At 40.8% G+C, this 144,179-nt stretch overlaps 1 protein-coding gene across 2 annotated transcripts; it reads left to right on the top strand.

Annotated features, from left to right (window-relative positions):
* The first annotated feature begins 61,206 nt into the window (after nt 1–61,206).
* On the top strand, nt 61,207–139,723 carry SNAP25 (synaptosome associated protein 25). 2 transcript variants are annotated; one of them, XM_015241856.2, is made up of 8 exons: nt 61,207–61,354; nt 111,676–111,811; nt 113,736–113,777; nt 120,034–120,082; nt 127,056–127,173; nt 130,759–130,884; nt 133,288–133,432; nt 138,446–139,723. In XM_015241856.2, exons 2-8 carry the CDS (start codon nt 111,740–111,742, stop codon nt 138,512–138,514), a joined length of 621 nt encoding a protein of 206 aa, XP_015097342.1. In that variant the 5' UTR covers nt 61,207–61,354; nt 111,676–111,739; the 3' UTR covers nt 138,515–139,723. The 2 variants fall into 2 exon arrangements, with proteins under 2 accessions (XP_015097342.1, XP_006207449.1); XM_006207387.4 differs by lacking the exon at nt 127,056–127,173 and adding an exon at nt 126,774–126,891 and having other exon boundaries at nt 61,220–61,354; nt 138,446–139,668.
* Nucleotides 139,724–144,179: the final 4,456 nt, after the last annotated feature.

The following is a 144,179-nucleotide window of genomic DNA, read 5'->3' as shown; positions in this document are numbered from 1 at the left end:
GTACTCACAAATTGATATGCCAACTTTTAAACCCATCCAAGCATGTGTTGAAAAAAGTTGGATCTTTAGCTGAGCCTCACAAAAAAGAACACATATGATTCTGAAGATGTCACGTATCCTGAATTTTTCAAGAGAAAATGACATGGTTTTCAGGCTCCCAGTTATATATTTTCCAAAAGCTCACGCCTTCCTTCCTGGCCATTCACCAAAACATATCCACCAACCAATCAATCATCAATCAATCAATTAATCAATAATTGAAAGGAAGGATTGGTGATGGATAGAGATACTTTTCCTCTTCTAGATCAGGTCATAAAGTGCTGAGAGAGTTCTGCATCATAAGTATGGCTCAGTAGGGAGCTGGGAGGAGAAGGGTATGAAATAGCTGTCAGAGTGAAAGAGGTGATTACCAGAAACCAGGTAATAGAAAAATACCTGACAAAAGTGGCAGTTCAGATATTGTTCTCCTGGCCAGTGTGTAACCAGCCCCTGAAGTTTACACATAGGTGACTGGTCCATAAATCACATTAGCTCAAGACTTCTGTCTCTAGTATGGAGGACTAGGTGATTTGGATTAACCTTACCACTAAGGACAACTAGAAAAAAACTGAGAAAATATATTTTAAAAATTAATAATGAAAGTCAGCTTGAAAACAAACAAACAAAAAAAGAGTTTACATAAGATAGTGAAGATTTATCAAGCCAACATCCAGGGGATTGCAGAAGTCTAGAGAGGTGAACCACTATTTGGTACCACTTTTGCCCATGGGGAAGATGCATCTAAGAGACTGTAGAGGGTTTTTATCAAGTTTGCTGTATCAGGAAGACAAAACTTGGAAACAAAGTCACTCAGCTCTCATACACAGTTTAGCTTTGAGTCATCTGGGTTGCCCAGATAATCTAAATTCCTAAATTGGATTAAGATGGCCTCAAATTGCTAGTGTCCCAGGCACATGACAGAAAGAAATGAAATTCCTCTCTAGAGGAAGATAACATCATCCTAGGTTGATGTAGAGTTGAAATAACTCTACAAATATTTTTTCAAATATAATGTCTTACATAAAATGAAATCATGTGAAAATGGAAGATCATTAAAAAGAAACAGCAAAAACTTCAAACAGAAAGAAAAATACAGGGTCTTTTTGTATATGAATATAAGAAACAGACTTTAAAATAACTTTTTGCTGTATTGAAACAGATAAAAGTTAAGATTGAAAAATCTGACACAGAATTTTAAATATTTTTTTTAAATAACAAAACAAAATTCTGGAGCCTAAAGATACAATAGCCAAAGTGGGGGAGGGGGAATGGATGATTGTAACAGCAGAATAGACAGAGCTGAAGGAATAATTGTGAACTGGAAGACAGCTTTGAAAAAAATAACCTAAATGAAACAGAGAGATAAAATAGTTAAATCAAACTAATTCAACAAGGAACAGGCTGCCTTGTAACAGAGTCCTTCACACTGTCCCATTCTCTCCACCATTTCCTCCTCCACCATCATTACAACCAGAACCCTGAACTGATATGTTACCACTATGTGGCTTTTTCCCTCATCAGCACTACAGTTTATGGCAATTTTAATTTGATTTGACTACCATGAAAAGATTTAAAGATGACAAACTTGGAAGGGAGTGGCTATAGGCTTCAGTCCTCCTACAAATGATTTTTGTCTTCACATGGTATGTTTAAATATCTGAATGTAAATGTCATAAAGAAAAAAAATATATTTCCTTCTACTTCTCACTTCTGACACCAAAGGTGTGTGTGTGTTTTTTCCCTCACATCAAGCAATTCTCCAATTCTTAGCAGACATCAACTAAGTGTCCTACAATTTAACTCAATCATGACACTATCTGGAATCACCCTGCACCCCACAGGTTAAGGGCTCAGTCCCATAAAACTGACCTTCACTTCAGAGGCCAACTGAAAGTCTCAAGTTGCCATTGTACCTCTGACCAACCAGCTATAAATCAGAGGTTCTCACAACTCCTCCTCAGATTTGACAGTTTGCCAGAATGATTCTCAGAATTCAAGGAAGTGCTTCACTTACTATTATCCACTTATTATAAATAATACAACAAATAAACAGCAAAATGTAAAAGATGTATAGGGTGAATAGAGAGCTTCTGGAAAGGGAAACAATTGTCCCTCCAGGAGAAGATCACCTCTTCCCCACTCAACTCTAACTGAAATGTTTATCTAGAGACCAGACAACCTGATCTGAGAAACTGAGCCCCTGATCTCAGTGGGGCCTGCTAGTTTAGAGTTGATGATTCTACATTAGCTCCAACAGTAACTGCTGTATGGACTGCATAGAACCACTTACCAGTTCTAAGCTTTAGACTTTTCATCTGTAATGGGTGCAAACCAGGTGATTTTAATTCTAAAGGTGGCTTTCAGTCCTAAAATCTCACTTTCTAAAATGCAATATTCAATTTCTTAACCTAGGTGGTGGTTAAACAAGTATTTACTTCATAATTATTCTTTAAACTGAACATATATGACTTATACAACCTTTCAAATAAGTAATGTTTGAAAATGTGTTGAAAGAGAAAAAATCCTATCTGAGGAAGCCAGTCTAGTACCATTCTTGAATTCATAAAAGTAGGTGTGAAAATTGAATGCTGGAGGCACAATGCCAAGAGCAGACTGAAGCTTGCAAAATTCCTGAGGCTTCAAACCATTTCAGTGATAAGATAGAATCTAAGAAAGTGGAACGAATGGGAATGCACAGGGCAAGCTGGATGGTTATGAGCTCATAAAAGTTCCCACAATGGTCCTTGGAGAAAATTGAAATCCAAGGGTTGTTACTTAAGAGCTAAATTTTCTCTTAGCCAGAAGTAATGATGGACATACATAGCATAGCCTAGGAAACAACTTTCTCCTAGTAGTTTACAATAAAGAGCATCTTAGCATTCTTAAAATGACTTTGTTATAAAACTTTTTTCCTTACAGCATTTATTCCTTTCTTCAAGCACTAAGCAAGGCCATTGAAGATATGTCTACTCTTAAGGAAATTGCAGTCTTAGAAGCCTCTACATCACTTAGAATAAATTCAAAACTCCTTACTGACTTCTCTGATCTCTCCACTCTCACTGGCCTTCTGTCTTTTGTTTTAGCTCCCACCTCAGGGCCTTTGCACTTGCTGTATCCTCTACCAGACATTCTCTACTGCCATCTTTACCTGACCAGCTCCCTCTTACCATTCAGGTTTCAACTCATATGTTAGAGGTACATTTTTTGACCTTCCAAACAAAATAATAGTAGTAGTAGTAGTAGTAGTAGTAGTAGTAGTAGTAGTAATAATAATAATAGTAATAATAGTAATAATAGTAATAATAATAATAATAATAATATTCTTCCTCCCCTTCTCCCTAGTCATTCTCTCTCATTTCTCAAAGTAATGAACTTCCAAATACTCAGTATTTTTAAGTATCTGTTTTTTTTTTAACTTATTTCTAGTCTGCCTTCTCTCCATATAGAGAAAGTTCATGCTATGGCCCAGTGGCTGGATCAGTGCCCAAGACATAAAACTTGCACATTAAACATTTTAAAATTTTTTTAAAATTATTATTGATAACTAATCTCTGGTAAACTCAAAAATAGCTTTGCAGAATTGTTTTTAAGGTTCTCTTTAGCCTCAAGATTTACATGCTCCTGAATACTGTCAAATAGATCGTGGCTTCATGGAGTATAAGGTAAAGAAAAGGGAGATGAACTCTGGTAGTGTTTGTGTCATCGATGTCAGTTGGGGTGATAGACAGGATTCACAGAAGTTGCCATTGGCAGGATTGGAAAAGAGGCATATGATACTTCAAGGTACAGAATGAGAGAAAAGTTTTCCAGGTCTAGTGAACAGCCTAATCAAAGACATGAAGACATAAGAATGCCCAAGTGTCGCTGGGACAGAGGATAAATAGAAAGAAAGAGTAACCGAAACAGTAGTCATGGAAGTCATTGAATTTCATCTGTACTCTGGAGGTGACAGGGATCAGGAGAGTAAAATGACCTCACTCATATTATGGAACTATTAGTCTGACAGCAGTATGAGGAGTGGGTTTCTGTGGGTGTGAGCAGCAGTGAATACTCTGAGACTGTGGCCAGTGTGTGTGTGTGTGTGTGTGTGTGTGTGTGTGTGTATGACATTTAGACATTTTACGAAAGAGAGAAAATTCATAGATTTTATCAAGCTTCAACATAAAAGAAAAAATAATAATGAATAAAAATATAAGCACTGATGTAAAGGGAAAGTGAGAAGTAACATACTGAAGATAAAGAAAAGATCTAGCCAGGGGGAGATTGGCCAAGATGGCATAGTAGAAGGACGCTCATAGCTCATCCTCTCCCACAAATACACCAAAACTCACAGCCACAGACCCACCCAGCCAACCAGAGCACCTGCTGAACTCTGATAGAACATAGCCCTCTTCAAAACAAAGATGCCATGAATCTGTTTTATTCCTGCATAGGCTTTAGATAGATAAATAAATAAAATCCTTAAGGACTAAAAGATAACTGATACTCCATAAGGCACAGTGCCTGAGAGATATGAGCAAGATGAAGAAGTAGAGGAACCACTCCCAATTAAAAGAACAAGAGAAATCCCCTGAAAGAATGATCAATGAAATAGACATTGATGGCCTACTAGATAAAGATTTCAAAAAAGAGTGATCAAAATACTGAAGGCACTAAAAGAGATAGTGTTTAGAAACACAAAATATGCCAAAAATGAAATTGAAGCTATAAAGAAAAGCCAAGAAAAATTGGTAATCTCACTTGCTGAGATGAGACCTGATCTAAAGGCTGTACAAAGCAGGCTAGATAATGCAGAGGAATGAATAAGTGACCTTGAAGACAGAACAACATAAAGTACCCAATCAGAATAGCTGAGAGAAAAACAAATAAAAACCAATGAAAACAATATAAGGGATATATGGGATAAAATAAACCATGCCAATCTACACATAGTAGGGGTTCCAGAAGGGGAAGAAAGAGCAAAGATGATTGAAAAGATATTTGAAGAAATCATGACTGAAAACTTCCCAAACCTAAAGAAAGAATCAGATATCCAAGTGCAGGAAGCTCAGAGGGTCCCAAACAGGAAGAACGCAAACAGACCCACACCAAGACATATCATCATCAAGACAGCCAGGGTCAGGGATAAAGAAATGATCCTAAAGGCAGCAAGAGAAAAACAAAGAGTGAGTTACAAGGGAACCCCCATAAGGCTTTCAGCTGATTTCTCTACACAAACATTACAGGCCAGAAGGGAGTGGCAAGATATATTCAAAGTCCTGAGTGAAAAATAGATGCAGCCTAGGATACTTTATCCAGCAAGGTTATCCTTTAGAATAGAAGGAGAGATAAAGAATTTCACAGACAAGAAAAAACTAGAAGAGTTTAGCAACACTAAACACATGCTAAAAGAAATATTGAAAGGTCTATTCTAAATAGAAAAGAAGCAAGAAGCTACACAGACAAGAAAATCATAACTGGAAAGGTGATAATGAATTACATAAATTACCACGAATCACAAATAGTATAAACATGAAATTGTAAAAGGACATCTAAATTATTAAGAGTGGGAGAAGGAAGCAAGAAAATACAGAGTTTTTTTTTTTTCTTTTTTAAATTTTTGTTCTTGGTAGGATGGGTTTGAGCTTATATTACTATCTGTTTAATACGTTAAAGTAATGGGTTAATAGACTTACAAAAAAGGGTAACCACAAGACTAAATATTACAAAAACTAAATAGAATCCAAGATAATACAAAGGAAAATTATCAAACCACAAAAGAATGAAGAAAGGAACAAAGAGGAAATACCAAATCAACTGCAAAAATAAGTTCTAAATGACTATAAACACACATCCACCATTAATTACTGTAAATGTTAATGGACTAAATGCTCCAATCAAACCACATAGAGAGGCGGACTGGATAATAAAGCAAGAACCTTCAATATGCTGCATACAAGACACCCACTTTAGGGAGAAGGATACATATAGATTGAAAGTGAAAGGATGGAAAAGGATAGTCCACACAAATGGAAAAGCCAAAAAAGCAGGTGTACCAATACTGATTTCAAACAAAATAGACAAAAGCCATAAAGAAAGATAAAGAAGGACATTTTACAATGATTAAAGGAGTAACACAAGATGAGGATATTACACTCGTTAATATATATGCACCCAATATAGGTGCACCTAAGTACGTAAAACAATTACTAACAGAGATAAAGGGGGAAATTGGGAATACAATCATTGTCAGAGATTTTAACACTGCATTAACATCACTAGAGAGATCTTCCAGAAAGAAAATAAATAAGGCAACAGAGAAATTAAATGATGCAATAGAAAATCTTATTTGGTGGATATTTTCAGAGCATTACACCCCCCAAAAATAGGATATACATTCTTTTCAAGTGCCTATGGAACATTTTCCAGGATTGATCATGTACTTGGGCACAAAAAAAGCCTCAACAATTTTAAGAAGATAGAAATTATCTCAAGCATCTTTACTGACCATAATGCCATGAAACTAGAAATCAACTACCAAAAAACAAAGGAGAAAAACAGGAAAACATGGAGATTAAACAACATTCTATTAAAAAAAAAAAAACAATGGGTCAATGATGAAATCAAAGTTGAAATTAAAAAATACCTTGAGACAAATGAAAATGAAACCATGACCACACAAAATTTATGGGATGCAGCAAAGACAGTGCTAAGAGGGATGTTTATACCAATACAGACCTTCCTTAAAATAGAAGAACAATCTCAAAAGAAGCAATCTAGCCTACCAGCTAAAAGAATTAGAAAAAGAAGAGCAAAAAACCCCAAAAGTCAGCAGGACTTAATAAAGATCAGGGAGGAAATAAATAAAATAGAGATTGAAAAAAAATAGAAAAAATCAATCAAAACAAAAGCTGTTTTTTTGAAAGAGTAAATAAAATCAGCAAACCTCTAGCCAAACGCACAAAGAAGAAAAAAGAGCACAAATTAGCAAAATAAGAAAGGAAAATGGAGAAATTACAACAAATAACATAGAAATACAGAATATCATACGAGAATATGATGAAAAACTATATGGAACCAAAATGGATAACCTAGAGGAGATGGACAAGTTTCTGGAAACATACAGTCCACCAAGACTGAATCAAGAAGAAACTGAACACTTGAACAAACTGATCACTTGAAATGAAATCAAATTAGCAATTAAAAACCTCCCTACAAATAAAATTCCAGGACCTGATGGCTTCACTGGGGAATTCTACCAAACATACAAAGAAGAACTCATATCAGTCCTTCTCAAACTCTTCCAGAAGATTGAAAAGGAGGGAATACTCCCAAACTCATTCTATGAAGCCACCATCACCCTGATACCAAAACCAGGCAAAGACACTACCAAAAAAGAGAATTACAAACCAGTAACACTGATGAACATAGATGCAAAATTCCTTACCAAAATATTAGCAAATAGAATCCAACAACACATAAAAAAGATTATACATCATGACCAAGTGGGGTTCATTCCAGGGACACAAGGCTGGTTCAACATATGCAAATCAATCAATGTAATACATCACATCAACAAGAGAAAGGACAAAAACCACATGACCATCTCAATAGATGCAGAAAAAGCATTTGATAAAATTCAACACCCATTTATGATAAAAAAAAACTCTAGCCAAAGTAGATATAGAGGGAACATATCTCAACCTAATAAAAGCTATATATGACAAACCTACAGTCAGCATAGTACTCAACAGTGAAAAACACAAAATCTTCCCACTAAAATCTGGGACAAGACAAGGCTGCCCACTATCACCACTCCTATTCAACATAGTCTTGGAAGTCCTAGCCACAGCAATCAGGCAAGAGAGAGAAGTAAAAGGTATCCAAATTGGAAAAGAAAGGTAGAGTACACATTTCTAGAAGACAGGAGGAGGGCAATTTTTTGAAGGACAGTTTTTACTGATAATTCTAGGAAAAGCTTAGACTATATCATACAAGACAGTAACTGCTTAAAGTTGGAAATAGAGGCAAATTCAGGTCTTAACAAGCTAAGATAGAAAAAAAGAGAAGAGTACACACCACAATCAGGCACGTTCTATGTGATTCTTGCCTCTGCCTCCATCATCCATTCTTTTGTGGTGGGTGGGTTGCTCCTCCACTCTGAGTGGTTCCTCCCATACCCCTGTGCATGAATGGTCAATTCTTTGATTATCCTTGAACCAGCTCTCTGGTGATGTAGTTGACAAAGCTGCCTGAAGTTTAAAAGATCAGAATTAATCCATGTGCCCTAAGTTAAAATAATGCTATTATAGTGGGTAGAAATAGCCTCGAAGTAGAGAAGAGTGGGATCTTAGTGGTGAAGTTGAGGAAAGAAGAATTAAAATGATGGCCAACAGGAAAACTTGATGTGAGTCAAACCAATGGTCACCTCTCCATGGGGATCTCCTGGGGGAAACTAAGATCAAATAAGGACATTGGCGAGAGAGGACAACAGGCAGTGGTGTCAGATGTCCTCGTCCTTTTAGAAGCTAAGCACGCCCCTTTGAAGAGGAGGAAGTCAGATTATAGGAATTGGCTCCAATTCAGTAGGAAGAGCTTGCAGGAGCCAGGAGGCTGAAAGATGTCTGCCATCTGGAGAAACTGGAGGAAGGAGAATTGGAAGTCATGGCATTCAGGGGTAGGGAATCAAGAGGAAAGAAATGCTATTTAGCAGGGATGCCTTGGATGGGGGCTGGTACCCCCAGAGTAAGTCTGCTATGCAACTTGCAGCCTTGAGAGCTTGGGGAGTCAGCAATAAAAGAAAATTATTTCATTTCCAAACCCTGATAAATCTATCTTTTGAACTGACATTTAGGAAAATTGTCATTACATATGGAATTGTAGTGTTTCAGATGTGTTCCTCTGAAAAAAAAATAAAAGCATCGAATCTCCAAAATCATTAAAAGCAATTCTACAAAATACAATACATTTATAATTTTTTGTTCAGGGTAAAAGAAGAGGATACCAGATCTCTCAGGATATGGAATTTCTTCTTGGAGGAAAAAAAAGTGTGGAAGTCATTGAAATACTGGCAGGGCTTTGGAAGGAAAAGTTAAGGTTAATAGTGGTTACAGGTGCATACTCTTGAATGAGGCCAGCTGAGATCACATCCTGGCTTCAACATATACGAATTATGGTTTCTCAGGCAAATTCATAAGCTCTATAAACTTCAATTTCCTTCACCATGCAATAGGAATAGCACTCACATTGAAGAGATATTATGAGTATTAAAATTCAAAATAAATAATGCATGTAAGTTATTTAGCACAGCGCCTGGTATATTTTGAAAGCTAGATAATTTCTATCATCCCCATCACCACTATTATTGGTTAATTAGAGAGAGCTTCCAGAATTATTCATGGACAGTGCTGATTGATACTGGAGTCTTCCATTGTCTACTGACTTCCTGTGTGAATTTCACTGAATGATTCAGCTGTAAATGGGGAAGAAGATCTATGTGCAGGCTAGATCTCAGGAATTTAGATCTGAGACATTGTTAATGTTAACACAGCACTGGCAGACGGGGTGTTGAGTTCTTGTGTCAACTGTGCAGTGAACTCATAAGCTACACATCTGTACTAGGTTTCCACTTCTTCATCAGTAAATATGGTTGAACTACACAGTTCCAAGGTTCATTTGATTTCTCACATTCTTTGATTCTGCAACTGCTGTTTCAACTGCAGCATTTGTGAGTTAAGAACAATAAAGCTCCCCTTGCCTGTACTGGTCTATGCTTATGGGCACTAAAGATGCAGTGTGTGGGAATATGGAATCTTCCACAGGTAAGAGATGGGTTGCCCAAGTTCTCAGCCCAGCCTACCTGTTCAGAACAGCCATTTTGTTCTGCCCTTGGCTGGCTGCCTCTTCAATAATTCTCTGCAGCAAGCTCCATCCTTATCCTAGCCAGCAAGAAGAAAATGAATTTGCCCAGCAGTCCCAAGCATCCCTTTGGATGTTGCAGGAGAGAGTACGCCAGGCATTTCACTGTTAATTATCAGCAGCCTGGCTGTTGTGGCCCCGTGCTGTGCCAATTTGAGAGATGAGACTCTTTACACTGCTTATTAGGCTCAGCTAAATAAATATTACCCGGCATTAGTGTTGTCAAAGATACAGTCTGAATGCAGCTCCCTGGAGTGGCTGTTGGTACCCAAGCTTTTCACCATCACTTTTCCTTCCTGCCCTCCCCACACCGCTCCCCCTTACCACACCACTGTTGATCTCTTTCTCTCCTCCCTAGACATTCAGCTGGATTCTGACATCAGGAGGCTGAAATATAATATAATTGATTAGCTTCTTTGTTTAAGGTTATCAAACACCTGTACTATTAGATTCAAGGGCCTCAGTATTAATTACCTTCTATTCTTGTCCCAGTAGACTAAATTTCTCAGCCATGTGTTCTGAGTTGAAGTCACTATTTCCCACCCTCCAAGAACCCAGGAGTGAGTTTTGATAGACTTAAGCCCTCTGGCTGCAATGATTGCTTTAAAGGTGGGAATATGGCCTAATCAGGGCCATTATAGCCCTAAAGACTTAATTACAGAACTTATTTAAGATATTTGGAAAACAGACCTCTTTTTGGCTGGATATTGAAGCCAGAAAATAGAGCACCTCAAAAGGTATTGCTAGCTATTTTGCAACCATGAAGGTAGAAACTATTTAGAATGGAGCCAACACATACTAAGTAGCACAAAGAATTAGAGGGGGAAAAACATGCCTGGTCAAGGTGTTGAAGAGTCTGGATCAAGCTTTGCCTGAAGTCACTCCAATTTTGGGGCATTTCTGTTTTGAATCATTATGCCTCCTTTATCATTTAGATTTGAGTGGAGGACTTCTAATACTTTCATATGTATATTTGTTGTATGTGGTCTCCTTGATTTGTCTATCTGTGGCAAGTGCAGGTGGAGCCCTGCCCATATTCCTTCAGCTCTTACAATAATAATGCTCACCTATCAGAATTCCTACTCCTGAGGGCTTACTCTAGTGCTTCTGCCTTAGTACAAGACAGGCCAAAGTGCTGGGTAATTAACACCTCTTTGAGGCAGCCCTCAACCAATGACTGGCAGGGTTTCATAGGTACCTCGGCCTCCTTGCTCCCTTGGGATAACTCTGAGACATATGCTTTATATAGGCTCTCAGAGTTCCCCAGTGGGATGGAGCCTAGTTTGACAATGCACCCTTTGTTCGCTGCTTTCATTTCCCTGTCTCACCTCCTCACTTCTTAATGGGCTCGCTGACATCACCTTCTAACTCAGCTACTTGCACTTGGGTCCCTGTGTGCCGAGACAGCACTTAGCAGAGCAGCAAATAAAGCTACAATGGCCCACAAGAATTTACAAAATGTAACATCTACCTAGAACTTTAAAAATGCACCCCATAAGTTGTTTAGCTTACAGAGTTTTCATCTTTCCACCCTCAAATAGATTGATCTATACACAGACCATTTTGTCATGAACTCAGCCTAGAAGGTAGCTATGAATTCAAAACCCAGTAAGCCAATGCATTCTTTCCTGTCATTGCTGCCCAGACAGAGGGTGATGTACTAAGCGGAAGATTTTAGGAGAGAAAGAGAAGCAAAAGTGAGAACAAGCCAAGCCTCAGAGAATCCTCATTATATCTCCAGGCACCTGCAGTGGTAATGAGCTATCTAGATTCGTCCATGGGAAGAATCAGGTCACTGAGGTTATTAATTTGGTGGTCCTGAAAGATCAGCAACACAGACGTGTTTAATCTCTGGACATACTCCCTCCCCTGCATAGTGTCTCTCCCAGTTTCCAAACCCTCCATGCTAAGGAAAACATCATCCGGCATGGGACATTGCCAGAAGCATGCATTTGTACTCCAAATGGTACCTGTCAGATGAAAAACACACTTTTAAATAATGCACTCTGACTAGTCTGGCAAATGGGATGTTTTCTATTATGTACATGAGAAATGTTGAAATACAGACTCCTTTGTTTTATTTTTATTTGGGGCATTTAAAACAAAACATTCATTCTAATGCCAATGGGAAAAGGTCCTCTTCTCTCCTGTGCTCTTTTCCAATCCTAATCCTAAATTCTTGCCAAAGAATACATATGGGCCACAGGGCTCACGTTCAACTTGGAGCAATTCCATTTCGCTCCTATTAGAAAGTACAATCATGGGATAGAAGAGTTAACACCTTCGAGGTAAAACAGTTCAACTTCTTCATCTTACCAGTGAGGACAGGGAAGCATGAAAGTCTTAGATGACAAAGCTGGGTGGGACTTTGAAGGCATCTGGTCCAATTCACTCTTGTACAGATGTGGAAACTGAGGTCCAGATCAGTGAAAGACTCTGTTCAAGACTTCACAGCTGGTTAGGGACAAAGCTGAGGCTGGAACCAAGGAATCTGGATTCCAACCACTGCCCCTCCCCCACACCACGCACATTAATTTTAGTTGAACTTTGAATTTTTGTTTCCCTTGCATGTTTGTTTTATCTTAAGCTCACATTTCAACCCTATAACATATCTTGAATGTGGTGTGGGACGCTTCTTCTCGAAACCTGAGATTATACCATTGCATTTAGTGGTCTTGCCCATAGTCACGCTGGGGAGAAACCTTCTCAGTAATGAACTTTGTCATTGAGAAACCACTCAAAGCACCCCATGGCCTTCCTTCTCCCTTCAGATACAGCCCGAAAAGCCAGAATTTACCAAAGATCCAACCTTAGTCCGTTTGATGTGATGCACATTCCTAATCCCAAACCACTTCCTGGACCTGAGCCCAGGTATTGGTGTGGCCAGGAAAATGCCAGAAGCCATATGGACTCCCCAGGCCGCCTCCCGGATAAGGCTGATGGCACACACCTAGGAGCCAGCTCACTCCAAGAGATAGAACAGATGGCATTCCAGATATGAATATGTATCATGTAGACTGTTAAGGTTGTTAAAGAAGTAGGTATTTTTAGGTGGATTCATGAAAATCAAGAATTTTACAGCTGAAGTGAAAGCCAAGCAAAGGAAACCACGAGACACTGCTCAAAGCTGTGCATTATTCTGTGTCTGTTGGCACTACCTTCCACAGCAAGCTCTAACCTCCATAAAAACCACTGGAAAATAACCAGGAAGGAATACTTTATAACCACAAGACAGAACGCTGGCTTCAGAACTCCATGCTCTAAGACCCTATAAGGACACTGATGGCTGCATTGCCATTCAGCAGAACAAAAAGTGTGCTGAATTATTTCCTTTGCTTTACAACCTCTTTCCATGTCCCTTCCCTAATCATTCTACCCCAACTGTCCCACCCCAACTCAAACTCATTATGCTTCACTTTGGCTGCACCAGGAACATGATCTATGGGGCACAACAATAATGCAAGTCACTGAATCAGTGGAATTGGATAAGAAGATGGACTTCTGAAAATCTCTGATACAAGCAGGACCCATCAGAGGGCTTTGAGGTGCCTTGCCCAATAATAACACTACCTTTTGTGCAGTTATTTCCAGTTTCCAGAACACTTTCATATTCATGATCGCATTCAGTTTTGATCTTTATAACATCCCTGTGAGATAAATAGAGAATGAAGTATTATGCTCATTTTACAGATGAGGAAACTGAAGCTCAGAGTGGTTAAATGACCACTCAAGGATGCACAGATAAATGGTACCACTGGGACTTGAACCCAAAACTCTTTGATTCTGTGTCTAGCAATGCATCTGATTTGACATTTGCTGATGAATCAACAGCCAAAAGGGCCTTCACTGGGGAAGAATTCCAACTGCTGCTAGAACAGCCTAATCCATGGATTAACTGATTTTAATGAGTTAGAATATCAGGGGGTGGAATAAAGTGATAGTCTCATATTCTGGAAACATTCCAAATACCAAAACCAGATTCTAATTTATGCATTATTGATACTCAGTGCTTCACCTCTCTCTGTATCCATGACCTTTTGCAATTTCTCCCACTAGAGGCAGGATATATTCCCCTTCTTCACTGGTGATGGGTGTGGCAATGTGACTTGCTTTACCCAATGAAAAGTTAGCACATGTGATGCATCAGACTTGAACTGGACTAGTCACGTTTGCCCTCTTGTGTTCTTATTATCTACCCAAAGTAGCTCACTGAACCAAGCCCATCTAAACCTAACCTAGATGATCCAGCCTCCATCCAACCAGTGACACATAGCAAGAAAAAAAGATTACCTGAAACGATTGAGTTGGGGACTGTTTTGTTATATAGCACTAGCTGACTGATATTCTACTTTTCTTTCATCTTCCTACTTCCAATTCAACACAAATAGAGTTTGCCATTTAGTATCATTACTCTGTTTCTTTCCAAGCAGTGAATCACTTCCTCTTCTTAAGTCCTAGAGTAGCAAGGGTTTCAATATCATGATCTGCATCATCATAGGATTATAAAAACCTATCATTAAGGACCCAGTAACATGGTAAAAGAAAGGAAAAAAAAAAGATAGGTGAAGCTACATTCACAAAGGAGAACACCATAGGAACCAGATAAATATTTAGTGAATGATCAAAAACTTTGGTCATTTGAAGAGTATTTTATATCTAGTATGTCAGAGAAAACACATTGTCATTAGACAATATTTTCTATGTGCTTTTTTTTTACATGGTTACTTGGTGCTTGATGTGTTAGGAAAACAGATTGCCCATCCCCCTAGTGCTTATTGACTAAAACAGACAACACAGAGGCAGTCAACTGGTAGAAAACATAGATGTTGAATAAATCAAAAACAAAAGGGTGAGGTTAGATATTTTATTTGGTTTGATTCTGCCATTTCAGCTTTGTTGGATACATCACCAAAGCCCCAGAAGACCCAATTCCTGTGTCTCCCTAGAAACCTGCATCAGGTTTCCTGCTATAGAAAAGTACATTTCTTTTCTTGGTGTTCAGGGGGTTCAAATCCCCAAGTTCTTTAATCAACTGATCCAAGCTGGAGTGGGGTGAGGGGCAGGGGAGGGAGAGAGTGTACCAATAGCAGCCTACTTACCAGAAGGATGTAGCTATTCATCAGTTATCTGGGGACAGTTTCCTGGAGATGATGGAAAGACCATGTGTAATGCCTGGTCAGCACTCAACAATATTTGCTAAATGAAAGAAGGGAGGAAGACAGGAACTAGTTCCTGCCCTACCCATTCTTCCACTCTTGCACTCTCTGTTTCTTATTAGTCTGATCAAATATCATCCACTGTTTGGTCCCTCCACTGGTTCCACTGGTTCCAGCCCTATGATTCAGCTATTGCACACCTCCCGATATGTTCACCAATTACATTCCCCTCCCCAGTCCCTGGCACAGTGACCTTTACACCTGTAGATTTTCCATTTTGGCTCTCAACCCCTTTCTTCATGTGCCCCAGTGCACTGTATTTTGTACATAGCCTCCACCTTGACTGTGACTCTAGAAAGATGGATTTTTGAGTCTCAATTTTCTTTCTGATACTCTTTCTAACACATCATGCTGGGCACTGAAGTACCCAGTGCTGTACCACCTATCAAGCACTTTATTCCTCAATAACACTTCTGACCTTCACCATAGTCCTCTCAGGTGGGTCGTACAATCCTACCTGTTTAAACAAGGACTTGGAATACAAATAGGGTCACATACAGAGTTGGTATGGAGAGCAACAAAGATGCAAACCCAGTTTTCCCATCTCTAACTATGGGAAATTATTTCTTTGCACAGTACTATTTTAATAAGTACTAGCACTGTTGAAATTCTTGGACATCCTTTATAATATTCAAACCTAAAAGAGAAAATAAGCAATTGCTAAGGAAAGAAACTAGTTGGTATGGCTCCAAAAAACGGCCACAGAAAGACTGAACCACTTAGAATGCCCATCTTTGCCCAAGTGACCGTTGGCTGTATTCCAATGCATTGATACAGATCTTAATGATCCTGGGTTCAGTTGGCAGGACTCTCTCTTCCAAAAATAACTCCAGACTTCATGGCTAGGATGAGATTCAGTACAAAGGCCATAAACTCTTAAAACCTCGGCTTCTAGCCAAACTTCAAAGGTGAAAAAGAAATGTCAGGAAAGACCAAAGGTTGGTACTGCATCATGAATCACTGAACATCTATTGGAACTTACTATTTTTATGAATATTTATTTACATTGCAGAATAATGGGGCATCTGGGATTTTGGAGGATCCTAAAAATTGCATTTGAGAAGGTGTCCAGAGGATTCAGTAGGCATTGTCCAGTCTGATTTCATTTTGAGATCATTTCCAAATAACCAGCTAGAGCATGAGATACTAGAAAAGTTCTAGGTCAGGAGGAGGTAACCAGGGCTCAACTCCTGGCTGTTACACTGGGTGAAGCTGAGCACGTTCCTGGCTAATCTTGACATCATTCTTTCCACAAATGTTTATTTGTGTCCTGTCATTGTGCCAGATCCTGGAAGAACTGCCTACCAGATAGAGTTCTTGCCCTCAGGGAACTCGCATTCCAGGAGAGAGGTATGATAAACAGATAAATGAATATCTAATAAGAATGTGAAAACAGTAAGGAGGTTTTATGTAGACAGAGAGCACAGGTGCTGGGGTAAGGATGCCATTTTGGATAGGTTGATCTTTTGAGCAGAGTGAAAGGAAAGAAATTTCTGGGGGAAGAGAGTTCCAGGTGGAGGGGACAGTATACACGTAGGAAGGCCCTGAAAGGGGTGTGCCTGGTGTGTTCTAGCAACAGGGAGATGGCCAGTGTGGCTGGTGCGGGGGCGGATGGGGGAAGAGAGGAAGGGGAAGAGTTGAGCAGTCACAGGGGCTGGATCATGGAGGGTATTTAGGCTTGGTAATGACTTGAGATGGGAAGTCATTGGAGAGATCTGATCAGAGGACAGAACGATCTGACTTGGGTTCCAGGAGCATGACTTAGGCTGCTATATGGAGGAAGGACAGCCTGCTCATCTGTAAGCAAACTGGTACAGACAAAAGAAACAAAGATGGCTTCCCACTGGCCCTCTATGAGCTGAGACCCCAAGTCATATGCTCTGCTGAACAAGTCACTGTCCATCTTCGTGCAAGCACATCTAGGCTCTTTCCTTCCAGAGGCTCAGAGCAGTTGACATTCCCCTGCCATTAGCCTATGGAGGAAGGACAGATTTCAGCCAGCAGGAGCTCCTAGGGGAACTGGTGACCACCCTGCATTCCCTGCAGCTCAGGGTTGCTTTTTGGAGATGGCCCCTTTAGGTGTTTTAGACAGAAATGACCCTATTTGCTGCTTTCTATTTCCATACATCCAGTCTTTCTTCCCCAAAGTGGAAAGGCCAGTGGGGTTAAGGCACGTGGCCTTGACCTAGCAGAGTGATTATTCTATGGATGCTCAAGGCTTCAGTATCCTATTTCTTTTTTCTGGGTCACCTGCTTGGTGTGAATTCATTCACATACATCAGTTTGATATTTTTAGAGCTATACATTTTAAGTGCATTTCTAGTCTTTCGTAAAAATTCAAGCTAGGGTTGGGGCAGGGTCCCTCTGTTTGAGACTTAGAGACCCACCGGGCCTCTGGCCTCCCACCGCTCCTTCTGGAATCAGCCCTCTGCACCGCGGTGTCTAGCCACTCCAAGAATCCTGAGTCATTTCACCATTTCACCGTTTCTCCCCCGCCCGCCCCCCTCCTGGGCTACGGGGCAACATTCCTGATGCCAAGGAACACTGCAGCTCGGCGATCGCCTCCCTCCAGCAGGACGGGCACCAGCACCCCTTGGCCCCCCTCCAACAGCCGCGGCTCCGGGCTGGGCGAAAGGTCGGGGAGCCAGATCCGCCCCAACCAGAGAGCACGCGGCGAGGGCGCTGGGGGCGAGGCGAGGAGGGGTGGGCGGAGGCGCTGCGCTCGGCGGCGGCGGGGGGCGGGGATTCGCTGGAGCGCGCAGGATGGGAGGCGGGCTCCTGACTCACTGCGGCACCCGCGGGGCTGGAGCCCGGCCTCCCCCGCGCCCTGCAATCAGCTGCGGCAGCCGGGGGCGCCAGGCAGGCCTCTCTTGGGTCGAGGGTCCTCTCGTGGGCATCCCACACAGCCCGTGCTCATTTCCGCGGGAGCCCTCGGGGTGCTGTCTCGTCAGTTTGTTTATTTCCATGTCTGCCCCGGGAGACTCCGCCGGGGCAGAGCTTTCTAATCCACCCCCCTGATGAATACGGGGCCCTCGCTCTTGGCACCAGGCCTGGCACGTCATCACGACTTGGGGAATCAGTAAACAGCAGTAGAAGGGAGAGGGAGGGAGGGGGAGGAGAGAGACGGGGCGGGAGAGAAGAGCAAAACCGGAAGCGGCCTCCCGCCTCCATATCTGCAGAAGACTGCCTCCCTGTGTGACCCAGGAATTAAAGCCCTCGATAGGACGTGTGGGGGCTTTGGCCCGGTGGCCCTTCCACAACTCAGGCATCGTCCCCAGTGTTTCCGCACCTAGAGTGACAGTGATGGTGGTCAGGAGGGAAGGAAAGGACGAGGAGAAAAGCGGGTGTTTCTTGTTCTTAAAAATGAGGGGGGTCATAAACACTCCATTGCCCCCCCAATCCACCAGTTGCCCCAAAGCAAAACAGACTAGTGGCCCCTCCTTCCTTATCCTAACTGCCGAATTTGCAGAGCTTGGATTCTCAGACACATCTAGAACCCCATTTTACAGATGAGAAAACTGAGGTTCAGGGAGGCTCTGTCATGTGCCCAAGTCCAGGAACACAGGACAGGAATCAAGGTGCCGGGGCTTGGGTTTCCAGTCCATTAACCAGCCTAGTGCATCCCACCCCTGTCCTTGAGTTGTCTCCTCTCCTGGTTTCCCCAAAATCAAAGTTCTGGAAGAAGCCCCACATTGGGTTTTGTTCAGGGCCTGAACTCTGAAGATGTGGAATTCTAGATGCAGAAACCCAGGCAGCCAGCAGATTCTGAAACCCCCACCCACCCCTGGGCGGTGAGCAGCCGCCAGAGGCTGCCTGACAACAAGCTTTCTGGGGCAGCTCTGCACATGGAGAGGTGTATCTCTTGCAGCTCCAAAAACAGATTTTGCCATCTCATCCCCACATTTGCAGTCTTGAGTTGGCTTCCTGTGATTGGCCAGAACTTCCCCTCACTAGAAATATGGGGAGAATTTGCCTCCTCCAATCGGCTGGGAGAAAGCGTTCCACAGCAGCTAGGATGTGAGTTGCAGTTCCACCCTCTCTGACCAGGCCCGGGAGGCAGGTATGGGCTCAACAGGCTAAAGGATGCCAGGGACCCGCAAGAGTCTCTACACCTGACCCTAGGGGAGGTGGCCTCTGGCAGGGTAGCTGACCTTGAAGCTTTCATTCTGTAATTGGGGGTGTCATTGTGGATTCTTTGGCTTTCTGGAGCAAAAGTTTTCTCAAATTTTAATTTTAAAATTTGTCATCAGGTCTGGCAGCTTGTGTACACAACAGGTAGTTACTAATATACTTCAGTCTGGGGGCAATTAGAGCTTTCTGTCTGCCTACCCCAGTACACTCCCATTCCAACTGCACCACACTGATTCCTAGCTTTTTCTGGTGTTGGGAATTGTCCCAAGAGATGCCCTTCTTCAACCTGACCCGTAGGCTTCAAGGCATTCCCATGGCTTAGGCTTAATTAGCTATTATCCTTAATGCAACTGTTCTCTGTATTGGCTGCTCACTAGAATCACCTGGCAAATTTAAACTAATACTGAGACACAGGCCATGCTCAGACCAAATAAATTACTATTTTTGGAAGTGTTTTCTAAAAGCTCCCCCTGAGTGACTATAATGTACAGTAAGATTGAAAACCACGGTTCGGAAGGTTTTGCCTGCCCACATCTGTTCCCCCTTCTGGTAATAGCCCTTGATGTTCCTGTGGAAATCCCACTCTCTATTGACCTACGTGATTGAGTGATGCTCGTCCACCATCTCCTCCTGTTGGAGTCGAGAGTTTCTTGTCTTGTCGCAGAAAGAATTCAGACACAAGACGCGGAGATTAAGAAAGCAAAGCAAGGATTAATTAAGGGATAGATAGTAAGCTCTCAAGGAAAGAGCGGGCAGACTCAGGTGGGTGGCTGCTCCTAATTTCCTTGGCAAGCTCCTTATGTGAGTGTAAAAATGAATGGGTAGAATATTCATTGGTGAGGAGGGGTTTGAGGGTTGTCTTTCCTAATCTTCATCCCAACTCCACCTTCCCAGGTCGGAAGGAGGGATTTTTCATCCTTAATTTAGTCTTAGTCAGGAAGTTGGACGAGGTCATAATGAACAAAAGGTTACATTCGGATGGGGGTATCATAAGCAAAAGGTTACATTTGGACAGAGGTCATAATGATGGAAAGGTTATATTCGGATGGTGAAGATTCCCGTCCTGTCCCACCCTTCTGCCTCCAGGACACTTATCGACCCAGAAGGTATGGTTTTTTATTAGCCCAGAGGACCCTACTTTTCTTGGTCTGTCCCAGGACCCCCATTGTTTACAAGATGTATGGTTTTCTGCCATTTTTGCATGTCCCCCTTTCTCTGCTCATTATCTAGCTACCTGCCTGCTCTAACACTCCCACACCACCCTTTTCTGGGGGCTAGCAGATTACCAATTTGGCCAGTTTGCATTTTCCATTTCCTTGGTTCAGGTACAATATGTGAGCCGAGGAGTCCAATGAGAATCAGCCTCAAGACTTTTGCTGAAACTACTCGGGAGAGAAATCTTTTTATGCTGCAGTTATTCAGCAGAAAACACAGGAGTCCAGCAGCCATTTTTGTCACCATATGGAGAAAGATGGCCTGTAAATTAAGGCAACAGAGGAAAAGAGTGATTATTGATGGAGTGAAAAAGATGGAAATCTAATTAAAATCATGCCTGGAGCCAGATACCCTTCAGTAACAGAAACAAATACATTCTCCCTTTTCACTCCAGCCCATTTGAACTGGGTTTTCTGTGATGTGCTACATCACAGCAGAATGAATCTGTTATATAACTAGGTGTTACCTCGAAATGCAGAGACCAGAATTCTGATCTGAAGGGTTACCACACAAGTGAACTTAGATGTTTATGGTGAGTAGTTCCAAGCATCTAAGGACAAGAGGATGCTGTCCACCTTCAAGCATAGTGGCTCTCAGAGGAGAGGAGAGCAGAAACTAAAGACAGACATGTCCTACTCTATTATTTTCTTTGGTGAACATCAAGAGCCACAAGTAGCTTGGCCTTAGCTAAATAAGAAAAAGGTTGAGGCAGAAATAAATAGGTCCCAGGGATAATGTATGGACTAGATTTTAACCACGTCTGATAGAGCTCTTTAAATAGTCAGTGGAACAATGATACAGGAAGTTATATGGCCAAACAAAAGCAGACAACAGACCATCAAGACAATGCATTGGATGCCTTCTTGGTCACGGGAAGTTTTCCTGTAAAATGTGCCCTCTGTCTGAAGGTACAAGTGAGGAAAGAGTAATTGACTCACTGAATTTTCGATTTGAAAATTGTATCAGTTAGTTCTTGCTGCATAACAAACCAGTCCTAAACTTGATGGCTTAAAAACATGATTCATTTGGCCTATCAATCTGTAGATCAGTGATTTGAGTTAGGGTCATCTGGATCCTTCTTCCAATCTCAGCTGGGCTCACTCGTGTATCTACAGTCAACTTCCAGTCAGCTGAGTGGTTCTGTTTCTGGAGTCAGCTGGCTGTTGGCTGTGGGAGTGATGGGCCATGTGTCTATGATCTTATTTAGCAGCCTAGCCTGGGTTTGTTTACATGGTGGAGGCAGGATTCCAAGGGTGAGATTGGGGCTTACAACTTGCACATTATTTGTTACACTATTTGTCAAAGCAAGTCACAGCTCCACTCTTTGCAGGGAGGAGTTACAAAGTCACATTGCAGTGAGCCATTAAGAACTGAACTCAGAGATGATTTGACCCAGTTGGGTCCTATCGTATTTGACAGGTGAGAAACAACAATCAATGAACTTACTCAGGTCCCCACTATTTATGAAGGAGTATTGTAGTCTCCACACTGATGCTCTGTCCACAATGCTTTGCCTACTACCCTTCCCTTTTCTGAGTTATTTTCCATACAATGTAGATCACTTAACTCCTGGTAAAATTTCCATAAAGTGACTACGGTTGACATTGTTTAAATTTGCTACTTTACATTTAAAGAAACTGACCCTTTTATTCTCACGGTCACCCTCCAAATATATTGGGGCTCTTTCTCTGGGCTGGGCACTGAGACATAACAGAAAACAGGTCAGACAGGGACTCCACCTTCACAAAGCACAGAGTTTACCAACAAAATGGTGTGTCTGGGACCTTAACCAAACCCAGACATACTTTTCATCCCCAGTTGCTGTGATGATTCTCCTAATACTGGTCTGTATTTCAAAGCCAGCTGTTTACATTTGTGATGAGAACAATCTATATTAATTTATGGCATTCTCAGCCCACCCTCACTCCCTTTTCTATCCCTGCTCAGGAAAATTCTCTGACTACTCAGCTTGGTGAAAGTTCTGTCTTTGCTGGGTAAGTTCCCAGGCTTTGTGACACCTGAATCTGGATAATGGGTACAGAAATTGGGAAGAAGCAGGAGGGAAGGATTGAGAAAATGATGAAACAAGAGTCCTGTGTGGTGGGGCTTCAGAAAGAGCAGAGGTAGGCAACAGAAAGGACGGGATCTGGAGAATGAGAAAGTCCAGAAAAGATACAAGTTACAGGAAATCCAGAGAAAAAGAATTTTTTAATGCTATGCTAAGTTATAAATTGAATTTCTTTTATTCTTCTTCCAGATATGCCAAAAAGGGGAGCCATTTAATACTGCCCCAGAGATATGTGTCAATTTCATTATTTCAAGACATTTAGGATTTTCCTGATATCTTTTCTGTAGTAAATAATGCTCTACTATTTCCCTGCAGATTCTAAAGCACTATGGAATTCTTTTTTCTTTTTCTTCCTCTTCTTTATATATTATATGTGACTGTAAAATCAGAATTTTGGCACTCAAAGAGACCTTAGAGACAATAGCCCTCATTCTGTTTTATGGAACCAGACTTTGAGATATTCTCTCAAAGTACAGAAAATCAGACAGAATGGTGAAACAAACATTAATTTATTACAGTTGACCCTTGAACAATGCAGGAAAGTGGGTGATGAGGGACACCCACCCCAGTGCAGTAGAAAATCCAAGTATAATTTTACAGTTGTCCCTCCGTTTCTGTGGTTCTGTATCTGTAGATTCGACCAACAGCAGATCTTGCATTTATTGAAAAAACTCCATGTATAATTGGACTAGTGCAATTTAAACCCCTATTGTTCAAGTGTCAACTGTATATCTCTTTCAGAATGTTTAATTAAAATAATTAGAAAGAATATCATATATGTACTAAAGTCTTGTTTATTCTATTTCTCTACTCCATATTTCCCCCTCTAAAATGACTGACTCATAAATTTATGGCTTATCACCCAGTCCAGATTTTTCTATTTTTGCTGCATACGTATGGGAGATATGTAGAGCTGCTTTTTTTTTGCATGGATAAATGTTATCTGACTGACTGTAACGTTTTTCTATTTCCTTTTCCGTTCAGCAGTTTTTGAAATCTGTGTTGATTTACATGGCTCTAGTTCATTCATTCTAACTGCTATAAAGCATCCCATCATGGGACTGTATAATCTATTTATCCATCCCATTTTTTTAGGTTATTTCCAAATTTCCTCTAGTACACACAGCTCTGCAGTCTATACAGGACTTGAATTCATATCTTAGTGGCCATGTGCAACGCAGCCTTCTTTTAATATTTGCCTGATACATCAAGTGCCTTTTCCAGCTCTTGTTTCCAGCCCTTCTGAATTTTGTTACTTAAGTGCATCTCTGGAAAGTAGCAAATAGATGGATTTTTTTTAACCAACTTGATTGTGTCTACTTCTTATAGGATCTATTTGTATTATTATAATTACTGATATATTTAGACTTAATATGGGGAGATTTTACCTTGCTTCTTCTTATTCTTGTCCCTGAATTTTGTTGGATTCATATCCTTCTGGCTTCCTATATTGTTCCCATTTTATTTCTACTATTTCAGTGCTTACTCTTAAATATTTTACATGAATACTGAAGAAATCTCAGGTTAATCTGCATCTTTCTCCTCCTAAACAATACAGAGTTCAGGATGCACCACTCTGACCTTCTCTCACTAGTGTTGTTTTCTAATATGTTTGTTCTGGCATTCCTATGTGTTTGAGATGGAAAGAGAGATCTTCTGGGTCAGGTCAACCTTCAGTTGGAAGTCCCATAATAGAATTTCTAAGGACTGAATATTTGAAAATTCTGGACATGCACCAGAATATCAATAGTAATTATCTCAGAATGGTATGATTAGAAGTGATTTTTAAAATTCTTTTCTATACTTTTATTTTTCTACACTTTTTTTTTCATAATGAAAAAATGGAAAAAGGGCAAAAAGACAGAAAACAAAGAAGAATGAAAGAAAAGTAACTTCACTGCTTTATTCTCATTTTGCCCTGAGTTTTCATTTTAACTAATGGCAGGATATAATTTTAAACCTTCCAGTTAAGAGTAGTTCAATATCTAACATGAATTGGTTATCAGTTGGCACACCAATGCCATGTAACAAATTATCTCAAAACCTCAGTGATGCATAACGTTGAGCATTTTTTTCCTCATATATCTGTATCTGCTGATTTTGGTCTGGGCTTGCTCAGACATCTGGTATGGTAGACAGAATAATGGTACCCAAAGATGTCCATGTCTTAATCTCCAGAACCTGTGAATATATTACCTTACATGGTAAAAGGAACTTTGCAGATGTGATTAAGGATCTTGAGATAGAGAGATTAATTTTGTTTACCCAGCTGGGCCTGATATAATCACAAAGGTCTTGATATAATCACAATCATAAGAGGTTGGCAGGAGGTCACACAGGAGAGAAGATGCTATTCTGCTGGCTTTGAAGATGGTGGAAAGGTCCATGAGTCAAAGAATATTGACTACATTGTCTATATTGCCTGGAAAAGGCAGTCTATAAAAGCCAGAAAAGACAAGGAAACCGATTTTCCCTTGTAGCCTCCAGGAGGAATGAAGCTCTATGGACCCATCTGAGACTTCTGATCCCCAGACCTATAACAATAAATCCATATTCTTTTAAGCCACTAAATTTGTGGTAATGTGTTGCAGTATCAAGAGAAAACTTATACATCTGGGGATGCCTGGATGTCAACTGATCTAAAATGCCTTCAGCTGCGATAACTAGGGTGACTCAGCTCTCCTCCACATAACTCTTAAGCTTGGGCATGTTTTCATGATGATAGCAGACTTAGAAAAGCACAAGCAAATGGAAATATGCAGGCCTTTTGAGATGTAGGCTTAGAACCAAGACATATTCTTTCAGCTTCATTCTATTCACTAAAGCAAGTGACATAGCCAACCCTAGATCCAGGAGCATGAAAATAGACTCCACCCTAGACTTTACCTTGTTAGAAGGAGGAGTTATGAGGTCCCTTGATAAAGGGCATGCATACAGGATTGGCAATGAACTAGGGCACATGATGCAATCTACCAGAACGAGGATAACACAGCCTCTTGCAGATTAATGCAGTCTCATTTAGGTAAATGATTAATCAATTTTAATTCCAGATGTTCTATCAAGATTATAGCTCTTCTTTCTCAATAGATGTCACAGCCTGATCTTCCCTTCTAATATGGTGTTTGAATATAGGTAGATATTTACAATCTTACCTTCATATGGTTCTTTGCTGATTCCCAATGACCTCAGGTTCAGATATACCCCACCTTGCCTGCTAAAACTCTAATCTTGTGGAATCCAGTGCCGGTGGGTTTTGCATAATTCATGGTCTGCCCTTGCTGAATAGTCCTTCTCTTTGGGTCTTGGTGGTGATACTCTTCCTCTGGAAAAATGGTAGTGATTCTCATTTAACCTCCAGATGAGTAAATCACCTTGCTGTCCTCTACTACAAAGTCACCACACTCTTTACTGGGAGGAGTCCCCTGATGGAGTTATCAAGGCAGCCCCCTCAACTGTCTTACATGTCCCTCTGTCCCATGGGGACATGCAGGAAATTCTGAATTTCTTCTAAAGCATTCTCAGGCTAAAGCAGATGGCATAAGCCTTTTTGCTGATTAATCACATCATGCCATGTGTCCATTTCTATTCTGCCTTCACCTCCTCCTGCTGGCATAGGACTCTTCTAATAATCTTGAAAACTTCCTCGGGTCTACTCATAGAAGTGAAAAATTATTCTCCCTGTTCTGGCACTTCTCCAGAACAATCTGGCTATTTCTTCTATTGTATTATTTGGCATGATTTTGGCTCTAAGTAACAGAAAGCCTGACTCAAACTGATTAAACAAGAAAAACAATTATATTACAAAATGGGAAGTCTAGTATTAGAATTGGTTGGTTCAAGACTTCAACAAGATGGGAAGTTTAGTATTAAACTTGGTTGGTTTAAGACCTCAACAAACAAGAACAGCTGGGATGTGGGTTCTTTCTGTTTCTTCACTCTGAGAGCTACACTGTTGGCCACATTTCAAAGCTGGTTTCCCATTTGGTCAGGCGCTGGCTGTAAATAGTCCTGGCAGCCTGCTTCCTCCATCACCAATGGGAGAAGGAAGGAGAAAACTTCTCTGTAACCTTGTAGTAAAAGGTTTTTCCTTCAGCCTGATTTGGACCAACTTAAAACAAGTAAGAGTGGACAAAAGAATGCCATGTGGCTGATTGGCTAAAGCCTGGGTTTCTGAACCAACAGTCATCCCAAGGGGGCTGGGATTACCTTTCTTTGCTTCAACTGCAGCCCCACCCCAGTAACTGGGGGTGAGTTCAATTTCTTAGTAACAAGGGCTGTTTGAGAAAAAGATGGACACAACAAAATCTGTATTCTACCAATAAGGAGGTAGGCAATTATGGATGCTTGCTCTTCAACAATAATATCCCCCAAAATCATCTTTCAAAAGGCTTTTTTATGTCTGCTACAAAGACCCAGTGCAGTCATAGCTGACCTCTTGTCCTTCAATTTCCCTCTTTCTCTTAGCAGTGGGAAACTACTTCTTTCTGTCTGATTGGAACGGTCTTTAAGTATAGACTAAAGTCTCTCTACCTCTGGTTTATTGTGAAACCCTTTGTTTAGACTCCAATCGCTCTTAATGTAAAGGAAATTTTTAAAATTTAAATGTGACAATGAATGTATGTATGTTCATGTATAACTGAAAATTTGTGCTCTACACTGGAATTTGACACAACATTGTAAAATGACTATAACTCAATAAAAAAGAGGTTAAAAAAACAAACTTTTTTTGTCCACATTCTAGCTTCCTAAACTTTTATTTCACTAGACTTAAGAAAGCCCCTTTTACAATTCAGTGACACTGAACGTTTGTCTAGGGGACATCTGTCTTCCTCACGAAGATATAAATACCAGTGGTCCAGTGAGTAGCAAGGCAGCAAGACAAACACTTCAGGAAATTTGGAATGTATTATAGAAAAGAGCCCCCAAAATGTTTATTCCATCACACTTCTGCCTGCCTGGTTTAGCTTCCAGACACAGGGATTAGAACCTTCAAATCTCAGAAGACCTCATCTCTGTCCATATGGCTTAACATCCAGTCCAAATGGCTTCCCCACTTATTCTCTAGTCTACCATTATATTTACTGTCTTCCTAAAGTTATCATAATGTGTAATTATCTATTTATTTGCAGTTATGCCTATTTTATTTATTTTTTTTGCTAGTTTGTTGCCTGTTTCCTGCAGAATGTAAGATCTGTAAGGGTAGAGACCTCAACTATATTGTTCACTACTTTATATTAACAGCATTTAGCAAAGGACCTGACACAGGTATAGGGTCCCAATAGATATTAATTTGATGAATGAATGAATACATTTTCTCTTTCTAAATTGAATAACCCTTACACAGTTTAGCACTTTTGGATCCAATACCTTAGCTGATTCCAAGAAAGAAGTTACTTTATCCACCAGTAGTAATAATGGTACAGGATCAGAGGTGAATAATAATGAATTAAGATACAGAGATGTTAAATATCTTGCTCAAAGACACATAGAAACTGTTAAATATGAATCTCAAACTCTTTTGTCTCAAGTCCTCTGCTCTCTCCATTCTGAACCATGCTTTAGAGTTCTCAAAGTTTGGCATCCAAATTTGAAAGGTAGAAGTAAAACTGTCACTATTTGCAGATGACGTGATACTATATATAGAAAATGTATCAGAACTAATATATGATTTCATTTACATTGCAGGATATAAAATCAATACATAGAAATCTGGTGCATTTCTATACACTAATAACTATCAGAAAGAAATGAAGAAAGTAATCTCATTTAAAATTGCATCAAAAGAATAAAATATCTAGAAATAAATTTAACCAATAAAAAACCTGTACTCTGAAAACTAAAGACATTGATGAACTAAATTGAAAACTACACAAATAAATGGAAAGATATACAATACTCATGGATTGTTCAAATATACATACTACCCAAAGAATTCTACAGATTCAATGTAATCCTTATCAAAACACCAAAGGCATTTTTCACAAACCTATAACAAAATTATCCTAAACAAACAAATCCTAAATTTATATGGAATCACAAAAGAAAGAATAGTCAAAGCCACCTTGAGAAAAAAGAATAAAGCAAGAGGTATCATACTCCCTGATTCTAACTATAATACAAAGCTGTAATAATAAAAACAAAACAGACATATAGATCAATTGAATAGAAGAGGATCCAGAAATAAAGCCACGTTTATACGGTCAATTAATCAATGATAAAGGAGACAAGAATACGCAATGGCACAAAGACAGCCTCTTCTCTAAATGGTGTTGGGAAAACTGCTCAGCTACATGTAAAAGAATAAAACTGAGCTACTTTTTCACACTATCTACAAAAACGAACCTGAAATGGATTAAAGGCTTAAATGTAAGACCTGAAATGATAAAACTCTGCAAGAAAACATAGGCAGTATGCTCTTCAACATCAGTCTTAACAATATTTCTTTGGATATGTCCCGTCAAGCAAGTGAAACAAGAGTAAAAAGAGACAAATGGAGCTACATCAAGCTAAAAATCTTATACACATTGAATGAAACTATCAAGGAAACACAAAAGTAACTTACTGAATGGGATAAAATATTTGCAAACAATATACCTGATAAGGGGTTAATGTTCAAAACATGCAAAGAACTCACACAACTCAAGTAAAAAGCAAACAACCTAATTAAAAATGAGCAGAGGGTCTGAATAGACATTTTTCCAAAGAAGACATACAGATGGCCAACAGACACAAAAAGATGCTCAACATCACTAATCATCAGGGAAATGTAAATCAAAACCACAATGAGATACCACTTCACACCTGTCAGAATGGCTGTCACCAAAAAGACAAAAAATAGTAAGCATTGGTGAGGATGTGGAGAAAAGGGAACCCTCATATACTGTTGGTGGGAATGTAAATTGGTGCAGCCACTATGGAAAACAGTATGAAGGTTTAAAAAAAATTAAAAATAGAATTACCATACAATCCAGCAGTTCTACATCTGGGTATTTTTCCAAAGAAAATAAAAACACCAGCTTGAAAAGATAGGTTCACTGCAGCATTATTTACCATAGCCAAGATATGGAAGCAATCTCGTTGTCCATCAATAGATGAATGGATAAAGAAGATGTGGAATGTTACTCAGGCACAAGTAAAGGATGAAATCTTGCCATTTGCAACAACATAGATGGACCTAGAGGGTATTATGCTAAGTGAAATAAGTCAGACAGAGAAAGACAAATACTGTATGATTTCACTTGCATGTGGAATCTATAAAACAAAACAAGCAAGCAAACAAAACAAAACAGAAACAGACTTGTAGATACAGAGAACAAACTGGTGGTTGCCAGAGGAGAGAGGAGCGAAGGGGATGGGTAAAATAGGTGAAGGAGATTAAGAAGTACAAGTTTTAGTTATAAAATAAATGTCATGGGGATATAACGTACAGCATAGGAAACATAGTCAATAATAATTTTGCATGGTGACAGATGGTAACTATACTTATTGTGGTGGTCATTGTGTAATGAATAAAAACACCAAATCACTATGCTATACATCTGAAACTAATATAATATTGTAAGTCAATTATAATTCAATAAAAAAGACAATATAATGCAACATGTGGCAAAAAAATATTTAGTTAGATTAAAGTTGTAAAAAAAAAAAGGGAAGGAGGGTATATCTCAGTGGTAGAGTATACATTTAGCATGCACAAGGTCCTGGATTCAATCCCTGGTACCTCCACTAAAAATAATATCTAGATAAACCTAATTACCTCCCCTCCAAAAAAATTTAAATAAATAAAAATTGAGGGAGAGTATAGCTCAGTGGTAGAGTATGTGCTTAGCATAAACAAGGTTCTGGGTTCAATCCCCAGTACCTCCACTAAAAAATTAAATAATTAAAAATTAATTTGAAAATACACAAAGAAACCTAATTACCTCCCTCTGCCAAAAAAAAAAAAAAAAGATTCTCTAAGTTTCAACAGGTAGAGATCATAGAAAGCCCTGTCTAATCAAAGAGAACAGAGTGAGCAATGTTGGGGAGGTGGGAGGCATATGGACATTCTGGGGGCACTCTAATGGGTCTACCCCCATAAAATGTTTAGGGAGATGTGAGCGTCCCTACAGGAGAAAAGAGACTTTCCCTGCCTGGGTTTGGCTACAAAAAACCACCACTACTGCCTCTGGAATGGCCAGAACCAAGCTCCCTGCATGATTAGAGTCTGCATGGAGGACACAGCATGGAAATCACAAGATTAAGGGTGATTAAATTGAGCCTGTGTCTTCCTGGAATGTTAGCAGAGCTAGAGTTACATGGGAGCAAAGCCAGCAATCAGAGCTCAGGTCTTCTTCAGCAAAGGAAAACATGCCCGGCCCTGCAGGAGTGGTTGGGGCAGGTGTAGGGAGCCGGCCACAGACCAGGAGGGAGGCCAACAGGAAGAGGAGCAGTGCTGGCCTTTTCCTCCCTTGGAAACACCAAAGATTCTAAAACCAGAGATCTGAGGCAGCTCTGGCACTGCAGCAACTGCAGGACCTCATCCCTGCCTGGAGAGCTTCCTCCCAATATGAAGAAAGATTGGCATTATCTCAGAAAAACTCAGTGCTACAGTCCATCCATCAGTAGTCACTGTTCTCACTGATACTTGGATAAAAGCTTTGCCAGAGGAGTGGGGCTCTCTGTTAAGTTTCCCAGGGCCCGCTGTAACAAAGTACTGCAAACTGACTGGCTTAAAACAGCGGAAACGTGTTGTCTCACAGTTCTAGAGGGCAGATGTCCAAGATCAAGGTGTTGGCAGGACCAGGTTCCTTCTGAGTCTGTGAGTAGAATTTTTCCTTGCTCCTTCCTAGCTCCTAGTGGTGACTGTCAATCCCTGGTGCTTATGGGCTTGCAGCTCTTCCATACCAGTATCTTCCTCTATCTCCACGTGTCTCTGTCTTCCTGTGTTGTTTTCCTCTTCTAATAAGGACACTCGTCATATAGGGTTAGAGCCCCACCCGACCCCCCCACCACATGACCTCATCTTGAGTTGATTATATCTGCAAAGATCCTATTTCCAAATAAGGCCCATTCACAGGAACCAAGGGTTAGGACTTCTCCACATCTACATATCAACCTATAACAGATTAGAATTGCTACCTCCATTTTTTGAAGGAGGAAACTGAGGCTCAGAGAAGCCAGGGGATCTGTAGGATGTAGCTATCGTGGATCAACTGCACTAGCGGCCCCAGCTTTTTCATGCCACTCTGTATCAACAACTTTTGGTAGCATCTTTCCACCCTCATTCTGGGCTTGACCATGGGACTTGTTTCAGCCAATGAGATGGAGCAAACATGATGAAGCAGAGGCTTGGAAAGTACTTTCACATTAGGATTCGTCACTCTCAAGTACTCCTTGAGCTCTGTGACCATCACATGAATAACCTCAGTCAACCTGCTGAATAATAAGGGACCACATAGCGAAAGATCCCAATCATCCCAGTGTTGCCATAATAAATCAGCCAAACTTCCAGCTGACAACAGCTGCTTGAGCAAGACCCACCAAGGTCAGGCAAGTTCAACCCAAATCAGTAGAACCTATAGCGGACCTAGAGATTCACGAATAATCACGAATAAATGGTTGTTGTTTTAAGCCAAAAAATTGGGGAGTGGTTAGTTACGCTGAGAAGACTAACTGATATAGTCCCATAGATGGCAAATGGCAGAGCTGGTTGTGATAAGGCAGTGGAAAGAGGGGGCAGATGGGGAAGGACGTGTGCTGTTGCTATGAAACAAGCCACCCCAAAACAATGTCATAAAACAACAACAATTGGTTGTTTCTCATCAGCCTATGGTTCCACTAGGAAGTTGTGCAACCCTGGATCAGTCTTGACGGAACTTAGCAGGGGTTGCTCAGGTACCCACCATCAGCAGCTGGGCTAATTGTCATCTGGCTGGTCTAGGGTGGCCTCAGCTGGGATGACTTGGCTTTGCTCCACATGTCTCTCGCATCTCTCCAGCAGGCTAGCTCAGGCACGTTCTCTGGGTGGTACAAGGATCCAAGAGAGAAAGCAAAAATGAGCCTGCACTTTTAAAAAAGATGGCTGTTGTCTCATTAATCAAACACATATCATGACCAGGTCCCGGAATCAGTGTAGAAAGTCACTAATCAAAGCTGTGGATAAAAGGAGGCTGGGAAACCTATGTCCACGAATGTAATCGCCAATATCGAGCCAATAACCAGGAAGCTGGACAGAAAATTGAGCTCCTAGAAGGGAGAAAAGTGAAATGCCTGGAGTAAGAGGAACTGGGAAGCTCAGAAAATAATGTGGTTAGAAAATGAAAGTAGAACAAGTATTTGGGCAGAAGACCGTAGAGATTCTGCCTGCAGGTGGCCCCAGCCTGGCACAGAATTCCTCTTACTGCTTACCCAGCAACAATTCCCTCTATTGACTAAGCAAAAGAGAAGCTCCCAGAAGCCACAAGGGAGGATCTAGTTGGAGTTAAGTTTTCCAGAGTGTGGTCTTGGGCTTGGAATGCCTTTGGATGGAGGCACAGCTGAACATTTTCATGGCTTTTTTGACCTCATAATCACTAACACCTTTTGACTATGGACATGTTGTTATTTCCACTTCTCAGATTATAAAACAAAAAAATGCTCATTCTAAGGGAAAATAGCTAATAATTCAGAAGTACAGAAGATGAAAAAATTATAGTGTGGGCAAATTGGGCACTTTCTTCCAGTTTTTTTTCCCTACACAGGCACTTTTTTACATGTGTATATTATGCATTATTAACCAAGGTTGGGGTAATGAGGGCAAAATTTTATGCGTAACTTTCTGACAGTTCAGAAATCCAGTCTTTTCCTTTCCTTTGTTCAACCCTTGGCCATCCTTCCAGATCCAGAAAAATGCTCCCCCTGGGAATAAGTACCACTCTGCATTTCTGTGAAGAATAGCATTGAAAAGTCTAACCTAGAAATGTTGCATGAAAAAAGTAGATGAGAGTAAAACAAAAGGGAAGAAAAAAAATCAAGAAATATCAGTATGAAAAAATAGTAAAATAAAAAGAAATCTGGAAAATTCTTTGAAGATCCTCTGGTTCCATACTTAGTCTAAGGACCTAATGGAAGTAAATTTTATCCTGAATAAATATTAATGATGGGCCTAGAGATTAGACCTGCTTAATAATGAGTAGGTCAAGTGGGACCCCAGAACTCCCATTTAACTTTTAGTCAATTTTTAGTCTTATTAACTTGGCCATTGAAGTTGCAGAAGTCTTACTCCCATAAGGGTCTTCCATTTGAAAAGTATATGAAGATTTGATTTGGGTGCAGATACATGTGACAGAAAATGCAAAATAATAATGATTTAAGGAAGATAAAAATTTGTATCCCCCCCTCACATAAGGAGAATCCAGATGAAGATAGTCCAGAGCAGAGTCTGCACTCCTTGATACCAAGGTCTCAAGCTTCTCTTGTCTTGTTACTTCATTATTCTTGTCATATGGCATTCACCTCATGATCCAATGTGGATACTGAAATTCCAGCAATCGACTCTGCATTCCAGCCTACACAATGGAGGAAGTGAAGAAAAGTAGAGATTCTTTCTTTAAGGAAACTCCCCTCAGCCTCACATACTTCCTCTTACACTGCATTGGCCAAAATGTAGTCACATAACCACAGCTAGCTACAAGGAAGGCTGAGGAATGTAGTCTTTGTTCTCAGGGGAGGAGTGTGTGTCCAAATAAAAGGCGTTCTATCACTAAGGAAGAACGGAAAAGGGATATTGAGGTGCAACTAGTAATCTTAAACATGAGAATTTGTCAAAATTCTTTTTTCCCTCCCTGAACCCTTTAGAGAAACTGAATACAGAAACAGAGATGATGACTGGTCACCTCAAGCTTGTTCTAAATATTCAGTTTGTTTTGGAGAGAAGGAAAGAAGGAATTTTGTACAAGTTAAAGAATGCAAAGAGTTTAAATGATTTTGTCCAATTGTTCTCCGCCTCCCCAGAGACCATCCCAACCCAAAGAGTTTTCCCATAAAGCAATGGTGAAAGATCTCAGCTCTTCTCTGAAGAGTCTTTGGCTCTGAAAAAAGGCAGTGCTCTCCTCACTTTCAAGGAGGAGCACTACCTTCAGGTGCCCTTCAAGGGGGCAGAGGGAAGTTAGTGGGATTCCTTGGGCAAAGGGCCTCACCTGGGACCAGTCTTCCCGGGATCTGCAAGGAATGGGAATCAGAAAGCCTGCATTGTACTGCCTACCTCTGAGTAGAAGCTGGGCATGTTCTCAGGAGGTCGGGGTAGTGCAGGGGACAACAGGGGAGGGTGGGCTACAAAGCTGAGGGTGAGTGCCCTTTTGCTGACTCTTCTCATTCAGAAACCAGAGAAAAAGAAAGAGAAAGATGCTTGGTACTTGCAGCCAGTTCTCTCTCATCTTTCAGTATCCCATTGTGTAAAAGAGGGACAATAAAACCAGCCTCATAGGTTTGTGTGAACAGTTATTTAGAAAACACCTGCCAAAGCTCTCAGCAAACACCTCCACTTAATGCGTCCAAGTTCCTTTCCCTTCTCCCATTTAGAATAACATAATCTGATTGTAAGGATACATGTCCACAAGACAACATGATGAGAAAAGTTTGACATGATGTGTTAGAGCTGCAGCATGGTAGCCGCTAGCCCCTCCTAAGTACTTGAAATGTGTCTACTGTAAGTAGGAACGAAAGTTTTAATTTTGTTTCATTTTAATTTATTTCTAGTTACATTTAAAATCTGGAAATTGACACAATGTTGTAAACTGACTATATTTCAATAAAAAATATATAAAAGATCTGATACTTGTTTTGATATCAGAAAATGTTTAAGCATCTTTGTAATAACTTGGGTATGTGAATCTTCTTTTTCAATTATAAATTTTATAAAATCAAAATACAAATCATGGGGTTCCTATGAAAAGCTAACATTCAAATTAAGAGGTACCATTAGTATTAAATACTTAACAGATTTCAAAATGTTACTACAAAAGAAGAGAATGTAAATTGTTTCATTAATAACTAATTTTTACATTAATAATTCTTATATTGATTACATGTTGAAATGATATATTTCATATATTGGGTAAAACAGAATACATTTATAAAATTAATTTCATAGTGGTTTTTTTTACTTCTTTAATTCAGTGACTAGAATATTTAAAATTACATAAATGACTTGCATTATATTTCTATTGGATAGTGCTTGGAAGAGGATACCAAATAATCAATTTGGCTGAGTTTTCTTACCAGACTAGCTGGCGATTTTGGCCTTCTTCAGACATTTCATTCATTAATTGAGCACCTATTCTGAACTAGGGATGAAGTAGCACTTGAATACTAAAGAAGCATATAAACAAACACTGAAACAAGGAACTTACAAATACTTATCATGAGTACAAGGAAGGGAATAAATACAGTAAAGAACAAGGAAATAATTGGCCAGAGATGGGGGTGGTTTCCTTAGATGAAAGAGCAGGCAGAGGGGGCCTCTGAGAGGAGGGGTATTTGAGTTAAGACTTGAAGGATAAAGATGAGCTAGAAGTGCGACAACCTAGATGAAAGGGACATTTAATAGAAATATTAAGTGATTGTGCTCAAGGTCAGCCAGTCAAGAGCCAGACTAGGAGTACAGACACTCAGCTTGGTCTGTCCCCAGAGTCGTGACCTTAACCATTTGTGAGAGACACTGCTTTTCCCTCTGATTATGATGTTGCCCTAACGTTTGAGTCCTAAGGTCAGGAATCCAGAACTGTAGCTGATACATATGGATGTGTGGCTTATCTTACAGGAAAGTTTCCATTCTTACTTTTGTTACCATTTTGATGTTCTATGACAAGGGCCAATCACAAAGATTGCAGAAACGACGGAAATGATTTCTGAGGGACGGAGTGAAACAGGTGTATCTTTCCAAAGCTGTGACTTAATGGGGTCAGGCTAACAAGCTTGAGGGACTAGAAATGACCTTGTGGGAAAATCATGGTGATTCTGAGAGCAGGGCAGTATAGATTCTGGAGCAGGGGACCACGCAGCCCTACAGTCCCAGGGGGAGTTATTAGATCTGGAGAAGCAACCATCCCTTGAGGCTTTTATAAACTGAATAATGGATGTAATCTGCCACTTTGGGTTATAGAATTTTATAGGCAAATCTGAAGAGAAGCCCCACCTTTTTCTCAGACTTTGAGTTTCCAGTGGTCCTCCTGAACTCTGAGGGGCAGCTGTGAAATGTGCAATGTGGAGCCATTTAAGGTACAGACCTTTTGTGTGTGTGTGTGTATGTGTGTTTTCTGATGCTCTGGCTAAGAGCTCAGAAATCTGGTTAGCCTTTGCTTTACTTCACAAAAGAAGAGGGAAGGCTGAGGAAAATCTTCACAGGTATAAAAACAGATGGAGGAAGAAGACCCTGGTATTGTGTGAAGAAGTCTGGAACTGAAGTGATTGGGAAGCCCAAAAGAATATTGAAATTCACAGGTTTGGAGAAAGGCCAACAGAGCTATGTCAGAAGACTAATTCAATTAAGAAAAACCCTAATTTTTATGTAATAAGAGAAATTCTATATCTAGCTCAGAGCTCCCCTCTGAACTCCAGGCATAAAATCCAATTGCCCCCTTGACATCCAACCACCAGTAGAAAGTAGGATAGCTCATGGTCACCCCAAATGGAACATAGCTAAAATGGACCTTTGGGGCTCTAGGCCTAGTTTTTCCCATTAAGGAAATTAGCACCATTTAATTGCTCAAGGAGATCCACTTACATATCCATTCTATCATCAAGCCCAGTTAATTCCACCTCTAAAATGTATTTAGGATTTCTTCTTTCCATCATGCCCACAGTCCAAGCTGCCATGATTCTGCATGGCAGTAACAGCCTCTGAACAGGTGTCCTGGCTTCTAGGCTTACTTCCCAACCTCACTCTCTTCTTCAGATGCCAAACACAAGCCCACCCAGATCTAGGGGAGGTGGCACAGGCCCTCAAACTCTCAATGAAAGGCATATCAAAGAATCTGTGGCCGGTTTTTTTTAAGTGCCACAGTCATTTATACAGAAATGTTGGTACTCATAAATCGCTTCCTTTGACATTCCTACTGCTTTTGGTCACAGGCTTTGCCCAATGTGGAAAAAAAAATCCTCACCAACAGCATTTTCTACAAAGTCTATTTTTGCATGGTTTACCTAAAACACATAGCAAGCCTCTCTGTTTAGGCTTGGAGGTAATTAACTCAGACCAGTCCTGTACCTTTTTACTGTTAGCCCTTCAGATAACCTTTAGCAAATTATTTAATCTCTCTGGGCCTCAGTTTCCTCATCTGATTTGAGGATCCTCAAATCTCCCTCAGCTCTAAGTGCCTTTGTTACTCCGTCAGCTCTGTGAGAGTTCAGTCACTGACCAAGCTCACATGCCATGAGTATACAGTTACTAATTTTCTGCTTGTGTTAGTGTTAAGAGAACTGCTTCTAGTTCAGCTTTGCAAGGATCATGATGCAAGTCTCCTGAGACTTGAGCTGGCTTGTCCCCCTCCACCAGCATTCCTAAATCATTTGAACCATCTTTAGACTCTATGATTATTTCTATAGCCAATTTTCTAAAGGCTGTTTTCCTTTTTCTGACCCAGCCAATTTGTTCCCGTTCTAGCTTTCCAAGTGAGCCCTTATCTGATTTGGCCTTTAAAAAAAAAAAAATTCCTTCAAGCTCTTCATCTCTTTTTAACTATCCCAATTTTTTTTCTTCAGTTGTCTTATTCAAAAGAGGCTTCTTACCTTTTTTTAGCATAAATTTATAACAAAAAGCAATTTGTCCTCTGTTTGAATTTTCTTTTGTTCTTACGTTAAAAGTACAATGCACGCTGAGGCAGAGAACTAAATTCCTTTCATGTATTGGGGGCTTATTTAAGATAAAAACTTTTTAAAATTCAAAATGATTTAATTGCTTATAAGGAAAAAGAATTCACTTTTTAAATTCTTGCCTCTTGTTCTAAATTTAGGTCCTGAAATATATTAAGACTATATCACATATATTGAAATTAGTATAACAAAAGTAAGTTCTTATGAAAAGACAGTATTTTTAATTAAACTGAATCATTATCAGGTATCAATAACCCAGAGGGTTGAAGTGTTTTTTCTTAAATTTTTTATTGTGCATTAATTGGAAGATTGCACAAATAGTAAGTGTATGATTTGGTTAATTTTTCGCAGAGAGTTGACTTCTGTCTTGCTGAAGGATTCTCATTGATGGGCTTTTGAGAAACACCTGTATAGTTGTCTTACATTGTTATTAATTTATGCGAGAATGAGGCTGTCCCTCCCACTAAATCATACATTCTGCATGGTTTTTACAGTAAGACGATGCAGAATGTATGATTTATACCTTATTTTTTCCTGCCACAGAGCTAGCTAAGTGCCCTGGATGGAGGACACCTCAATAAATGAATGTAAGCTATACTGAGACTCAGTTTATTAAACGTTATTATGTGCTCTACATATTTCTATTTTCTGTCTCAACTTTTAAGTCTTTTTGTTGGCCCCAACCTCATTGGCCAAATGCTGGAGATCCTTAAGAGTCTTCATCACCTACACTTCCTCTCTAGTTGAGCTCAGTTGTTCCCATGACTTTAAATAATACCTATATGCCAAAGACTCTCAAATCATAACCTGCACTATACTCAATCAATTGCACAGATGGCCCCTATTAATGTCCCCTTTGTGCCCATGCCCTTTTGTAATGTGACTTTGCCACAGCTTGCATCATAAGGTAGAATCTATTTCTCCACTCATTGAACCTTGGCTGGTCTTATAAATTTCTTTGGTCAATAGAATTCTGGGAAGGTAATAGTGTACCAGTTATGAACTTAAGGCTCTACTAACTCTTGGAACACCTCCTCTATCATATGAACAAACCCAAGGCAGCCCACCAACTGACAATCAATCAACCTCCAGAAACAAAGCCAACTAGCTAACTCACAGCTAATTACTGATGCATTAGGGAACTCAGGTGAGACCAACAAGGCCCTCAGTTAACCCAGAGTAATTCACCAACTTGACAAAATACAAGGTAACAAAATAGTTATTGTTTAAACTGCTGACTTTTGGTATGGTTTGTTACACAGCACTAGCTAACTGATACAGCAGCTTAGACTTATATATATTCACATAGTCAACTACCAATCTGACATCTCCATGTAAATGGCTCATAGCCATATCTAAAAGAATTTATACCAGACTGTCGAATTTCACCCCAAGTTTAAAAACCCCCCTCTCCAGTCTTTCCCTTTTAGAAAGTAGTCCCACCATCCTTCCAGTTCTGCAAATCAAAAATCTGGAAGATACCACTTACTTATTCCTTTTCCTTACCTCCCTCACCCAATCCATCAGCAAATTCTATTCATCCAACTTTCTAAATTTGTCTTGAATCTATTCCCTTCTTTCCCTTCCCTCTACCATCACTTCTCCCAGTCTAAGCCTCTGCTACCGCTTGCCTATAGCACTACAGTAGCTTCCTATCCAATCTCTTCCTTCTGAATATCTCTACACCTTTACCACACAAAATCTAGTTTTAATTTTCAAATCCTGCAAGATTATGTTCCCCACCCCCTTGCTTAAAATTCTTCAAAGACTTCCCTTTGTAATTATGATAAACTCAAAATTCCTTAATATGGCCTATAAAGTCTTACATGACCTGCCATTCCCTCCAGTCTCACCTCCTGCCACTGTCCCTATGATTTATTACATTCTAACCACATTTACCTTCTCGCATCTTTTAGAATAACCAAGCTGCTCCCATCTCAAGACTTCTATTCTTGTTATTTATCTGCTACAAAATCTCTTTCCTTGCTCCCTCTTCTTTCCCTGGTGGGCTCCATTGCACCTCAGGTTAAATAAATCTCACCACCTCTTGAAGGTCTTCTCTGGATACTCTATCTAAAGTAGTATTCCTGCCCTACTCATTTTCCTCCACCATACCGTCCTGTTTAGCTCATTTCAATTATTACAACTTTTGATTCTTGTGATGTTTACTTAACAATTAATTTCTTTTGCCTGTCCTTTTTACCAGATCAGAAGTTCCCTGAGGGCCAAAGATTATGTCTACTTTGTTCATTCAGTATTGTCAGTGCTAACCACAACATCTAGCTCACAATAGGCACTCAGTAAATATGAGTTGAATAAATGAATTTAATACAGTCCTTCCAATAACAATAGCATGTAGATTTCATCATTGCAATTTTACAAATAAGAAACTTGAGGGTAAATATTATCTGTATCATCATTTTTCAGACCAGATAAAAGGGGTGCAAACATAGTGACGAGGCTAATTTGTCAGAGAATGTAATGGGGGCCTGGAACTCAATAAACCTACTGGGAATTTATAAAGGGCCTAATCCTTAATCTCTCAATTTCAATGAACTGAGAAACAAGCAACCGGGCACTTGTTGGGAGAGGTGGGAGGAGTGTTGTAAAGGGATATGAAAACAGAGAAGCCCCAACTCACACTCCTCTTTCCCACCCTTGGACTGTTGCTGCAGCTCCATCCTCAGACAAGTAAATTCAAATGTAGGAAGACAAGGGCAGACAATAATGGCCTTTCCTCAGCAGCCCCCTCTTAGCAAAGAGGAAAATATTTCCCAGAAGCCTCTAGCAGATTTTTCAATTACATTCCATTGGCCAGAGTCTGGCCCCAATCTCATTTCTAGACAAATCATTGACAGAGGAGACCAAGATCAGCACATCTGGTTTACATTCATTGCCTTTCATCCCCTGGGCTAGGCTGGTGCCACACAGATGCATCAGGATTGGGCATCCGTAGCAGAAGGGGAGAACAGCAACATGAAAGCATCAGTATCTACAGCAGCAATTCAATTACCCTGTGTTGTTTTGTCCCACTTTATCCTAGAAAGTTTAAGTACCACGGGGACTAAGAAACTTAGAGTTCAGTCTGATGACATTGAAGGTCAGCAAGGTTACAGCCTACTTTTCTTAGAAATTGATCAACGCACATATTGTACCCAGAGAATTTCAACCTCTCATCTCCTGGAGATGGGTAAACTTAAATGCCAGGCACATTGTAACAAAAACAAACAATATAATAAGGCATTGTCCTGATGATAAACCTAAACTTGTCCTGATAAATAAATCAAAGCATGTTTTTATTTCAGTAGTTTATAAACAACCTAAATAGGCTAATATCAAAATATTAGGCTAAATTTTTGGATAAAATCTTCTCTTCCTTGTAAAAACAATTTTTATTTTCCATAAATTTCAACCTGTGTAGCTCTGTTTCACTGGAAATCATACAAGGGTGCTAAAAAGTATGTCTAAACTAACAGAGGCGAGTTTGCCTTGGGAGAGCCAGCCTTTGAGATTAGGGAGCCTGGATTGTAGTCCTGGCACTTCCAAAAACTGGCTGTGTAAACTTAGGTAAGTCACTTCATTTCTTCTTCTGTGAAATAAAGAGATGAAATAGACTGAGAGCTTTCTAAGTTCTGTAAGTCTGTAATTATATCTCATATCCAAATTGAAGCCAATTGGACCATGAATTAATAGTTAACTGATGCTAATAGCTACAGCAAACAGCCCTCAACTTATAGTGGCTTTATACAATAAAAAGTTGATTTCTCACTTGTCAGTCAAGTTGGGTTTGTGAGGCCTTCCTCCAAACAGTATTTCCAAGGACCCAGCTCCATTCACCTTATGGTGGTACCACTCTCTGCATTTGGTTTCCATTGTTCCTGCAAAAGAAGAAAAAGCATGAAGAATGAAACAGGAGGTTTTATAGGAGACATGTCAATTTGGCCAGATACATTGGCCAGAACCTTGTCACATGGCCTTGGACTAAATAAAAGTGAGGCTGTGTAGCATAGTCTATGAGACCAGAAAGAAGCAACAGGCTTGGTGAGTACTGAGCCATGAACATTTTTGGAAATGTTTCTTCCTCTGAATTCCAAGTAGCTAGAGGAAATACTAAGTTCACTTTGAATATTCCCACTATCTCAGGCCTTATGCTATGTCCGCATGTACCTCCTAATTCTGTTGGCTGGGTGCTCCCTGAAGGAAAGGCCCTGTTAGTTTGTCTCTGTACCCTTCAGTCTTGGCATAGTGGGTGGCATTAATTAAGGACTGGAGGTCCTGGACAAATCAGAAAAGAAAATATATTCTCATTTGCATTGTCTTGGTGATAGTAGTGGTCAGTGCTCACTCCCAAATATCTGTATTGGGGAGAGGTGACGTTTAGGGTCAGGATATGACTTGTGTCTGTGTTTGAGGGGAAGGGTAAGAGTATGCTTGCTTAATACTTTAGAAAAACTTGGAGGGTACAGCAATGGCCGTTTCTGTAATCCTGTCAATTCATCAGAGAATGATGGAGAAAGTTTACTGAATTGGGGGTCGGGGAGATAAAAGTATCAACCTTGATCCCCGCCAGTGATGAGGGATGATGGGGTTAGTGGGAGTAAATCATAGGATGATTGTACGTTTGTGAATCTCAGATCTTTTGTAGCATGAACCGGGCAGGGTTTTCTCTTTGACCACCTCAGGCCACCTCCCCGAGCCCACAGGTCTTGCCAGGAGAGGGTGTCAGGGCCACCACCCAGACTGACCCCATAGCTCTGCTCTAGAGCAATGCTGACTTTCCCTGTACCTTACCCCACAGTCTAGCACTGCCACCCAGCATGGCCTAACCCGGAGTCCAGTCCCAAAGCAGTGATTCTGCGGGTTGCTGGAACTCCAAGATGCTCATACCCCTGAATTAGAAAACACTTCCATGGGAGTCCCAGGTTTTCAGCAGACAGACCAGGAAAACACTCATGAGCTTCCTTTATTCCATGATAAGAATACACTTTCACTTTTTTAAAAAATTCAACAGTAATACACATTTGTTGAAAGCCCAAATTTAGAACCCTGCTACGCAGGACAACAGCCACCAGCCACATGTGGCTGTTTAGATTTAAGCCAATTAAAATTAAACAAAATTTAAAGTGTAATTCCTCGGTCACACTAACCATCTATCAAGTGCTAGGTGTGGCTGGTGGTTCCTTATTGGACAGTGCTGCTGGGGAACATTTTCTGGTATCACAGAAAATTCTGTGGACAGAACTGCTCTAAAAACAACTTTCACATTAGTAGGTTCAGCTTTCTAGATCAAGTCGTCTCAAATTCATTTGATACAAAATATGACAAACTCTCTTTAGGAAATTAAGAGGGCCTGATTTTGCTAAAATTTAGATATATGCATGCAATCTCAAAAATAAATTTTACAGATTTGAAGGGTAAGTCCATCTTCAAAAGCCAAATTTCACATCTCTAACATGAACAAAGTTTTAACTGCCAGGAGCCCAGTGATCATTATACATTAACCTAATGTTTCCTGACGTCTTCCAGAGAGTGAGAAAGAGAGAGGGAGGGAGGGAGGGAGAGAGAACAAGCCGAACAATATGAACCTCCTTCTAGGTAATAGCAGAAGCAAGAAATGACTAAAAGAACTCTGCCTACTTTTAAGGGTATTATCTCCAGGTACATATCATTTTAAACAATGAAATTCTGTGTTTCCTTATTCAAATCACTGAAACATGTATAGCCCTCATTCATGTTAACCTCTACACTGTGTCATAAGCGATGGCATTATTGTTCTCTTAGGGTTAAAAGTTAGCTGACCCAAGAAGAAAGTGAATTGGCCAGAATCCTCATTTCATCATTGGTCCAGGAGAGGCGAGGACCCTATCTAACCACAGGGGGGCCACCTGGGCTAGTTATTAGAGTTGTTCATAAAACCTCTGGTGTCATTTCTCTAGGAACACGGAGGGACTGCACTTCTCCACCCTCTAAAGTGAAAGAGGCCACGTGACCTGACTTACACAGTTAAATACGAACAGGAGAGACGTATGTCTCCCAATGGAACCACGTAAGTTCCTGTGCGTGGCTGACTCCCCCTCTCTCCCTACGTTGACAGTCACAGAAGCCCATATTGGAGTCTCCATTGGTGGAAACTCCTTAGTGAGTATTATAAAAAAAGGTCCTGCTAATCTGCATTGAACAAGCAGAGAGTAAAAGCATGAACTGTTGTTATGTGAAGCCATCGTGAACTTGAGGGTGTTTATTACTGCAGTATAATCTCGCCTGTTCTGACTAATACATCATCCAAATCCAGGTCATATGGCTCAAAGTGGAAGCAGTGGGTTCTGATTCTTTTGTTTCTATGAATAAAAATAGAAAAGCTATACGTGTGCAGATCAAGAATTAGATAGAGGCAAGGGATCAAACTGGACAGAGTTAATCCTAGGCCTGATTTCCTGTAGGCATTCAATATAGTCAGAAAAAATAGCTTGTTCACGTGAGTACAAATGCTATGCAGATGTCTATTTAAACTCCAGTGTGAGCTTGGACCTCTTTTCCTGGCAAGTTGAAGGGAAAAAAAAAATACTATATGGGCTGTGTATATCTTATCCTACAAGAGTCTTAAATTTTTCATTCCCCTTTTTCTAGATATGCCTCTAAGAGAATTTTTTCTCCTTTAAGAATAAATAAAGCATGGAGATTAACAGCCAGGTTGCTGAGTCACTTGTCTTTTGCTTGAATTTTAACGGCAGGAATCTGAAGACAGCAGGGAGAGAGAAAGGCACGTCTTACACACACACACGCACACGCACACGCGCACACACACACAGATTTAGGGAGAGTGGGAGAAAGAGACTAATTCGAGAAAGAAAGAAGACAAATTTATTAAGTCGAATGGAAAAAGCAGAACTAATATGGAAAGATTTGGCTCAGATACCTGTTTCCTTACTCTGTAGTGGGAGCCCGGAATACGATATTTTAATAACAATTGCAATGTAAATAAGGCTGGAATTGGGTTTTAGTAGTGGAAAAATCAAGGTCGTTAAAGTGAAAAGACCTAGTTTTTAAACAAATTTTTTATTCCAGGGCCTGCAGTATAAGCTGTTTGACTTTGACAAAGTCAGCTCACTTTTCTGAGTCATAGTTTCCTTGTCTATAAAAAGGGAATGATAAACCTTACCACATAAGTTGGTAGGGAAGATAGATTGTCATATAATATATTAAAGGTCTAGGAAGTTATCTGATGCCAAGCAAAGATCACTAAATGCTTATTTCTTCTGTCTGTTTTACATCATCTGTTTTTGAAGTATGGTATAGAGCATAACAATGTTGTGTTAATTTCTTTTTTTTCAGCTTTAAAAATTTTTATTAGTTCTTTGGGAGATAATTTGATTGATTGATTGATTGACTGATTTAGAATGGAGATACTGGGGACTAGCATGCGCTCTACTGCTGAGCTATATCCTCCCCCTCACAATGTTGTTAATTTCTCACACCATCTCTTCTTAATCCTACCAGAAAGTTTCTTTCTCCATTAGGGTTTCTTGAAGACCAGCTGTAGAAGGGCAAATTGTAATTCTGTCATTTATTGGAATATTATGCTATTTTTTACCTCCCCTATCATTTAATATTCACAAGAATTCTAATAAGTTTATCCCCATTTTACGGATGAAACAGAGGCTTAAATAAATAAAAAAAAAATTGGTCCCACACAGTCTTTTAGTAATCCATTGCCACAATAGCGCAGTATTGCATGTGTCCCAAAAACTCAGTGGCTCATAATAACAGCATTTGGCGTGGCTCATCAACCTGTGGGTCAACCATGTAGTTTTCGAGGTGGTCTCACCTGGGGTTGGCAAATCTCTCCAGTCAATGGTCAAAAAACAATGAATAAGCAGAAGAAAGTGGAGTGCTCTCTTTCTCCTTTATTGTATAAAATGCTGACCACAGGCCCACTGACTAACCTCCCCTGAATCCCAAGCCAGGAACCTCCTTTGGTCCAATGCCTTAAACCCAAGCAGGCCTGAATTATGGAAATGAGGAAGCCAATGGTTCTGACAGAAAGGCTGCCTCCATCCCCATGTTATCCTGAGAGAGGTGACCGACAGCAGGACAGAGTCTACTGAGGACTCAGTGCATACAGATGCTTCCAACCCCTACCCTTTCAAGGGAAGGACAATCAAGTTGGGGGGTTCACCACAGCTGGAGATGATTGAAGCTGGTGCTTCAGCACAGTGCACCCCCAAAGTGTGGTCCACAAACCAGCAGCATCAGCATCCCGGGGGAGTTTGCTAGAGATGTGGATTCTTGGGCTCCACCCCAGACCTCCTGAATCCAAATCAGAGAAGCATGGCTTAGCAAGAATCATAATGGGGTCACCCCACTGGAGCAGCACCTGTAGCTGGATTTGCTTTAGTAAGTTAATTTGTCCCTCAAGTCCCAGCGCCTTGCTACCCCTCTGACCTCCCACCCAAGCTCTTAACACCTTTAGTTGCCCAACTGGCCCCACTCTCTGGAATGAGCTTTTTTTTTTTTTTCTTTTTGCTTATTTAGCATGCATCCCTCTTCTTCTTTGTGTTCCTTGTTCTGATTTTTTTTGAGACAACTTGCCTTCGTATGTGTTGGATGGGACTTAGCATGGTTCTGGGACTGGATATGTGATCCAGGCTAGGCAACTGGAGTACAAAACCCTTCCAGCCACAGTGATTGGTCCTGGAGGGAGCACAGGACCCAGGCTGGGTCAAAGAAGAGAATAGCCATGGATTTTGCTGGAACTATTGGAAAAGTGGCATCCTCTTTTCCACTGTTGACTATAAATGGCGGAATCTATCTGAAAATGAAGTCAACATGTAGATGACAAGAGGTAAATGTTTTTTCCAAAGTTACTCTTTTCTTTAACCATTTTTTTCCTTGAAGTATAGTCAGTTTACAATGCTGTGTCAATTTCCAGTATAGAGTGTAATGTTTCAGTCATATACGTGTGTGTGTGTGTGTATATGTATATGTGTGTATATATATATATGTATATATATATATATATTCCTTTTCACTATAGGTTACTATAAAATATTAAATAAAGTTTCCCATGCTATACAGTATAAACTTGTTGTTTATCTATTTTATATATAGTAGTTAGTATATACAAATAAGAGGTAAATTTTTATGACATTGTTTGAGCATCTGAATCCAGCCTCGTTTGAAGCCAGACCTGATCCCAGACTTTGAAATTTTGTGAGCCAATATACTCTCTTTTTTGCCTAAATTATTATGATTTGGATTTCCTATAACCTTGTAAGCAAAATAAGCCCTGATATACAAAGCCACCCCGTGTCTCAAGCTTGCTGATCCCACAAGAGTCCTCAGCTCAACTGCCAGTCTCCTGTTTCCCCATCACCTGTGACATGGTCGGTTTCCAACATCCGCATTCCAAAATGTTCATAATTGTATTTGCTGCTATGGTCACAAGCACAATGAAGGTTCATGATATGATTCTGGGCATGACTTCAGTGATTTGGGGGAGTTGTAATTCTTCCCAAGTGTGACATGGACCTGAGCGCTAGATTCTATCTAGAACCTCTCTACTCAGAGTGTGGACCAACAGCATCAGCAGCACTTAGGAGCTTGTTAGAGATGCAGAGTTTCAGGTGTTGCCTCAGACTAGCGTCAGAACTTGCATCTTAACAAAGCCCCAGGGAATTCATGTACACGTTGAGGAGTGCTGCTCTCAAACACGTACCACAGAGTGGGCAAACATTACTGCCTCAAAGTTAGGAGGCTGGCCCTGTAGTCCTTCCTTTGTTTCCATTTCCTTACCTGTGAAATGAACAGAGCAGACTGTTTCAGAGATTTACTCCAGCCTGGACTTTCTAAGACACGTGTTAGAGTCATGCCCAGAATCATATCATCAGTCTTCATGTGTTTTGGGACCCTCGCTCAAACAGATTGTAACAGCCTAGAGTGCCAATTAACAGGAAAAGCAGGGGCAGGAAAAGAAAAAGTTGCCTGTATCAGTTAGAAAACAATTGGTTGAACTCTGTGTGTGGCATGATGTCCACTTCCATTTGGAAACAATTTTTTTTTTTAATTTTAAAGATCAGAAAACAAGCCCAGAGAGGTTGAGCGGGTTTCAAAAAAACACATAGTACAGACACAGCAGAGCAAGGATGAGAAGGTTCAAAAGAACAGAGGATAGTATTTGAGCACTTGTGCTCTGGAGCTCGGCTACCTTGGTCCTGGTACTTACTACTGCTGGGTATCCTTGGGCAAAATACTTAACTGTTCTGTGCCTCAGTTTACTCATCTTTTCAATGGGCATTATGATGGTGCACATTTCATGAAGTTGTAGGAAGTTAAATCTGTAGTGTTCAGAATGATACCAGCAACATATAACATTTTATATATGTTTGTTAAATAAATACAAATAAATCCTGACTCCCTGACTAGAGTAATCTCTGTGGCATATTCCAGCACTCCTGTGCCAGGAATGTCCCCTCCTTTCCCTCAAGATTTCTTTAACCACCACACAATGTGTCTGACATTCACCTTACTCAGTTCTTTTTAAAATTACTTAGATTTTTTTAGCATGGTGAATATGAATTAATTTAATATAAATTTAATATAAATTAGTTACTTGATAATCTATTCTTGGTAGAAGTTACCTGAGGCAGCACGTTAGCTCCATCAGGGCTCTTTGAAAGCAGGAGGGAATTGAATGAAAAAGATGGAGTAGATGGAAAGGACCAAAAGAAAATAAACAAGGTAATTCCTGTTCATCAGTTTATCTGTGGCTTACCCACAGCAGTACATTTGGGAAGCTTTAAAAACATTTTTAATGTCCCGGGCCTGCTTCAACCCAATTAAATCAGGATTTTTGGAAATGGTAACAAAGCACCATTTTTTTTTCTTTTTAAGCTCCCTCTAGTAGATTGAATAATGTTCCCCAAAGATACCAGGTTCCAATCCCTGTAACCTGTAAAGATTACTTTATTTGGAAAAAAGGGTCTTACAGTTGTGATTAAATTAAGGAACTTGAGATGAGGTGATTACCCTAGATTACGTAGGGTGAGGCCTAAATGAAACGAGGCTGCATGTGTCCTTATAAAGAGGGGCAGGGAGGGCTTTGGGCACAGGTGCACAGAGGAGACGGTGATGGGCACCCACGAGGAATGTGTGTTCTGCAGCTGTTGTGTGGAATGTTCTATAGAAGTCTGTTAGGCCTAATGTGTTTTAGTGTTGGTCAAGTCTTTGATCTTTGTTGATCTCCTATTTAGGTCTTCTATCCATATGGAAAGTGGGGTGTTGAAGTCTCCAACTATTGTTGAATTGTCTGTTCTTCTCAATCTGTCAATTTTGGGCTTCACTATCATGTCTTCTTGACCATTTGACACTTTTATGATTATAAGTTGTCCTTCTTTGCCTCTAGTAACAATTTTTGTCTGAAAATCTATCATGTCTGTTATTAGTCTTAGTTTGATGTGGTCTTATTTGTTACATTTCCTTGCCTGAGGAGACAGATCCAACAATTCTAATTCTAGGTATTTATCCAAAGAAAACAAAAACATTAATTCAAAAAATATATATGCATTCCAATGTTCATTACAGCATTTATAATAGACAAGATATGGAAGCAATCTAACTGTCCATTGATAGATAAATGGATAAATTCAGCCATAAAAAAAGAATGAAATCTTGTCATTCATGATATCGTGGAAGTGAAATATTCAGACAGAAAAAGACAAACATTGTATGTGGAATCTCAAAAACAAAGCAAGCAAATAAACATAATAAAACAAAAGCAGATTCATAGATACAGATAACAAACTGGTGGTTGCCAGAGAAGAGAGGAGTGGGGAGATGGACAAAATAGGGGAAGGGGGATTAAGAGGTGCAAACTTTTAGTTATAAAATAAATAAGTCATGGGGATGTAATGTACAACATAGGGAATATTGTCAATAATATTGTAATAACTTTGCATGGTGTCAAATAGTACCTAGACTTTTTGTGGTGATCACTTAATAATGTATAAAAATATTGAATCACTATGCTAGACACCTGAAACTAATATAATATTGTAAGGTCAATTATATGTCAGTAAAACTTCTTCAAATAAAATAAAATCATGCATTTTAGTACTTAGCCTTTCCCAAAATAACAATCTTCAAATATTTCAGTTATAAGTTCTTCTTGGTTTTAAGTGACATAATCTCATTTCTTGATTTGCCAACTTTAAACAATATTTACTACTGAAAAATTGTGCTCTACACTGGAATTTGACACAACTTTGTAAAATGATTATAAATCAATAAAAAAAGTTAAAAAAATATTTGCTAACTCTCACTTATTAAAGATTAGAACATGATCGATTTGGCCCTTTTGCCTTTATTCTAACACCTAAACTTTGTCCCTTCTATTAATTTGGAGTTTCTGTTGGTTAGTTTATATATAACTGAATATGTAATCATATAATATGATTAAACTTTATTTTTTCTATCAACTTTATACCTATTCTCTTAACACTTTACCGTGTAAAAAACGGATAAATTGAAGCTTGTACATTAAATAACACCACTCCACATTGTCCACCCCCAAGCCTCTCCTTTAACTAGCACGTTCTGAAAAATCTACCTCAACTTTTTAAAATAACATTTAGATTCTGTTAGATAAACTTAATTAAATCTCTGTCCTTGATCTACAACTTGATTATAAACTCTGAAAATCAATAAATAGTGTTTACAGCATCATGAGTATATAAATACCATTCATTGCAGAACCAGATAGAATAGTATGTTTTTAAATATTCCTATGACACTAAATCTTCGCACAAAGAAAATAATCAAAGTGAAAGAACAAATGGAAACTCTTTCCTTAATCTCCATCAAAAATTGCTCAAAATTGTGTCATATTTGGACTAAAAATACAGTTTTTCTTTTCTTGGCATTTTAAAATAGTGGTCTTTTATTTTTATTACTATTGCTATGACTTGTCAGACTAACAGTAGAATCATCTACCTTTCAAATTACACTATTTGTTAGATGATCTAATTTTCACTGATTTATTTCTATACTTGCTTCCTAGCTTTGGTCCTAGAAAAGAAATTCTACATTAGTTCTAATATTTAGTAAATTTTCAGTCTTTCTGCATTTTGTGGATTGCTTTGTGAATTTTTGTTTTGCTAGGGTACAATGCTCAGAAATTGTTTTTATTTGCAGACAGAGAGCGAGTAAACTTCCTGATTCTGTGTGTCTGGAAATGTCTTTATTTTTCCCTTCATTCTTTATTAACATTTTGATTTGGTATAGCCTTATAAACTAAAATTTATTTTTCTTCCAACATTCGAAGACTTAGTCCATTGACCTTACCATCTGGATTCACTGATGAGAAGTCTGATGTTGATGTGATTCATGTTTCTTTGTAAGCAACCATTCTTTTTTTCTCTACAAAAGCCCTTAAAATCTTCCTCCAAGGAAAGTGGAAAATTAGTCAAAAGAAAAGCATATTCATCGTGTGGTGCTAATCAATGAACAGTATTTACCTACTCATATTAATGGCTGAGTGATACGTAAGGAAAACTCATGTTATTAAGAGGCTAAGGAGAGGAAAAGGGGGTGATACAAGAGAGCTTGATTATCACTGACCACAACAGGAAGTCAAATGACAGTCTATTTTATAAATCAAAAATTAGCAATGTCTGCATATTACTTAGAAACAGAAAAAAATCCTTTTTTTCTGTTTCTAAGTAACAGCTAATGTCATTGACAATTGTTGCCTCTTCAAGAAAGGTTATAGATAAATACATAAACAAATAGATGACGTCAAGAGGAGAAAAATGCTATAAGGAAAAATAATTCAGAGTAAAAGAATAAAGAGTAACAGTGAGCTGGAGGTTAGCCAAGTTTAGCTAGTTTGGATTGTTAGAGAAGGATCCTTTGAAAATGTAGCATTTGAGGAAATGAGACATGAGACAATCTGGGGAAGAATGTTTCAGGTAAAGCTAATAGCAAATGCAAAGGTCCTGAGGAGGGAGTGAGTTTAATTGTACAAGGAACAAGAAGAATGTCAATGTGACTGTAATGAAGGTAAGTGGAGGTAGAGCATTGGGAAATAAGTTTGGAGAAGTGGCCAGGAGTCTGATCTTACAAGTTAAGAGAAGAACTATTAAACATTTTTGAGAAAGATTTGTCTTTTAAAAGTATCATTGTGACAGCTGTGTGGAGACATGCGGACTAGGAGACAAATTAGGTGGTTACTCTTAACAGTCCAGTGAGAGAAAATGGTGGCTTAAACTAAGGTAGGATCTATGAACGGTTGAGAATTAGTTGGATTTTGAAACTGTATTGAAAGCAGAACAACATTTGCTCATGAGTTAGATGTGCATGTGAAAGAGATCAGCCAAATAAGACAAGAACTTCGTCTTGAGAAAGTAGGTGAATGTAGTTGCCATTTACTAAGATAGGGAACACTGAGAAGAAAGCCTTTTTGGAGTTAAAAATCACAAGTTCTGTTTCATCCATTCTGAGTTATATATCCGTATTTGCTTTATATTTAAGTGTAGGTATTAGGTAGGAAGTTAAATATACAAGCTGGAGTTCAAGAGATAAATGGTGCTAATATGTAAATATAAGAGCATTAACAGATAAATGCTACTAGTGGTTCTAGAATTGGATAAAATCACCAAGAAATGAGTGTATAGAGAGGAGAAAATATCCATGATCTGAGCCCATAGAGTTGGAAAGATGAAGAAAAGCCAGGAAAGGAGAATTCCAGGAAGCTTCTGTGTGCTAGTTTAGTAAATAGGACATCTTATGATATTGTCAATTAAAAATGTAAGTATGCTCTTTGACATTGGTCTCAGCAATATTATTTTGGATATGTTTCCTCAAGCAAGGGCAACAAAAGCAAAGATAAACAAATGGGGCTACGTTAAATTGAAAAACTTGCACAGCAAAGGAAACCATCAATAAAACAAAAAGGTGGTACACTGAATGGGAGAAGATATTTGTAAGCAAAATATCTGATACAATGGTAATATCCAAAATATACTAAAAAATACAACTCAACATCAAAAAACAAACAACCCAACTGAAAAATGGGTGGGGGACCTGAATAAACATTTTCCAAAGAAGACATACAGATGGCTAAAAAGTTATGAAAAGATACTCAACATCACTAATTATCAAGGTAATGCAAATCAAAACCACAATGAGATACCACCTCACGCCTTTTAGAATTGCTATTATCAAAAAGGCAAGAAATAATAATAAGTGTTGGCAAGGATGTGGAGAAAAGGGAAACCTCGTCACAATTAGCAGGAGCATCAGTTGGTGAATTCATTATGGAAAGTGATATGGAGGTCCCTCAAAAAATTAAAAATGAAACTACCATATGATCCAGCAATTCCACTCCTAGGTATTTTCCTGAAGAAACCAAAACCACGAATTCAAAAAGATATATACACCCCTATGTTCACTGCAGCATTATTTATAATAGCCAAGATATGGAAGCAGCCTAAGTGTCTGTTGATGGGTGAATAAATAAAGATATAACATATACATATATATGAATATTACATAACCATTAAAAAAATCTTGTCATTTGCAATAACATAGCTGGACCTAGAGGGTATTATGCTAAGTAAAATAAGGCAGACAGAGAAAGACAAATACTGTATGACTTCACTTACATGTAAAATCTAAAAAACAAAACAAATGAACAAACATAACAAAACAGAAACAGATTCATAGATACAGAAACAAACAGGTAGTTGTCAGAGGGGAGAGGGTAAGGGGATGAGCGAAACAGGTGAAGGAGACTAAGAGGTACAAACTTCTAGCTACAAAATAAATGAGTTACGGGAATGAAATGTATAGCATGGGGAATAGTCAATAATATTGTAGTAACTTTGTATGGTGGCAGATGGTAACCAGACTTATCATGATGATCATTTTATAACGTTTAGAGACATTAAATCACTATGTTGCATACCTAGAACTAGCATAGGTCAACTATATTTCAATTTAAAAGTGAAGAAACTGAGGAAAGAGAGTTGTCCAAAGTCATGCAGTTAAGAGTGGTGCCAGAATATGAACATAGGCAATTAGGTTCTAGCGTCTGTGCTGTGTTGCCTCAAGAGAGCCAGATATTGGCCATGTGAGGAACATAATGTAAAAGGGAAATTTTCATAGCAATTAGAGCCATCTGCATAAAAAAAGTCTTGCCTTTCCAAAGTAATGAATCCCATATAACTGGAGGTGTTCAAGTCTAAGTTGGACTACCACTTGGCCAAAGTGCCATCCATGAATCAGCAGCAGTGACACCACCTGGGAGCTTGATAGAATCTCGGGCTCTTCCTCAAAGCCACTGCTTATCAAAGCTTAAGAAGCGCTGTGGCACAGGCTCTTTGAACACCAGAGTCATGATGCAGGCGTGAGGAGCATTGCTGTATTGCCAGCCAGGCCTCAAGGCGAATCTCAGCTAGGCCAGTTTCTAGTCATGCCAATTATTTGTCTCAGCTTCAGTTTCTACATCTGAAATGGGCCAGTAATTGTATTCCCATGGGGTTGTTGTGAGGACTTAATGAGTTTGTACATGTAAAGCATTCATCACAATGCCTAATATCCTGTAAGTACTAAATAACTATAAACCACTAATAGAAATATGCATCAGATGTAAGGCTGCACCAAATAAATGCCTCTTAAGATCCCCTTCAAGAAAAGGGGGTTAAAAAAGAATACAAGAGGGGGAAGGACATAACTGAAGCGATAGAGCGCGAGCTTAGCATACACAAGGTCCTGGGTTCAATCCCCTAGTTCCTCCTCTAAAAATAAATAAATAAGTACCCCCCCTAAATAAATAAATAAATAAATAAATAAATAAATAAATAAATAGAACATAAGAGGAGAAGGAGAGGGGAAGAAATCAACTGATGTATAAATACATTGAGTTTGAGATGCCTTTGATTCTTCAGATGAGAGTCTTCAGGAAGAAGCTAGGAATAGGATTCTGAAGCCCATGAGAGAAGGTAGGACTGGGAATATAAACAAACAGTCATCTATCTATAAATGATGGCTAAACTCAGGGCATGGATCAGATTTTTTAAAGATAACACGTGAAGGAAGAGCTAGGACATTGGGTTCTCTTGTTGTGCCATGGTCAGTACGGGAGTCTGGAAATCAGACAGAATTCTCATGCATTAATTGTGATGAAAATAAAACTCTTACACATACCTCAGAGAATTGTGAGATAGAATGAGATCATGTGTATGACAGTGCTTTACAATTTGTACAAATGTGAGCTGCTCAATATTCTTCTCTTTGGCTTACAGTATAAAAGTTTTCATGGCGGAGACTCAGACGTGTTCCTTGGACATATGGAGCCCCCAGAGGGTTTGTGTAGGGCTCAGGGAAATGTCCAGCTTAACCTGCTGGGCACCACAATTTTTCTGCTTCAACCCATCTGCTTCGGAAAATGAGGAGCCAACAAAGAACAGAGAAACAGGTGAGAGCTCCTGATAGAGCAGTTTAAGAAATGGAGTGAGTGGTGCAGATTGTTTGGTGAAGTCAGAAGTTAAAAAGATGGGAGGTCCATTGGATATGACCAAGAGATCACTGATACTATCTGCTGAGACATTAGAGTGTGCCTTGCCCAGCCTGGTGCCTGTTAGCTGGCAGGACTGCACTGTTCTTCACAGCCAACACCAATAGAATGGCCCCAGATAGCCTTACTCCATCCCCAGCCATAACCTGAATTATTCACATCAACCCCTTTCAACCTGATTTTCACTGCCAGAGTTCCTGGCTCTTGGAATCAATTGTTATTTAACACCTCATATCACGCCCTCAAAACCAGTGGCCAATACTGATGTTCTGTTCTGACCTCTGGCTGACTTCCTCAAGGATATTTTGAGTGCATCTTCTGACCCAGTTCTTATTTATGCTCCTTATTAGGTATTGATCTCTGAATTCCCTCCTTGATTGTATTTGGTACTCTTTTCTTTGGAACATGTTGCTTCTGTTTACTCCAGGTAAATGTCTTGCCAGCCTCGATCCTCTCTTGAAATTCAACAAAACTTTGTGGTCAGTGACCCATAGATGCATCCCACTGGCAAATGGAACCCTACAGCTGCTAACGAAAAAGTCATACAAAAACCATAATATGTTGAGGCAGAGATATTAGCTGCAAAGGGAGGGTGTGATGGTTAATTTTATCTGTTAACATGACTGGGCCACAGAGTGCTCAGATATTTGGTCAAACACTCTGGGTATTTTTGTGAGAGTGTCTTTGGATGAGATTAACAGTTAAATCAATAGACCAAGTGAAGCAAATTGTCCTCCCTAAGGTAGTGGGCCTCGTCCAATCAATAGGACAAAAAGGTTTATTCTCCCCTGAGTAAGAGAGACTTCCTCTTGCTTGGCTGCCTTAAACTGGAACACTGGCTTTTTTTCCGTCTTCAAATTCAAACCAAAACAATGGCTTTCTCCGTGTTTTGAGCCTGTTGGCCTTTGGACTAGAACTATACCACCATTGGCTCTCCTGGGTCTCCAACTTGCCGACTCACCCTGCAGGTCTTGAGACTCGTCAGTCTCTATAATCATGTAAGCCAATGTATTTCTCTCTATATATATATACACATATATTCATATCCTATTGGCTCTGTTTCTCTGGAGAACCCTGACTAATATAGATGGGGTAAGTCCAATGGGCCTGACAAAATCTGTACAGTGATTATGAGCTTGGGCCCTGGGGTTCAAATTCCAGGTGTACCACTTACTAGCTGTGCCCTTGGTCAGGATATTTAACCTCTCTAATCCTCAATTCCCTCCTCTGTTTTATGTAAATTCCAATCTATTCCAGTGCCAAGCATATGGCAGGTATTAGATGTTAAGTAAATGAATGAATTAATACAGATGAAGAAACCAAGGCCCAGAGCCATTAAATGGTATATATTTCATTAGTCATTAATTTAAAAAAAAAAGCAACCTTCCATATTTAAGCAGAGCCCCATGCCATTACTTAGAGAAAAATGTAAAATCTCATTAGATTGAGAGATTTATTTTATTTAACCAAGACTTCACTATCTCCTTGTGAGATGATTATAACTATTGTCCCCATTTTGCCTATGAGATAACTGAGGTACAGAGAAGTTACAAAGCTAGTAAGATTCTTGAAAGAGTTACTGAAGGAATACCACGATCCCTTTCAAAGGGCCTTTTGGAGGTTTGCTTATTTAGACAACTATTTTTGCCTTCCCTCTGTCTGTGACTGTCACAAGGTTCTTCTTCCCTAGTTGACCACCTGCACATCTTGATATTGGAAAAGGTCTTAGGATGCATTCATGTACAGAAGAGAGCCTATACTTACGATCACTAAGGAAAAGGAATTTGGAAGCATCCAGCCTCTGGCTGCTGAGCACGCTTCTCCTTCCTTCCTACAATGCCGTTCTTAGTAAAGAACAAGGTGTTATTTAAAAATTCTGAGTGTGCAGTCTTATTTTTTTCTCAACATGGCAAGCCAGAAACAGAAACCAATATCCCTAGTTCTCTTTCTTCCTCTTACAAGTTATGTCCTTGTCCCAGAAGCTTCGGGGAACAAGGAGTTTAGATCTAGAGCATTTAAGTTTTCCCCAGGTACTATTAGGTCACTCTCTATAAATGGGGTGGGGGCTGGGGTAAGGGCTGGAAGAACATATAAAGAGAAAGTGTGGCAAGGAATCCAAAAATTAAAACAGTCAAGTTCTATATTCCTGGTCCGTCACAATGTTTTAAAATATTGTCACAGGGAGGGGTTCTGAGCTGGGCTACTTCTAAACTGCTTGCAAACTGGCTTTGGAAAGCTCTTATAATATTTTATAAAACTTTTCTAATTATTCTTTATGAAGTTGTAATTATTGAGTCGACCATGCATCTTGCACCTTACCTGAGAGACACAAGCTAAATATCTTAGATCTAGAGTTATTGCAAACCAGAGTACTTTGGGGCATGGTGTACCAGAAAAAGCTTTCAGAGACTAAATTAGCATGGTGTAAATACCCATCCAGCAGAGCAGGTAATTTTCTCATTACTCATCAAATGAGTTCCTAAGCATTAGTTACTCTACATGTTGGATCTTTGTAGAAATAAGTCAAAGGCAGCTGAATCATTTCAGAACAAATTTTCCATCACCTTCCTTCTCTGTGTGGCTTAGGCCATCCTAGGCCCTGAATAACATGAATCTGCTGGTTCCCTACTAGCCAGGATGACTATGAATTTTTTTTTAATCAAGTAATAAGAAAACCCTAGAGGAAAGACCCCATCACATTAAAAATACATTTAGGGGTATCTGGTTATTCCTGAGAATACTTCTATTTATCCAATATTTATGTTTTCCAAATTAGATTCTGCTACCTTTCCCAGAGCAAAATGAAGAACCCCTCAAACAGCATCATTTTTTAACGTAAACATGAGAGAATGGAACATGCTGCCGGCACCACAAATTATCCTGTAAGGCCTGTGGTATTTCCTGTGATGCTTTGAATCAGTCTGACTCTCTCCTCTTCTGTGTAATTTTTAAAGATGTCAATGTGGGCCATCAGCAGTTGAAAATTCAGAACACCATGCTAGTCCTTCCCTGTGACAGCCACATAGCTTTCGCCTGCAGGATGAGCCTACATAACTGACGTAGTTACTTTTTTAGTTTTATTATTTTTTTAATCTGGAAAATCCCCCACTGTCTCCATTCCTTCACAAAACTGCCTGAATGCCATATGTATTTTTTTTTTTGTTTCTCTTCACTGCAGTCTTCCCCCACTTCAACCCCAACTTTCTACATGTTAAAAAAAAAAAGTGTCATTTTGAGGGGGGAAAAACTTGACTATAAAGGATTTTGCAGTGACATTGAATTTGTCATCACTTCTCCCAGCTCATTCCAGCTTGCTCTATAATGAAAGTGAGAACCATAGCTAGAAGTTTTCTTGTCAAGTATCTAAGGACCAGGCAAATTTTCTTCTTCGTTATTGTATAAGAATCTCAAATGTTTTGTGAATATTTAAGTAAACAAATTTCAGCAACATGCCTTGTTTTAAGAATCCAGCTTTAATAAAAATCCGAACACTATTTGTTAATTATTATTGAAAACATTAATATTTCAAAATACCCTTTGGGTCAGAGACTCTTTAAAGGAACAATGACTTCTACTTATTTCAATTAAAGGCATCCTTTATTAAATTCTTACAGCTCAAATTGCTATAAACACTCCCTTTACAACTCTGCTTTCTCCTTTATTTCCTGGGATTCTTTCTCTCTCTCTCTCTCTCTCTCTCTCCCCCCTCCCTCTCTGCCTGCAATTAAAAACCTAAGCTTGCTCTAAGGCCAAAGGGCGGGATGAGTGGTGGTGGTGGTGGCAGGCGAGGGGGTGGAGGAATGGGGGAGTAGGGGAGCGGAGGTTGTTCGTTGTTTTTCCCGACCGGAGACAAGGATTTTCCATCGCCCAAAAGAGGCCATCAAGTTTTAACATTGCGAAGCACGACTTCTCATCGCATCCTTCCCGGAAAAGTACAAACAGTTCCTCAGCCGAGGTCCCCCACCTCCCACGCGCTCCCCATCTCGCCCTCCCCGCGGAGAGCCCCGCGACAACCTCCCCAACACCTGTGAATCATCCGAGAGGCTGCCACCGCGGAACCATTTGCATATCCCCCCCTCTTCCTTGGCGCCTTATTCACACAACAAAGGAGGACAGGATTATTGCTTTATGATTATTATTTCTAATCTCTCCTATGACCAGCACTAGTGTATTCTCTCACCTACATCCTGTTTTGAGCGTCAGAGGGCCCCCAAGTCAGCCTCGACTGGTACACAGGGTATGCTCACTGAATGAACCACTAGAATTTTGTAGCATCCCAGTAATCCTTGAACCTGCAGCTCTCCACATTTCCTCCCCCGCCCCCAAAGTCTGATCAATTCTGTAAGGTGTGTACGCGCCTCTGTGAATTATTCTGAAGAAACCCAACTTAAACCCCAGGCTCCGATAGCATATCCAACCCAAAACAGAGTCATCTATTTTGCCCTCTGCAAACAACTCTCAACATCAAGCTTTGAGAACTCCAGCAAACCCACGCTGATTGGGTTAACTACCCTTCCCTCCCCCTTCCCCCAACCCTTTGATATCTCTCAGCGGTAATTGCTCTGACGTACTTTAAAATAATATGTACTAGTCTCTTTCCCCAATTGACCATATTAATGAGAACTCCAAGCCCTTGATGCTACTTTGATAAAATGAAGAAATCACTCATAAAAATAGCAACCCACGTATCCTGACCATATATGGAGTTGGTGAGGGTTGACAGGGATGCCCCTTAGGACCCACTTTTTTTGAAAAATAAATAGCAGCTGAAATCCCCCCCAACCCCCTTACCTTCCGTTCCTCCTCTGCCTTCCCCTCCCCTTCTATGACTCAACCAAAGACTCAACTTAGCAGGGGGAAATTTTTGAATATATAATAGCATATATATTGCATATATATCACACACATATGTACATACATACGCATACGCATACATACACATACATATACAAACAAAACAGAATATCAAAAGACCAGTCGCGAGATAAATGACTTTGCCCGTGACCGGGTGTTAAAATGGAGTCAAAAGAATCGTCCCGTTCGGGTGTTTATAAAAGACTAAAATACAAAGCTTTGCAGTAAAGCGAGAAGGGAGCTGAGTCAAGCCCTCAGCACCTCGCAGCTCCTCCCCTCCCACTCCCCGCCCCCGTCCTCCCTCCGCCCTTCCCTGAACACACTTCCTCCCCGCCCCTCCAGGAGATGTCTATTAAAAGCTGCTGACGTCAAAAGGGACGGCCATCTTTGATGAGGGCAGAGCTCACGTTGCATTGAAGACGAAACCTCGGGGAGGTCAGGAGCTGTCTTTCCTTCCCTCCCTGCTCGGCGGCTCCTCCACACTTGGAACCTGCAGGGGCCGGGCGAACACCACCCTCTGGAGAAGCTAAGGTAAGAAGCCCCCCTCCTCAGGTCGTGATTCTGGCTCTGGATGTCTGCATGCCCAGAGGGGACCACAGCTGGGCAGACCAAGTGAGCTTGGGCAAATACAAGAATTTGTGCACCTAGGGTGCGGTATTCCTTGTGCGCGCGTCTGGCTAGATTCCCGCCTGGGGCTTTATAAAGTATTTTAGAGGTGAGCTGCTTGGGGAAGGGGTGAATGGGGACAGTGCTGATGGAGCGATCGGAAGGAAGCGCAAGGACACGTACCGAATAATAACTTATTCTTTTGAAACAGTAGTGGGACCCGCTCTCTTCCATTTTGCGATGCAGTTTTCTGAGATGTTTAGGCAGCTTTTTTCTTCTTCTGTAGATCAAAACAAACCAACCCTATCGTTCTGACCCTATTACTATGACTGTTGTCGTTAGGGCTCTATTATCCAGGCAAGAATTAAGGAGAAGGCAGGGTATGGGCGCTGGGGAGGCGAAAGAAGGCTGAGTTCCCGCCCAGGGCAAGCTGAGCTGCAGCCGCCACAGCAGCCTCCATGCCCCATGGACTTGATTTATGCCGCTTGCTCCACGTCAACTGCAGGCTGGCGGGAGCAGGCGGGTCGTGCTGGGTGGGAGGGCTCTGCGGAAGGTTGGCGGGGGTGGGCTCGCCTCCCCCACTGCAGCGGCCCGCACTCAGCACCCTGGACAGCAATACCAAGGGACTGCTCTGGCGCCCGCGACCTTTCAGCACCGCGGATAGCGGTCCGGCCGCCGAGCCGCATCTCCCTGCGGCAGAGATGCCTGGCCGGCGCTAGATGTTCCAGGGCTGGAGGCCAAATTGCTTCTCTGAGGCTCCGGTCACACGGAGACCCCTAACAGAGCAGGCATAGTAGGTTAATAGGAAAAAAGAAAGAAAAAATAAATCCTCCCTACAGGACTCCTTTGCAGGCAATTGCTGGCTCCCATCCTCAGCTCCTGCATAGCTTCAAAACAAAAAAAAAAGTCTACTTGTGGAAATTTTCTGTGTTGCCCTCTTCTCCACCCCCTTTTTAGGTAGGAAATAAAAACACTTAAAAAAAAATCTTCTCTTACACTCTAGTCGGATATCAAAGGTTTTGTTTATTTCTATTTTTAACAAAGAGCAGATCTGTCTACAGATCCTGGGTGGTCATGAATGAGGTATATATGAAGATACCAATAAATCTGCTTATAAGAGTGATATATCTTTCTACATGTTTCTATTTGATAAAAATACAGGGGTAGTTGAACTAAGCAGAATCAACTTCAGTAATGAATCCCTCTTCCTCTGCCCCATCCTTGTGATTAGGCATGAACTCAAGCACATACCCACAAAAATACATCTCTGAGAAATATTGCAGGTCCTATAAGGTATAGATTTAACCTCTTTGGCCATGGTTTCAGAGTAAGGGGAAGTATTTCCTATGGACATTGGTTATCTCAGGATAGTTTCTGATTTTGACAATATTAAAACTGGCTTTCCTCAGGAGAACCCAGCTGTGTCCTTCAGAGTGATGCAGAGGAAAGGGCCATGGGGTAAGACTGAAACTGGACCCTGACCTAAAGATCTACTGCAATTTCCATTACAGCACTGCGGGCTTTGCTGGGGCAGTGATAAGTACTTTAACCATTTTCTACTCTGAGGTTTGGAGACTCCGAGTGAACAAAAATTACCACAGGAATATTTCCAGCTGTTTGATATAGATAAAATTAACCTAAAATGACCAGGAAGAAAATTGTACTATGTGAGTAGTTGTTAAATAAGAGTAACAGCGTCATATGTAAGAATATATATGTAACGCATTAAAGAAATGCTATCATGATCCCCTGAAAAGCCTTAAAATGAGATCTTGGATAGTGTTTAGTTAGTCAGAACTCCAATTTTTTATATAATAGAGGTTCTAAAATGCCCTATCCCCATACAGAGGGTACTTTCATTCCCAGCTATTTATTTCCTAGTGTTTTTCATTTGTTATGGATAACCATGTGTTTCCATATAAGTATACATTGATCTGTTGCTGGATAGAGATTTAAAATTATTATTCGAAAGTATGTAACTGCATGGAAGAGTTTTATAACTCTGCAATCTGCAGATGAAATAAACAACTGTGTTTTAGTGATGGGAGGAGGGGAGAAAAGATGAGTAGGAGTCTTTAAAAATGCTTTGACTTCATGCTGCATGTCCAGACAGCTCTCTGCGTAGTTGCGACAAATAAAAAAGCCTAACGCTGCCGGAATTACGTGCCTGGACATTAGTAATTACTGCTGGGTTTGTTTGTGAGTGGAAGACTGGGGTGGGGGGGCAGAGGTAGAGGACTGCAGTGAAGCTGGCAAAAGGCACAGATCTGGGAGGAAGTGGTGATGTACGCAATTATGGAGCTAATTCTAGACTAGCTTACTGAGAAGTAAAGAAAAACATAACTGAAGCATGAAATTAACATTTGCATTATTGATAAGCTTCAGGGAAAAAAAATCAAGAGATTTCCTATTCTAAGTTTTAAATTTTAAAAATCCAGGACAATACGGCGAGAAGAGGCAGGAGCAGATGGACATAAAGATGTGCCAGGAAACATTCACACAGACCCTCTGATGGTACCTGCTTGTTTACTTGTTGGCATTTTCTGCATTACCATCTTGGCATTCAGAATACAAAACAATTTGTAATCTTCTTAACCTCTCTGTGGTAAAATCTCCCAAGAATTCACAATTGCATGACCACAGATGCACTAACACAGTACAAACTGCCCCTTAATTAGCTTGTATAAAGACATTCCTAAGCTCTAAGTGTTGACCCCAGAGGGATGGTTATCAACCAGAAGATTGATGTTTCTGCCAGTAGCAACTCTTCCCATAGTATCTAGCCTTCAGCAGAACATGTAGGTTTTGATGATTAGGAGAAATGAGAGATAATTTGAGAAAGAAGTCAAGAAAGGAGGCATGAAGGATTAAACTCAATAAACCTGTTTTTTTAATGAGGCACTATAAACAAACTATTTTTCTCACATTATGGAACTGCTTTACAATTCTATAAATGTAAGACTGGTGTTTTCAGCCTCTGTGCTAGATACATTTCTGCAATGTCATCCCTTGCCAGCAGGGGCCAACCTTTTAGGAAGATATTGATCAATCAGTGAACACCAGATACATAAATGAACCCCATGGAAGATGTAAAATCCCATACTCACATGGTCTTTGACCTCAGTAAGTTTAGTATCTAGTACTCTTAATGAAAATAATAAATAATGAAAATTAATAAATAATACCAGAATGAAAAGGCAATAAAACAGTAGGGGAAAAATCATGAGGGAGTGTATAATTATTTGCCAGATGAGTGTGACCAAAAACAAGAAATGCAAGTTCTGAGGAGGACAATATTTCAGGGGACTGGAATGATCTGAGAGAGGGAGCAGGACCTGAGTTGACTTTTGGAGGTTGGAGAGAAGCGAGGAAAGTCTGCTAAGTAAAAATTACAGCAAAGGCAGAACTAGGAGCTAGGTAAACCCAAGTTATAGTCAGCAAACCCTGAAAATGCCCATCCATCTATGTGGGGTGGGAAGCTTGTGTAGAGGAATACACTGGAGTGGAGAGTTGGAGCCTTGTATGGAGGCTTTGAATGCTACCCTGAGGACCGGGTGCTTTACCCTCTAAGTTGATTTCTGAGCAGAAGCTGATATAACAAAGTAGCCATGTCTTTTTTTTTTTTTAATCTTGGAATTGCTATTGACTGAGAGGATTAAATCTGTATTCTTCCAGAGATAGAGGAGAGCAAACTGACATCATAACAGATGATAAAAAAAAATAATAACCAGTCCTCATGTAGCCCTATTAAGATCACCCTTTAGGATACACATGGACTTCTAAGTCCTACCCGGAAGTTAGTTGTAAGTTTCAAATTTTCATTATTGATTAGAACAAATTATTCAAGATGAGCGCCCACCAAGGAGATTGAAAATCAGGTCAGGAATCTGGAGATGAGAGGTATCCAGAAAGTATACTTGAATAATAAACATGCAGGACACACTCTTGCTCCCTCTGAGTATTCTGCACTGTCAAATACACTGATTGGACAGATGAAAAAAGATGTCAGGCTTTCTGTGCATGTTTCAGGCAGCATGACACACAGAACCAGCTCCAAGTGGCTAAAACTGGGAAAAAAAGAAAAGATAGAAGATGCTAGGGGGAAATTTTGAAAAACTGAGGTGAGGTGGGAAGGACACCATATTTCTTTTCCTATGATCCTAGCATCCTACCTGATTTTTGCTGATTACCCTAACTCCAGGGCTAGCTTGAGACCTGAACTATGCCCATTTCATTCTTAATCTTGTGCTTACTACTCTCACAGCAGAGCTTCAAAATTCCAAATTCTGATGAAACTGCTGAACCAAAATAGTCAATGGTTTCATGTGGAGGAATAAATGGCAGTTGCAGACATAGATCTTGTTCCTATTTCAAAAGTGTCAAGGGACTGTCCTCATCTGCTCTTCACCAAAACACTAGCAGGAGATATCCTTAGGATAACATGTTGACTTCCAAGCTGACTCCTCAGGGGAAAATTGAAAGTAGTGACGTTTGATGCTTTAGGAGGTCAGACTGGCAGTTATTAAACTGAATGCAGAAGGCCTTCCAAGTCATCAAGTAGGAGGGAGGAGATATGACAGAGCATTGAGGAAGCAGGACGTGGTGAGTGGAGAAAGAGTTTTTAAAGAATTAGTCTTAGAAGAGGAAAGAGGCTGCAGAGAAATTTCCAGAGAACTCCGGCTGCACTATGAACTCTTCAGAATTACTATTACCTCTGTGATGATAATAGCTACTTGTTTCTGCACAATTTTCTTCATGAGGATCTCAAAGCACTTCACCTAATATAAAAGTCCAAGCAGTTTCTGATTTCTAAATGAATGATGCAGCTTATATGAGTTCATAGGTGATAACAATTAGTAAGCCATAAATCTGATTTAGAAGGACAGAGACACTCAAAGCAGTGATTAAGCAGAATAGGCCTGCGGGAAAGAAGAGTGAACTATGAATTCTAAAACTTTTTACCTGTCCTAGCTCACTGAATCCTCACCACAATCCTGGAATCAGGGTACTGCCATTATTTCCATTTTACAGATGAGGAAACTGAGGCAGAGAAAGGCTAAATAACTTGCCTAACATCACAGAGCAGAGCCAGGATTTAAATGCAATCAGTCTGACTACAGAGTCTAAGCTCATCAGTGTATACTCTGTCACCTCTTGCATTATCCGCATTTCTCCTACTGGCCAAATGAAGCACAGAGGATGTATAAGACTTTTTCCCCCTCAGTTGCACGGCAGACCATTATGGCAAGGATGCTGATCAGGAGCCAGGAGACCTAGTTTTAGCCCTGAAGCAATCACTTGTCATTTTCTTTAAATAATCTATTTAACCAATATTGAACTCAGTTTCTTCACCTGCAGAATGGCAGGATTGGACTGCTGTTTTCCATCATTCCTTGCCATTCAGAAGTCAGTGGAATCAGTAGTGAAAACTCCAGGTAACAAGTCTGAGTCCAGTGACAGTTTCAGCTGACATTTCCTTAACACTGCTTCTGTAACTGATGTGACTCCCTCCCTCACTGTAACATTAATTCCTTCCACAGCCCACCTCGTCCTCAATCTCTCTCTCTTTTCTATTTTCCTCAGTAATTTTTTGACATCATCTTTCTGAAGCCTTTCTGGTCAGGCTCAAGAAATCCTGCTTCTTTCCTCAAAGCCCTGTCGTCATCACCCTTTGGGGATCTCCCATCCTTCTCAATCAGATTTATTGCTGTCTGGAACAGGCAATTTCTTACCACCTGCCTAAACTTTTTATAATTCTTTTTTCAACACAATTAACTGTTTGTAAAAATAACTTTCTAGACCCCCTTTTGATCATCTGTTGTGTCCAACTTAAAGCAATTTATTAGCTGCTATTTCCTCATGCCTCTTTCTTTCCATGCCTTTTAGGAAAGGGGAAACATATGCTTTTATAGAATCTCAGCTCTTAAGTACTTAAAAAGTCAGCATTTCCATATGACCTGAGCCACATGATATAAGCAGCCAGCTCAAAAACTAATCAAATTTGGAGGTGGGGGGGTGGTGGGAAAATAACATCACACAAAAGCTTCAAGGACAAGGACGAGAGAGGAGGAAGCTTTAAAGCCTACGGGATTTAAAGTTCAGAAGCAAGCAGCAGGAGATACAATATTTATTCATTAAATTCATAATCACGTGTGAATGAAATTCACACTTTCCATAAAAGCCATGTTTTCCCTATGGCTACAACCTCATTTTGACTGCAGATTTTCAGCATCTTTCCATCGAAGTAAAGCATGATATCACAAGAGGAGATCCTAACTGATTTTCTTACTGCTGACTCAGGGGTTAGCCTCAGTAGCGATTAACTGATGACAAGAACAAATCCGTATCCCCAAAAAGAGATGGGGGAAGCCTTGTTTAAGGGTTTGTGCTTCCTTTTCAGTGCTTAACAGCCGCTCTAGAGAAACTCAAAGTGAGTTAACAATGACCACAGCAGGTTGGTGTTGAATGACAGCTGCACTAGGTTTATGAATTGCTTTCTGTGGTCACGGAAAAATAAATTTAATCCTCTTAGCTAGTAAAGGAAGCTGGATTATTATTCATGTGAAGAGAAAACTAAAACAACTTACTTCTCTTCTCCTTTTGGGTTTTGTGATTGATCTGACTTGGTTCCTATTACCCAAAGGTGGCTAATTCTCACGTCTTATATTGAGACTGTTTGCACTTTCAGCTGACTCACCTCATTTTCCAAGATGGTCTATTTTATATTTGAAGAGCAAGGTTACTTTCCTGCTGGAATAGTAAGTACGACAAAATGACCACCTTGTCCCAGCTTCCCCAACACTTCCGATATCCAAATGACACTAGTCACAGATTTTGAACTTGGGAGATGACTTTTCATGCCTGCAGGCTTGAGTGAGTGGTTTTCTGATGACAGCATGTAAGAAAATGAAAGCCTCTTAGGTGCCCCCCTGAGGCCAGAGTCACTCTGCACTCCTGCCTCATTCCTATTTTAGAGAAATCTCTCAATTCAGCTCGGAGAGTCCTACAAGTTGAGCAGAATTCCTTTCCATGGAGAATCTCAGACCAAATTGCTGATCTCCTTTATTCACATTCTTCTTTTGTGAAATTTCAAAGAATAGTGACTGACACTGCAAAACAGTATATTTCCTAATGCAGTTAGTCTGAGATTGGTCTGACTAGCTAGAGATAAATCACACTGCAACGTCTCCACTGATAAACTGAAAGAAGAGGGAGATGAATGCCCTTAGTCTACTAGGAAGAACACTGGCAAACGATTTCAATATGCAGCAATCCAACTGAGTGATTTTTTTTTATTTTAATGGGAAAGTCTAGTATAACCTCACATAACACTAGAAATCAAGACGGTGTTCCTGATTTATGCCTGAGAAATTGCTGAATGTATTACTTTTTCCAGTTTCAAGATGACTATCCCTGTATTCCTCAAATACAAATCAGCTGCTGTTAGGGAGCTCTTCACAAATTAATTAATTGAGCAAATATTTATTGAGCCTCTGCCATGTACCAGGAAAGCACAGTACTGGTTACTGAAGATAGAGCAGTAAATAAAACACGCATGCAACTGCCCTCAATGCATTCTGCTGGGCCTCCTTTTTGAGGTATTATTATTTTAGAAGATGTGTTTCACACAGGATCCCTTTTAGAATCTAAAACATTAACCCAACTTAGAAAAGAATTTGACTCTCTATCCAAAATGTGCAATTGATTGAAGGTTTCTACTGAGTGATCAGTGACCATGGAGAGGTTGCTATCATAAACAGAATATAAACTAAGAACCAGTCTCAGCCATTCGAGGAACTTAGTAAATGTCTAAGACATGCCCTTGTGTAAATTTGCCTCCATTTATGTGGCAATAAATTAGGATATCACTAAAATTCCTTTTAAGTGCCTGTTACATTCCAGTATCGCAGTCTATCAAGACCATTCCCCACCACTCGTGGGGAGAACATGTCAAGCTTCAAGAAACATGGTACCTCCTAGGCTGGAAAACCTTGTCCCAGCCATAAAATTCATGGAGTAATGCACAAATAGGTTGACCGAGAGAAAAACAGTGGCACTTTGGATGACAGTACCTCCCACGCCAATCCACCTCCCTCCTCTGAAAACTCTCTATCATTAAACAAGATACAAAGATTAGGATCAAGTAAAAGTATGTGTTAGTCCCTCAGCTCTTGCTTTTAGAAATTTACCTCTTCTAATCGAGGAACAATGCCCCCGTCTCCCTTGTAAGATTTATCACATTGCTTTGTAATTACATACTTATGCGTTTCTCTTCTTTAACAGACTATAAAAGTCTGAGAGCAAGGGAAATACCTTAACCATCTTTGGATCCTCAGTACCTATAACAGTGCCTGTCACACACCAGGTATATAGGGAAAGAATGAGCGAATGGGGATACCAAGTGTCCCTTTGCAAAGGAAAGAATTCTACCACTGTAAGTAATTCCTTCTTTTATTAATCAAATGTTATGATCAGAACAGCTTGGGAATACAGATTCACCCTAAATGTTGGAATAAAATTATGCCCCAAGGAAGCACTTTTGTTCGCCCTAACCAGCTGCCAAACTTTGGCAAATAATTTATTTTTCTGACCTGTTGTTTTATCACCTATGAGTCAGGGGTTAAAATGTTAATGAAGAATCAGAAGGGTCTCAAGAAGAGCACTGCTAAAAGCAGGTTTATATTCAGAGATAAAGAACCATTACCTATGAGTGATTAAGGTCAGTTTCACATATAAAGCCAAGCTCTTTAACATAGATAAAATAATGCAGCTAAATTCTTTACTTTTCATTATGATGGAAAGGATATTTTTGATGCCTTTCTTCACACATTCACTGAGACCTATATTATAGTCCCCAGGGAAATAGATTGGTGGCTTTAGCCAGCTCTTGTCTTTGGGGCCAAGTGTTTGCTGATTCTCTATTAGAACTGGTGGCATGATGTGCACAATCTCTCCACATTGATTTGGCTTTGTAGAAAATGTCCTCCAGACTCATCGGTTTCTAACTTTTCCTTTCAAACATCCAGTGTCCTCTTGCCTAGGAGAGAAAAGTAAACTGAGGCATGATATGGTAAATCAGCCCCACTTATCATTAAGAAAAAGCCATTACCATGTAAGTGTTGAATTTTGCATTCCCCGCTCCCAGTTCTTCTTATTAAACAAGTCTAAAACCACTGGTCACTTACTCTGCTCACTGCTTTTTCCAGCTAAGAATGAAGGTATCACTTGATGACCGTAAGAAAAAAGTAGCCAACTTATTGAATGCCCACAGTATGCTGCACTAGACCCTTGGCATACATTATCTTGTTTAATTTCCATAGCAACCTTCAAAGCATTTGGAATTCTTGTCTCTCTGACTGCAAAGTCCATGTTTTTCCCCACCACCTCATGAATTTTCCTGAGTCCCAAACAATCTGGTGAGATCTCCTAGTAGAAATCATGCTCCTGATGTGCAGAACACAAGTCAGCAAAATCCAAAGACCTCAGTCCTCTGAACTAACAAGTCAGGTGAGATGTGGTGGTTTGAGCCACCAGGAGAAACTAAATATCCAGACAAGCTCACTGAGCACTGGATCGAGAGTAGGAGGGCTGAATAATTAGCCCATCTCTGCCACACCGGTTGTATCACCCTCATCAACTTACCCAACTTGAACTGAGCCTCCGTCTTCACATCTGCGCAAAGACAGCAGTAGCTGTTATGCGTATGTCAAGTGGCTGTTATGAGACCCTGAGCCAACGCTTGTGACATATTGTCACCTCCACCCGGGAGATAGGAAGGGACTGTCGCTACCACGTTCCGTTGTCCACCATTTGCCATGACAGATTTCCAGTGTTCTTCACTGTAGGTTATGTGAAGGCCGTATGCTTCTTCTCCTCCTTATAATGTTGAGCTCCTTAAAGAAACAACAGGTCCTGCCATCACATTATTTTTTAGCTTGAGCGGCATGCATAATAAAATGGGAAAATGTGTCAACAGTCTTTGCTTTTTCTATTTGTGGGAGGATTTTTTTTAATGCCTTTGAATAGCATCTCTGCTTTGGGAATGGCTTTGTGATTCTCAGGATAACTTTTGGAGACGAAGAAGCTCGCTTATGCTTTAATGAAACACTGGTCCCCTCTTGCTAAGTGACATGGTTTTTAAGGCCCTAGAGGAGTTAAAAAGAGATGCTATGCAAAATTTCCTGCTATTCTTTAGCTTAAGAAAAAGAATTTCGCTGTAGGTTATTTAGTGAACCATTATTAAAGCTACACCTGTTGGCTTCAGTTTGTATTGAGCTCTTTGTGAACTTTTTTTTTGGTCAGGGAGGGTTGAATTCCTTATTAAATATTGTATGTGTGCATGGGTGTTTCTGTATGCACACACAGTATGTAGGCAGAGAGGTTCAAGCACAAACTCTTGCAGCCAGCCTTAGGTACAAGATTCCTACATGCGTCACCTCATTGTCAAAATCTTTAGCTTTATTTATATAAAACAATAAATATAAAATCATATATATAATAAAGCAAGTTATGTGAAGTGGAAATGTCTTCAGTTAAGCTGAATTCACAAAATGATTCCTTCCAAAGTTGGAAAATGCTCCCAAAGCAATTCTGCATGCAGCCATGACCTCAAATTTGGGGAGAATTTCTGCAAATCTAGGACAAAAGAGCTTACTGGGAAGGGTTTTTGAAACCTGCAGTCTTGTGAGCACCTACTATGTACTAGTTGTCTTATTACTGTCCATTGTAGCTAGCATTATATTTAATTTCTACAACAGCCTCCTGAATGATGAGTTATTTTCCACACTTGACACAGGATACTGTTTGGTCAAGGTCCTACCAAGGTGCTAATTGCTGCCCCTCTGCCCCTCCATGAAACAACTGATAGATACAGGGATTAGTGATGAAAATATTGGGATGTTTTTTTAAAGCTTGATTGGGGAAAAATGGTTTGAACCAGCAGCCAGAATCAGACTAGCTCTGCTCCTAGCCCTTCTCCAAATCTGGACATTGAGACCCACCAAAGGAGGGAGGGCTGTAGAGATATGTACAGTCAGACACAGCTAGAACACCTTAGGTCCTGCCCTTCTCCTCCACTCATTCCTCTTGAGGTACTGAACCTGCCTCAGGAGGTTTGCAGCTTGGAGGAGCAGAAGATGCAACCTTGCTACGGGTGACAGATCCCAAAGAAAAAGCCTGGTAGGGGCTGAGCTATGTTTGCTCACTGCTTATTTCTCATCTCACAGAGCACTTAATTTGGGGGTTGGTTGAACAAGGAGAGGAAGGGGTGGTGGGGATGACAGAAACTATTGTCCCAATAGTAATCTTCCCAAAGACTGGAGGTTCTCATTTTAAGGGACGAGGGAGGGATTGATGAGTCCGGAGAGACAGGAAATGTATCCTCCTCCCCCACAGCTAATAAGAGAGGGAACTTGAGATTGAATTTAAGATCCCAAGTGACATACCACAATCAATGGCTCGTTACTCTAGGACATTGATTCTCAAACTGTGATCTTTGGACCAGCAATGTCAGCATCACCCAAGAGCCTGTTAAAAATGAGATTCTCAAGCCCTACCCCACTCTACTAAATCTGAAACTCCAGGGACAGGGCAAGAGTTTTCTGCTTGCATCACCTTCAGATGATTCTGATGCATGCTGACTTTTGAGAACCAATATCCTAGGGATCTTGTTGGCTCCTTCAGGTGTTCACATTGATCTCGAACTGGGTCTGATGAGGGTGAAGTGTTTCCACTGTTCTCTGAACTTATGACAGCTGTGACCAGGTATTTGGAGAGATAAGTGCTGTCCTGAGCCACTGGATGGACGTCTCCACTCACCCTTCTGACTTAGTAATAAAGATGCTCAAGTCCATCAGAATGAGTCTGAAGGATGAGGAGGGTTAGTGGCCACTGAATGGTGACAGGGGTTGTGGGTGGGGAACATATGGGCTCCTTTGATATGCTCTTCCCCCAGCAACAGTGACTTAATCTCTGGCTCCCAGAATCCTCCTCCCAAAACTTATCAAAGTTTAAAATCTCACCAAATGACAGGATAGCCCTTTTCTTCTTTCTGCACTCCCAGCCTGCAGCCTCTGAAGGATACTAGAGAGGAAAGTGTACCCACTGTGCAAAGGATAAAACAGTTCCCATTGCTTTTGCTTTGGGGTCCCCCAATAAACTGCCACAGGTACAAGGAGGGGGCTAGCTCTTTTCCACTCAGCCTGCAATTTCCTGTTTTCTGCTCTGAATCAGAGCACCAACTGCCCTTTGGAAAAGGATCCTGATGGCAGACTCACCCTTCTTTTGTGCCCTCTTCTCACATAGAATCATAGAAATGATTTGCTAAGGCAGAACCTATAAATGGCCTTAAAAAAATGACAGATGGCTAGGCTCAGAGATAAATTATTTACTAAAGTTGCAGGGTAAACATTACAGCCAGGGCTCCTGACTCACAGTCCAGTGCTCTTTTACCACCCTGTGCTTCCTGGCCACTTCTGCCTCATCCCTTCCAAATTTTCTCTCCAGCACAGGTCCATACTCCACTCAGGAAATCTCTTAATCTGCTGTTACTCTCAGAGGTCTTTGGCCTCAAATGGTGACCCAAAGTCTGTAAAAACATAGTAGAAACATTCTCATGATTCTGAGCACAATAGAGTGTCCTGAAAAGGTTGACTATATTGCTTACATATATTTGGGTTTTGCACATGACAGAAAAGTCCAAATATAAGTGATTTAGGCAAAAAATGATTGATTGCTCAGAGAATCTGAGTAAATGCTGAACAATCACACCATGGGAAAGGCAGAGAGGTTGCTTGAATTCAGAATCAACTCAAACCAAGGGTTCAAGCACCACCAAGGCTCTCCCTCTGACCCCTGCCCATGCTTCCTTCTGCACATTGACTTCACTTTCTCTTATTAAAAAGTCAATTCCTCCCTCCATGTACTAGAAACATGGACATCTAATTTGTATTTCCTGCATGTCCACAATAGAAAAGGGACTGCCATTTATTGTCTGTACCCAAGTTTAAAAATCTCAAGAAAGGCTCTGATTGGTCCGGCTTCGGCCAGGTACCCAGTTTACACCAATCAATTGTGGGTATGGAGTGTCATGGAAGAGTATGTCTTACATGCTGGAGCCACACAATTCAACTGAGGAAAGAACCAGTTTCAAAGCTGACATAATAAGCTATATTATAATTTTTTATCAGGTTACTTACCAAACACTTGCATTTGTTTAAAGACACTTTTCTTTTTCTCTTTTTTACGGACACTATGGCCTAAATTTTAAACTTCATAACAGCTCTGGAAAGGAAGGTGATCTTTTTTTAAAGTAACCATTTTGTAGATATAAAAACTGAGGCATATAAAAACTTGACTGCCCTGGGAAACGTCACCTGCCTACTTAGTAGATGATAGAACCAGCTCAAAGATGAAGATTTCCTAGATGCCCAGTTTTGCTCCCTATCCATGGATGACAAACCAATGACCCTTAGGCTTAATATCATCTGCATACTTGTCTTATTCAGCCAATGCTGGGTTTGCAAATATCTTAAATCTGAATGCCTTAAGGCAGAGTATTTCCTCTCCAATTTGCGACAAAGCCTAACACTACATAACTTTATATTTCTGCTTCAGTCCACACTTCTGCGTTATCTTTCCAGCTCCTGTAGGCATTTGTGTCTATTTCCACTGCCCACCAAAGTTATGGCATTCTGGTGGATCTGCCAGAATCGGATACAAGTGGGAGTTTCCTGGGTTACTTTGCCACAACTACTCCTAGTCTTCGTAAGTTATGTTAGTATTTTGAGAGACAAGATTGGTTGCGTTGAATAGACCAACCAAGTTTTGTTGGTCTGTTTGCTTTTAATCTGAGTAGGATTAGCTTTCTGTTTTTCCCACTGACACTCCTGGCAGTCTGACAGGAGACTTTGGAACCCTTTGCAGAGTGATATTTTTTAACGTATAAAATAAAGTACATCAGATTTCATAGGAAACCAATTATGTGAAAGTATAGTTCTCAAAATATTAAAGTTGTGGGATAGTAACATATAATCTTTTAAAAAGGAAACATTAAGTAACAACATTTGGTCCAATAACCATCATAATTTCAAAGTGGCGATGAGAATGTGATGTTTTGCGATGTCTGTGACAACCGCAAAGTGATAAAAGGAAGCATCCTGAGTTTTCTCCTGGTGGCGCGTCAGGGCCTGAGCCCTCCCCACACCCTCCCGATGGTGGAGTGGGAGGAGGTCAGTGGAGCAGAGGGAGGGGTGGGTCTCCATGTCATCCAGGCATCAGTCACAGCCGGGAGACTTTAAAGCAGTTAGTTTTTGTTAGGTAACAAATTACCATTTCATATAGCTTTTGGGTCTGTGGGTTAACGAGGTGGTTCTTCAGCCAGTTGGTGGATTGGCTAGAGTCTTGTTGGTCCATGATTTCCTCACTTCCGTGAATGGTGGTTGGTGCTGGCCCTTGGCTGGGGCAGTAACTGACTAGATCATCCAAAAACAGCAAGAGAAGGCAAGCCACAGTGTGTATGCACCTTTCAAGTGCAGCGAAGCCACATTTGCTATTGTCCCAGTGGCCAAAGTAAGTCACACGGCCAAGCACAGAGTCAGTATGGCAGGGGGCCACCCAAGATTATGGATACTGTAAAGGGGGTTATTACAGCCCTTTTTTTTTTTTTTGCAAAAGTATCTACCACAGCCCCCACCAATCTTGGGCACATAAGTCAGAGAAATCCCCTCCATGTGCCACAGGCTGGGCTCTAGGCTCTGCCTGTCCATCCTGGGGCTGCACAACTTCCCCTAAATTCCACAAACCAGGAATCCCAAAAACTCTTCCTCTGTGGGCCTTCCCATTCCTTCCTCAGCCAGATTTGGAGCCCTTGGGCTTAAGTTTTGGATCTCCTTGGGTCGGGGGGCACCTGGGACATCTTGCTGCATCTGTCCAAGGCAGCTAAGGAATCACAGACCCAGATGTCTGGTAGATCCAGGAGGGAGTCAAAGGGAAAGTTTTCTGCTCTGATCATCGAGGATGAGTAAGCCTTTCTGGATTCAAATTGCGGGGAAAAACTCAAAGTGTCAGTTTCTTGTTGTTTTATGATGATGTTTCTTTAACGAAATGGCTTATCTCAGTGAGGGCAATTGTATTTGAAGGTTTTTCTCTGTTCTTCCAGAAGTGGCCCCCTGTTTAAGAAAACCCTGCTTTCTCCTCTAATTGCAAGAGCTCCCCATAATGGTAGCAACAATCCTCAGCCAACCCTCTGTCCAATGAGACCTTTCGAAGTGGGAACCCGAGGGAGGAGGCAGTGGAAAAAACCCTGGAGGCTTTTCAACTGGGCTGCTGCGTCATGGAAAACAAGCCAGGCACCTGCCTCGGGGCCTCACAGCAGCCTCACCAGATCCTTCGTTTTAGCTCTTCCATATATTAGCAGGGGATGTCTGGCTTACTCAGCCATCTAGTCAGACACTTCCAAAGAGCATTCTGAGTCCTAGCTGTTCATTTTTCTCAAATCACTTCGGATATCAGACGGCAGTCTCCTGAAAATCAGGCCCTGGACAGAGAAGCTTCCACTCGTTCAGTCCTGCACCAGCTTCAGTTCCCTGAGCCCTCAGAAGAGAAAAAAAATTATATAAAGGCTTCTAAGTTCTTTAATCGTAATGCTGTCTTAGGTTGGGGTCCTCCCAGAAGCAGACCCTGAGAGAAGGACGTAGGGTAATTTGGTGGGTGGAGTGGCAGAGATGGCCCTAAGAAATAGGTAATGAGCAAGAAAGCTGGATGGGATGGGGAGGAAGTCAGTATGGGGGCATCAGAGAGCAGGTTACCACCTGCTGGGGTTCAGTCCTGCTAGGGACCTCTCTTAAATGGAGAGCACAATAGGACTGAATTGCTCCCTCAAACAGCAAGGGATTTGGAGTATTTACAGGCCAACTCCCATCCCTCAGTGGCTAAGGGTTCTTCCCAAAACTGTAAACTCGCACCCAGCCCTGTGAGAGGCCAAGTCTACTCCTGAGACTGAAGCAATCCCCAAGTCATAGAGACCCTCAGAATATACAGGAAAGGTGAGTGCCAAGGAGGTATAGATGGAGCGTCAAGAATGGCTGCTACAGTTTTGCAAACTGTCATCTCCAGACACCCTGAGCATCACAACAGCTGTCTCCAGCTTTGGCGCACTGATATTTCAGCCCTTCATTTATTCAGCATGTATTCACTGGCCTCCAGCTGGGTACCATGTATTCAGCATCCTTGTACGAGGCACTAACCTAAGGGTTTTGTATACATCATCTCATTTGATTCCCATGACAACCAAAGTTATTATTAGTTTTATTTTACAGCTGAGAAAACTGAAATTCAGTGACTAATTTAAGGTAAGCAAATTACCGTTAAGTCCCTCAGTTTGAAAAGGGCAGATCTAAAATTCCCATTTCTTACTGTCCATTTTCAAGTCCATTCGCTGTGACCCACCAGCCCAGTTAGGTGTTGGTGGTCACAGGGAGTCTATTTTCCTGCTGTTATGAGAGAAGTCCTAACCATGCCCAGTCCCTGTACCTCCATTTCTCCAGAATCCCTCCCTCTGCCTTCTTTGTCTCTCCTGTTCCTTTATCTCTTGCTGTCAAGTCTGCTCCAGTGAGTTAACTCCTGTCCCTGCAGTGTTCCAAACCCTCTCTCAGGGCAATGGGCTGCCCCACACATCCTCTAGGCCCCCTTACCCTGGGCACTGTGACCACTTCTCCAAGCTCACTATTTCTTTGGATTTCTAGATCCTTAAACACCCTCCAGCTCACACCCACCCATGATCTGTGCTCCTCCACCAGCATCTGGCAGGCACTTTGGCAGGTCCTGCTGCTTCTGGTTGCCTAGTGAAGGAATTGGAGAACGATCTCTTTGTGGCATCTTGTGATTTTAGGGCTGATTTCACCCGTGGGCCCCAAGCAAATGAAGTCAAATGGTTGGGTTTTAAGCATCAGAACAAAATGTAAGTCCCATTTTACCGTTGTTAGTATTTTAAAAATAAAATGGCACGGGGTGAGGACCAAGAGAGGGAATAACTAATTCCAGCCTGCCAGCCGGGGAGTGGGAGGGAGGCGGCAGCTCTCACGTCCCAGGGAGGGTACTGCAGCAGTAAATACAGAACTTCAGCCTCCAGGTGGCAAAAGATACATAAAGGGGAGAGTGTCGGGTGCACAGTGATGCCGCACAGCTCCACTGCAGAGCTAATATGTACGACTTCATGGGGCCCCGACTCTCATTGTGAAACACACCATCAATAGTGATCAGGGCCAATACCTCTGTGGCTCTGAAGCCAATGTCGGTGAGTGGCAGGAACTCTCCACCGAACAAAAACAGGATATAAAGTTGAATCTCAAAGAATCAAAACAAGGGGGTCTTTAATGGAAAATGCCCTGGTAGAGATCAACGGGTGTAAATTTCACACCATGGGTCCAAAGAATCCCTTTAGATGAATCCAAAGTGCTTTCATGGAGAATGAAGACTAGGGCACCTCGGGTCATTCAGACCCCATTTGAATCCCATCTTAGATCCCAGCTCGAGGTGCTTTTGAACCACTCAATGTGCCATGCCACCTCTGAGCCCCCATGGCTGGGGTTACAGCATAGAAACATGGAACGTTGAGCTGGAAGAAATACTAGGAAAGCTTTCAATTCAACCCCCTCAAGCACTAGTAAGGACACTGCTGTGACTTTGTTAAATTAACCTTTGTGAAGTGCATGCTATGCCATGGTGCCCAGGAGCCTTCCCTAAGTAGAGGCGCAGAGGGAGACAAGGGGAGAGGGTAGAAGCCCTCTGATTTTGGGGGGCAGCACTGGAACCCAGGTGTGTTCCTAGACCACACCTCACAGTTTCCATGGTCATGAGTCGAAGCACCATGTGGCCAGGCTCTCTGCTCAGGATCTCACAGACTGCCAACCAGGGTTCAACTGGGCTGCCTCCTCATTTGGAGCCTGAGGTCCACTTCTAAGTTAGTGTGGGTTGTTTGCAGAACTCAGTTCCTTGCCTTGTAGGACTGAGGGCGTGGTTTCTAGGTTGGGTGGCCACCAGGAGCCATTGTCAGTTCCTTGTCACATGGCCCCTTCATGGGCCCTCTCATGACACTACAGTTTACTTTTTCAAGGCCAGCAGGAGAATTTCTTCAGGAAGGGCCATCTCCCTGGTTTAAGGTCTTTGGCCTGATTAAGTCAGGCCCACCCTCATCCCTAGCTAATCTCCGTTTTGATGATCTCAAAATCAACTGACTGGGGACCTGAATTACACATACAGCAGCCCTTTACCTCCCCCATTTGACATAACCCAGTCACACAGTGACAACCTGTCATAGTCACAAATGCTCACACTCAGCAAGAGGAGATCACACCCAGAGTTTATGTGGGAATCTTGAGAGTTGGCTACCCCCATACTGGGGAAAAGCCAATTCTGCTTTCTTCAGCAGTGCACATGCTCCTGGAGGACACGTGGGGCCACATCACAGTCAATGGTCTCCCAAATGACCTTCTCTCAGCAGCCAGGTCTCCTGAACTGGGTAATTTGTTTGTTGGCCGACCTGCCTGCCAGCCTGAGTTGGGGCCCACATGACTTTTTCTGACCTTGATTGCCTCCATCCACAATCATTGTTCCAGAAGAAGCAAGGCAGGCAGAGCCTGGAAGAGCAGGCAGGGGGCTCTAGAAAATTCAGTGTTCAGTATTTGCCATTAGCAACCCCAGCAGACTGATGCAAACGGCTTCAATCACTCTGTGGAGCAAGCAATCACTGCGGGCTTTGGGGGTCCCCGACATGAGCTGCAAAAATGTCTTTGTGAAGCAGCCACCGGGGGTAACAGGGATGCCCTGCAGCCTCGCTGAGCCTCCAAGGAGCTGAGCAAGAGATCTGGGGCAGCCCACCCAGCTCAAGAGAGGCCAGTGAGTGCTGTGGGGCCCTCAGCATGCTGAGTCCTGCCAAAGCTGGGCTGCCCTGAGCCAAAAAGAGAGGTGAGGCGGGGGTGGGGTATAGTTCAGTGGTGGAGCATGTGCTTAGCATGCACAAGATTCTGGGTTCAATCCCCAGTTCCTCCATTAAATAAATGAATAAATAAACCAAATTATTAGCCACCCCCCAAAACAAAAACAAAAGCAAAACAGCAGAAAAGCCCTGGCTAGAAAAACAGGGATTGGGACAGACCTCTGGTGGGGTGGGTGGGCAGCCTGACAGATAGGTGACATCATGAGGCAAGAGTGGCCTCTTTATTCTGTGATTTGGCAATGCCCCCAGGGCCTCAGAGGCCATTGGTGGGTTCAGATCCTTGTGATGCTGTTCCCTCTTTTCGACTCTCCCTCCCTCCTGCCCTTCACCATGGATTTACTGAGCATCTAGTTCATACCAAGGCTGCTCTATGCACTGGGGACACAGGGGCAAGCACGTCAGGCAAGCTCTCACGTGGAGATAACATTTTAGTGGGAGGAGACAGACATTAAACATAGAGGCTGACAGACCACAACAATGTCAGGTGGGATGGGGGCTCAGCAGGGGATTAAAATAGAGTGAAGTGGAAGTGAGAGACGGGGTCAGGGAGGGCCTCTCTGAGGAGGTGGCAGTCAAGTTCCGATAAGAAAGCACCTGTCACTGTGGGAGACAGTATTTCAGGAAGTTGGGGCAAAGCCCTGAGTCAGGAGCGAGGGTGATGTGTTTCCAACAGCAAGTGGCCGAAGCTGTTGGAGGGGAGTGGGCAGAAGTAAGGGAGTGTGGGATGAGGCAGGGGAGGGAGGAACACCAGATCGGCCGGGGCCGCAGAGCCTGGCCAGGGGGTCTGGCTATTGGTGGAGAAGAACCAGAAGCCTCTGGAGTGTTTATGAAGGGGATTGTCATGATCTGCTTTATCTTTCTACGAGATCCCACTGGGTTGAGGGGAAACGAAGGGAAACAGGGAGCCAAGTAGAAGGCAACTGCAGTTTCTGAGTGTGGTTATGGATGAAGAAATTTGGACCCAATGAAGTGACATGACTTACTAGGGGCTCCCAGCTAGACTGGATGGCCAGCAGGTGAGCATCATCAGGTGGGGCCCTGGGAGAGCTCTAACTTTCCCCTCAGTCACCGTGTAGAGTGGGATGCAAGCTAATGGAAGTCCAGTTCCCTGTTGTCTCAGAATTCCAATGCAGGTGATTCAGTGAGGAAGGATTCTCAGGTCACCCTATAAGAACATGAGGGGAGCAGGATGTGGCAGGCCAAAGAGCCCAGCAAGGATGTGATCCCAGCCGGGGACTAGTCTCAGGCTGATCTTGAGCTCCAGAGTGTGGATTGAATCACAGTTCGTCCTGCCTTAAAGCAAGGAGGTAGCTTTGTATCATCAGCCACTGGCCAGCCTGTGGTGTAGGGCCTTGTAAACCCCTGGGCATCTCAGGGGAGGTAGCCCCTGTCAGCCAACATCAGGGCTCAGGAGAAGTCACAGGTGCAACCTATGGGCCACAGCAAGCTCAGCAGCTGGGGAGCTGGTGCCTCTGCCAGTACAGAGTAACTGGCACCTGGGAAGGGCAACTCCAGCTTCCATTTTGGTTCCCATGACTTCTGAGTGAGGGAGGAAGGTGATACGGCTATGAAGTACCCTGCTGCCAGAAAATACTGGGCTCAAATTAAAAAAAAAAAGAGCTAGCATGGGAGGTCTATTATAGGAGGAACCTCTCATTGTCCACAGGTTCAGTTCAGAAAACCATTAGTCAGCTCCCAGTGTGCACTTAAAGTAGGAATTGATTTACGTCCAGATGGTCCATTCACCAGCTCCTCAGGAATAAATTCATTGTGTGCAGGAAGGTGTCAAAAACCAAACTCAGCACCCTGAATAAAATAAAGGAAAGGGATGTGTTTATTGCAAAACTTTTGACCTGCAAAAGACCCCGGGAGCAATGAGTTTTGAGTTGTTCACAGACTGAAGGATTTTTATGGGATCGATGTGGGAGTTATTTGGCTTTTTCTTTAGCTGATTGGTTGCCCAGTGGTCTTATTTGGATCAGGGTAGCTGGGTCAGGGGAACAAGGAAATCCAGAGCTGGCATGAGCAGACCTGGAGTTTGGGGATTGGCTGGTATCCTTTGCTGATTTCTGAGAAGAGATGTAAATTCCTGCAAGGCTAGGTTATGGTTCCTTAATGTGCCTGCATTGACTGTCTCCATTTTGTCCCTGGCATAAGTGACTCCATTTTAATTTCATTCTACAGAGGTTATGTCTGAAGACCCTTTTCGCCAAAATAATAGGAGATTAGGATTAGGTCCACCTAGCCAGTATATTAGAATCTCCCACCAAAGAGAAATGATTCTGTTTCTGAGAATAAATGTGAGAGTAAAGTCACAAGGAGTGCTGTTCCAGAAAGAACCACTGCACTGTGATCACAGAGAAGGAAGCAGCAGCTCAGGAGTAAAGCCACCTTAACGCAGCTGCCCCTTGTGATTTACTTAAAAGAAACTGACTTTACTGCTCAAATCAGTAGCTCTTAAAAATGTGGATCAGGCGGGGAGGGTATAGCTCAGTGGTAGACCGTGTGTTTGCACACTCGAAGTCCTGAGTTCAATCCCCAGTACCTCCATTAAATAAATAAATAAATAAAACTAATTACCTCCCCTCACCAAAAATAATAATAATAAATAAAATAAAGTGATGTTATTAAAAAAAAAAAGAATGTGGATAAGTCGTTTCCAATACTTGTCTGCACATCAGAATCCCCTAGGATCTTATAAAAATTCCAAAGCTCAGGCCATATCTTAAACCAATCAAATGACAATTTCTGAAAACATTTTTAATAAGCTTTTTAATTTTGGAATAATCTTAGATATACAGAAAAGTTGCAAAGATGGTACACCTCCCATCCAATTTCCCTCATTAACAACTTACCTTTTCATATTTGTACATGTGAACCCATTTGTCACAACTCAGAAACTGACATCACAGTTCATCAGACTCCAGATTTTATTTGGATTCTATCAGCTTTTCCATGAATGTTCTCTTCCTGTTCCAGGATCTAGTCCAGATGCCATATTGCATTTAATGGTTATGTCTCCTCTGTCTCCTTTGGTCTGTGACAGTTTCCTCCTCTTGCTTTGTTTTTCATGACCTTGATAGTCTTGAGGAGCATTGCCCCCTATACCCTGTAGATGTCCCCCAATCTGTGCTTGTCTGCTGTAGTTCCTATCAGTAGACCAGGGTTATGGGGTTTTGGAAAGAACATGGCAGAAGTGAAGTATCATCTCATGTCAAAGGTTACAGCAAATCTACTGATGATGTTATAATTCACTGCTTGCCTGAGGTAGTGCTTTCCAGTTCTTTTCCCTGCAAAGTTACTATTTTCCCCTTTTCCATACTCTTATCTTTGGAAACGTGTCATTGAGTCTAGCCCACTTCCCAAGGTGTTTGTGTGTGTATGTGTGTGTTTGTGGGGAGGTGGAACTCAAACCTCACCTATAGGCAAAAATCTGAGAGGCACATTTCCATGGTCACCATATCATCCCCATCTCATTGCCTTAGGTCCCAGTCACCGTTGTGTAAACTTCTCAAATAATCCAGGACATGGCATACTCCTCAGATGCCCTGCCATTGAACCAGCACTTCCTGGCTATGTTACCTTGCTCAGGTTGTTAGTCCCTTCTGAGACGTCATTTCTGCATCTGAGAAATGAGTATCGGTAGCGTATTTAAGAGTTACTGGAAAGACTGAATTAGATAATGACCATAAACTTTTGCCTACAGTGCCAGACACAGGGTACCTATTCCATAAACTTTAACTACCAACAGTAGTAATAATAGGAGCAGTAACACCTTCCTCACTCCAGCCTTGTGCATCAGATATTTAGTGCCACAATAACTCACCTCAGTGACATCAAACAATAAGTTGGAACTTATACTTGAAAGGGACATATTAAATGACTCATTCCACTATGTTTATTTACCAGATTTAGTACTTACTCTATGCCAGGCACTGTTCTAATCATGTTTATAAATATTAACTCATTTAGTCTTCATAAAAAAGCATATGGCATAGGAACTACTATTATCCCCACTTTACAGATAAAAAACTGAGGCACAGTGAGGTTAAGCAGCTTGCCTAAAGGCATGCAGCCAGAGAATGGCAGAGCTAGGATTTGAACTGAGGTGGTCTCACTTTGGAGACCATGCTTATAACCACTACACTCTGCTCCTTGGTACAAACAAAAGTATAGAGAATTGTGAAACTGTTTAAAATGGGGCCTGACCTGGTCAGGGGAGGGGAGCCCAATTAAGCAAGCATCTGCAAAATCTTGAGTAAGCTTACACCAAGCAAGTGAGGGGGGTGGGATAGGGGAAGGGGAGCAGGGATGTATGGAAAGGAACTTCCTGGTTCCCTCAAAAGCCACCTGACATCAAGCATCCTTTTCATAGGAAATCTCCTCTCTTGCCTTCTCACTTTCTCTCTTGCTTCCTCAAATGTTGAAAGTGCACTTGGGAAAATTCAGCAGGTCTTTGATTTTAGGGAGACAGGAGTGGAGAGGACACCACTTTCAATAACTCAAGCTGGTGGGCTGCATAAAAGAACCTGGACCATTCAAAACACATCTCCGTGCTTTGTCTTCCACACTTGAGAAAATCAGTCTGCTCTCCATTTTTATGTCAGGAGTTTGATAATGCAAAGGAAGTTTCTGATTGTGAGAATGTAGGTGAGCTATTAAATTATGTTTTGGGAGACTGAATAATCATTTGAATCTGGAAGCCTTAAAAAAGTACTATTTTCTGGACAGTATTGCATTTAGGTCCTCACCCGCCCTGGGGATGTTTCCTATTCTTGCATCTGAGCTCAGCTACAAACTTCTTGGCAACAGGAGTGCTATCTTATTCATCTTTCATATACACACGCTGACAACTCCCATACAGTACATGCTCAATACGTGTTTTTCAATACATTTACAGTTAAATAGATTCATGAGAGGTGCTGTAACTTGCTTATTTACCACTGCAGCCATATTTGAAACCTCAAGAGCACAGGTAAATCCTTTGTCCTGTCTTCTCCCCATCTAAAGTTGTCTTTCTGCTTCCAAAATTGGCAAGGGATAAAAGTATGTTAATTCACAACACGATTGAAATTTTAAACACCTTTACCGACATCTGAGACGTCAAAGCTGCACGGCCTTCAGCCCAGGTCATGAGTGTCCTCGAAGGTTGGCGTTATTTAGTGGAGCGCACTGGAATTCATCTTAGGCTTGACTTGTTGACTCTGCTTGGTCTGAAGCCTGCAGGGGAAACTCAACTCCAGTGGTTTCACTGGGGCCATATTGACTCTGAGCTGACTCTGAACAGTTGCTATTTCAAAGACAGAGTCTCACATTGAATTTTCCTGGCTGAGAGCAAAAGAAAGGATGGTAGGTGGGTGTGTTCTGTGAACATCTGTGCAGGTTTGTGGGATGGGAATAGAAGATGGAAGGAAAGAGATGAAAGAAGCTGACCAATTTATTGAGAGGGAGAGCAAAGTGCACTTGAAGACTAAACTACCAGCTGAGCCCAAGAAATTTTGATATTTAGGTAAAGCATCTTATAGAGAAGAAAGAAAAGAGGCAAGCCACTTTGACAAGTGTGTAGAGGGAAGGAGCGGGAGTGCTTCTGATACCTACCATGCCCAGGATCTCCGCCAATACCCCAGCCATCACCCACAGTGCACACAGGCCCCAAGTGAGAACTGTGTGCTTGCAGCAAAAACTCACTTTCCAGACAAGTCTCCTGAACTTCCTACCGAATCCTACCACCTTTTAAGCCATAAAGAATTTCATAGGCCCCTTAAAGAATAGATATGCTAAGAGTGGTCCTGTAAAGGGAAAGATAGGGGTAGAAGGGGAGACTCAGTCAATACCCATCACTAACAGTCATTCTCCAGGAATGCTCACCAGCCCCTCGGTGTAACATCCCTGTTAGGGATCACATGGTCAGTAAGACACAGTATTTATTGAACATCTACCATGTCCCAGGCAGCATCCTGGCATCTGGTTGTGATCTAAAATAAGGGTTCATGGTGGGTGCTCCAGCCTCAGACCTGGGGAAGGCTATTTAACCTTCCTGTTCCTCAGTTTCTTAAATAGAGAAATGATATTGGGTTGTGGTAGGAATTATCACACACAAAGACGTTACCTGGCATGTTGTGAGTCAACTGTGTGTCGACAGCGATGCTTCCAGGCACTCAAGAGAGCCGAATTCATCTAATTAAAATCCATATGATCTAACAGTTAGAAAAGAATAGGCAATTTCCCAACAGATAAGCAAGGCTCTTTCTTACTCCCTAAAGGATTGGTGAAGCTACAGAGGACACCCTGGTTCTGCCCAGAATGTTTCAACCGAGGTCTCATTAATTGATAGTCATCAGCAGAGTGGTATAGTGGTAGATTGGTGGGGACAACTGGGTCCAGCCCTACATTGATTTATTTTTTTCAGGCTCCTGAAAGAAATGAGATGCCAACATTTCACCTTCCCAGCTACATCCTTCCTGTCCTGGCCCACAACTTTAATATTCCCTTTCAGACCAAGATAGACATTAAACGGGAAATAAATTTCAGCTGCAATAGAGGAAAAGACTAAGAATAGAATGGCTGGTTGTTATTGAGATGCCATATGAAAAATTTATATTAAGTCAAGCTTCTTTTTTTCCTCTTGGCCTATTTTCTTTTATTAAAGGATATGAAGACAGCACCTTCCATTACTGATGTGCCTTCCAAGCGTGCTTTATTTCTGCTCTACTTGCTGCCTGCTGCTTACTCATACTGATAGTCCAACTGTCTGTAAAACTCCTAACATAAAAGAGCAAAAAGAAATTTGACTGCTGGATGTGGAAGGAAGACTAGAATGATGACACTATAGCAAATTCTTGATGTAGTCCCAGTGTATCAGTTAGCTTTTGCTGGGTAACAAATAACCACCACCACCCCCCCAAACTTAGTGACTTCCCCTTCCAGATATTATGATTCAGTTGTTCTGGGGTGGGGCTTAAGAATTTGCATTTCTAACAGACTGCAGCTGGTCCATGAACCACCCTGAGAAGCTCTGTTCACAGTGGCATCCAGGTATGTCCTGTTAATGCTGCTTCACAGGTGAAAGGATGGACATTCAGGAACAGGCCATAGACACACAGCTGGCCAGCTCTATATTATACCCCCTTCAGTTCACTTTCATGGAAACGGGACAAAGAACAAGGGCAAATTTCACCACATTGTATAGACACACTTTTCTTTTGGTGAGGTTTTGGTGCTCAAGGAGATAATTCAGAACTCAGATGCAGCCTCTGGGAGAACCAGGCATTAATGTGAGATGTGGAGGTTGCAGTCATTCATTCATTAATTTATTCCTTCCTTTCCTTGGTGAGGGGCTCCAGCCGGGAAGCCCTCAGATGGGCAGTGCTATGAGCCCTGCTCCCACCAACCTCTACGTACTGATATTTAAGTGACTGTCCTCATCAGGAAAAGATCTGAAAGGAAAAAAATTGCACAAAGATGTTGCCTTTTGAAGCTACAGAAAGGAATCTGCTCCAAAGCCTTCCGTGCTATTTTTAAACAGCAGAGCCCAGTAATACTTTACTGGGTTTCTTACAAAGAGAAAAACAAAAACCTCCTTGTGATTTCCAAGGCTTGATGATGTTCTGGCTAGATGGAGTGTGGTTTTTTTAGCCATGTAAGATTAGCTCCTACCTTTCTGGATGTCTGTCTGTCCTTGCTACTCAAAGTGTAGCCCAGGGACCAGCAGAACCACTGTGCAGCTTGATAGAAATTCAAATTCATGAGCCCCACCCCAAACTCACTGGACTAGAATCTCCAAGGTTGGAGCCCAGTGTTTTAACAAGCTCTCCCAGGGATTTTGATGTAGCTAAATTTTCAGAAGCCCTGGTCTACTGACAACCCTGCAGAACTGACTTATTTGCTTCCCAAGAAAGACAACTGACCCTCTGGAAAGTTTAAAGTCTGCACATCTAATGACCATCAGGGTCACCTTAAGAATTTGTTAAAACAGAAGTTCTGGGCTTCATCCTCGGAGTTGCCTATTCAGCTGGTCTAGGATGGGGCTCATGAATTTGTATCCTCAGCAAGTTACCTGGAGCTGCAGATGCTGCCAGTCCTGGACCACACTCCAGCTAGTCTCCTTCAGCCAAAGTCCTTCTTAAAGGAGAAAAAAAAAATGACCTCAACTTGCAAGAATTTTTCAAGATCTCTGTTTCTATAGTTACATTTAAAAAATGATATTTTCTTAATTAGGGAACTCATATTCTTCAGAAAACCACTTATTTTTAAAACTTATTTTTTCAACCAAAATCCACAAAAACTGGTTTGAAATGGAGCCGATTCTAATGTCCAGAGCATTTCTGAAAGAGCTAGTTGGGTCTAAGTGAGCAGAAGAATGTAAAGTATGGCTTCAGGATTTCATTTTCTTTTTTTTTTTAACATTTTTTATTGATTTATAATCATTTTACAATGTTGTGTCAAATTCCAGTGTTCAGCACAATTTTTCAGTCATTCATGGACATATACACACTCATTGTCACATTTTTTTCTCTGTGATTTATCATAACATTTTGTGTATATTTCCCTGTGCTATACAGTGTAATCTTGTTTATCTATTCTACAATTTTGAAATCCCAGTCTATCCCTTCCCACCCTCCGCCCCCCTGGCAACCACAAGTCTGTATTCTCTGTCCATGAGTCTATTTCTGTCCTGTATTTATGCTTTGTTTTTGTTTGTTTGTTTTTGTTTATGTTTTTTAGATTCCACATATGAGCGATCTCATATGGTATTTTTCTTTCTCTTTCTGGCTTACTTCACTTAGAATGACATTCTCTAGGAGCATCCATGTTGCTGCAATGGCGTTATGTTGTCGGTTTTTATGGCTGAGTAGTATTCCATTGTATAAATATACCACCTCTTCTTTATCCAGTCACCTATTGATGGACATTTAGGCTGTTTCCATGTTTTGGCTATTGTAAATAGTGCTGCTATGAACATTGGAGTGCAGGTGTCATCCTGAAGTAGATTTCCTTCTGGATACAAGCCCAGAAGTGGGATTCCTGGGTCATATGGTAAGTCTATTCCTAGTTTCATGGCATTGTGGTCAGTAAAGATGCTTGAGATAATTTCTATCTTCTTAAAATTGTTGAGGTTTCTTTTGTGCCCAAGTACATGATCGATCCTGGAAAATGTTCCATGTGCACTTGAAAAGAATGTATATCCTATTTTTGGGGGGTATAATGCTCTGAAAATATCCACCAAATCTAGTTTTTCTATTGTAGTATTTAATTTCTCTGTTTATTTTCTGTCTGGAAGATCTGTCTAGTGATGTTAATGCAGTGTTAAAATCTCCAACTATGATTGTATTCCCATCAATATCCCCCTTTATCTCTGTTAGTAATTCTTGTATGTACTTAGGTGCTCCTATATTGGGTGCATATATATTAACGAGTGTAATATCTTCATCTTCTATCACTCCTTTAATCATTATAAAATGTCCTTCTTTATGGCCTTTGTTTTAAAGTCTATTTTGTCTGAAATCAGTACTGCCAACACCTGCTTTTTTGGCTTTTCCATTTGCATGGAATATCCTTTTCCATCCTTTCACTCTCAATCTATGTGTCCTTCTCCCTAAAGTGGGTCTCTTGTATGCAGCACTTGCTTTATCATCCAGTCTGCCACTCTATGTCTTTTGACTGGAGCATTTAGTCCATTAACATTTACAGTAATTAATGATAGATGTGTGTTTATTGCCATTTTGAACTTATCTTTGCAGTTGAATTGGTATATCCTCTTTGTTCCTTTCTTCTGCCTTTTGTGGTTTGGTAATTTTCCTTTGTATTATCATGGATTTTATTTAATTTTTGTGACTCCCTTGTAAATTTTTGACTTGTGGTTACCCTTTTTTGTAAATCTATTAACCCATTACTATAACTGTTTTTATTAAACTGATAGTAATATGATCTCAAAACCATCCTACTGTTAAAAAAAATTTAAAAAAGAAAAAAAGAAAAAAAATATTCTGTATTTCCCTGCCTCCTTCTCCCACTCTCAGTGATTTGTATGTTTTCTTTATTTGTAATTCATGAGTTATCACCTTTCCAGTTGTGAGTTTCTCATTTCTGTAGCATCCTGCTGCTTTTCTATTTAGAATAGCCCTTTCAATATTTCTTTTAGCGTGGGTTTAGTGTTGCTAAACTCCTGCAGCATTTTTTTTTTGTCTGTGAAACTCTATTTCTCCTTCTATCCTAAAGGATAGCCTTGCTGGATAAAGTATCCTAGGTTGCATCTTTTTCTCATTCAGGGCTTTGAATATATCTTGCCACTCCCTTCTGGCCTGTAGTGTTTGTGTAGAGAAATCAACTGAGAGCCTTATGGGGGTTCCCTTGTAATTTACTCTTTGCTTTTCTCTTGCTGCCTTTAGAATCATTTCTTTATCCTTGACTCTGGCCATCTTGATTATGATATGACTTGGTGTGGGTCTATTTGGATTCTTCCTGTTTGGGACCCTCTGAGCTTCCTGTACTTGGATATCTGATTCCTTCTTTAAGTTTGGGAAGTTTTCAGTCGTGATTTCTTCAAAAACCTTTTCAATCCCCTTTGATCCTTCTTCCCCTTCTGGGACCCCTATTATGTGAAGATTGGGACGCTTTATATTATCCCATAGGTCCCTTATGCTATTTTCATTATTTTTTATTTGCTGATCTTGTAGTTCTTCTGAATGGGTGCTTTCTATTGCCCTGTCTTCTAGATCACTAATTCGTTCCTCTGCGTTATCTAGTGGGCTTTGCACAGCTATTAGATCATTCCTCATCTCTTTCATTGAGTTTACCCATTCTACTTGGCTCTTCTTTATAGCTTCAATTTCATTTTTGACATATTTTATTTCTCTAAGCACTATCTCTTTTAATTCCTTCAGCAATTTGATCACTTCTTTTTTGAAATCTTGATCTAGTAGGCTATCGTTATCTATTTCATCGATCTTCCTTTCAGGGGATTCCTCTTGTTCTTTTAATTGGGAAAGGTTTCTCTGCTTCTTCATCTTGCTCATACCTCTCTGGCACCGTGGTTTATGGAGTATCAGTTGTCTATTTTGGATCTTAAGGATTTTATCTATCTAATGCCTATTTAGGAATAGAACTTAGGGGAAAAAAAGAAAAAAATAAGAGAGAGAGAGACAGATTTTTAAAAGAAGGGAGAAAAGAGTTTGAAAACAGTGTATAATGAATAATAGAAGAGCGAGTTGAAGCAGAGTATTAATCGGGTTGAGACGTCCTTTTAAAACCTTAAAAAAAAAAGGGGGGGTGGGGAGATGAATAGATGTATTTGAAACCTGTGTCTAATCAATAACAGGACATCAAAACCCAAGAGAAATAGAAATGAATTAAGAAGTAAAAATTAAGAGAGTAATAGAAAATAGAACAGGTAAAAACAGATTTAAAAAAAATAAAAGGGGTTGTCGGTGTTCTCCTGGAGTCTGTGTGCTTTTAATGTGAAGTCTTTCTGTCTTCGTCCTGTTTTGGAAGCTCAGCTTGTTTTCAGAGGCCCTCCGTTGGCGCCCTCTTCTGTGCTGCTCCCAGCACCAGATTTTTGAAGAGGGCGATGATCTGTTGGAGTTCCGCAGGTGCTCTGGTTGGCTGAGTGGGTCTGTAGATGTGGGTCTTGGTGTATTTGTGGGAGAGGGTGACTTACGAGCGTCCTTCTACTCTGCCATCTTCTGGAAGTCCCCTCCAGTTACTGTTCAAACACACCTTATCTTCTTGAAAAGCTTCTTTCAAGCACCAGGCCTGAAGTTTGTCAGCATCTTGAACTGGGCTGAGCCGAGCTGTGCACCGCAGCAGAAAAAGGGGATTTCATTTTCTGGGGACTTTGATCACCTTCCTTCTACTTAGAACCAGAGTCCCTGATAAGTATCACTGAGGCTACATTTTCTGGGTACATGTATACCCGATGGCCAAGAGTGGTCTTTGTGTCCTTTGGAAAGGAAACCTTAACATGTTCCCCTAATCCTTCCCACCACCTTCTATGATGCTGAGGTCAGTTAGTAAGTGTGTGTGTGTGTGTGTGTGTGTGTGTGTGTGTGTGATTTCCCAAATCGCTCATCGAACTCTCCAGTAAAGATTAGCATGCTCACATTAATTGAGGACGTATTGCCTTCAATGACCAAAGGAAAATTGATACCAAAACCTGCAGGAAACACTTATACAACACATATGATGCCTACTCAAGTTTGAGAGCCCAGAGTCAAGTCAAACAAAAACTATTATAAAGAAGTGTGAACTCTGATCCTTGTCCTCAGGAATTGTCACCAGATGCTTTCTGTGTGCTAGCCACTGGGACTAAAAGGGTGCCCTCTGAGGACCCGTGACAGGGTAGTGGGAGGTGTAGATTAACATAAAGAGGCCAATGTAGTGTGAGGTGAGAAATACCAGGACAGGACCCCTAAGAGCACGCTGGAGTCCAGAGGGGGCCTGGGCGCAGGCCACCAGCCTCCTCCAGGAGATGCCACTTATCCTGAACTCTGACAGCTGGGTGGAAAGAAGGCCAGGCAGGGTGGAGAGGTGGTATTATGGCAAATGAAATAACAGGGATTTGGAGGATTAGGGTAAAAGTAAGTAGGTAAGCATTCTCATCAGGTTTGCAGCTCCTGAGGGAGCAATGACTAATAAGCGTGAGATCTGATTCCTTGGAAAATGTTAAACAAACCTGCTGTTACCTCCAAAAAGGAACACATAAATCTATTTGAAGGGAGCCATGTTTGCACTGGTGATTAAAGCAGGCCAACCTTTTCTTTCTGTTTTGTTATTCCTTTCTATCCCATCCCCTTGAGGTTCTAGCTAAGTGCACAGTGGGCCCAGAAAAGCCGTTTGCTTATAATACCTGCCTCCTAGAAAGCGAATTTATGGAAATTTTAGATATTTGTGCATCTACAGAAAAAGAAATCTCATCTCAGGGAATGGATAGAAGAGGAAACTGGAGAGACTCAAGGTGCAAATTCTCTGTACACTTGTGTTTGCCAGGTTGCTTCCCCAGCCAGATAAGAATGAGTGAGAATCACAAGCTTGCTTTCTGCATGGCTGCCATGACCTTCTAGAACCTTCTAGAGTTCTACCATCCTTAGATGGATAAGACAATATGTGCCTTGATTTGCTCTCTGAAAGAGCCTAGGGGCACAGGGATACACTGACACATTCTGGGACACACACATGCCAACTCAGTAGTGGCAAAGTACAATTTCCAAAGAGTTAAAAACATGAATCTCCTGTCAATGTATAAGGAATGTGGACATAAAAGGTTCATTTATGTCATCAGTGAGAGGACCAATCAACTGGGATAGCTCATTCACAGTGTTTGAGGAGCAAAAATGTATACAAATAGTCAGAAAAGTAATGTTAGAATGAATTTATTAAGTATAAACCTGATAATGTCCTATGGGGCAATAAAACCGTAACACTAGGGATTATCTTTTTTACCAAAGAGAAGTCATTTGCATCTCTACTGGACAAAGTCATTTGTTCAACTGTCTATAAAGCACCATCTAACTTGACAGTCTGGTCTCTAATTGAGAGTAAACAGTGAAAACTTTGGTGGGTGATGGATATATTTATTGCCTTGCTTGTGGTGCTGGTTTCATGGTGATATACATATGACATTAAAGTGTATCAGACTGTACACTCCAAATATGTGCATTTATTGTATATCAGTTATGCCTCTATAAAGCTTTTAAAAGAGAAAAACCAAAAATAGGAAGCCAAACAAAGGCACCTTCCTCTAGAAAATTAATCACTGGGAGAGCCAATTAGACAATTCTCCAGCATGATATAAAAGGATGTGATGATCCTGTTGCTTTATTTCCAAGTTCTGGATAATTCTTCTTGACGCTAATTAAAGCAACTGATTCTAGAATAAAAGGGACTTTTTTTAGTCATTTGCTAGTTGTGTAACCTTGGCCAAAATATTTAAATCCCTCTAAGGCTCAGGCTCTCCATCTGAAAAAAAATGAAGATAACAATACTCTCTTATGTCGTAGGCCTATAACTAGGATTAAATTAAGCAAAGCGAGTGGAACACTTAGCAAAACGCCTGATACAGATTACAGTGAGGACCTCATAAAAGTTCGCTGTTCTTAATTACTGTTTCTAAGGAAACAGTACCTGAGGGGCCTGAATGAGACAACATGGTGGATAGAGTGACTACAGACCAAGAATGAGGCTCTAAGCATCCTAAGAACTGTGTGAGTTTGACCGTGTCCCTTCCCTGTACCTCATCTCTCACTCCTCACCTATAAACCATGAGCAGAGTTGGATGAGCACCAAAGCAGGATCGAACTTTTAAAGTAGAATTCACTCACCAGGCCTTGAGCCAAATCCTGATGGAATTCTGGCTTCTTCACATCCGGAATCTATTCATAAGCTCTTAGGGCTGTCAGTCCACCAGGCTGTAACTCAGTGATCAGGGGTGAAGGCTGGATTCAGCTTCTCTGGCTTCAAATCTCAACTCTGCTGCTTACCAGCTATGGAACCCTGGGCCATTCACTTAACACCCCTGCGCCTTGGTTTCCTATCTGTAAGATGGAGATAATAAAGGCACCCACCTCACAGAGTTGCTGGGACCATTACACTGGGTCTAAGCAGGGTTTAGCAGATACTCAGTGCTCAGTGGTCATTCTCTTACTATTAGGGCCTTTGAATGAGTAGCCAAGCAGCCAAGGGTCTTGGACATTTTGCAAAACTGATGAGTGTTGTTGAACTTCTCAGAGTGAGGAGGGTTGAATATATAATTTTCACGTGCAATTCCCCCTTCCGGGTGTCATTCAATAATAACTCCAAAAGTGTATTTGTGTTATGATCACAAGGTGTCTGACAGCTGCACATACATGTAATGACACAGAAAGTTCTGTGATCTACGTGTCACGCACACCCTGGGATGGGAGAAAAGATATTGACATTGCAAAGGGCCCAGCCAGGCAGGTTTGGAGTGACCTGGCCAGGCTGTTCCCCTGCTGACTGGCAGGTTTCCCTAAGCAGGATGTGCCTCGTGTTCCCGCAGAGCCCACAGATGGCTTACCACCTGCTTTTGGCAAGGTGACATCTCTGGTTCTGGGGTACCGCTCCACCCAGAGCTGAGAGAAGATCAGTCCCCAGAGGTTCCCATACAGGCCCTACGGGTCTGCCACTGGATCCCTTTGGGTCCCTGACCCATCCCTTTGCGCAGCTTCTGCAGGTTTTGCTGCTAAAGACAGCCTGTGACTCCACCCACACAAAGGGTTGCCAGTATGTAACCCCTTGAGAGCTGCCTTATCCGGACAGAGTCCCAGAAATGCCTGGGGGTCTTCTCCTGCCCCAGCCAGCGGATTTTACCAATAACTGACTGATGTGGGAGCCCTGAGGGAGCACACACTCTAATGCATGTCTTATGCTCCAAGACTCCCTTCAGGATGGGCTTGTCTTGCTTGGCCTCTTCCTCTTCCCTCAGACAACTTCCTCCCCTCCCTGCCTGGTCTCCGCTGACAGCCTTTCCTCAATAAACCCCTTACATACAGATTCTTGACTCAAGATTGGCTTCTGGAAGAAGCCAGTCTAGGACCACCTCCTTTTCTCCTCACCCTCACTGCCAGAAGAGAGGTGTCTCTCTGCCCTGAACTTGTGGAACCCCAAAGAAGGAGGGTCCTGCTTTGAAGTTCCTACAAAACCAGGGCTTGCTTTGAGCAATAGGCGCCACCTTGAACTACATGTTTTGTAAATACTTTGAGGGCAGGAGGAGAAGCAGGGTAGGAAGTCTTGGGGCTTGTGCTGGGTGAAGAAAGAAGCATCCAGAACCCTCCAAGGAAAATAAAATTGTGTCCTGAAGGTGAAGTGCCTTCCAGCCGGGCCTGCATCTCTGGAGCTTCTTTTTCATGCACTGAGCAAGCCCAGAGCCTCAGGAACTTATCCCAAACAGGCACAGCCTGCTGTGTGCCTCCCTGACCGCAGGGAAGTTCCCTCCGCTTCCTCCTTCAGTTCAGCCATAGCCAGGGGTCTGAGGCTTTCGACTGTTTCTTCATTTGAAGTAAGAAGGTTGTGGAGACTCAGTGTGGCTCCTCAGCCCAGACATCTGCCAGCTACGGTTCCTTGAAATGACATCAGGGCAGCCCATATCTTTTGGCAAGAGAAAGACCTGATAGTTCGCCTGTTGGAATTTGCCAGATCACAAAGTACAAGTGGGCCCTTGGGTGAGTGTAAAGGTGATGACCACCAACCTGCCAGGTTTTCAAAATTTGGGATGGTCTCATATGGACTCCTTGGTGCTGGGAAGCACTTCTAAGTTTGCTTAAAGGGCCATCAAGTGTGCCTGATCCCCTGGCCACAGCTGACACCTTTAGTCCTCATCCACCATCTTGTGTGTATCCCTCAATTGAGCAAATAACTGCTTGATCAAGACATATGCAGAACAGATAACCAAGATTATGCTGTGTAGCACAGGGAAATATATATAAGGTCTTGTGGTAGCTCACAGCGAAAAAAATGTGGCAATGAATATATGTATGTTCATGTATAACTGAACGATTGTGCTCTACACTGGAATTTGATACAACATTGTAAAATGACTATAACTCAATAAAAAAAAAAAGACAGACTGGGTGGGAGAGGGTGAATGGGACAGGGTAAGCTATTTTCAGTTTCTGGAACAATTAGCACACACATCTTCCTCTGCTTTCTCAGGGCTGTGGAAATCCACTGAGGTCATCTGTTCTTCTTTGTAACATGTGGTCACTAGGGGTCTGTCCAATGCTTGAAAATAGGAGAAGCGCCAGACTCAACAAAGCTCACAAAGAGTAATACTGCTCACGAAGTACAACTCATTAAGAAACTGGGTAGGCGAGCCTACTTTTCCTGTGGTTTAATAGAGGAGTCTTGTGGGATAGGACGGAGAGATTTTGTATCCAGCAGTCATCAGAAATGTTTCTGTTTTCTTGAGCATAATTAAAAATTCTGGCCTCCTTTTCTTTTGTGTAATGTGGCTTTACAACTTCAAGCTTCATTTAATGATTTCAAATAGGGCCATTAAGCACAAAACAATGAGACTATAATGATTATAGAAATAATATTAAAAATAATTAAGTATATGTAAACAAAAATATATGAAAATGGACCCTACTAAATTCGGAACTGGTAATAAGTCAATCTGAGCCATTATGTAGAAAAACCTTTCTTTGTAGATAATGCAGAGGTCTGAACAATATTACAGAGGGAGAAAATTTAAAGTAGAACAGATGGATGTAGGCAGGCCTGTTATTGGCAAAGCTACAAGCTGCTTGCAGACAGATTAAAGCCATCTTAGGGAGGATGAGATTTGAGTTGCTTTTCAACACCTAAGTGTTCTCAAAGTGAATGAGAGTTAAAACCAGAACTAGACATCTCTAAGAAATAGTGATGGTTAAAACTGAGATAAGAATACACTCAAAATAGTTTGTTAGTAGTTTAAATCTTCACATGCATCTGAGAGTCTATCAACCATTACCAAGCAGTTAACTAACCTACATCTTTTATTTCACATAAGTGAGTGGAGAAAGAATGAATTATTCCACAAAGGATGTTGAAAAGGGTCCTGTTTGGAAAAAATGTGAAATTAGAGTTTTAACTCTTTATATATTTTAACATAAATTCGAGCTGGATTAAAAAATTAAACTAAAAATGACATTGAGAAAGACTAAAAGAAAATAATTTTTAACTGTTATGAAAATATGCAAATATTTTATAAATAAAAAATTAAGGAAATCATCAGTTTAAAAAGTATACATTGGTAAGACTTTGTAGGAAGCTATTTTGGTTATAGGTCTCAAATGTCTTTAAAACATTTTTTTTTGACCTACAAATCCACTTCCAGAAGTCCCTTGTAAGGAAATAATCAAAAAAGTAGATAAAATTTGTATGTAAATGTGTTCATGGTAGTCTAACTTACAATGGTTAAAAAAAAAAAAAGAGAGAGAGAAAAAACAGTACTAAATGTCCAAGAATAGATTAGCCAAATAAATTATAACACATTTATATGATGAAATACAGTGTAGTCTTTAAAACAGCATTTGAGAAATATTTAATGATTAATGAAAATTTTCAAAATACAATTAGTGAAACAGGATAATATAGACACTTGTATGATTCTAATTTAAAGGTAAATTTATTTATAGACGTAGACACATATTGATTCTAGTAGAAAAGTGATTCTCAGTCTTTTCTTTTTTGTGGCTTGAGAGCTGGTTTATTTTTGACACTGAATAACATTGGATTGCATAGATATGCCACAGTTTGTTTAAACATCCACCTCCTGAAAGACATTTTTTTAAATAGACTTTATTTTTTTAGAGCAGTTTCAGGTTCACAGCAGAATTGAGCAGAAAATACACAGCCCTCCCCACCCACACATACATACTCCCCTACCCTCAACCTCCCTCCTCAGTGTGGCATATTTGGTGCAATCCATGAACCAACATGGGCACATTATTATCAACCAGAGTCCACAGCTGACATTAGGGTTCACTCTTGATCTTGTACATTCTATGGGCTTTGACAAATGCATAATGACATGTAGCCACCACTAGAGTATCATACAGAATAATTTCATTGCCCTAAAAATCCCTTTTGCTCCATTTATTCATCCCTCCCTCCCTCCTTCTGCCCAAACCCCTGGAAAAGAGGTTCCCAGTCTGGCTGCAATTAGAATCACCTGAAGAGTTTTAATACCTACTGCTGCCTGGACCCATTCTCAGAGATTCTCACTGAATTGCTCTGGGGTGTTGCTTGGTCATCTGGATTTTTTTAAAGCTCCTCAGGAGATTTTAATTCCCCACCCACCCCAGATTTGAGAACCTTTTTTAAAACTCCTCTTTACTAAGCACACTAGGAGAAAGGACTCAGCCTTCCAAAGCAAAAGGAATTCATCTGGAGGCTGCTACAAATTTCCTGGCAGAGCGCCCAAGGAAAGAAGACTCTCCAGTTTCTATTATTAAGAAAAATTATGCAAAACTTGGAAATAAGGCAAAAAGATAGATACATGTCTAAGGGACGCACCCAAAGATTACGTAATTCTCTGTGTTTGACTTACTATTAACTTCTTATTTTTAATTGAAGTATTTACAGTGTTGTGCTAATTTCTGATATACAGCATAGTGAGTCAGTTATATACACATATATATACACTGTGGTAGTTACAGACACATAAGTTACTTATCATAAGCAGCTGGAGATTTGGGTAAATCTAATTCTACAAGTCAGTCTTCAGTTCCCAGATTTACACAATCACTTCAGAGACACTTTACCATCATTTGGAGATCTTCTGCCTTCAGCTGAGACGCCTGATACTTTGGCCAGACTTTTTTCTTTTTTGTTCACACCCTCTCTGTCAAGTACTTAATGATCTGTAAAATGCTAGAATGTAAGCTAGGAGCTTTGCTATTTAAAGAAACCCTGCTGTGAATTCATTTCTAGAGCAAATAATTTTCAGTGAGTTTCTTAGCTTAGGCTCAGGAGGTTGGTCCACGATGGGTATGTTTGGAGGGGGGTTGTGTTTGAAGGTCCTGCCTGCTTCAGGGAGAGCTAGAACAGAACTGTTATCTCAGGTCAAGAAGAAAAAAATCATTATCTTCATCAGGGGTGAAAATTATAAAGTCCAGAGCATATGACTATTATGTTTCATATGAGATTGTCAATTAATCTAAGAAATAACTATAGGCTGGACTTTCTGGTTCTCTCACCTCCATGAAGCTGACTTTGCAAATGAATCATCTCCTTCCTGGAAGCTTGTCCACGTAGGAAATGTATTTCTTGTTTCTACCCACAATGGATCCTTTAATACAGAGAAGCAGGTAGTGTTGCTTTTTGCATGCAAACCTTTCTCAAAAGGCAGAACTAGGTCCATCAAAGTCCCCATCTCCATGACTGCCTGTGGAAGAAGGGGATGCTGAGGAGTCATATTAAAGACTTGCCCAGCTAATCAGTGAAGCCCAGTTGCTGTGGCTACGAAGACCCTACTCTTCCAAGGGTCCTGGTCTTGCAGCATCAACGTCATAAATACACCTTGACTTCCCTTACAGAGCCAGAGAGCACAGGTTTGGAAAGGAACTTACACATCACCTGATCCAGTGTCCCCTCTCTTAGCTGACTCTGTTCACCATAGGCCACTAGCCTTTCCCTGAATATTTCTGAGAACAGCAACTCACTTCATCCAAGGCTTTCAACTCAGACTCTGGACAGATCGCTCCGAGTTTCCCTGCTGGGCCAAACTCTGTTTTCCTATAATTTCTCCCCACTGCTGATGGTTTTGTTCCCTGGAGTCTATTGCAAATTGTCCCCTGACTATTTGGTATTTCTCAGTAATTATTTCATGGACAAACTCAGCCTCTAGTAGTTAGAGTAGATGATAGTTGTGGGGCTCATCTCCCATGACTTTGAAACTAGATATTACGTTTTAAGGAAAACAAGTCTCAGGATGAGTCTTCCCTTCACACAAGTATTTGTTAGAAAGAAGACACAATTCTAGTTGGATAACTTGTTCTACCAATACAATGTTCCATCTTTCTGTTCTTTTGGACACTCCAGGAAGCACCTTGCATAAAAGGCTTATCCAGGGAAGTTGCAAAAATATTCTAGCAGCAGGATTCAGGTGACCTCATAGTCAGATCAGATCAGTGATTCTCAAAGTGTGTTCCCTTAAGCATCAGCAGCAGGAACACCTGAGAATTTCCTAGAAACGCAAATTATCAGACCCTATTCCTGAATCAGTTACTGAGTCAGCCAGCTGAGTTTTAACAAGCTCTCCGGGTGAGAATCAGTGGGCAAGAAAATTCCCTAACCAAAGCAGAATAAAGGCCAAAATTTAAGCCTTAAGCCAATGACATAGATCTGGACTGAGTATACACACACACACACACACACACACACAAACACACTTGATGGCTTTCCAAGTGAGCTTAAAAGCATGATATATATACTTTGTTTTTCAAATTTGAATAGTTTTATATCTACTTTAATGTCCATTGAGAAAATATAACTAACACATAAAACCTCTGATTTTATGGATTTATCACTTAGAAAAAGGCTAAGTTTGAAAGATGAGTCCATTAAAATCAATTTTTTAAAAACATTAAGTAAGTTAACAATCTGGTGTGCATTTATGCTTCAATTGTGAAGAAGGCACAAGAAGCCTAGGGTTTGGGATAAACTAACAATTCACAAGGATAATGGGTCTGTGATGTGGAGGACTTGGCGTTGGGTGTCTTCACCATGAGCACTTTTCCTAGGAAAACAGAAATCACGGTTAGCAGTGACATTTGCCTGTTAAGCTGTTCATCATGTCTCCAGAAGGAAGTCAAAATGATAGAAAATGTCAAAACTTAGTTAGTTTAGCAATGCAAACACTACTGATTCTTTGCTAAACCCCATATAGATCATGTGCCTCCTTTTAGTTCAGGAGAGAAAATTTCTACACCAAGATCAGTACCCACCAAAAAGACCTAAGCCAGAAGAAACTAGAGTTTTGGTTTTGTTAATGGCGAGATGATATTATGGCAGATAAAAAAGAGTGGTTGCCTCAGATCAACAGTAGGAGAACACAGAGCGTATTGGCCTTAGTCATGTTATTCCTATATGTTCTGAAAACACTCAGTGAGCACAGACAAGTTCCTCCCTCTTGGGTTTTCTGATATTTGCTGTTTCAAGGATACCTTAAGATGAGCCCTAGAGTGGGGGATGATACAGCTTAAGTGATAGTGTACATGCTTAGCATACACAAGGTCTTGGGTTCAATCCTAATTACCTCCCCTGCAAAAAAAAAAAAAAAGTTTTTAAATAAATTAATTAATTTTTAAAAAGATGAGCCTTGGATTGATAGTTAAAAGATGTGGATTCCAGAAAACAATGCAGCCATGAACAAACTACTCCACCCTCTGAATGGTCTTCCCCCTGTGAGGAAGATGCTCCAATAATCTACAAGATTTAGCCACTCTGTGATACTTTGAATATGGAGTCTTCAAATCCAATGGAAGTCCTTACTTCCAGCCAGGACTTACCATATTGTTTGGCATGGCTGGGAATACAGGGAATTTTTGTTCTCTCCCCCACTTTCCTAGTGCAATGATTTGTTCATTCCTTTCAGTATGTGGTATATAGCCATCCATTCTTGATAAAATATAGCTCACAAGTCAAGAGAAGTGGTCTTAGGTTGGGTTCCAGAGAATAGACTCTTAGACAAGGGTTTTTATGCAAGTGATTTATTAAGAAGCTGCTTCTGGGAGAAATCAAAATGGGGGAGGGAGGAGCAGGACTGCGAAGTGGAGGGGAAGCCGGGCAGTGGAGCAATTGCAGGTGAGGTCCTAGCTTTGGCATGGCCCTGAGAAAACCTGTGGAGCGTCCACTGCACCTCATGGTGTATCTCACCTGAAGGCAAGAAAAGCTGGGCTTCTGTACTCCTGTGCCAGCAAGTCACCAGCTAGGGGTCTGCCCTGGAGAGACCAGGGACTTGCAGCTCTAACAGATCAGGTGAAGCCCCACTAGGGTGGTCCTACAAAGAGGGTCACATACGTGAGTCAGGATGAAATGCACAGAAATTGGGGAATGACCACATGGAGCCAAGTGAGGGACATCCCAGGGGGGTTAGCAGAGCCCCAACCACATCTACTACCGCAGGCAAGCTGTCAGGAGCCAGAACATACAGCCGCTTCCTTCCGACCATTGATTGGCTCATGGACACAGAAAGAGTTTGTTTTGTTGAGAATGAGGATCTGCTTGCCTGGACTTGGATTCTATCTGTTCAAGCACTCCTGACTGGAATCATTTTATTTAGGGCATTTTGTTTTTCATGTGGCCAAGTGTTAGTCCTACTGAATATCATTCTTCTCTGAGGAACCAAGCCAGGTACCTTGGGATACAAACGTTTTCATCAGTTCTTTCCCAAGGCAAGGTGGAGGTAGAGACCTAAAAGCAAAGGCTTTCAGCTAGATCTCCTACAGGCATCCTTCAGAGGCTGCCATTCCCCTCCAGCTCCAAGCCGGATGTGGCTGTACTAACTGAAGCACTCAGTAAATATCGGTTAAATGGATGAACCAATTACTGTGGTTTGCTTTGACTATGATCAGGGTAAATGAGATGAGGGTCAGTTCTGCCCTTCCCTCTCTCCTGGTCAGTGATTCCTCCATCCCTGGCTCCCAAGTAAACAATCAGGAACTGTTGCATAATACAAACCTCAGTGCTAAATACCCATTTGGCCACATTTGCAAAACAGAAAAGGGAAACACTGGCATTTGTGAAAAGGGGAAATTTAGGCCTAATCAGTGTTGGTTGTGGCTGGCTGCTCTGTTACAATTAAGAGATGCCAAAGCTGGCTGAATTGAAATGCCAGGCCACCCCGACCCAGGTCCCTAAAAAGCAAGAACCAAGCCAAAGCTGCCTGTCAGTCATGCTGTCATTAATTTCAGAATAGCCCAGGGAAGGGGCTCATTGAGGAAGTCAGACTTCCCTTCTCAAAAGAAACCAGATCAGGACTGTACCTGCTCATATATCCAGATGTGCAAACGTAGAGTCCCATTTAGGAATGTGGTGGGGTGTAGTGGTTTGGAAAATGGCTCATGCATGAATTGATTTACTGTCTCTCATCCATTTTATGTCCATTAACTGGTCCACAGTTAAATCACAAGTGCTCACAACAGGGCTTCTCAGTAGCAGGGTCTGAGGTCTCCTTGCACCTAAAAATTTTCAGTTGTTTATTAAAATGCCTGATTCCCAGTCACACTGCCTGTGGAAACAGATCTATAAAGATAGGGCTGGAATTTGCATTTTTGACAAAACCACAAGTCCTTCTTATGCACCCAGAGTGGGAGGATCCAAGTGCAGCATCAAGTAAGGCTGAAGGGCTTTGCAAGCATAGGATGGGCCACTCTGGCAGTCCTGTGATAAAACTGTCTAGAAATGCAAGTATACAGTTGTCCAGCATTTGGGAGGCCGTCTTGATCTGAGGTGGCAGCCTTTTTTCAGCCCACCATGTTTTTCTTAATATTTTATGGTACAGTATATGCTGGGTTAACCACCATGAATGGGTCTACATATATGACAGCCCAGCTGTAAAACAGAAAAAGCAAAAATGGGCTGAGATATAAGAAGAAATTGATAAAGCTATAGTTGCCATGGAGAATTTGAATACATAAAAATCAAGAGATCAAGATAACTAAGGATTGCAGAGAGTTTGAATAACAAACCTTCCTTTTCCGCTCCACTTGATGTAGGTAGGTAGGTAGATAGAGTCAAATATGGAAAAGACTCTGTTTTCAAACACAGACATTCTCAGAAATTGGCCATAGGTTAGGGTGTAAAGGAAATCTCACCAAATTTCAAAAATCAAAAACTGTATGGGCCACCTTAGCAGACCATAATGAAAACAGAGTTAGAAATTACCAAAAAAAAAAAAACCCTTCTTATTTAAAATACACAGTCATATTCTCAAATAACTCTTGAGTTATAGAAGAAACTAAAACAAACTTTAAACTATTTAGAAGGAAATAACAAAGACCACTCTACATACAGAGGATAATTTATAGCAATACGTAGTACACTGTACCAAGAACAAGAAAAAAATGTAAAATGAATCTTTTGCCAATTCAAGAAGATATGAAAAGGACAACACAATAGCACATCATAGGAAGAAAAGAGAAATAAAATAAGAATAAAGGCAAGGAGAAAAGAACTGGAGATTAAAAACATAGGTAGAGATGATAAATGACATCAAAACTGGGATTTACTTGAGATGTACCTATCAGACCACTCTATTATTTTCCAGTATAGAAATGAAACTAAAAATAAAAGTTCCCAGTTTTTAATTAAAAGGTAAAATATCCACACAACTTACTTTGAGAATATGCTTTGAACATTTATTTTTTAAAATAACCCAGATTCCTGATATAAAATTTATCTGTGTGTCAGTAGAGTTACCTCTAAGCTTATTTCCTAATCTACAAAGTGGGGATAGTAATAGTATGCACATCATGTGTCATTTAAGGTTTATATTAGATATTATGTGAAAAACATTTAAAACAGTGCCCTGAAAAGAATAGCCCACAATAAATATTAGTGTGATTTTATTAATGATTTAAGGAGGGTTGTCAGAGTTAGTTTGTAAAATCCTTGTGTTCTTTGGGCTTTGCTGACCATAGTGAGTCATTAATAAACTTCTGTTGAATTTGAAAGCATATCTCCACCAGAAAGCCGACAAAGGTCTACAGCAGAAGAGAGATTTGTCCTACAGAGGCTTTGCTCAAATGATTGCAATGTGGGGACACAAAGATGCAGGTTTCAATGTTCTATAATAATTCAGCTGATAGGTACTGACGTTTATAGGTTTGTTGGTTTATTAATAAAAGTGTGAAACATGGAGAGAAATAGATGTATTCTCCTTACATTTTTCCATGACATCCCTGCCCTATGACACTCGCACTAATAGCCAATGTCCCCAGCATAATAGCCATCCATGTTTCTGTCAACCTAGTACATCAAAACCACACACCTAAATATCCATGCTCATCAGGTCTTCCTGAGTCCTAACCCCATATCTGAGTCCAGACTCTGCATTGAGAAAGCAGTCTTAGCCTAATTCGTGTAAATGACTAAGTCCCTTGATGACAGAGGAAGGGTTTTCTCTGGGGTCCGTCTGCCCCGTGTCCAGTGTGGGTCTCACATAGACTTGGATGCAGAATAAGAATGACAAGCTTTACAAATTACACTTGACATTAAGGGATAACCAGCCCACTTTGTACCACATATCTCAACAGTGACAGACTCTCAGACGCAAACCGCCCAGTTTCTATCTCTGACGCAAACTGCCTGATGTTGATGTGGATGCTGGGAACCTTGATCTGCAGCTGATCATGAAAATTAGGAATCTTTATGGGGGCTATGAGGGCATCCCAGAGCCTTGCGATTAATCACATGGATTAAATCAGATTTGCAGCCCTAAAACTCTTGTCAATCAAAAGCAAATTCACTTTTATGCTTTACTCCATGCATCATTTCTTGCTTTAAAATATGGTCCAGGAAACACAAAATATGGTCACAGGAAGCACCAGGCAACATGAATTCTACAGACAAATACAGACAATTACAGACAGAAAAACATTATCCACCTTGTATCTCTCTATAGCAAATGTACAGTGCCCTGTGGACAGGAAGTGCTTTAGGGGTTTCTGATTAACTTTATTTAGTCCAGAGATCAGCAACAATTTTCTGTATAGGACCAGAGAGTAAATATTTTCAGCTTTGAGAGCATGTGGTCTCTGGCTCTGCTATTATAACCTGAAAGGGCCCCATCTCAAACCAACTGATTCAGAATCTCTGAGGGTGGGATCTAGCAATCTGTTTCAGCAAGGTTTCTGATGCCCACTGAAGTTTTAGAAGCACTGCCCTGGACCACACCTGGAAAACTGCTGTCTTGGAAACATCAAATGCCACCTGGGGGTGTCAGAACAGTTCATTCATTCATTCAACAAGTCAAGGTAAACTGAACTCCTACGAGGGGCCAGACCCTTCGCTAAACACTGGTGATTTGAGATAATTAAAGGGATACTGTTGGGGCCTTAATGGACTGGGGAAAAGCCTTACATCAGAGCCCCAGGGAATAGTTTCGTGTGGTTCTGCTTCTAATTTTGTCACTTACTAAGCAGGCTTTGCTGGCTGAGGCCACATGCCTAGCTCGGGCAACACACAGGATGGAGGTTACGTGCTAATACGAGTGAAGTGTTGTATGCCACTTAGAGAATAAATTCCATTTACTGATGAATTAACATCCTTTCAGCTACTGAAATTACTGCTAATCAGCATCCTTATTCTGGTGCTGTCTCTTCGGATGCTAATATGCACGGGTTTTGGGTTTGTAGGGACGATTTATCTAATACTAGCAATAAACATCTGAACAGAGGATCTGGAGGGGCATTCCATGCCTGTGCTCCCCCCATTCTTATTAGGTGAGTGGCCATTGCTTTTTCAGCTTTGAAATGCCATGTGCTAGAGAACTGTCAGATTCACTGGCCCTCCTCCCAAGCACAGACATACCCGCCACCCTTTAGAGCAGGACAAAGGTGTAGGAGGTCCTGGGAGGGGGGGAACCGTGAAAGTGATAAAAACAAGATGTGTGTCTACACATGGCTTCTCTGCCACTCTGCCAGCTGTCCATCAGCCAGATCCTTATAGGTTATGGTCAGCTTGGAGCCGGGGGCCCTACAGCTGTTCTTCAAGGGCTGAGAATAGCAACTTTGAGAGGAGATTGCCAAGGAAACATGTAAGACCTGTGTGCATGTGCACATGTGTGTGTGTGCATGCGTGTGTGCGCACGTGTGTGCGTGTGTGCGTGCGTGTGCATGCATTTGCGTGCATGTGTCTGTAACTGAGAAAGAGAGAGCACACCCATCAGCAAACAGATGTAGAGGAAGAGGAAGCTGCAACAGTGCTACAGGTCTGAAAGCACACAGACCTCTGCCTTCCAATACACTGGCCTCTTTAAAAGGAAAGGTCAGTTGCTTGCTTAGACTGAAGAAAGAAGCTCCCTCAAGGAACCCAGCAGCATAATGTGAAGATGGAGAACTGGGTGAGAAGGCACTCTTGTTTGTCTCCACGTGGAAATCCTGTGAGAGGTGCTGCTTGGAGACCGGAGGCTCAGGCAGTCTGCTGGTTTCCCCAGTTTCCGGCTTCCACGGGTGCTCAGCACCGCAGCAACATACCTCCTGCCCAGCCACTGGTAAAGGAAAGCTAATTAGCAAATACTGGATTTGTTCCACTCTTAGCAAAGGGTACTAGCGTATCCTGAATGAGCAAAGATTTCTGAATATTAAGCCCCTACCTCCTTACAAACAAGGTTGATCAGAACTTTCTCTAATATATTCCCCTCAACAAGCCAATGAAACTGGTATTATTTGCCCTGTTGAGAAAACTAGGGCTCAGAGACAGTGATAAACTTGCCCAGAGTCACCCAGCAACTGAGTGCCAGAGCCAACAGCCCAGCTCAGTCTTTCAGACATCAAAGCTCTGCCCACAATCTACTCAAGGTTTCCACGGGTCCGCCTTTTTATCCTGGAGGGCAGATCCCAGATACTCAGAGGAACACGGGAATTTTATTTCTTCTCATCTTAAGGTTCAGGAGTGACTTGGTAGAAATTCCTTCCAATGCCTGTTTCTTAAATTCCTAATTTCTAAAATGGAAGTGGTGCCAATCCTGAGACATGTGAGGCTGGATGTTGTGATGCTTTCAGCTGAATCTTTCAGTTTCATGTGTGTGAAACGAGGTTACTCCCTTAAAAACTCGTTGATGAATTGAAGTCACCATATGAAGGCAGCTGATACTGAGGAGCGCATTTCACATTCTGGTCTGTTGGGGTGTGTAATAAGTACTTTGAAAAAATAAAATAAAATAAAGCAAAATAAAATAAAATAAAATAAAATAAAATAAAATAAAATAAAATAAAATAAAATAAATTAAAATAAAATAAAATAAAATAAAATAAAATAAAATATAAAATAAAGAGACCTGAGTTTAAGTAAAATGCAAAGCATTTAAACTCTACATCATAACATGAGTACAGATTCTGGCGGCCAGAATAGGTGTGTGAAAATGGTCAGGCTTACAGTACAATGCCCAGTCGGTTTTTTAAAAGACTGCCCATAAAACTAACCTTCCACAAGTTTACTTCCTTTTATTTTAATGCTACGAGTAGAGTGCAGCTCTGGATATTTTTTTTCCCTTTTTTACTATGATTTCAAATTTGATGCTTTGCCCAAGAATCATTGGGTAGAAAAAAACTGTGAAATCTATTAACACCAAAGAAGTTTCACTGTAGGGTTCCTCCTAACTGGGACTCTGGATAGTATGTTATTTCACAAGAGTGATAACGTACGTGAAAGATTCTAATAATATACACTAAATTAAAATCCCAGAGGAATTCAACCTTTACTGCTGAGAAAGTAGTACAGAGCGGGCCTGGAAGAAAAGGTCAGGAGTCCTTCTCCCCCAGGCTCGCATCGAGGGCCTGCTTCTGGACTGTGGTTCTCTTGCCTCCCAATGGGTATGTTCCTGATCTTTTTCTTTTCCTTAATTTTGTTTCATTTGGAGATTTTTTTAGGGGGGGCATGTAGCTAGGTTTATTTATTTTAATGGAGGTGCTGGGGACTGAATCTAGGACCCTGAACATGCCAAGTACACACACTCCACCTCTGAGCTGTACCTTCACCTGGTTCTTGATCTTTTTAATGAAGAGTTTTCATTTTATTTTTGCACAAATTCCTTCTTATATAAATAATAATAGCAATAGTTATAATCAAAATAATTAAACATAATTTTGCCTCAAAACCCTAAATCTAATCTCTCCCAGCTTCAATTTTTAATGGAAGGACAAACACAATGGTGTTTTTCAGCTAGGAAGTCATGCTCCCTTGCAATATGTCTATTCCATTTTTAAGCTTCTTCAGGCCATTGTTAATTAGTCTAACACCAGCTGCTATAACAAAACAAAACAAAACAAAACACTCACACTTTTTCAGTAGTGCACTAAAGTGGAAATGCATTGTTATCTCATATAAGGGTTCAGGTCTTTCTGGTGAATTGTCAGCTTTCCTCCATGCAGGAATTCAGCAGGCTCAGTTTCTGCTGTCTTATGGCCTTGCCATCCTCTAGGGCAGAGAAGGAATGCCTGCTTCTGAAATCCTTGACCTGGCAGAGAAACACACATCATTTCTGCTATAGCTCATGAGCCATCTCTAGCCACATGGCACACCCTTTTTGCAACGACGACTAAAAATGGGCAGCCATTTTCCAGAGATGATGCTCTACCATGGAAAAGTAAGGAAAAATTCCAGGGCACAGTTGTATATCTCAGCCACATGAGCCCATGCCCTCTACTACTGTGCTACACACAGAAAGGTTTTCATCATATCAAATACTTACCATCTGGAGCCCTTCCTCAGGCCTTTTACCTCCTTCCTTCTGAAGGGCCAGTCCTGGGGACATGATTTCCTCAGGGAGGCCTGCTGTGACCCCTGGGCACCCATGGTATGTCTCCTAATATAAGTATTATCACACTGAGTAATCTAAAATTCTCTTCTTTCACTCCTGTCCTCCCAATTAGACTGCACTTCTGTGATGGCAATGAATTTGCCTGTCGTGTTCAACAGTATATCCTCCTAGTGCCTAACACTGTTCTGGCATATTACAGGTGCTTAATAAATATCTGAGAAGGAAGGAAGGTAAGACAGGAGAAAGAAAGGAGTAAGGGAAGGAGGGAAGGGGCGGACTGACTCTGGAGGGAGCATAGTCTGGTTACCTGTAATTGTAATAATAATGTAATAAGTGGTAATAATAAAATGTAATAATAGGGTTTCAAGAGAGTAGCCAAAAAAAAAAAGTGCATTGGTCACATTTCAGGACCAAGGGCCCATCCCTCTTTAGAAAAATGCCTGTGTACACCTACATAAGCCCTCTTGGCAACCTCAGATAACAACTGAAAGAGACTAAAGATCTTCTGTTTTTTGCTTCTAAATGGCTCTAAATACAATGTAATACTACTCAACAGCAGCAAGGAATGAATTATTAGTACAAACTACAACTTGAAAGAATCCCAAAGTGATTATGCTAAGTAAAGGAACCCAGATGAAAAATAGTACATACTGTATCATTCCATTTATATAAAATTCTAGTAAATGCAAAATATTTTATAGTGACAGAATGCAGATAAGCAGTTGTCATGGCGCAGGGGTACAGTGAGATGGGGTGAATGGGTGGGTAGGTAGGATTATAAAAGGCATGAGGAAACTTTGCGGGGTGATGGATATGTTTATTTTCTTGAGGTCGTGGTTTCCTGGGTGTATACATATGTCAAACTTCTCAAATTGTATACTTCAAATATGTGGGATTTAGTGTATGTTAACTATACCTCAATAAAGCTGTTAAAAAATGAAGTTTAAATTTAAAAATGTGAGGTTAAATGTATTAACACAGAACCACATCCTTCCATCCCAACATTCCAAACTCTTGAGTGGTGTGTGTCTTAAAAAAATACTTCATATGTAGATAGGTGTCTATCTCCACTGTAAAGTAGGCAGATATGCATTCATGATGGCTTTTGGAGAAACAGCATAATTCTCTCGACTCCCGTCTGATTATGGCTTCCAGCTAAGAAGAGAACTGAGTTATAGAGACAGAGTGTGGACCATTTAGATCTTCCCCTATTTGGGCACAACTGCACGTACACATATAAGCCCTCACATGTTCAAATCTACTTCTTTCCAGGTTCTGTGATCAAGCCCATCACTGACGCCCCAACCCAGGCGCCCAGCCACCCCCCACCGCTACCATGGCTGAAGACGCAGACATGCGCAATGAACTGGAGGAGATGCAGCGAAGGGCTGACCAGCTGGCTGACGAGGTGAGGATGGAGACCTGGGAAGGGAGTGAAAGAAGGGGAGCTGCGTGGTTTGTCATATTCAAGTTGAGGTGGGAAAAGGGCTTTGCCATGTCTCAAAAAAAAAAAAAAAAGGAGAAGTATGACTTTGATTTCCTATACACCCTAAGGCCTCTGCAGACCAGAATGAGTTGGTTATAAAACCCACGTGCAGATCAATGACTTAACCCAAACCCCCAACTTCTAGAAATCTACAGAAGTCAAGATCCTGTAAGAAAAGCAGTATCTTTGGGTGGCTTACGGCCAGTGTTGAGCTGGTTGTTACATTTTCTAGAACTTTGCAAGCTGGTATTGAAATTGAATTATATAAAATGACAATTAAATAGATCATATTAAAATCAAAGATAATAAATACTCAAGTCTCTTCACATCCTAGTGATTTTTACTACTGTCTATGCTTTCAAAGTTTTTCACGCTTGTTTTGTCTGTTGTGTGGGGATACTGTATAACGATGCGTTACTGTGACTCAAGTTCACCTTCGAGGACACTACGGTGTAGTTAGAAATCAGACAGGAAAAGAGTATCTATGCCATGAATCTTCAAACCCTACAAATCAGGGCCTGACTTATTGTTTTGTTGCTCTTCTAGACTTAAGAAAGTAGAAAAATATTAATAACTCAGATTAGACTTCAAAGTATACACCTCTGCAGTCATTACACTGAATAACAGAAAAAATTGAGAAAATCTTCCAGTATTTGAAAACTATGATTCTCTTCAGCAGAGAAGCCACTTGGCATCATCAACAAGTGAATAAAATTCCACATGTCTCCATTGTTTCACTTTCCTCTTACTCATTAACGTAACTAAACGTTATATAACATTATATAGTGATTAGTAATGTAAATAACATAATAACGTAAATAGCTTCACGCGAGAACTACGTTTGTTCCATGGGAGCTTAGCTGTGGACAAGAGTTCAACAAAAACCAAAAAAAGTTTTCTCTAGGAATCTATTGGAATTTACAATATAGAGTATTGTGCATCTTATTATTATTTGTCAATTTTGTGCTATTCATCCTTTATATCATTAAAATAAACACACACACACATATATTTTTTTTTCTGGAGAGCCACTTGTTAAACATTTACCAACACACTACTGCTGACAACCATTTTAGTTTAAAAGAAAGCAGCCTGCTGACAATTCTTCCAGGAAAGTCAACATTTTTCATATTCCTGTGAACTCTTGTCCAAAATAAGTTTGTCACTTAAAAGCACAGCTTTGAGAAATCACACTGGTTGCTGGATTCTAGTAATTTCAAAGAAACTAAGAAAAAGGTGACCACACTGGTGCCCAAGGGACCAGTGCTGAGTTCACTTTCCATCTCATTTTTCCTTATCGGAGGATGAAGATAATTATTGTCACTGTCTCCTATAAGCTAGTTATTTCAAACACGCTTGATTTTCTTTCCACCCTAGGGCAACAACTTGATTTGTACTGATAAGAACTTCCAATTGTGTTTCTGGGAGCTTTATAAGAAACTCGATGTTAGATTCATCTCAATTCATGAAAAATTATATTTGTCTTTAAAATTCAATATTCCTGGTCTGGGGAGGCCCAACTGGTCCACTGAGTATTTGAGATAATTTTTCATGCATCCTGCACATGCAAAATTATCTTTTGCAGATTACTCTACTTTTGATATCGAGATCAACTTCATATGGTTTTGATTTTATGACAGTCAGCTGTAATGTAATTGCTTTAGGGAATCTTAACTATGCAGAAAGCCTCACAGGAAAGAGACTGAAAATGTGTTTCGGTTACAAACTTCAAAGAATGTGTGATAGCGACCCATTGTGTATCCTAACTGAAGAAAATTTTTCTGATTTTCGAGGACCTCTGGATCCTGCACTCATAATATTTATTTATTTATTTTTTTTATCTTAGTCGCTGGAAAGCACCCGTCGTATGCTGCAACTAGTTGAAGAGGTAAGAAGTGACTATATTTAAGGTGAACTAATCCCCTTGGCTGACATATTCTTTGCCTGGATCCTACTGCCGTTCCCTGGGTCATGGTCCCATTGTGAATGGAGCTACCAGAAAGCCACCTAATGAAGGAGATGCTGTATTTAAGTTGCCGGGTAGCCATCAAAGTCTTCACTCTCCCTCCCAGCCCAGACTATCTTTAAAGTCTGGGAAGCAGAGGAGGATGGCCCTTCCAAGTAAATAAATGTTCCCAAGAAATCACAAAAGCAAATCAGAGTGATTTTTAATACACAAAAGAATTGTCTACATAAAATCCTCATTTGTAATGATTTTGATGCCTCTAACTTGCAGCTAATCTTGGCATTCTGTTCAAACTTCAGCCACATGTGTCTTTGAAAAATATCTATCCATAGAGGTATAACGTTTTCAGAAATTGTTACATTTAGAATCAGGCACTAAAATTCATGAAATAATAGGAAAATTCTTTAGTAAAGGGAAACATCAAGTCTAGCCATGTAAATATAGAAGCTCTTTTATATTCCTGACTCTGGATTGAACATCCATTTGCAAGGTATGGTTAATGAATCCCCAACTATTTTTAAATGGGTAAAATAGGGCAGATAGCAATAATGGAATCAAAAGGGCATTTGCAATAAAGCTCGCTCATTCCAATTTGGGAGAGCAGAAGTCAACCAGAAAGAATAAATGGATTAATTGAACTTGTCCATTGGGAGAGATGAAGTGGAAACAGAATGGGATGAGCTATATTTATCTTTAAACGAATAAAACAAGCCTAATCATCTTTATTCAGTGAAATGCTGTTTTAGCTATGCTTTGAAAATGCTTATCAATGTATAAATTCATGTGTGGTTATCATCTGTAGAGATCTTGGGGCTTTTTGAGCAGAATGATTAAATGGGCCTCCTTTGCCTCATGCTACTGTAAATTGCTTATGCAATGACATGAAAAGAGAAATAGATAAATTATATAAGGCTAAAAGCAAGAGCAGTCGCCTCCCACTGTGTAGAAGCCAACATTTCCCCTTATTTCTGCAGCTTCAGCTTCCCACCTAGGTATGAAATATGGCTAAATGCACCACAGGATGGGGAGGAGAAGGTGGCAACTATGAGTTCCAAGGACCCTGGGGAAGGGTGGGGGGGTGCACCGAACAAAATCTATTATCACAAAAACACGACAGTTTGAGCCTGCAGCATAGCACAAATTGACCCCCACAGGAAGGCAGTCCAGCAAGGGGCCCTTGGCAGCACAGGAAAGCAGCCTTTGCTTTCTTAATGAAGAGAAATGTTTTCTTTGTTCTATCCTGGCAACACCACTTATGCAGAAATACTTGGGGACCAAGAAGGAGGCAGATATTCTTAATCTAAGAGTGCCTGGTGAGGCTTCCCCAATAGATGTATTGCCCCTCAACCTATCATGAGAACAAGTAAAAGGAACAAATGTGAGTAATATTCCCATGTGAGCTCTCACGGTGGCTGACCAAAGGGAGCCCAGCAGTCAGCTGATGCCACTATCTTGATACGTCTTTATGACCTTGGTCTCTAAGCTTAAATTTCATTTTCATTTATGTGTGTATGTACACGTGAAGTAAACTTCTAAACTGTCGGAATTATCCGTTTGCCCACCTGTGCAATGTTGAAACACTGCCTAGAACGCGGAAAGTGATGGAGAAAAAGCATCCAATGCACATTTCCCAACTGGCCCCTCCGCCATCGGAATCTTCGAGCCAGGGATATTTCTTGCTGTGTCTTCTTAGACTGCAGGCAGTCTAATTTATTCTGGGGGAAAACATCTCAAAAGCTCTATTGATTGAAGTAGGATTCTCAAATCACACATTTTTTGTTTCCCCTAAAGTGTTTCCCGATCAAGAATGAAGTTGCATCGTGGAACAGTGGCTGAAACAGATGGAAGCTATCTCCTCCCTCTAATAAGTGAGAGGAGGCTCTTAGACTTTCCATCCTTAGGAAATTACGAGCAAGGCATTATCAGACTGGATTGATTGTTCTCACAGCCTCCTGGCTTATTTTATATTAATGGTCAAACACCCCTTATGTCTAGGGCATTGGCTGCCCAGATGATATTCTGCCTTTCAGTCAAGGAGGAAATTCTCTTTAAAGAGAATCGGCATTAAATATTCATCAAGGGCAGAAATCATTTGGAAAATCTGAGCATTGAAATGCCAGGATCCTTGCTCATGATCCCAAAGTGCATCAGTGCAATATAATTTGAATTGAGCTGAATTCTTACTGAAATTCAGTCTCAAAGACAGGAAAGGCTGCTCAACTTGTGAAGTCTCCCTAAGGCAAACAGTTCCACTTTTAGTGGAATATAGGACTTTGTGCCATCCCTCGTGGACTTTAGGGTGTAACGGAGTAGAAGGCATAGAGGCTTGTTTTTTAATAGAAGTCATCGTCAGTGTTTCAAGGACGATGTAAAGTTCCACAGAGGTCAGTGGAGAAAGTGCAGAAAAACTGAATACTGTCCACAGGTAACAAGATTAGAAATCTCAAAGTACTTGGTTCCCAGCCTGGAGTTGGGAACTGACTCTTTTGATGCATGCATTTCAGCAAATATTTATGGAAGGCCCTCACCTTAGTGCATGGGGGTGGAAGATCAAAACTGATATCATGCAGGAAAACAGATGTGAAAAGAGGTCTTCAAATTCAAGGCCACCCCTGCCTCAGGAGCACAGAGGAGGAGACAGTGAATGCTGGACGGAGGGTCATGAATGTGTTCTCAAGGCAGGAATATTTGATTCCTGGCAAAAAGGTTAAATCTGCCAACACTCACTGCAGGAAGTGAAGTCTACCCGTTAATGCCCTGGGACCATGAAACTAAGCCAGGAAAAGCCATGCTATTGCAGGGCAGGCCGATTCAAAAGCCCCACACAGAGCTTTCATGGAGTGGGGGTTACTGAGGGCTCCCCAACATTTCATGGGTGTTTTAGCATCTTTTCTTTTCTTTCCAACTTATCTTTCAAAGACACTTTGATCACAGGAAGAAAATAAGAATCTAAAGATATTATCTTGGTTAGGCCAGACTTTCCACTAAAAATAGAAAATTTCGCCTGGGCAGTTGTTTTCAGGTGGGCAGATGTGGGGGGTCTTTTGGGACTCTAGCTGTTAGGAGAGTGCCCGACTGCCCTAATTTTAGCTCAGATGTCTTGGACTTTGGGGAAAAGCATTTCAGGGTGACAAAAGAAAGACTTTAAAATGTTCTATAAATATGGTCTTCGTTCATCAGCAAGAAAAATAAAAAGAATCGAGAAATCAAAAGTAAAAAGAAAGAAATGAAAATAATAATCCCTGATACCTCCCACTCTCCCTGTTCTTAGGCAGAATTTTCCCAGGAATCCCCAACAGGAACCAAGAATTGAGGAAAGGCAAAAATAGAACCACCTCCTCTGACTCCTAGCTATTAAAACATAATACTCGTTAAGGAACAAGAGAAAGTAACATTCTGCTTCACCCGAGGTATCGTCCCCATCCCTGATCTTCTCTCTTGCCCTCCAAGTTCCCCCAAAGGACAATCCAGTTACTTCGATAAAAGCTGTCAGCAAAACAGTGGGACTGCATATACAAGTTCTAACAATTTACAGAGAACCCAGTCTGTGCCAGGCATTGTGCTCAGAGCTCTCATCACCAAGCTCATGTTATCTAATTTAATCCCTGTAGTCGCCTTTTACTACTGCTTTGCTCGAGGAAATGGAAGTACACAGCAGTTAAGGAACTTGCTAGAGACACACAGCTGAAAATGACAGAGATGAAATTCAAACCCAAGTCTACCTGATTCCAGAGCGTGAATTCCTACCCCCGGCACTGCCCTTCCACCAGCAACTCCCACAAAAAAAATTTTGAGAATTTCACAAAAAATAAAAAGATCAAACACAGCAGCTCATTCTTAACTGATTGAGATTCCACACAAATTAAATCCTTTACCTCTATTTTTGAATCACAGCCTCCCATGGAGTTGAACTTTTAGAAGCCTTTATGCTCGGTAACTCATTTTATCTTTGTAAGTGCTGATAAGTGAGGGAGATTTTTCTGTCCCCATCTGATAGCTGGAAAAGCTGAGACACAGAACAGGTGGCTCTAGAGCAATAGAATTTCAAAGATAAGTCTGGAATTTGGAATTACTGACTCCCAGATGCCAGCTCCACCCACCTGACCAAATGGTTTCTTTTTCTTTGGAGCACAGTTGAGAAGCCACGTGTTGGCCCTTACCTTAGTGCCTGGAGCAGAGTGGAGGCTTCATTGTGACTTAGTGAATAAATGAATACATGAGTGTGTGAGTGAATGAACCACCCTATCAACTATCCAATCTTATTTAGCGTTTCTATCCTTATCTTAAACATGGGGAAACATTCTGAAAGCTCAAGTGACTCTTCCACAACTTCATGACGAGTTGGTGGCTGAGCTAAGAACACAATCCAGCCTTCCTGACTCCCTGATCTGTGCTTACTGCTTCTGTTCTCCCAAACTGGGGCCAACTCTTGATTGCTCTGTGAATCATTCCAGTGCTGAAACATTGAGCACCAAATTGAATGAATCGGAAATTATACTTGCAGGGCTTCATATAAAATAAACGGGTATAGCAGAAAGTGTAAACAGATGAGAGCAGGACTGATGAAATTAAAATCACTCACCTGTTTCCCATACACAATGGAATACTACTCAGCCATGAAAAAGAATGAAAATTTTGCCATTTGCAGCCACATGGATGGACTTGGAGGGCATTATGAGAAGTGAAATAAGTCAGACAGAGAAAGACAAATACTATATGATATCACTTATATGTGGAGTCTAAAAAACACAACAAACTTGTTACTAAAACCAAAAGAGCAATCTTATAGAGAACAAACTAGTTGTTACCAGTTGAGAGAGTGGAGGGGGAAGGGGCACTGTAAAGTGTAGAGAGGAAAAGGAGGTTTTTGTGGGATTATATGAAATTGTGTGTGTGAAACTTTTGAAAATTGTAAAGCTCTTTTAGAATTTAAAGAATCTTTTATTTCATAAAGAAAAAAGTAAAATAGGCTTTTCTGTCGGAATGAAGTGGTGAATTTTATAAAAGCTCACAGAAATCATTTTCAGTGTTTTATTTTATGTTTTAAAAGCACTATTGGAACTAAATTGTTAAAATACTGTTCAAAAAAAAAAGTTTTATTGACCTCCACTAACGTCTCTCTCATTCTTTAACATAAGTCAGTGGAAAATAAATGGGGCCAGAGAGATGTCTTATTTTAGAATTTATTCTAGGGACCACCATGAGCTTTCCTTGAAAAACCAATTAATCCAAACTGTAAGCAATGCCATTTAATACTCATTAACAATCATCCTGTACTATGGAAGGTCTTTACTTAACTAGTTAGAATTCCTGGAAATGACGACCTCTAAGTGTCTGCAATGCAGATAGCTCCTCCTTTTCTCCCACCCACCAACTCCCACCCGCCTCCACCAAATAGTTCAGGGATGTTTGGTTTATTTAGGTCATAAGGAGTGAGATACGGGGTGCCTTTTATAGACTTCTCTGGCACACAAAAGCTGCAGTAAATCTGGTGCATGAATTATTTTCTCATACTATATTATTGTGCAAAATTTTAGATTTCATTAGAAAAAGCCCTTATTTCTCATCTGTCAAGCCCTTTCTAAATCTGGCAGAACTTCTCTCCACAGAGAAAAAATAGGAGGTTGAATTTCCTTTTGAGCTGTATTTCTCAATGACCTTTGTGAAACAGTAATCTTTTTTGGTAAAACTAAAAATTTCACACCCCCCTCAAGATTCCTACACATCTTTCCAGTGGAGCATCTCTCCCCAATTCATTAATGGGAATTTTCTGATATATCTTGCCAGAGAAGATTTAGCCTAGAAGATTTTAAAAGATTTGCTTTCTGTGGTTGGTGTTACAAAAACTAGGCATTTTTATTTTCTAGATATGAAATCCTAGTATAATATTAAGTATGAGTATTCCAATTTCATGAAAGCCCCAGCCCCAGCCCTACCCCTTGGAGACTGAGCTACACCCCCACTTCTATCCTGAGAATCACTGACGGAGCAGTTCCACAGGTGACCCACTCCTCTGAGTCCCTCCCCAGCCCCTAAATAATCTTTGCCATATTTTCTCCCTCTTTTTCCTTTGGTCCTTCTTCATTTTCCATTTCTAGGGCTAATTGTCCCATTACTGATTTCTCTTTCTCTCTTTTCCCTAACTCTTTTCCACTTTGCTACCATTATTGGAATGTAGAGTAAAGATGCTGGTATCAGGACTTTGGTTATGTTGGATGAACAAGGAGGTAAGTTCAGATTTCTTCAGTAAGAACAATTCCTCATCTGAATAAATTGCATTTAAAAAATGATTTGTGCATACACAGGTGGTCATTGACATGTGTTACACACATATATGAGTGTGATAACTCTAGAGTTTTCATCTTGCTTTTTTTCTCCTTTTTTCTATTGAAAAGATTGATAGATGTAGGGAAATGCTGAGGTCTTCACGACTAAATAAGTGGTACTACTCTCGTTGGTATATGTTGGGGGTAACAGAATTTGAAGGCAGAAGTCAGTTGCTTGGATTTTTTTAATGATAGTATTTTGGGCAGTTTGCGAATTCCCCCCTGATCCCCAATCTTTCCCATAAATTTGGTTTTCTTCTAATAATTCCCAGAAAGAATGAGAGAAGAGTATATTGTGTTGCCCATTTCTTTTGACCATCCTAATTCAGCACCCCGCAGCTTTGATTTCCAAGTTGTTATGGGAATTCCTTAAAGAGCTGGAAGCTGTATTTAACAAGACATAAGTTGAGGGAGATCATTGGAAAATGGAAAGTTGAACCATTTAAAATATTTGAACTCTTTCTTTTAATTATGGAAATGCTAGAAGCAATGAAAATCAGAGGGCCAGCATTTTACTATAGCATCTCCATAGTCTGCAGTAGACTCTAGAAGTCAAATACCAAATTTTTTTCTTTGACCTAGACATCTAGCCATACTGTGATGCTTTATTTAATTCCAGCCACAAGTTAGTTACCTGATTCCAATCTGAATTCTTATCGTAACAGATTTGGCAGAAAATTTTTTCTCTTTATTTATATTTACTGACGGCTTTAGAAAATCCTTAGCAATCATGAGAAACTTTTTAATGTCAAAGATAAAAATATAAAATTTATTTTTATCATGGGAAACCATAGACAAACTCTAAGAATAAACCTCAAAAGCTAGGGGGCAGGAGGGGAGGGGAATTGCCTTACAGATAACAGATGTGAGGCATGTCTCTAAAATACAGAAAGACTATATTGCTATATTATCAAAGGAAAGGACAACAACCTACAAGAGAAAATGGATGTAATATATAAATTACCAGCTTACAAATAGACATAAGAAACCATGCTTCACCAAACAACAGTCTTTAGCAGATTGACACAGCTTGTTTTAATTGATAATACTCAATGCTGTGAATATGCTGGGAAGACAGAAACTCTCAATCTGCAGATGGGCCCTGTTGATTGATACAAATGTTTGATGAGTAATTTGATAACATCTCCAAATTTTGAAGTGCACCTATCTTTGACCAAGACATTCCACTCCTAGAATGAAGCAAAATATACATACTTTACCTGTAAGAGTTTGTAAAACTGGAAACAACCTAAATGTCTGTCAGTGGGGAGACCAGCCAAATGGATTATGGTATGACCATAAATGAAATTCTGCATAAAGTCTTCTGCAACCATTACAATATATGAGATAAATCTTTATTAACTGGCTTTTGAGGAGTCAGGCAAGGACTGGAGGAAGGGGCATTGTTTGGGGTCCTCTGGGAAGCAAACGCGAAGCATCAATTAAAAGTGTGTGAGATGGTGCTGGGTTCAACCCTGGTACCTCCATTAAAATAAACGAATAAAGAAATAAACCTAATTACCTCCTCCTCCAAAAAAGATTAAATTAATTAAAAAAATTTTTAAAGTGTGTGAGATTTATTAGGGAAGTGTCTGTGATGGGTCAAGGGAAGAGGGAGCAGGAGTAGGCAGGGAGAGCCTTCAGACTGTGATGCAGGTTCAACACTTGTAAAGGGAGACAGGGGAGGAAAGTCCCAAACTGCAGGATTGCTCTGAGAAAGTCTCATCCAAGCTGATGAGCATCCCAGAAGCAAAGATAACCCAATGGAGCAGCCACATGATAGGCAGTAACGCCTCAACTCAGTAAGTTGTGCTCAGCCATGGGCTAGAAGCATCCCAGGGAGGGCATGGCCTCCATGTAAATGCTGTGGTGAATCCCATGGGTGCAGCAGCTGGAGGTGTCACCTAACCACAGGGTCCCTCTTAAAGGGAGACCTGAGGGGCACTCACTCATGGCTGTGATATAAGACTTTTGTTTCTACATCATTTATTTGTATTGAACTTTTTCGATACATATACACCAACCAAATTTAAAAAAAAAATCAAGAGAAAAGTTTTTTTAAAAAAACGATTGAGCATCAATCCCAACACTTTATGCCCATATTTTAAAATACAAACTGTCAAAATGTATACAAAAGCAATGGAGTCTAGTGGAGTTGTGTTTTGAAGGAATTACAGGAGCTTGTGGTGGTCTTCAGAACTCCTCACATGAATTTGCTAAAATTGTAAGACTTGCTGACTTGATCTGTATAAAAATGTCCCAGACTTTGAAGTAAATCACTGCTTTTTTTTTAATGTGTTTAATTAGGCAGTAGGTGCCCATATAGAAGACTGGTACCTCAGTTTCAGAGCTAAATTGATACATACACACTCAGATAATAATGAGTTCTGCCTTAATAACTCTTTTAGTTAATAATTTGCATGTGAAGGGGGTAGAAAAGGAGCATTGCAATGGGAGGAAAGGTTTGGGAAAGGCTCAGGATAATGCCGTTTCTCCCCCCTTCCCAACTATGAAGCACTGACATAAAGACATGAACAGGAATAACATATACAAATCTGAAATCAAAAAGAGAGGAAGTGAATAAGATATTTACTTGAGCAGCAAATTTCATCGTACTTTGATGAAGAAAATCTAGCGACAAGACTTGCCAAAATCTCCAAACAAATACAAAAATGCATCATTCTTAAACACAATGCTTCCCAGGATCATCTATACATTATTCTCTGGGAAGCGAAGCAAAATAGTAGATTTCCCCCACAAGGTAGTTAATAGTCTCAACTAAAACATTTCAGTTGTGGCCACACCACAGTAGCTGCTAAATTCCTCAGTTAAGCATATATCTTAGGATAACCTGGGTTTTTCCAGATGCAGGGTGAATCATTGATACTGACAAGAAAATGCAACTGTAAAACCCTCAAAAGTGGGTGGCTTCTGCCTGGTCTTAGGTGGTACACATTCTATTTATACCGTAAGAAAAGATTAGGACCTTTTAAAATGACTGATGAGCATGATTCAGCAACTATCTTCACCACCATCGTAAATGCGTTTTGATGCTGTGTATGCTGTGTTCAGTTGTTTAGATCAGTAACTGCTTTAAAATTTCTCTCCGGTTGTGCTCTACTAATTTTGTCTTTGCCTGAACACCAAAAGTGTTGACTGCTTCTACCTTGCTGCTGCACAGGAGTCTCAAGAAACAGCCATCCTTCTAAAGAGCCATTCCAGGTGGTTCAGCTAAATGGTTGCCCTCGGAAATTCCTTATGGGATTGTTTTATACTCAGGTATCAGGAGTCACCAAGGAGCACTGAGCGTGACAGATGGCCCTGGAAATGTACTGCGTCCTGGGACTTTTCTTGTCTCCAAGAGAAATCCCCATGAAACACCTTAGCCCTAATGTGGGATGATTTAACCTTTCACTTCCGTATCTCTTGTTCCCCTTGTTGGTCTTTGCTGGGTTATATGTTCGTTTCACTGCTGAAAATGTGGTTCATGGGGAAATCCTATGGGCACAACTCTACTCTAAGCAGTGAAATCTTTGACCTCTGCCTGACAGAATAAAGGCAAAGTAAACCATCATCCTGAGAGCCTTCCAACTTCCTTAGAAGTCCATGCCACTACAAGGTAGCATTTGTGAAAACATCCCTCTTGCACGGATGACTGAAGCTGTATTGTCCAATATGGAGGCCACTAGTCACATGGCTATTTGTATTTCTTTAAATGAATTTCATGTTCATCAATGTTAAGGAAAATAAAAATCACGTAGGCAGCATCTCGTAATTGGATATACTCATGAAGTCTTGCACACTGGGTCAATAGCATTGATGTTTTGCAATTCTTCAACTCTTTTTTATTTGTTTGTTTGTTTGTTTACCAGACTGAGGGTTCTAAAGGCCCCATGTTACCTTATTTAAGTAAGATTAGTAGAAAAGATGCCTAAACTTAGATACCTGAGCATCCGGCCACTGGTGAATCTATCACAAATAACCAGTCATCCAAATACCATGGTAAAAGAAAGAACAATCTCTTGCCCCAATGTATAGTGTGAAGTGCTGAAGTATCTCCCCAATCCAAAATGTTATTCCCCTCCCAGTCTCCAAAAATAAACAGAAAACAGCCAGAAAGCAAGTTTAGGGAGGTAAGGAACAGTCAACCCTGGACAAGGCATTGCATCATCCTCCGAGATGCTGCTGTCTACCCCAGGATGGAAAGAGGATGTTAGTTGCTTTCAAGCATTTCCTGAGAAATATCTTCACAGAAATCATTACAGTTCTGTGAAGTCCCAATATCTCAAACATACCCATAAACATAACACTCTAAAAATTATTTTCAGAATATCTGTGACAAAATGGTTCCACTATACTTTTTAAATTAAAGATTTGACTTATAATTGTATATAAAGAGATATTTGACCAATATCAGTAGCTATAAATAGTCTTCTGAACCAACTTTTCTGAAAGAGCTCCAAAACTCCTCCTTTGCTATGCTCTTTGCTGAACAGGCTGGTGACCCACGGCAGAACACAGCTCTCAAAAGTATGGATTTGGTCCTACCTGTTTCTTTCTATCTTTTAGCTTGAATTCTCTGGTTAAGAAATTCCACACTCGTGGGGCCCATTCAGTTTTTTTTTTTTTCCAAGTGTTATTTTGTAATCCCTACAGACACAGTAGGTGGGGCTCCTGAAATGTCAGAGAGTTAATATTTTGGCTGAAAATATTAACTCAAGAGAAATTCCTCAGGAAGGGCAAATACCTGAATGTGTGTCCCCATGCCATAACCCATGAATATTTCAGCTGTCATTAGTTGAGTCCAGCGTGTTTCCCCTCTGAGACCAGGTACTTCCTTCGATCCCATCTCCGCCCAGCTCTCCAGGAAGCCATCAGCAATTCCTCAGTTGAGATTTGGTATCCTTTTTTCTGTCTGTACTTAACCTGGTTCCTCTTTTAAGAGTGTTGAGCTCCTTTTCCCCCAACCAGTCCTCTCTTTTGATAGTTAATTTGCTCTACAGACCAATTTGTTATATTCCTTAAAGGCAACTGGAAAGATGTCTTCCAAAAAGTACAAAATTCTTTGGCATGTAAAGAATTGCCATCCATTTTTTTTTTAGCCCCTTTGAGAATTTTCTTCAAGATATGACTATGCCTGTATGTATTCAGCAAAAGGTTGCCAGCACTACTCTGTTATTTCTTCCTGCTCTCCAGTGCTGGATAAACACTTTGTTTTCCCCAGTCATTTGAAAAGCAGAGCAGAGGTAGCAGATCCCTAGGAAACTGAATTCTAGTCCTCAGCCCCACAAAAGAGAACAGAATACAACACAGTAGGCTCTTATTTTCCAAATGGACAGTCCCTTTACTTTGGGTCACTAGTGAACGTATCTTAGTTTTTCAGAATGACAATTTCCACTGTACGATTTAATGTGAAATTGTTTTTAAGTGGTTATTTATGCCCTCAGACTGGAAATGTATTTACGACTCTCATTCTATTGATGCCTTTCTTTCCAGAGGTATAGGCATGCATGTGTGAAAAATATAGATGAAAAGAGGAATAGAAATGTGATTAGGTTTTGTAATTAGACAGCCAAGACACTCCCTCGCTGCTTTAATGGTCTTAAAAGCAGTTTTAAAAATCCCTTCATGGGACTTGTAGTTTACTCAACTTGATGACACAACTTTTGAAAAATTAATCAAGTTGAAGTATGCAACCCTGGCAACCTAAAAGTACGATTCATTTTTATGGTTATCGATCTATGTCTCGGATACACTAAGGTCAGCTTCCCTGGCAGCCATGACTCAGGACTGTTCGATCCATCGCCCCTCTCCAGAGACCCAGGCATTCAATTTCTCTGCTGTCTGCCTGGGGTTGGGGTCTAGTACCCTCCCCCCATTGTGGAGAATGGGAAATCAGGGGCAGAGAAGTGAAATGCCTTCCTCAGCTTTCATTGCAAGTAAGTCATAGGATGAAAGGAATGTAAATGTTCCATTGCTGTGCTGATGTGGCTTTTCTTAATGGCTTCTGTGAATTAAGTATTCAAAACCAAGATCTGCCCATCACCTGCCTTTGGCTAGACAGCCACTGTGAGAGGGAAAAAGATCTGGTGCCCACTAGTAATTATCACTGTAGTTGGTATTTTCCCCAAAGAAGAAGGTGGATTCTATTTCTTCCCTTAGCTGGTTGAGGATGCTCAAAAACCTAAAAATAGAGACATTTTACAGTTGGAGCAGACACTTTTCTAGTAGCATTAACTCTGAATGCCTTAAACATAAACTAACACCCTGTTTTCTTTCTCTTGGGTTTCACTGGTATCTGAGTAAGTCAGTATGCCATGCTGTTTTCCTGGACAGTCAGAATCAAACAGGCCTACCTACCCCATCCCATCATGTCTGAACTATGAACTACTTGAGCATCGTTTTTGTTCATTTCCTTCCACCCCTGCCTGCATAGGGCAGTGACAGCCGTCTCCAGCAATGCATCCTCTCGGACAATGCATTGTAATAGCTCTCTTCTCCTTCCAATTCCGTTTCACATAGTCATTTCTCATGTTCTGTTGGAAACCCCAAAAAAATTCATTCCACACTGTCATCCCTTTGTCCTAACCAGAACAACTCGATCGTGTCGAAGAAGGCATGAACCATATCAACCAAGACATGAAGGAGGCCGAGAAAAATTTAAAAGATTTAGGGAAATGCTGTGGCCTTTTCATATGTCCTTGTAACAAGTAGGTACTGGGTACCAGCTCTAATCTGTGGCGTCCAGTTTTCTTTCTTTCTTTCTTTCTTTTTTTTTTAATGTCAAAGTGAATGTCTGAAGTTTTGTCTTTTTTTTCTTTGTCCTTTTCCATCTGCTTCATTCTGTGGGGATAAAATACTTGTGTTTAATCAGAACAACTGGAACGCATTGAGGAAGGGATGGACCAAATCAATAAGGACATGAAAGAAGCAGAAAAGAATTTGACGGATCTAGGAAAATTCTGCGGGCTTTGTGTGTGTCCCTGTAACAAGTAGGTGCTGCCTGCCTGCCTGAAGCTTTGGTTTCCCAAGGCCCGTCTCCAAGCCTTGACAAGCTCATTCCTGCCGGGCGCGAAGGCAGGATGAGTATGTAGCATGCAGAACAGATCGATACCGTCTCCAATGCATTCATCTCATAGCATAGATGATATTAGCAGGAGTTACTGTTGATGCATTAAAAATCAGGCATACTACAGTGAAAGCTTCACTGTCAGCAACTTTTATTGATGAACGTTTCAACATTTTCCAGAAAGTGTACCCCGAGATAGAGATGAGCCTCCAAGAAAGAGGCAACCAGAGAATGTTATTTTCCCTAAACCTCAAAAGTCAAAAATTGCAGATTTAGAAAAGACTGGGGGTAAGTTTGGAAGATGAGAAACACGTATATCAAGGTTTGATTTTTTTCAGAAGCAAAAGTGATTTGGCCCAAACATGCATTCCTTAAATTAGTTCTACAGTGTTTCACCCTTTCGACTGCCCATCAGTTGTCAAATCTGGTCAGCGGTTAGACCAGAGATGCCGCAGCTGCACCCAGCTCAAGCCTTAGCCAAATTGGACCCATCCCTCTCTAACTCTTCCTCTAGGAAGATCTCCCCGTACACTGGCCGAAATGTTGAAATGTGTAGATTTTGCATGCACGATATCACAAAACATTCAAACTGTTTTCAAGGTTCTGCAGCGCTTTTTTGGAATGTAGCAGAAATGTGACATGTGGTTACAAAGGTTTGCAACAGAAGGAACCTGAAAACAAGGGTTCTGGAAGGGAGGGTCATTTGACTAGCAGTGAAAAAAAAAATGCATGAGCGGATTGTCCAACATGCATTTGAAAATTAAACCCGTTACCCGATCTCCCTCTTCCCTCCCACTTCCCTTTGAACAGAAGCCTTTTCCCTAAAAGCTCTCCTGATCCTAGCTTTTAGAATAGCAATTGATGTCATTTCTAGCTGATTATATGACCATTCACATCCTTTAAACTTTGAGGCTGATTTAAAATATCCCACTTCCTGCTTAGGAGGGGGAGGGGCTCAATTTACAAATAAATTTAAAGCTCTTTTTTTCCCCCATCAAAGAATGATCTACAGTAAAGCCTGATTAACTGGAATCTAGCTAACTAGAACCCTCAAGTTTATTTATGCTTTTGCTCCCTTCCACTTTTATCAAAATTGATCAATGAATAAAAGGTGGGAAAAAATCCCATCAGGGATTTAAAATGGTTTCTCTTAAAGGTCAATCGAGGCTATTTACATTCTCTCACTCAGTTTCCATCCAGCAACTTCCACATCCAGGAGGACCAAACAATAAGAGCTGCTCTTCAGAAGAAAGGCCATCAGACACACCAAGAGAAACCATAATCAAGGAGCAACTCAGTCCTGTTCACTAACCTAAGACTCTAAGGCAGGAAAGTGGTTCAGGAATCTAACAGATATTCAGTAATCACCCTGGCACCAAAATTTTCCTCCATGGACCACTGTTAATTAGGAAAGTCATATGGTTCACCAAAATGACATTGCTAAGCATTCATTCCAGTTAGTCAAGATTTAACTGTACATCCTTTTCAGTGGCCGCTTGCCCCCAGGTGAGATTTCTACCTGTTCTGTGATGAATTCCAACAGATACATTTCCCCATCCATCAACTGTGTGGAGAAAGGGTGGAGGCAGGCCCCCTCCCTCCCTGGGATGGAATTCAACGTTCAGATGAAATACAGCCCCTATGAATTTCACTTACTAGTTGCACTCATTCCGTATTGCACAAGAGACCCTAACTGAGCTTCAAAGCTTGACTGAAGTGTTCCCTATTGTGTGTAAATAATGCTTTAAAAACCATGTGTCACAACGCAGTGGCTGGTGGTGCCCTGGACTCTCTGAGGGCTTTGCCCTGTCTCGGCATGTTTCGAAGGACTATGGTAGATGTCCGGCAGTGATGTGAGTCTATGTGCAGCATTGTGGGTGCAGTGATTCGCCTTCGTTCAGAAACGCAAATTTTCCCATCCCCTTGACCCTGCCAAAGATGGTATACCAGACATTTTACATAGCAGAAAGCATCACAAAGTCCACATAACTTCTTTCAATGTGAGGAGGGAAGGGATGGGGATTTAAATAAAAAAAAAAAAAAAGAAAGCCAAACTCTAAGCTCTATTAAATTAGTTTTTGGATTTTGTCCCACTAAGTGGGGCCCTGGCTCTTGGGCATTATGCACTAGATGGTGGGGGTTGCTGAAATTCCATTTGTACAATTTTCAAATTTGTCTCCTAGGTACCCAATCTGCAAATATTAGAATAAGAGCCAGTTTTAGTAGATGGCTATGGTCCTCCAGCAACGGGTGGTGGGGGGAGATTAAATTCTGGTGTCTTATAATAGAAAATGGGGCCAGAGGAAATTCTGTTCTTGGACTAAAAATCATGTGGTTTCTACTATGCAAAGAACCTCAAAACATCTTTGATTGCTAAATTATAACACACCCACCAAAATATGCTGCACATGTTTCTATTGGGCACAACAGGTATGCCTGGATTTTAAGTCTCTCTCCAAGGCAGCTCAGTGAAACACAGCCCATGGAGACCACACCAGTTCCAGACCCCTCTCCCCCACCACATGCCAGGATAGTTTGAAGTAGGAGTTTGTATCCACTCCCATCCTGTCCTTCAGCCCAACAAAGAAGCCATTGAAACTGCGTTTCAAATCCTCATGAAGGCTATTACTGTCCTGCTAGTGCCCTTCTCGAGAATGGTCAACTTCTGGAATAGTCTGGCTTAAATGAGAATGCTTCACTTTCTACTCATGCCTGTAGCTGGTGCATGAAGAAGATGTAGAGGGATTTCCCTTTTTGGTGCTAGATGGCTTGTTCTCTCTTCTATTTTCCTGCATTCATTTCACTACGCCTCTTTTACTTTTTGTCTCTGTGGACAAAGGTTTGTACATCAACTCTGGATGTATGGGGACTGTTTGGAAGTACCGATATATTATCTAATTCAAATCACTCTAGAGGCAACTCAAAGACCATCACCCTTGGCCAGCCACCAGTCCTTTCTGTTCTTCACACCGAGTTGGAATGTTTGATTCCACACATGCGATAGGGGGGAAAAATTCAACAGGGATTCTTTGCATGATTGTGTGTAAAAACTATGTTTTTCTTGGTGACAGTGTGTTGCTGTGGTGTGATGTAGACTCTTCTTGGCTGTCTTGTTTTGTGTCTGTCTGCCAGTATGTTTTTCTGTGTGTTTTTGTGTCTCAAAATATAACCATGTCATTGAAATAGAACTGAATGTCCTCCAGCTACCTTAATCCTTGTCTTAAATCCAACTAAACTATAAAAACAAACCAAAACAAGAACAACCCATGTGCAAAGGTTGCCATCTTGACAGTTGCAACTGACTTGATTGGGAAGGAAATCCTGAGTAGCTGAGGCATGGTGGTGGCCAACTGTTTGGGTCCAGATTATGATATATCGGTATTCTCTAATGCCTCAAATTAAAACTCATTTGCTTGGTTCAGTTCTTAGCTTGAAGAGGTAACCATTGTTGTTGAAGAGCTTGATGCTCCACCCTCTTTGCTTGTCACTCACCCTCTTTTTTGCATAGGCTTAAATCAAGCGATGCTTACAAAAAAGCTTGGGGCAATAATCAGGATGGAGTTGTGGCCAGCCAGCCGGCTCGTGTGGTGGACGAACGGGAGCAGATGGCCATCAGTGGTGGCTTCATCCGCAGGTGAGCCTCGTGCAGCCAGCACTATAAGCAGTTACCTACTTTTGAGGGACAAACCACCCCAACCTGAGTGGTTCTTAAAACAAACACCATTTTATTACTTCTGAATTTGTATGTTGGCAGAGCAGTTCTTCCGAGAGCCTCTCCTGGGCTCCTCCATCACATGCAACTGGGTGAGGGAGGATCCAAAAAGGCCTTACTTGCTTATCTGGTGGGTGGCTGGGGCTGCCCACAGGGGAGCGTCCATTCTCCTCTATGTGGCCCCTCTAGCAAGAGGGCCCAGGTTTCTTGCATGGTGGTGGCAGCAACCTAGGGGACAGGCTCTGATCAAGCCTTTGCTCCAATTTCATTAGACCAGGCAAGTCACGTGACCCCATCCAGCATCAGTGTGGCAGTAAACAGGTGTCTCATTCCATGAGTTTCATTGGACAGAACTTATTAAAGAGATTGTTTACTGAGGAGTGGGCAGGGTCAATTACAAGGAGTGGTGAAACACTTATGAACTAGCCGTAGCAGGAGGAGTCTTGAAGAAACAGGAGAGAGCTAGCACCAGAACCAGACGGCAGTTATGGCTGTGGGCAGGGGCTGTAGGTCGAGATGCAGCCTCTGTCAAACCCAGCAGGAAACAAGAAAGGGAGATAAATGCCCCAACCATTCAGCCTCTTGCCCTTCAATCTCTGGCTGGCCATTAGCCAAAGCCTGCTGGACGTCAGAGAACCTGAGTGATACAGCCATAGAGAGGTTAGCCTCTCTGAGCAGAGAGCAAAGAAGGCCAGAGAACAGATCTGGAGGTACAAAAAGAGAATAATGAATATTCCTGGCTTCTTATTAATCATTTCCTTTGAAATCTGGAAGCAAAAGCCACCTTAAATATCTACTAAAAAATCTCAAATCACACAGATCTACAATTCAGAACTCAGCTCTCAAGAGACCAGAAAACAGAATAATCACAAATATTCGTGTTGTTAAAAAGAAAAGAAAATTACTATCCCTTCTGACAGGTTACTAGACTAGGACTCACCAGTGACTGGGGTAGCTGTTTGTACAGCCATCTATACCAGGCCATTGTAGCTGATACTGCCAACCAATAATCCTGATTCCAACGAGTCACTGCGTTTATGTATAAAGGTCTAGATATCTGCCTAGAACTTCACAGGAGAGAATCCTACTCATATTTCTATCTGCTCCCAGGGAAACTAGACCATGAGTTCTCAATTCACATTAGAATAACCTGAGCAATTTTTTAAACGTTATTAGTGCCTGGGCTTAATCCACGCCAATTGAATCAGAAGTCCTAGAAGTGAGTCCAGGTATCAGTAGCTTTTAAAGCTCCTCAGGTGATTCTAATATGCACAGAGGGCTGAGAACCCTGGAACCAGACGTCTGTCTCAGCTGCTGGTGATCATTTAAATAAGCTTCTTTTCTACGTAAGAAAGCAAGGAAGTTCCCCTTTCATTTTATCCACCCTAGACTGCTCTAAAATCCTTAGTGGGCCAGTCTGCATTAGGATTTACCATGGGAGATGGGTTTTAACCCCTCTGAACATATTTTAGCCCATCACCATCCATAGTAGGAAAATGTTAATTAGCCAGAACATTCTGGAATAAGTACCTACCATTTACAACAAAGAGTTAATGCCTTCCTAATTTTCAAGCTGAGATACTAAAAAAAAAAAAAAGTGAGAAGGCACTTTGGGTAAGGCACTTCGAGAACCAACTCCTTCCTCCCCACTCAAATTGAAACAAGAATTACAGTTCTCTCCCTTGAAATTACCCATTCACAATGTCACCTTTGGAAAGCCCCATAGCATCAAAATCTGAGCAAATGAAAATCATCTTGAGCAAGTAGTTCCCTTCGGGGTTTGGGGGGGCCAACAAGATTAAGCATTAGACTGTCATTCTCATTACTCTTCCCATTGATGTTGATCCCAGACGGGAAAAGAGATGAGTGGAGAAATTCTCTGACTCAGTACAATAGCTTTTTCTTTCATTCTGACTTTGACTCTTGGAGATTTGGATTGACATTGCAGAAAGGAAAATACAGTTTCTAACAAGTTCCATCTTCCATTCTCTGACCTGGAATCCTCCCACCTAAAATGATTTTGTCCTTGAAAAATGAAAATGGGGATAAACCTATGAAGGGAGGAAATGAAGTTTTGGTGTAAGTGAGAGAAGTAGTTAACTTAATCTATTTAATATGCCTGCTTTAAAAATAGAAATTTAAGGATTCGATAATGCAATTTAAAAAATTACTTTCTAATGTACAAAAGCTAAAATGTGTTCAAATATTGAATGAAGATTTTAAAAGGATAGGATTGATACCTAGAGGTCTACAGATTTTTCCTACACTTTGGGTCCTCAGTTTTGAGTTTTTCCTATATTCTGAAAATGTCTTTCTGATTCTCAGGGTAACAAATGATGCCCGAGAAAATGAAATGGATGAAAACCTGGAGCAGGTGAGCGGCATCATTGGAAACCTCCGTCACATGGCCCTGGATATGGGCAATGAGATTGATACACAGAACCGCCAGATCGACAGGATCATGGAGAAGGTGAGCATGTGGCAGTCAGCAAGTTCCCAGTGCTCCTTGCTTCCTCTGAAATAACCACTGAGGAAGCATAATGGGCATAAGATGACCCACAAGCCATGACTTTGGATTCAAGCACTGAAAATGTCAGACACGCATTTTCCAAGACAAAAGTCCAGCAAGAGATGAGTAAATAAGAGGGGAAAATTTAATTTACCCCCACAGGCACCTCTATTTCAGACACTGTGCTGGGCATCAAAGAACATGTTAAGATGAGAAAGACACCATCCCCACTGCCAAGAAACTCCTAACCTATGGGAGCAGTGAGCCTCCAGATGAAAATATAATTTGCCACACATAAAATGCGAAGTCAGGTTAGAAGAGGAAAGATTTCAGGGGTCAGTCAGGTGATAGGAAAATCTCCACACACAAAAAAATGTTGAATTTTAATTTAGTCTTGAAAGATGGTTAGGAGCTTGTCAAGTGGAGATGATGTAGGAATAGAATCAGGAAATGGGGGAAAGGACAGTTATTTTAGGTTAGCCGGAAGATGAATATGAGCTTTGATTTTATAAGTGCCAAAGCTTTAATGATAGTTCAAAAAGAGCCAGATTCCATTTCCAGTTCAACAGTGCACAGGTCCAGCTCTCAAAGTAGGGAACATAATCTGATGAAGTTGAGTTCACATAAGGACACCAGATGTCACTCTAAGACTGAGCCCCCTAGTGTCAACAAGAGGCATAAGGAAGAGTGGAGAAAGTAGACTGGGAAAGGGTGGCTTGGGGGCTTGAGGTGAGGAGGGAGCAGAAACACTGGCAAGTTTTCATAGAAAAACTTGGGGTGTTTTCGCTTCGGCAGGACATATACTTAAAGGAAAAAAAGAAAAATACAGATTTGGAGCACAAAATCTAATATTCTACACTATACAGATCAGATATAGTTTCCATGTCCTTGTATCCTCCCCACTCCTCAATCAGTAGAGTCCTAAATATTGCTTACAATCTCTTAAGATGTCCAAATGCCAACAGGGAGAAATGAACACATGATAGGTTTGATGATAACTGTGCGTCTATAATCAATTCTACTCGGCTAGTCTTACGCTATGTGAGTTTACTCTTGGAAGATATTGAAGTTTTGACCCTGAAACCCTGAGGGGTTTTTTCAACAATTCATTCCACTTTGGTGAGGGAAGAAGGATGCTTTTTGAGATGTCTTGTATCATAAGGCTAAATGCTCAGTTTCTTGGTACCCAGACATCCTCCGCTGACTTGGAAAAGGAAGGAGTAGACATAAAGGGAATGCTTTGCCCTGTAGTGTTCTATGCACTTCATATTTAAAAATACCTGATCACATAATATTTTGCCTAATCAGTATTGAGCTGTACAAATGTCAGTGTTGGCTGACAAAATACCTGTGCTTTGCTTATTTTTATAAATCATGACATATTTATTATTGTTAAGAGCCTTTGGTGTCCTAAAGCTTTTAAGGCAGTGCAGATCAATAGATTTTAGAACAGAACAATTTTAAAAAGCACTGGAGCCAACACTAACTGACCTAACCCATTATGGCCCAGAAAAAAATGATGTAAGAAATAATTGCTGAACTATCTTCCAATAGGAAAATGATTTGAAACAAATGAAGAGTAGTCATTTTTTATCAACGGACCCAATTTACTCACAGACGAAGGGAGATAATGTATCTCTAACTCAATTAGAGCCTCAGAAGGAGAAGTTCTGCCAAGAGAGAGGGGTCAAACCTTTATTGACAGGTCTGGGCTTTAAGCAAGCAAAAGTTTTCCTGGAAAGACAGGTGACATTTCAATTCTGCCAGTTTGCATTTCTAGTTCTTTTCTTCAGGGAAAACCTTTCATTCTGAGCCTCATTTACTACAAGGGTAAACACATGTACAGCTATAAGTTTTAATCAAAAGTCAAGCAAGTGGATAGGAAATAGACATCACAGTTTATACCATCTTTGAATACTGAATTACTTAAGACCTGGGGAAGGGGTTTAATTGCCTTCCAATAACCAGACATTTTTTCCCCTGAAAATCACAATCGGGGCACTATTTAGATAGAGCCCACCTCAACTCAACATTGCCCCAAATGATGCATGTTATATGTGTCATACAGTTATTAGCAGACTTCTGCCTTCATATGCAAGTTCTCACGTCCAATGATAGGAAATGGTGTGCAAAGGTCTCCTGCATATCTAAGATGAAAACCACATTGTAGGACTAAAGATAATGTTTCTCCCATATTCTCTCATGACCTCAACCACACCCTTCACCCAACTCCATCATTCATGATCCTTTCTCATTACTTCAATTAGCAGTGAGGTTTTGGGAATACAAACCAATGTAATTTTCAATATAGTTCCCTATGAACTGTCAAGAAATTACTTTGTCGGTTTAAAACCCTTGTTTTCTGATTTAGGGTTTTTATGTATATATACTACCTTCTGAGATTAAAAAGGTACGATTCTTTCAGAAAACTATTAGAATGGGGCAAGTTTATATCAGGTCTTTATGGGAACTGTTGCTAAGGAATTAACTGAGTGATGTTCAGACCCAGACTCAAAGTTGTCAGTGGTCGATGCCACACACACGTTGAGATACAGTAAAGCTGAAACTCACATTTTTTTGATTCTCCCTGATGGAAAGAAACATGGCGTTTGAAAACTAAGATCTTGAGTTCCAGCAGGGTTTTCCTGCTCACCAGTTTCATGACCTGTTTCCTCGTCTGAAAGATGATAAGAGAACAGTTCAAATCTGGGATCAGAACGGGCTCCCATGTTGGGGTAGGGGGTGAGTGTCCACTTCTGGAAGCCTGAGCTATGGTATGAAAGCTACCTGCCATGATCTGAGGTTGAGATTTCCAGAGTATTCAGAAGGGTAGACTAAACAGCTCCTTCTCCCTCTCTTGCTGGCTTTTTGGTGGGTGTCTTAGCTTTCTCACAAGGGCAATCATGTAGCACATCTTAAGTATACCAGTGAGTTTAGGATTCTCTAAATAGAAATCTGAAAACTGGAATGGGATATATTGCCTAAATAAAGTCCTAAAGCATATAAATAGAATAAGTGCAGACACATTCTTCAAATACTGGGAAGACATCTAAAAGATTATCTCAGGATTTTTTTCTAAAACCACTTCTGTTATGTAATAAGGACATGACACCTTTTTTTTTCTATATCAATTTTTATTACTTTGAAGTCAGAATGTTGAAATAGAAGACATAGGCAATATGATATATATATGACACCATATATAAGCAAATATGTTATCAGTATATATAGTTTTGATTATTTATGGCTGTGCTAAAAGCATAAACATTTCTATGAGATGGATATACACCAAGTTCTTGATAGTGGTTATCTTTCTCACTGCCGGTGAGAGTGTAAAATGTTATAGCCCTTATGGGAAACAATCTGAAGTTTCCTCAAAAAATTAAAAATATAACCACCATGTGATCCAGTAATCCTGCTTCTATATGTATATCCAACACAATTCAAAGCAGGATCTCGAAGAGATAGTTGCATACCCATATTCATTGGACCGTTATTCAAAAATAGCCAAGAGGTGAAAACCCAAATGTCCATCAACAGATGAATGGGTAATGTGGGCTATACACACAATGGAATATTATGCAGCCTTTAAAAGGAGGAAAACCAAGGACATGGCGCCTTTCGTATCAAGTATTGTGTGGGCTGGAATTCTGATATACTTCATAAAGAATTTAAGTGGGAACCACTGATGCTTGTTGAAGGTAGGTCTGTTCTGCTCCTCCTGGAGCCTTTGAGAATATCCAAATAGTAACTTTATGCTCTACTTCAAAATATCCTCTTGCACCATCATTGCATTCTTTTTTTTGAGGAGGGGGAATTAATTAATTCGTTCAATATTTATGAAGTACATGCTATATGTGAGGCTATATGCTAGGTGTTGGGAATACAGAAAGGAACAAAAGAGATGGAGTCCCAGCCTTTACAGAGCTTACAATTCAGTGGCACTTGAAAATCATCTCCAATTTTTTTTAACTACTGAAGTTATCTGTTTTTTTTCATATTTTATCTTCTTTAGAAAATTCTTATTGAAGTGTATTGATTTACAATGTTAGTTTCAGGTGTACACCAGTACATTCTTAATGCAAGAAATTCTGGAATGTTTGCCTCCAGAAATGCTACCCATTTTTCAATGGGTGATTTTTCTCATTTGAGCAGTTCTCAAAGTTAAGTCTGGAGAAATAGTCAGCATAATCCAATCTTCAGGAACATTTTGTATTGTTCTGAGCCTGTAATTTTCCTTTGCACCAAAGTGTCATTATTTCTGATGGGATTCATAGCTACAGAGGGAATATTTAAGAGTCAAGTAAGATTGGAAAGAATACCTATTATCCAAATTAGGTACCTAAGATCAAAAATATGAATCTAAAGATAAAACAATCAAGGAAAATTAGTGTTCTATCTTACTTGTTTTGATAGTCAACTTTCGATTATCCAAACAGATGGTAGAGAGTCATTGCCAGATAATTCAGATTTATGCATAATCTAAAAATATTTTTATTTTAACTTGGTAAATTTCTATTTGAATATTGATAACTCTAGTTTCCCACGAATTCACAATTAAACTGAATAGAGAGGACACAACTTGGTGGAGATTGGAAGGCCCCAAGCACAGGAGTAGATGCAAAATCAGTCCTCATTGAATAAACACTGGTCTATAAAAAAACAGTTCAGTTTGAACAGAGGTGAATGCCTTCCATAGAAGTCATTGCACATCATTACAGAAGAGAAAGTCCTTTGCCCTCAAAAGGACACTTTGTAGTAGGGAAAACAGTTATGAGAATTAAGATCTGGCTTCTGTGATCATGTCTAAGCACAGCCACAAGCAATGGTTCTGGGAACACAACAGGAGGGATGGTTGATTCTGATCAATTTCAACATGTCTTCTCCCAAGAAAGGGCATTTGAACTGGACCCAGAAGGATGAATGGAATGCTAATGGGTCAACTGAGTTTTGTTTTCTTTCCCCCCTTTCCAGGCTGATTCCAACAAAACCAGAATTGATGAGGCCAACCAACGTGCAACAAAGATGCTGGGGAGTGGTTAAATGTGCCCACTTGCATTCTCTCTCAAAGGCTGTCGGGCAAGATAGCACCTTCATGCTTTTTCTCGTGGTATTACCTAGTAGGTCTGCACACATGCACACATCAATCCGCCCCCATTGTGAATATTGTCTTGTGTCATCCATCAGCCCAACAATACTATGTGTCTTTTGTTATTTCTGGGTCTCTTTCCAAAGGCTGTATATAGTGGTCATTTGGTGGCTCTAACTCCCTACATAAGATGTCATGGGTTTCATTTTTCCTTTTCTCCCCTCAGTGGCGTTTGCTGAATGACAACAATTTAGGAATGCTCAATGTGCTGTTGATTCTTTCAATACACAGTATTGTTCTTGTAAAACTGTGACATTCCACAGAGCTACTGCCACGGTCCTTTCTTTGGGTGTCAGGCTCTGAAACTCTCAAAATTTGCTGTCTTTGGTTCCTCGCGGCTGTCATCCGTCTCTATGATTTCATGATTAGACAAATGTGGAATTACATAACAGGCATTGCACTAAAAGTGATGTGATTTATGCATTTATGCATGAGAACTAAATAGATTTTTAGATTCCTACTTAAACAAAATATTTCCATGACAGTAGCATACTGATGAGAAAACACACACATACAACAGCAAAACAACAACAAAGCATGCTCAGTATTGAGACACTGTCAAGATTAAGTTATACCAGCAAAACTGCAGTAGTATCACTTTCTTTCTATCAATATTTAGACTTATTAATCATAATCATCCTTTTTTAAAAAAATAATTTTAAACAAAGATGGGTTTGACACACTCACCATTTAATCATTTCCAGCAAAATATGTGTTTGGCTGAAACTATGTCAAATGGATGTAATATAGGGTTTGTTTGCTGCTTTTGAAGGCTATGTTTCGCAGAAAGCAACCTTCTGTGAAACAGTGTGGAGATGTAAATTTTACAAGGCTGACTTATTAATCACCATTTCCTCTGTGGTTTGTTATCAGTACAGTTCTCTGTTGCTTAATCTAGGGCTATGCACACCAAATTGCTGAGATGTTTAGTAGCTGATAAAGAAGCCTTTAAAAAATAATATAAATTGAATGAAATATAGATAAACTGTGAGATAAATATCATTACAGCATGTAATATTAAATTCCTCCTGTCTCCTCTGTCAGTTTGTGATGTGATTGGCATTTTGTAGCTAGTTTAAAATTATTAAAAATTATAGACCCCAGATGTCTGCTTTAATTTCTTCAGAGACCCCATCTGATTTTGCACTCACATGAGAAGAAACCTGGCTACCAACACATTGCTCCTAAGAAACCAGTTCTGTGTGCTGAGGATACTGTGTGAGAAAAGCAAAGGTGTCCCTTCTAGACAGGATCCAATGGCAACTGAAATTTGGCTTGATTTTTGTCATCTGTTTCGGAAATGCTTGTGTGTAGATTCAGTGTTGGCTGGGGGTAGGGTGGGAATAAAGTTTTCCAGGTATGGAAAAAAATTCATGGAAAAAAAATCAGTGGTACACAAACTTGGCCCTACATAGATTTAGGGATATCCAGTGTCAATCAACCCTTACCTTCCTTCCTCTGTCCAATATACTCTGCAAAACTGAGCCCACCACAGCCACCACCACTGCTGCCCCCACTTTATTTAACAGTTTTATTGACCTATCAGAAAATTCACCCATTTAAAATGTATAATTCAACAGTTCAGTACATTCACAGAGCTGTGCAATCTAATTCTAGAATATTTCTATCATCCGCCCCAAAGAAACCCCATACCTATCAACAATCACTCCCATCTCACTTCCCTCAGCCATAGGCAACCATTTGTTTATGTTCTGTCTATAAATGTGCCTGTTGTGACGTTTTCCTATCAATAGAGTTATACAGTATGTGGTCCTTTGTGATTGGCTTCTTCTATTTAGCATGAGTTCAGGGTTCATCCATGGTGGAGCATGTAACAGAGCTTCATTCCTTTTCATGGCCAAATAATATCCATTGTATGGAAAACACTTTGTTTATCCATTCACCCAGGGAGGGACATTTGGATTGTTTTCACTTTTTGGCTATTATGAGTTATGCTGCTATGAACATTCATATGCAAGTTTTTGTGTAGACATGTGATGTCAGCTCTCTTGACATTACCAACTTTACTACCATCATTGCCTCTGCCACCAACACTTCTACCAACATCACCTCCGCCATCACCTGTATCACTCCTACCCCTCCACCACTGCTTCGACTACCACCACCTTGACCTTTGCACTACCTGTGCCAGCTTTCTCCCCTCTTAACTAGCCCCTCCACCTTTATCACTGCTACCTTCCCAGTCACCACCATCACCTCCATCATCACTGCCACCACCACCATTGCCTCCACCTCCATCTTCTTCACCACCCTCACCAACACCACCATTATCTCCTTCACATCTGCCCCCTCCTCTGCCTCTCTCTGCTACCCCATAGTAGCCATGTAGATGAATTTAGCCTTGATTGGCTGCCAGGTAATTTCACCAGTAACTCTGAGTGTTTGGTGAGAGCCATTAAGAAGTAAAAACAGCGATGACAAATTCATCATTCTCAGTAAATGTTTGTAGTTCTCTACCCTCTTCCCAAGTCTCAGAACAGGTTCTAGAGATAGCCAGATGCTCAGAGAAGCTATTCAAAGGACCAACTCTACCAATATATTTATTCCTCAAAATTAAGGTAGTAAAGAGGATGCTGGAAGATGGAGAAAGTGAATAAATACACTGCATCCATCAAAGCTGCTCAGGGATTAATGTATAGACCGTGTTCGAAAGTTCTATTCCAAACTTTATCTGTTCTCAGGGAGGTGAGTGAGTGTGTTTCCACGTTGTTTGAGCAATTAAAACCCCACACTGGATACATGAAACGTATGATATGGGCATCCTGCTTTAAGGTTCATCACGTAATTCATTCCAAAGCATATTTCCTTTGCTAATAGAGCTCGTCTGGCCTCACCTCTAATGCAGTCAGCTCTTTTTGGCTAAAGGAAGACATATTCTCTGGGGATGAATCAGCTCCGGGTAATGCGCCAACTCAGGAAATACATTAGAAATATAATTACTGGGGCAAAACAGAGGACTGCAAAGGCTAAATCTTCTATCCCCTTCATCTGTGACCCTTCTACAAAAGACTGGAAGGTGAAAGGTGCTCCCAGGTCCTGGTAACAGAGTCCCTTCCTCTTATCTGCTTCTCCATTTTTCCTTCTGCTTCTACTTCCACATCCTCCCCCAGCACATGCTTTGACCAACTTGCCGTAATCTTTGTGTCACTGGTTTGTCAGCAAGTTGATGATTGCACTGAAAATTAAGAGAAAGGGAAGAAAATCCATACTTTATGATCCCCTAATACATACCTGGTGCTGTGTGAAGTGCCTTATTTATGTTGACTCATTAGACCCTCTGAAAAACTCTGCAGACTTAGCATTAGTAACCCCATTTTGCAGGAGAAGAAATTAATAGATTATTTGAACAAGATTTCTCTTGTCCAAACTAAGTGATGTATCATGATTCAAGCCAGATGTGTGTGACTCCAAAGCCGCAGAGAGGCTCCTGGAAGATGAATCCAAGGTTGTGCCTCTCTTAATACAACAGGCCAGGAAGCTCCAGGAGACATTTGGCTTCACAAAGAACAGCAAAGGCAAATGTGTGGGGCTTCTAAGCAGAAGGTCTTGGTGAACCCACCTTTCATTCATTCATTTGTGAAGTATTTATTGAACCTCTATGTCAGACCCTGTTCTGAGTATTGGGAGCAGACGGGTGGAGCAGGGAGGACAGGGGAACTTCCCTGGATTTATTGAATCCACCCAAGCTGGAGGGTTTCTCTATTTAGATCAGCCAACAACTAAAATATGAAATTTGTAAGATGGTAAGTGCCCCAGAGAGATGGAAAGCAGTAAAGGGGATTAAAGCATGTAGGAGGTAGAGAAGGTGTTATTTTAAAATATAGTGATTGGGAAAGATTTCACAAAAAGGGTGAAGTTTTAGCAGAGAATTCTTCAAGGTTGGGAATAACTAAAATGATAAGTCTAGAGTTGAACCCACTGGGGAAGCAGGGGCGGGGAATGATGAAACAGATGGACAAACTACCCGTATCTTTTTGTTTAGTAATACCGGATCCAGTAACTCCTCTACAAGTCAATCAATGCTGGTGTTAAGTATTTCTTACATTTTCCAGAAGAAAGTTGTGACATTCTTGGACCCGTGAATAAGAAGGCAAGTTCAGAGGATGAAACAAACAGTGTGCAAGGATGAGTATTAAGTCAAATTTTCTTTGAAGAGTAAAAAGGGTTGACTTCACAATTTGAGATTTAGGAGTTCTTACTCTAAGCAGTTATCATACAAGCATCAATGTATTAATGTATTTTCAGCAGTTTAGTCACATACCTCCCCATCTAGGTTTGGGAAGCTCAACTCCATCTTCTAAAATGTAGAATACTTTGGGAAAAAAAGAAATTAAGAAAAACTAGACCATTAACAAGTCATTTAACTCTAGCACTCACAGTTTTTTCCAGCACAATTTGCCAAAACATCCCAGGTATCTAACTATTCTAGAGCCTCAGTCCCAGGCAAGGTGCCATCAACTGGTGTTCCCACCCCCTGTTACACAGCCCTTAGCTCCTCCAGCCTCTCGTCACAACACAGCTTCTAAGGCCATTCTGTTAAGGAGGGTTTCCACCTTGAGTTCATTATCCACATTTCATAAGCAAATCAGAAGCATTTGACCCACAATTCTTCTAGCAGAAGCTGCTAGTGCCCGGCCAGCGTCCTCTGAGCACTTACCTCTACTCGCAGAAGGTTACCTGCAGTAAAAGAACCCTGCAATTTCCCTCCTTGAGGCAGGGAACACCAGTAGTGCTGAAATTTTAATACCCCTGGGAGCAGTCCTCAACCAAGGACAGATGGGGCTGGGTAAGTGGCTTCCTCAGCTCCCCTGGCCCCAGGTTTGTATAGCTCTGCGGTGTGCATTCTACATTGTCTCCCAGAGTTCGTCAGCAGCATCAATCTCCAGTTCCTCACATGACTGCTTGACTAGTAATTTATCACTTTCTTTATAGGCTGTCATCTCTTTTCTGTCTCCTTCCCATCTCTCTACTTGTTTTTCCTAGCATTGTTGCAGCAAAGTGTGTTACAGCTCAGTGTTACAGCTCAGTTGTGACAGCAACCTGGATCCTGACGACAGACCAAGCAACACTCAGAGGGTTGGAGAACTCAGGTTTATTGCGCCATTGGGCCCAGAGGAGTTAACACTCCGAGTTCTGTCTATAGGTTTACACAGGCTTTTATAGGCTGCCAGTCCAGACTTTGCAACATCAAATGCAAATAAGGTGTAACAAAATTGACTAATTAGGAACAAGCTTTGTAGAAATGGACCAATCAGGAGTGGGCTCCATGCAAATGAGGTGCTACAAATGGACCAATCAGGAGTTAGCTCAGGGAAGCATTAGCATCTTAGGGGTAAGTTCCGCTTTCCTAGAAGTAAGCCGTTTCAGAAGCAAAAACTGAGATAATGCTGCTGGGCCAGGGAACCGGATGGTGCTGGCAAGAGAGTAGTGGCCCTTCCTGGGGGTCCTGCCAGTCTTTTTCATGGGGCTTCCCACCTCATCATCTCTTCTCAAATAACCTACCTGCCCCCAGATCCTTGCCTCAAGGTCTGCTTCTGG

This window comes from Vicugna pacos, chromosome 19, assembly GCF_048564905.1.
Source record: "Vicugna pacos chromosome 19, VicPac4, whole genome shotgun sequence".
NCBI lineage: Eukaryota > Metazoa > Chordata > Mammalia > Artiodactyla > Camelidae > Vicugna > Vicugna pacos.
Note: the sequence above shows the minus strand (reverse complement) of the source record. Positions and strands in the feature narration are given on the sequence as shown.

What these genes read in the sequence shown, in the direction of transcription:
- SNAP25 (XM_015241856.2), top strand. Translation starts at nt 111,740, where the DNA reads ATGGCTGAAGACGCAGACATGCGCAATGAACTGGAGGAGATGCAGCGA. An exon ending in TGCTGCAACTAGTTGAAGAG is followed by an intron (nt 113,778 to 120,033) that starts GTAAGAAGTGAC and finishes ATTGGAATGTAG; the next exon opens with AGTAAAGATGCTGGTATCAG. An exon ending in TGTGTGTGTCCCTGTAACAA is followed by an intron (nt 127,174 to 130,758) that starts GTAGGTGCTGCC and finishes TTTTTTGCATAG; the next exon opens with GCTTAAATCAAGCGATGCTT.